Source organism: Rhamphochromis longiceps, linkage group LG14, assembly GCF_057381845.1.
Source record: "Rhamphochromis longiceps isolate RC_006_pf linkage group LG14, R_longiceps_female_GT1.1, whole genome shotgun sequence".
Lineage (NCBI taxonomy): Eukaryota > Metazoa > Chordata > Actinopteri > Cichliformes > Cichlidae > Rhamphochromis > Rhamphochromis longiceps.
Window position 1 is genome coordinate 27,004,075 of NC_140570.1, and position 142,786 is coordinate 27,146,860.

General features: G+C 40.1%; 11 protein-coding genes, 1 long non-coding RNA gene and 1 pseudogene across 17 annotated transcripts; 11 read left to right on the forward strand and 2 right to left on the reverse strand.

Annotated features, from left to right (window-relative positions):
• The first annotated feature begins 251 nt into the window (after positions 1-251).
• On the forward strand, positions 252-11,721 carry LOC146654216 (extracellular calcium-sensing receptor-like). The gene is made up of 6 exons (XM_085379614.1): positions 252-442; positions 766-1,063; positions 1,309-2,103; positions 2,280-2,507; positions 2,705-2,828; positions 10,808-11,721. The coding sequence occupies exons 1-6, from the start codon at positions 411-413 to the stop codon at positions 11,719-11,721; spliced, it is 2,391 nt and encodes a 796-aa protein (XP_085235740.1). The 5' UTR covers positions 252-410.
• A 15,038-nt stretch (positions 11,722-26,759) lies between these two features.
• Positions 26,760-43,388, forward strand: LOC146654217 (extracellular calcium-sensing receptor-like). The gene is made up of 7 exons (XM_085380102.1): positions 26,760-26,899; positions 27,092-27,389; positions 27,550-28,344; positions 28,500-28,727; positions 28,893-29,016; positions 34,390-34,746; positions 42,832-43,388. Exons 1-7 carry the CDS (start codon positions 26,823-26,825, stop codon positions 43,386-43,388), a joined length of 2,436 nt encoding a protein of 811 aa, XP_085236228.1. The 5' UTR covers positions 26,760-26,822.
• A 4,446-nt stretch (positions 43,389-47,834) lies between these two features.
• On the forward strand, positions 47,835-50,762 carry LOC146654218 (uncharacterized). Of its 5 annotated transcripts, XM_085380442.1 has the most exons (7): positions 47,835-47,909; positions 48,131-48,182; positions 48,276-48,351; positions 48,468-48,600; positions 49,448-49,555; positions 50,114-50,174; positions 50,214-50,762. In XM_085380442.1, exons 2-7 carry the CDS (start codon positions 48,134-48,136, stop codon positions 50,549-50,551), a joined length of 765 nt encoding a protein of 254 aa, XP_085236568.1. In that variant the 5' UTR covers positions 47,835-47,909; positions 48,131-48,133; the 3' UTR covers positions 50,552-50,762. The 5 variants fall into 5 exon arrangements, with proteins under 5 accessions (XP_085236568.1, XP_085236566.1, XP_085236567.1 ...); XM_085380440.1 differs by having other exon boundaries at positions 50,114-50,762; XM_085380441.1 differs by having other exon boundaries at positions 47,851-47,909; positions 48,279-48,351; positions 50,114-50,762.
• On the reverse strand, positions 50,669-60,462 carry LOC146654219 (uncharacterized). The gene is made up of 13 exons (XM_085380439.1): positions 60,377-60,462; positions 59,984-60,021; positions 59,598-59,682; positions 59,408-59,498; positions 59,179-59,267; positions 58,971-59,098; positions 58,825-58,876; positions 52,752-52,849; positions 52,514-52,650; positions 52,365-52,430; positions 52,131-52,177; positions 51,817-51,965; positions 50,669-51,098 (listed from the first exon to the last, which is right to left on the reverse strand). Exons 2-13 carry the CDS (start codon positions 60,006-60,008, stop codon positions 50,776-50,778), a joined length of 1,290 nt encoding a protein of 429 aa, XP_085236565.1. The 5' UTR covers positions 60,009-60,021; positions 60,377-60,462; the 3' UTR covers positions 50,669-50,775.
• Positions 53,839-55,580, reverse strand: LOC146654220 (uncharacterized). The gene is made up of 3 exons (XR_014907332.1): positions 55,026-55,580; positions 54,436-54,545; positions 53,839-54,202 (listed from the first exon to the last, which is right to left on the reverse strand). It is a non-coding gene; the product is annotated as an uncharacterized LOC146654220 (long non-coding RNA).
• A 3,549-nt stretch (positions 60,463-64,011) lies between the features above and the next one.
• On the forward strand, positions 64,012-67,599 carry LOC146654221 (extracellular calcium-sensing receptor-like). Its single transcript, XM_085379728.1, has 6 exons — positions 64,012-64,187; positions 64,296-64,593; positions 64,738-65,532; positions 65,703-65,930; positions 66,100-66,223; positions 66,686-67,599. Exons 1-6 carry the CDS (start codon positions 64,054-64,056, stop codon positions 67,597-67,599), a joined length of 2,493 nt encoding a protein of 830 aa, XP_085235854.1. The 5' UTR covers positions 64,012-64,053.
• A 416-nt stretch (positions 67,600-68,015) lies between these two features.
• LOC146654222 (extracellular calcium-sensing receptor-like) lies at positions 68,016-71,332 on the forward strand. 2 transcript variants are annotated; one of them, XM_085379803.1, is made up of 6 exons: positions 68,016-68,152; positions 68,299-68,581; positions 68,769-69,581; positions 69,662-69,889; positions 70,010-70,133; positions 70,413-71,332. In XM_085379803.1, the coding sequence occupies exons 1-6, from the start codon at positions 68,127-68,129 to the stop codon at positions 71,330-71,332; spliced, it is 2,394 nt and encodes a 797-aa protein (XP_085235929.1). In that variant the 5' UTR covers positions 68,016-68,126. The 2 variants fall into 2 exon arrangements, with proteins under 2 accessions (XP_085235929.1, XP_085235928.1); XM_085379802.1 differs by having other exon boundaries at positions 68,127-68,152; positions 70,007-70,133.
• A 10,795-nt stretch (positions 71,333-82,127) lies between these two features.
• LOC146654223 (uncharacterized) lies at positions 82,128-82,742 on the forward strand. Its single transcript, XM_085429300.1, has one exon. It carries the CDS (start codon positions 82,128-82,130, stop codon positions 82,740-82,742), a length of 615 nt encoding a protein of 204 aa, XP_085285426.1.
• A 970-nt stretch (positions 82,743-83,712) lies between these two features.
• Positions 83,713-85,739, forward strand: LOC146654224 (extracellular calcium-sensing receptor-like; annotated as a pseudogene).
• A 3,541-nt stretch (positions 85,740-89,280) lies between these two features.
• On the forward strand, positions 89,281-92,381 carry LOC146654225 (extracellular calcium-sensing receptor-like). Its single transcript, XM_085429301.1, has 6 exons — positions 89,281-89,408; positions 89,534-89,816; positions 89,932-90,756; positions 90,888-91,109; positions 91,198-91,321; positions 91,477-92,381. The coding sequence occupies exons 1-6, from the start codon at positions 89,290-89,292 to the stop codon at positions 92,379-92,381; spliced, it is 2,478 nt and encodes an 825-aa protein (XP_085285427.1). The 5' UTR covers positions 89,281-89,289.
• Positions 92,382-98,365: 5,984 nt separating this feature from the next.
• Positions 98,366-101,571, forward strand: LOC146654226 (extracellular calcium-sensing receptor-like). The gene is made up of 6 exons (XM_085380260.1): positions 98,366-98,454; positions 98,591-98,876; positions 99,047-99,619; positions 99,959-100,081; positions 100,313-100,436; positions 100,673-101,571. The coding sequence occupies exons 1-6, from the start codon at positions 98,366-98,368 to the stop codon at positions 101,569-101,571; spliced, it is 2,094 nt and encodes a 697-aa protein (XP_085236386.1).
• Positions 101,572-107,393: 5,822 nt separating this feature from the next.
• On the forward strand, positions 107,394-110,529 carry LOC146654227 (extracellular calcium-sensing receptor-like). Its single transcript, XM_085429302.1, has 6 exons — positions 107,394-107,482; positions 107,623-107,908; positions 108,020-108,592; positions 108,948-109,070; positions 109,291-109,414; positions 109,631-110,529. Exons 1-6 carry the CDS (start codon positions 107,394-107,396, stop codon positions 110,527-110,529), a joined length of 2,094 nt encoding a protein of 697 aa, XP_085285428.1.
• A 17,149-nt stretch (positions 110,530-127,678) lies between these two features.
• LOC146654228 (extracellular calcium-sensing receptor-like) lies at positions 127,679-130,823 on the forward strand. Its single transcript, XM_085380153.1, has 6 exons — positions 127,679-127,776; positions 127,920-128,205; positions 128,316-129,140; positions 129,244-129,465; positions 129,587-129,710; positions 129,919-130,823. Exons 1-6 carry the CDS (start codon positions 127,688-127,690, stop codon positions 130,821-130,823), a joined length of 2,451 nt encoding a protein of 816 aa, XP_085236279.1. The 5' UTR covers positions 127,679-127,687.
• Positions 130,824-142,786: the final 11,963 nt, after the last annotated feature.

The window sequence follows — 142,786 nt, forward strand, 5'->3', positions numbered from 1 at the left end:
ACCTGTGTATATCCTTATTTTACATATATGAAACTACATTAAATGGCAAAGTTGGGCTTGTCCCTCATTTTGCTGAATTTGTACATCTACTGGGAATTAACTGTCTCTATTCGATTTTTATTTATGCTGCACCGAAAGGTATAAATACCAGTCTAAGTATTTCATCGTCATTACAGTACTTTAATGCTACTAAGGGTTTAGCTCAAGAAATGACATCAACACAAAGATGGCCAGAAAAGGGATGGGCACTTCTGCAACTGCTGTTAGTGGCATCTGCCTCTTCTGCTGAGGAGCCAGTGTGCAGGCGTAGAGGAGATCCTGAGAACCTGCTGCTATTTAAAGATGGAGAAATTATACTGGGTGGGGTGTTTTCTTTTCACACAGGCTGGAAAGACAGAACAGATACCTACATGATCAAACCTCTGCGACTACAATGTACCAGGTAAATGACAAGATACAAATCCATTTACATTTACGAAATCTGTTAGGAATCAAAAGTAGAATAAAATTTATTTTGATTTTTTCAGTCGTTTAAATTCCTTTCATTAGGGGTTTTTCTAATTTTTCTATGTAACTTTTCACTGTCCACTTTCTGCTGTAACAAAACAAATTTCCCATGTGTGGGACTAATAAATGTTATCTTATCATATCTTATCTTAAATGTTTTCATGAGAAATGCTTTTGTTTCTATTTAAACATTTATCCATAAATATTTGTGTCTGTTTTAAGGAACACAATTATTCATAATTGTTTGTCTCAATTAAGTTTAAATTTCAGAGATTTGCAGTTTGCCCAGGCTATGCTTTTTGCCATTGAGGAAATTAATAACAGCACAGACCTACTGCCAGGAATCTCTGTGGGCTATAAAATCTATGACATTTGTGGACCTGATACCAGAAGCATTGGAGCTACCCTGGCTTTAGCTAATGGTAATGAAATTGTGTCTGTACCGTCAAAGACAACGTGCACCAGACCTGCACATGTGCAGGCCATTATAGGAGCGACCTCTTCTTCTAAAAGCATAGCAGTAGCTACTGTCATCGGACCTTTTTTTATACCAGTGGTGGGTATTTTACATATCTAATTTTTTTTTAAATCTTTGAATACTTTTAAAAATATTTTGTTTTCTTAGATCAAAGCTTTGCCTGGTACATTTTATGTACCTGTACTGAGTAGAATTGCTATTTTTGTATCTATGCATATGCATCACAGCTGTTAAAAAAAAAATTCAAATATTTTATTTTTAACAGCTTCATTTTTTTCATCTTGTGTCTTTTTCATTTATAAGTTTTTCATTTTTTATTCTAGATCAGCTACTTTGCTACATGTGCTTGTCTCAGTGACAAAACCAAGTACCCATCCTTCCTCAGAACAATACCCAGTGACTACTACCAGAGCAGAGCCCTGGCCCATTTGGTCAAGTATTTTGGATGGACTTGGGTTGGAGCTATCAGATCCAATGATGATTATGGAAATAATGGCATGGCCACATTCACTGAAACTGCACAGCAGCTGGGCATCTGTCTGGAGTATTCTGTACCTTTCTTTAGAACAGATCCATCTGCCAAGATACAAAGGATAATTGACATTATAAAGGCTTCAACCTCCAAGGTGATTGTTACATTCCTTACCCGTGCAGATTTGAATGTGCTGCTACCTGAGTTTTCATACCATAACTTGTCTGGGTATCAGTGGATAGGCAGTGAGACTTGGATATTTGATTCACGAACTGCAGAAATGGACACACATCACATACTGGATGGTGCCATAGGTCTTTCCATTCCTAAAGTACATGTCACTGGCCTGAGAGAGTTCATACTGAATGAGAAGCCACTCAATTCATCAAACAATGAACTGTTTATTGAGTTCTGGGAGACATTATTTAACTGTAGGTTTAGGCAGTCAGCGTCATCAGCAGACATTCAGAAAGAGTGTACTGGGCATGAAGATGTAACTGGAGTTCAAAATAGCTTCATTGACATGTCTCTCATGCCTCTCTTTAACAATGTCTACAAAGGAGTGTATGCAGTGGCCCATGCACTTCACAATATCCTCAGCTGTAATAAAACATGTAACAAAAATGTGCAGCTAGACCCACTCACGGTGAGCTTTTTACTAATTTACATTACAATGTTCACATTAAGATACATTATTAAAAAGATATTTTAGTTAAAAATATTTTCAAGAACTTCATTTTGCAGTTCTTCTGTATATTTTTCAGTCAGTAGGTGTGCAAAATCTTTGTCACGCAATAAATTGAGTCATAACATATTTCTTAGGTTCTGCAACACATACGAAAGATCCATTTCACAACTAAGGAAGGAGATGAGGTTCACTTTGATGAGAATGGAGATCCAGCAGCAAAGTATGACATTATAAACTGGCAGTCAAGAGAAAACAGTGTTGTGGAGTTTGTAACAGTTGGTCTGTATAATCCATCATTAGTTCAAAAAAAACAGCTAAATCTGCAAAACAAGTCTTTAATTTGGGCAAGAAACTCAAAGCAGGTAAGCTATCGTACAATTTCATTGTTTTTATGTTTTTGTTCTATTTTTTAATTTTATACATATGTACATACTTTGTTTATTTTGGTTTTGATGCTTCAACATTAAGAGTTTTATTTATTTGTTTTTTAACAAAGAACATCACAGAGACATTTTTTTTCTCAATGTCTATAGACAGTTAAACGTTCTTGATCATGCAGGTGCCTGTGTCAGTTTGCAGTGAGAAATGTCCCCCAGGAACACGTAAGGTTCTCCAGAAAGGAAGGCCTGTTTGCTGCTATGACTGTATAAGATGTGCAGAAGGAGAAATCAGCAACGTTACCGGTGTGGTGATATTTCATTTAATTTTGGTGTGTTGCAAAGCAAAGTTATATATGTAGGAAGGCCATATGAGAACTATTTAATGATTTTGATTAATGCTTTTATGCAGAGATAATCTCCATCTAGAATGCCTGATTAAAATATTTGAAAATATTTAACTCACTGCCTCAGGTTAGTCTGTATGCCCTCACATTCTATTACAGCTTGTTTATAAAGTGATAACCTTTCAACATCAAAGTAATATCATGGTAGCAACAGTGGTTATAGTTAAGAAATATTAAACTAACATTAATGTTATTGGACTAGGGAAACAAGGCAGAAACAAATATGTAATAATGTGGTAATTTCTAAGTTATTACCACTCAATTACTTGTCAAAGAGTCTGTGTAATAAGCAGGAAGCAGCGCTGCAAAACTGCCCATTTTTGTTTAATAACAAATTAATAACCAAACTTAAAAAGTAGTGATGACCACCAGGAAACACCTTTGGCATTTTCTGCTTAACCCTTTACAGCCGATCGGAGCGGGCACACTCTGTTTTGCGTAACTATTTTTAAATCCCGGTAGCACTGCAACCACGTAAGCTAGCGCAAAAAATTTTTTTTGCATATGAAACCGGAGGAGTTGTACTTACATCTTATGCCATCAGCTTGTCCTAGGTCACGGTTTCCTTCCACATAAAGCTTTGCAAAAACTGCATAAAAAGCGCTTGCAGGAACAAAAACATAATATTCCAGAAACACGCTTTACCGATCCAATCAGCTGGTCATAACACTTCCTACGTTGGAATAGACGTCAGCGCGAACTTTTGCATTTCCGCCATTACCTGCCCGAAACCGGAAGTGACGTCATTTTCGCGGAAATGTAGTCTTTTTTACTATCAGGGCCTCAGGGCCTATACTCGTCTTTTTAAAAGTTATCTTTGACTTTATGACTTTCTGTGTCGTTTCTGGGATGCTTAGGACTCATATTGCACTGCTGGAAATAGTTTATTTTGATGCATATGCTGCTTTTTTGCAAATTTGCAGTATAATATTTATTTTCGTTTTTCCTGCAGTGTATAAAAATTGGTGTATTTCAAAAATACAACTATGAAGACACTCAAAATAAATTTCCTGTGGTGGGAAACTATTTTGTGCAACTTTTTTGTATTTACAGTTTTGAGGGATAAGCCTCTTAAATTTCTCTAACTACAAATATATGTTAAAAAAGCAAAAACGATTTTCAATTTTTTTGTAGTTTATTGCACTTTTTTGCAATTTATGTAATTACTATGCACTTAATGAATACATATTATTAAAATCTGGGCTATAATGGTTGTATTGATGTATAGCAACTTGAAATGCTCCCAAAAATGGCTCCACAGCATGTAAAAATATGATATAAGCTCTGGCGGACTTGGTTCTATGGTAGGTCTTAAAGGGTTAATAAGCAGGAATTGAATTCCATGATCATTATAACTGAATGAAACAAGAACCAGGAAGTCTGTAATGAAGTGAAAAAACTTAGGTAAAATACTAATAATTAAGCTTAAAAGAATAATACATATGAATATATTAGGTGTGCATAGAAGTGTAAAGGACCCTCTTTCACAGCATAGTTTAAATATGGATGACAATGCATAGTATCGTAAAAATATTTCAGGTAGGAAAGGAAGTGGAACTAATTTTTAAAATGTCCAGTACACAAAAATAAGATGCCATCTATGTTCTCCCGTTTGTCCAATATACTGTTATAATCCATTGTTTTGTGCAAGCATCGCTCCAAGAAGCAAGCCAAAAAGACACACTACTTCTTCTTTGTTTTTATCCAGGGCTAAAATACAAATGACAGCTTCCCAGTAGACAGCAGTCTGCCACCTACTGGCAGCCAGCTCTTTGTAGGTTGTTTCTATTTATGCTTATAACAGAAAAACTACCACAGGTGTTTCCAGGTAATCACAACGTTCTTACGTCTGCTTTAATAGTTGATTAATATGTTATTAAATAGAGAGGCAGATTTGCATTTTGCAGTTCTGTTTCCTGCTTATTACACAGAAACCACCAGTGGTAATTCAGTAGTTATTACTTGAAAACTGCATTTTTTACCCTACTATTACCACTCTTTTACCGAGCTGTATTTCTACAGTATTAAACTTAGTTTTTGGGTGCTTATTATGCATTAACATAAATGTCAGCATAATATTCCTTTCCTGTTACAAATGTTGCTACCATAATATTACTTGGTTATTAAGTGGTTATTACTTTGGTAATAGCATGGTAATAACTTAACTAATCCATCCATCCATCCATCGTCATCCGCTTTGTCCGGGGTCGGGTCGCGGGGGCAGCAGCCTAAGCAAAGAGGCCCAGACCTCCCTCTCCCCAGCCACCTCCTCCAGCTTGTCCGGGGGAATACCAAGGCGTTCCCAGGCCAGCCGAGAGATATAATCTCTCCAGCGTGTCCTGGGTCTGCCCCGGGGCCTCCTCCCGGTGGGACATGCCTGGAACACCTCACCCAGGAGGCGCCCAGGGGGCATCCTTGTCAGATGCCCGAACCACCTCAGCTGGCTCCTTTCGATGTGGAGCAGCAGCTGCTCTACTCTGAGCCCCTCCCGGATGGCCGAACTTCTCACCCTATCTCTAAGGGAGAGGCCAGCCACCCTTCGGAGGAAGCTCATTTCTGCCGCTTGTATCCGCGATCTCGTTCTTTCGGTCACTACCCACAGCTCGTGGCCATAGGTGAGGGTAGGGACGTAGATCGACCGGTAAATTGAGAGCTTCGCTTTTACACTCAGCTCCCTCTTCACCACGACGGACCGGTGCAACGTCCGCATTACTGCAGCTGCAGCCCCAATCCGTCTGTCGATCTCCGGCTTCCTTCTCCCATCACTCGCGAACAAGACCCCGAGATACTTGAACTCCTCCACTTGGGGCAGGAACTCATCCCCGACCCGGAGTGGGCACTCCACCCTTTTCCGGCTGAGAACCATGGCCTCGGATTTGGAGGTGCTGATCCTCATTCCCGCTGCTTCACACTCGGCTGCGAACCGTTCCAGTGCGAGCTGGAGGCCTTCACCTGATGAAGCCAACAGAACCACATCATCTGCAAAAATCAGAGATGAGATTCTGAGGCCACCAAAGCGAAAGCCCTCCGCCACTTGGCTGCGCCTAGAAATCCTGTCCATAAAAATTATGAACAGAACCGGAGACAAAGGGCAGCCCTGGCGAAGCCCATCACCCACCGGGAACGAGTCCGACTTATTGCCGGCAATGCGAACCAAGCTCTTGCAACGGTTGTATAGGGATCGAATGGCCCGTAGCAATGGGCCAGACACCCCATATTCCCGCAACACCTCCCACAGGACACCCCGAGGGACACGGTCGAATGCCTTCTCCAAGTCCACAAAACACATGTAGACTGGTTGGGCAAACTCCCATGCACCCTCAAGTATCCTGGAGAGGATAAAGAGCTGGTCCAGTGTTCCGCGACCAGGACGAAAACCGCATTGTTCCTCCTGTATCCGAGGTTCGACTAACGGACGAACTCTCCTTTCCAGCACCCTGGCATAGACTTTCCCAGGCAGGCTGAGGAGTGTGATCCCCCTGTAGTTGGAACACACCCTCCGGTCCCCTTTCTTAAAGATAGGGACCACCACCCCGGTCTGCCAGTCCACAGGTACTGCCCCTGATCTCCACGCAACATTGCAGAGGCGTGTCAACCAGGACAGCCCTACAACGTCCAGAGCCTTCAGGAACTCGGGGCGGACCTCATCAACACCAGGGGGTCTGCCACCAAGGAGTTGTTTAACTGCCTCAGTGACCTCGCCCCCGGAAATTGGCGGGTCATTCCCCTCATCCCCAGACTCTGCTTCCTCCCCGGAAGACGTGTCAGTGGGATTAAGGAGGTCCTCGAAGTATTCCTTCCACCGCCTGACAATTTTCTCAGTCGACGTCAGCAGCGCTCCGCCAGCACTATACACAGTGCAGGTAGAGCACCGCTTTCCCCTCCTGAGACGTCTGACGGTTTGCCAGAATCTCTTCGAGGCAGTCCGAAAGTCTTTTTCCATGGCCTCTCCGAACTCCTCCCACACCCGAGTTTTTGCTTCAGCCACTGCCCGAGCCGCATTCCGCTTGGCCTGTCGATACCTGTCGGCTGCCTCCGGAGTCCCACAGGCTAACCAAGCCCGATAGGACTCCTTCTTCAGCCTGGTGGCTCCCTTCACCTCTGGTGTCCACCATTTGGTTCGGGGATTACCACCACGGCAGGCACCCACCACCTTGCGGCCGCAGCTCAATGCAGCAGCTTCGGCAATGGAGACGCTGAACATGGTCCATTCGGACTCAATGTCCCCGGTCTCCCTCGGAATGCTGTTGAAGCTCTGCCGGAGGTGTGCGTTGAAGATCTCGCGGACTGGGGCCTCTGCTAGACGTTCCCAGCACACCCTCACTACGCGTTTAGGTGCACCAGGTCTGTCCAGCGTCCTCCCCCGCCACCTGATCCAACTCACCACCAGGTGGTGATCAGTTGACAGCTCAGCCCCTCTCTTTACCCGAGTGTCCAGAACATATGGTCGCAGGTCTGCTGATACAAAATCGATCATCGACCTACGGCCTAGAGCGTCCTGGTGCCACGTGCACTTATGGACACTCTTATGTTCGAACAGGGTGTTCGTTATGGCCAAACTGTGGTTAGCACAGAAGTCCAATAACAGAGCACCGCTCGGGTTCAGATCAGGGAGGCCGTTCCTCCCAATCACGCCCCTCCAGGTCTCGCGGTCGTTACCCACGTGAGCATTGAAGTCTCCCAGCAGGACAACAGAGTCTCCAGGTGGAGCACCCTCCAGCACCCCCCCCCCCCCCCCCCCCCAGGGACTCTAAGAAGGCTGGGTACTCTGAACTGCCACTCGGCGCATCAGCGCAGATGACAGTCAGGACCCGTTCCCCGACCCTAAGGCGCAACTTAACTAATAATAATAATAATAATAATGGATTGGATTTATATAGCGCTTTTCTAGGCACCCAAAGCGCTTTACAATGCCGCTATTCATTCACTCTCACATTCATACACTGGTGGAGGCAAGCTACAGTTGTAGTCACAGCTGCCCTGGGGCAGACTGACAGAAACGAGGCTGCCATATCGCGCCATCGGCCCCTCTGGCCAACACCAGAGGGGCCGATAACTGCATTACTACTTTGTTTCTGCCTTGTTACCTGACTATTACTATTTAAGTACTGAGCTGTAATAAAACGTGCTACCTTAGAAGAGTATACATATATATTTCAACAAACTCCCTCTTGCCCCTGTGGGTGGTCTGTCCTTCAAGTTCAGGTCCTTTACCAGAGGTTTGGGAACTTGTGGGTCCTGTGCAGTATATTTGCTGTTCCTAGGACTGCGCTCTTCTGGACAGAGATCTCAGATGTTGTTCCTGGTATCTGCTGGAGCCACTCACCTAGCTTGGGAGTCATTGCACCTAGCACTCCGATTACCACTGGGACCACTGTTACCTTCACCCTTCACGTCTTCTTGAGCTCTTTTCTGAGCCCTTGGTATTTCTCAAGCTTCTTGTGTTCCTTATTTCTGATGTTGCTGTCATTGGGAACCGCTACATCTATCACTACGGCTGTTGTCTTCTGTTTGTTTACCACCACTATGTCCGGTTGGTTAGCCATCTCCATTTTGTCCATCTGTATCTGAAAGCCTGTGACAAAGTGGTGAGAACACCATTTGTCCATATTTTTAGTTAACATTCTTGTTTTGATTTAGCCATATCTCATATGTAGTCTGCAATAAGCAAACATCTACTATCCTGGGTTTGTTTATGTTTTGCACTTTTACAGATTGTGCAACATCTTGGTTTAACTCAATTCTGACAAGTTTGTTAAGTTAACATGTTATTTATTTCAACTGTTAATTGGTTTTGTTTGAACCCACCTTACCTACCTGTGTTCCAGGAACAAAAGGAGGAAATGTAGCTTAGTTTCCTGGTTAATCTGAGGTCACAGGAAGAGACCAGGTGAAGAAGGAGGAGACTCTTTGTAATTTAATAAAGCTGATTTTTAGAGTGTTAGTAGAGAAATGGATTTGTTTTCATATGTATTGACTATGCCGCACAGCAAGAAGGTCAATTCTACCATCAAGCCGGGGTCATTTTGTGTGGAGTTTGCATGTTCTCCCCGTGTTTGCGTGGGTTCCCTCCGGGTACTCCGGCTTCCTCCCACCATCCAAAGACATGCAACTTGTGGGGATAGGTTAATAGGATAATCCAAATAGCCACTAGGTGTGAATGTGAGTGCGGATGGTTGTCTGTCCCTGTGTGTTGGCCCTGCGACAGACTGGCGACCTGTCCACGGTGTACCCGCCTCTCGCCCTATGACAGCTGGGATAGGCTCCAGCCCCCCCGCGACCCTGAAAAGGATAAGCGGAAGCAAAGGGATGGATGGATGTAGTGACTATACCTTAGAGTTTTATTGCTAGGATAAGTAGTAGTACAGGTTTGAGTATAGAAATGTTTGCCATACCTACCCTAATGGAATAGTCCAGGGGTGAATGGACTATTTAAGCAGATGAAAGCAGGTGTTAAGGAAGGAAGGACCAGGGCAGTGTAGCTGTGTGCAGTTTAACCTTAATTTCCGTTGATTTAAGTTTAGTTATGTTTATTTGAACTGAGTTAATTTTGGAGTTGAGTTTTTTATTTATTTTTGTAAATATTGGTTGGTCACAAAATGGTGAATAAATCACTTGCTACACTGGACAGCATCTGTCTCCTGCACTTCTTTGTCAAGTCCTACCAAAAAGCCACACAGAATCTTAACTCGATCATTCTCGAGGGGGTTTCTCCCAATTTGACCTTGGGACTTGCAGACCATACTCGGCACAGATGATTCTGTATATTATGCCAGCCACTTGGTTATTGCGTTCCATGTATGCCCTGCCAGCTAGCAACATGCATCCTGCAGTTATGTGCTGGATTGTCTCAGGGGCATCTTTACACAGCTTGCTCCTGGGGTCTTGTCTGGTGTGACAGACCCCAGCTTCTATGGATCCTGTGCTCAGAGCTTTTTCCTCTGCTGTCATGATTAGTGCCTCTGTACTGTCTTTCAGCTTTTTCGAGGCACTGGTAGGATTTCTGGATGTCAGCCACTTCCTCTGTCTGCCAGCATACATACTGTGCAGAGGCCTATTCTTCATGATGGTTCCTCCTCTTTCTTGGGGATATACATATATGTACATATATACATATATGTATGTACATATATATATACATATGTGTACATATATATATACATATGTGTACATATATATATACATATGTGTACATATATATATACATATGTGTACACATATATATACATATGTGTACACATATATACATATGTGTACACATATACATATATACATATATGTACACATATATATATATGTACACATATATATATATGTACACATATATATATATGTACACATATATATATATATACACATATATATATATATATATATATATATACACATATATATATATATATATATATATACACATATATATATATATATATATATATACACATATATATATATATATATATATATATATATATATATATATATATATATATATATATATGTACACATATATATATACACATGCATATACATATACATATAAATAGATAGATATAGATATAGATATCGTTAGGATAAAAGGGACATGTTTGATTTTCTAACAGGAGAATTATGTATCTTTCTGCCTGTGTATGCTCATGATTTTTTTTAAAATTATATGCATATTCCTTTAAAATTCTAGGGGAAAGTATACTACATTCACAATCTCTGATGAATGCTGTGTCAATCGTCATTTAATCACAAAACAGTGTAGCAGTCATTCAATAATAATGTTGTTTTTCAACTTCTAATTCTAAAGCACCAGTAGAATATATCATGGCAGAGGCATACACAACTGTACTGGGTAAAAGTAACGTCTGTTTTAATATTAATTTCCAGATTCAGTCACCTGTGTGAGATGTCTCCCTGAGTTTTGGTCAAATGAGAGAAGAGATGCTTGTATAAAGAAGGAAGCAGTGTTTCTATCATATGAAGAAATTATGGGAGCACTGCTGACTGCAGCATCTATATTTGGGGCCCACATGACGATTGGTGTGATACTTATTTTCTTCAAGTATAGGAAAACTCCTATTGTCAGGGCAAACAACTCTGAACTGAGCTTCCTGCTGCTCTTCTCCTTAATTCTGTGTTTTCTGTGTTCTCTGACCTTCATTGGTCAGCCCTCTGATTGGTCCTGTATGCTCCGACATGTAGCATTTGGCATCACCTTTGTCCTCTGTATCTCTTGTCTTCTGGGAAAAACTATGGTTGTTTTAATGGCCTTCAGAGCTACACGTCCAGGTAGTAATGTTAAAAAATGGTTTGGGCAGACACAGCAGAGACTCTGTGTTACAGCATTCACTCTTATACAAATTAACATATGTATCATCTGGCTAACAACTTCTCCTCCTTTTCCATTTAAGAATTTTAAGGAAATCAAAGACAAGATCACATTGGAGTGTGCCCTCGGCTCAGTTGTGGGCTTTTGGGCTGTGCTTGGTTATATAGGACTTCTGGCTATTTTATGTTTTATTTTTGCATTTTTAGCTCGAAAGCTACCCGATAATTTCAACGAAGCCAAATTTATCACTTTCAGCATGCTGATATTCTGTGCAGTATGGATTACATTTGTCCCAGCATATGTCAGCTCCCCTGGGAAGTTCAGTGTTGCTGTAGAAATTTTTGCTATACTTGCTTCCAGTTTTGGACTGCTAATTTGCATCTTCATACCCAAATGTTATATAATCTTAATGAAACCTGAGAAGAATACAAAGAAACACATGATGGGGAAGAAGGCACCAAATTCACTCTGAAAAATGAATGTGGTAAAATGGGATTTTAATTTGATCATTTGTACATAATTAGTTTGTCACCATCCTGTCAGAATAGAAAGAAGCTGTCAGCAGGATACACTCCAATTGATACTGTCTTTATAGAAACTACTTCTCCTTTTTTGATGCATTTTAATTACTTATTCAAACAAGAAAGATCTGCGAAAGCGCTCCTTCCTGCAGCGAGGGTGTTTCAGTCTCTGACTAAAAGAGCTGCTCAGCCCACTCATATACTCATGCAGTGGGTGATGTGGGTTGTTCCTGATGGATGTCAGCTAACTAACTAACATCCTCCTCTCGCCAACCACCTCCACAGACTCCAGGGGACATAACAGCACGGAGCTAGACCTCCACACCAGTTTGTCAATCCTGCTCCTTTCCCTGTCCGTGCATCCACTCCCCCAGCAGGCCACTGCATAGAAAAGGGCAGATGCTACCACAGTGTCATAGAATGTCCTTAACCCTTTACGACCTACCAAGTCCGCCAGAGCTTATATTATATTTTTACATGCTGTAGTGCCATTTTTGGGAGCATTTCAAGTTGCAATACAACCATTATAGCCCAAATTTTAATAATATGTCGGCATTAAGTGCATAGAAATTACAAAAATTGCAAGAAAGTGCAATAAACTACAAAAAAATTGAAAATCGTTTTTGTTTTTTTTAAACATATATATTTCTAGTTAGACAAATTTAAGAGGCTTATCCCTCAAAACTGTAAATACAAAAAAGTTGCACAAAATAATTTCCCACCACAGAAAATTTATTTTGAGTGTCTTCATAGTTTTATTTTTGAAAAACAGCAAAACAGGAAAAACGAAAATAAATATTATAGTGCAAATTTGCACTATATTTTTTTTGGTGCATAAAAAAAATATACAAAAAAGCATATGCTGCTTTTTTGTTCAAAAAAGCAGCATATGCATCAAAATAAACTATTTCCAGCAGTGCAATTTTAGTTCTAAGCATCTCAGAAACGACACAGAAAGTCATAAAGTCAAACATATCTTTTAAAAACACCAGTATAGGCTCATGAAGCCCTGATGGTAAAAAAAAAAAAACTACATTTCCGCGAAAATGACATCACTTCCGGTTTCGGGCAGGTCATGGCGGACACGCGATAGTTCACGCTGATGTCTATTGTAACGTAGGAAGTGTTATGAACAGCTGATCGGATCGGCAAAGCGTGTTTCTGGAATATTATGTTTTGGTTGCTGCAAGTGCTTTTTATGCAGTTTTTGCAAAGCCATATGTGGAAGGAAACCGTTACCTAGGACAAGCTGATGGCATAAGATGTAAGTACAACTCCTCCGGTTTCATATGCAAAAAAATTATTGCGCTAGCTTATGTGGTTGCAGTTCTACAAGTATTTAAATGTAGTTGCACAAAACGGAGCGTGCCCGCTCTCACCGGTTTTAAAGGGTTAACAGAGTCCTGCAGACTCCGAAGGACCTCAGTCTCCTCAGCAGGTGGAGTCGACTCTGGCCCTTCTTATACAGGATGTCTGTATTTGTAGTCCAGTCCAGTTTATTGTTGAGGTGAACACCCAGGTACTTATAAGAGTCCACTATCTCAATGTCTTTCCCTTGGATGTTCACCGGTGTAGTAGTGGGTGACTTCCTCCTGAAGTCTATGATCATCTCCTTTGTCTTGCCGGCGTTGTTTTGGAGTACATTGGTCTCACACCAGCCAACAAAGTCACTGATGACCCCCCTGTATTCCTGATCATTCCCGTCTGATACGCATCCAATGATGGCTGTATCATCTGAGAACGTCTGTAGATGGCAATCATCCGAATTATAACAGAAGTCTGAAGTGTAAAGGCTGAACAGGAAAGGTGAGAGAACCGTGCCCTGTGGTGCTCCTGTGCTGCAGATTGCCACCTCGGACGCACAGTCATGGAGCCTCACATACTGTGGTCTGTTGGTAAGGTAGTCGATGGTCCATGCAGTCAGCTGTTTGCCTACTCCGGCTCTCTCCAGCTTCCCTCTCAGTAGTGCAGGTTGAATGGTGTTGAAAGCACTGGAGAAGTCAAAAAACATGATCGTCACAGTGCTCCCCGCCTGCTCTAGATGAGAGAGGGATCGGTGTACCAGGTAGATGACAGCGTCATCCACCCCAATTCCAGAACGGTAGGCGAACTGCAGGGGATCCATCACTGAGCCCACCAGTGGCCGAAGGTGGTGCAGGATGAGCCATTCCATAGTCTTCATCAGATGAGAAGTCAAGGCAACAGGCCTGAAGTGGTTGGACTACTTGAGGTGTGCGATTTTTGGCACCGGAACCACACAGGAAGTCTTCCACAGTTCAGGAACTCTCTCCAGGCTCAGGCTCAGTTTGAGGATGTACAGGGCCACCTGACAGAGCTGGTCTGCACAGTCCCTGAGCAGTCTGGAGCAGATTCCATCCGGATCTGCAGCCTTCCTTGCCTTCGTCCTCTTGAGCTGATTTTTCACCTGATCAGCTGTGAAGTAGATGTGAGGCTGAGCTGGAGGGGGGGGGGGCTGGCTTTGTTGTGGGTAGATGTGTGGATAGGGGTGAAGCAGGGTTGTGGTGAGAGGAGAGCTCAGGTGACAATGGCATTGCACCCGGAGGGGGGGGGGGGGGCAACTGGAGGGGGGGGGGGGGGGGGGTTAATGGAACCTGGGGGGTGGGAGAGGTGATAAGTGGGCCATTGTCAAATCTGTTAAAAGACAGATTCAAGTTGTTAGCCCACCCCCGGCCAGCAGACACTGTGGCTCCTCCATTCAAGTAGATTGGCCCATTGTCAGTGACACAAAGTTATTAAGGCAAACTTACTCCATGGAGCCCTGCTCTTAAAAAAACTGCTATAGTGCCCGTAGTAGCGGCAATAAGTCTTATGTTAACAAAACAAGGATGCACTTCCCACTTTCACCTTCTGTCTTTTAAGCAAAATGAGTGCATTAAAAAATTAAGGAAAAAGAAGGGAGATTTGTCCTTGTGAAAGGAAGACTAGAAGATGAAATGGCCACAGTGATTCATGTACTGTATATGCATAGCCCAACAGTGGAAAACATTTCTTTAAACCTTTTTTGATACCATAAGTCTGGAAATGGAAGGGATATTAATATGTGGTGACAACTTTAATATAGTTTTAGACAGTAAACTGGACACAACAAATAAGAAGAAAAATACTAACCTCATTACAAAAACAATTAAGACAAAGAATTTGGGATAGTTCACATCTGGAGGGCAGTACACCCCTAAAAGAGGGACTATACACTACTCAGGGACCAATAACAGCTACACAAAAATTGACTATTTGTTTTTTTACACATAAGAAGGAACTATGGGTAAAGAAATGTGAAATTCAAGAAGCAGGTGTATAAGATCGCTGTGCAGTTTATCTGGAGGTCAAACTAAATGGGCAGAGGAAAAATACAAAGTAGTAACTCAAGAGTAAAAGAAAGATAAAAATTTTAACCAAGAAGAAAATAGCAATGGACAATTTGGACAAGTTTTCTCCCCAACAAACACAACAATGTCAACAAATCGTGCACCGTCAAAGGCACCTGCGGGTGCCATTGGTTTCTTTCTATAATACTGGACTTATTTTTCTACGAAGGTTGGAACTTTGAGAGTGTTTAAATGAGAGAAAAGTGTGAAATTGTTCATGCCTGTCTGAGAAAAGTGCGTAATGAGGGGTTTTAAAGCCTTAAAACATCTATAATAATAAAAAAAAAAATTAAGTTGGCTACTTCGCGGATTTCAACTATCACAGGTTATTTTTATCCCGCGATAAACGAGGGACCACTGTATAGATATGAACCAGATCATTAACGAATCCAAGTGATCAGTAATTGTTGATGAGTGGTCATGACAATTTGCATATTAATGATCAAAGAACTGAACTCACAGCCCAGTGTTCATTCCTTATTTCTTTGTCCATTCACTAAAATAGACAAAGATAAGGAGTGACGTGGAAGGGTGGAACCTTCTTTCATTAGATATTGGTTCAAGAATAGAGACTATAAAAATAAGTATTTTTTCCCAGCTTCTCTACTTATTTAAATCACTGCCTATCTCAATAGGCAGTGATTTAAAACAACAATCCCAGAAAACAATATAGATTATGGGATAAAATCATCTCTAGATATCTATAGAATGGTCATAGATCAAGAATGAAGAATATTTTCATGCAAAACAAATTAGACCTATAATTTGTTGGTGTGACAGAGACTTTGTATCCAAATGGAACACTCTAGAACAATATATACAGGGAAGGGAAATTCAAAATCTCATTAGAGACCGAGAGGGAGCAATGAGTGTAATCGACCAAATGGGTAGTGTCACCAAGTTCACACTAAAGATGTGGTTTAATATAGTACACAAATATAAACTGGAGGAAGACCTTGAGATAACTTAGTGGATAGCTTATGACAGGCGCTTTACCCCCGGTTCTCTAACCAGAGATTTGAACAAAGGAGTAAAAATGACATAAGAAGTAAAACATACGCAGTGTTGGGAAGGTTACTTTTAAAATACATTCCACTACAGATTACGGAATACATGCCTCACAATGTATTTTGTAATGTATTCCGTTATGTTACGTTACTCAATGAGAGAAACGTTCTGAAAACTTTGGATTACTTAATATATTATCATGCTTTTTACAACTACATGACTGTACCATTACTGTGTGATTTATTGCTATTACTGAAGGTTAGTCGCAATACCAATACCAACTAGATTTCTAAATCTTAATATAAAATGAGTAACAGTAGGGTGGACATTAGATAAGGCTGCACTTTTTGCAGCGATCTTGTATAGAAAACAATTTCACACGTATATAAAACAAGTCCGCGGCTCTGAACCGTAGTAAAGGGACCTCTGGCTAATAAGCTGGGTTCCGTGTCAGGCTCGTAGCTGAAAACTAGCTTTACTTTGTCTGGGTCAACTTTGCTAGTGAGAGACAGAGAGAGGAGTTGAAAGGCTGCTCCAACGGAAATTATTATTTTGGAGGAAAACCCGAACACAGTGTACAGTCGATTCTTAATAGCTTACTTTAGGGTGACCATATTTTGATTTCCAAAAAGTCAGGAAGTCCGAGGCAATACTGTTTGCTTAAAGAAAATTTTAACACATTTAAACGACGCCTTCTCTGTGCGGTTAATGAATGGTGAAGCAAAAAATGTCATATAGGCTTTTACAAGTCAACAAGGGCAAAAAATTTAAAAACCTCTGGAATAAAATAATGGTACAGAAATAAGGCCTCATCTGTATAAAAAAAAAAAAAATTACCAGTACCGGGACGGTACGAGGGAAATTTCTTTTACAGTTAGTCTGAAAAGCTGCAGTTGCGCTTTGGCATCTTTTAAACATCATCAGGTGTGCTACTGCGCGCTGTCTGTGTCGTCTGTGAGCGCAGAACAACAACTCACAAAGCAGCAGCTCGGGGATGACGTTACACATATAGCTTTGCAAAAACTGGATAAAAAACACTTGCAGCAACAAAAACATAATATTCCAGAAAAACGCTTTGCCGATCTGATCAGCTGTTCATAAAACTTCCTACGTTGCAATAGACGTCAGAATGAACTATCGCATGTCCGCCATTCCCTGCCTGAAACCAGAAGTGACAGCATTTTTGCGAAAAATGTAGTTTTTTACCTTCAGGGCCTCATAAACCTATACTGGTGTTTAAAGTCATGTTTGACTTTATGCTTTTCTGAATAGTTTCTGGGATGCTAAGAACTCAAATTGCACTGCCGGAAATAGTTTATTTTGATGCACATGCTGTTTTTTTTGCAAAATTTGCATGATAATATTGTGGCGTGTTGGGGGAGCAGCTTGTTCTCTCCCATCAAGGCTTGGGACATGTGCTGCTGTTTAGATGTTCTCATTTTATTGTTTATGGTTACGTTACTTTTAACTGTTATCTTTAATATTGTGTTTGTACTACGGTACAAAGTCACTGACAATTATTGTTTTATAGAAAGAATGCAGTACCATAAGTGAGTTCTGTTATGCTGTTATTGACCCTTGAAGCACATTGTAGCATAGGCAAGTGTTTAATAAAGAGCTCCCCCTACCAGCTTGGGGTTGAACAGACAAGCTCCAACCTTCTGTAGAGCTTCTTTGCTAAGATTCCTCTCCATGCCATGATATTTAATTTCATTATTCCTGCAGTACATAAAAATATAAAGATAAGCTCTGGCAGACTTAAGGCAGTCTTAAAGGGTTAAAAAGTTGGTCTTCAGAATACAGTCACTTTGTTGAAATAAATGGATTACATGGCAGTCTTTTCCTGTTTCATATGCTATGCTATGCCTCTATTTTTGTTAATTCCACGCTGGTGGAAACCCAAACAAAACACACATTAAGAGGCTCTAATGCCTGGGTCTCAATCTCACGGCCCATGTCACCACTACTTGCGGCCTGCATAATGACATGAAGAAATGTTTTTTAAAATTATTATTCAAAACATAATTTAATATGAAGGCAATAAGCAGAGTGTTGGGTCTGCGCTTCCACAGGCCCCGCTGGTTTAGAAACTTATTCCCGTTAACGACAAGGATGCAAGGCAATCAGCGATCGATCGATTTTACTTGCTAGCAAGGGAGGCTGGTCGGAACCAGGCTCTTGGAGCTGAACGCTCCTCACCTGTCTCCTAGCCAACTTCAAATAAACAGCCTTCCTTGCCGCCTTTTATTGAAAACAGTTAGAGTACACACAAGCACCACCCATTGTAAAAAAAACCCTATGGTTCTAAAAGATAAGGTACTGTGTGTGTGCATGTATGTGCGAGCATCTGTATGTGTGTGTGTAGGCGCATGTTTGTGTTTGGGGGCCCACAAAAGGGTCATAAAGGCAGGAAGCTTACTAAACAAGAAAACAGAACCCTCACATAGGATGTCCCTATAATAAAACACTATAGCCTCCCCCACCAACAGACTGGCTGGGGAGGGAGTCAGAAACAAAGGAATGTCTTTGATCCTACAGTTTGAACCAAGACTTACAAATTTAAGTAACATAATGACAACATTTAGCAATTTGACTCCAACACAGAGTGTTACAGGCATAAACCTAAGGAATGTAGCCTCATGCAAAATGGAGCGTGCCCACTCTGACCAGTTTTAAAGGGCTAAACGGTATTTGTAGCAGAATTCAGTTACTCATATTTTGTATTTTAAATATGTAACGCTGGTACATGTATTCCGTTACTCGCCATCACTGAACATAAGGTCAACCTGGATATAAACTGACTCATTAGAATTGAAAGATACAGAGTTGAAACATACAATTAAAAAAGTATAGAATCCTATCTACAACTGTCGGACAGAAAAGGCAATACAACCATATATATAACACTGAAATGGGAACGAGAGCTAGGAGTAATTATACCAGAAAATGAATAGTTATAGTCCAGGATGACTGACTGTTGCCGCACAGCAAGAAGGTCCTGAGTTCAATTCCACCATCAGGCCGGGGTCTTTCTGTGTGGAGTTTGCATGTTCTCCCCGTGTTTGCGTGGGTTCCCTCCGGGTACTCCGGCTTCCTCCCACCGTCCAAAGACATGCAGCTTGTGGGGATAGGTTAATTGGATAATCCAAATTGCCACTAGGTGTAAATGTGCGAATGAATGTGAGTGCGAATGGTTGTCTGTCCCTGTGTGTTGGCCCTGCGACAGACTGGCGACCTGTCCAGGGTGTACCCCGCCTCTCGCCCTATGACAGCTGGGATAGGCTCCAGCGCCCCCCGCGACCCTGAAAAGGATAAGCGGAAGCGAATGGATGAATGGACATTTCGTTTCAGAGGTGCCACCTTATCTAAAATAGATTTACATTGATTGTTAAAAGACAAAATAAGTGAATCCATATGATTTTGAGCCATGCGAGGGACAAACATGCCAGAAAACCTTCTAGCAGCATCCTCGTTTAAAATCCGCCTTTGGATCATCAATTTAGGAGGGGAAGGATCCACGTAAAATGACAAATTAAAGAATATACAACTATGGTCACTCACATGGACATCTTCCACACATACATCATGTATATTTATACTCAGGGAGAAAACAAGATCAAAAGTGTGGCCCTTTGTAAAAAAACATGCTGCTTAAAGTTAAAAGACTCAGTGATAGTGATGAGCACAGCAGCAGTGTTACAGGAAGCGTCATCAATATGAAGGTTTAAGTCTCCCAATATTACAACTTTCTCCAGTTTAATGATCGATGTCAGAAGGTCGTTAAATTCAGTTAGAAAGACCCCAGCAGGTCCAGGAGGTCGATAGATTAAAATACAGTAAAAGGTTTTCAAAGAACCGACCTTCATCATCTATGACTCAAATGAAGAAAAGAAGTCCGAGGTCATCAGTTTGCATATGAGTCTGTCCTGGTAAACAGCAGCAAGTCCTCCACCATGTCCTAAAAGAAAATGTACAAGCTGTGATAACTGTTTCTGATAAAATGAAGAGTAGACTGATATATTGAATATTCCTTTATTGGGTGAGAAAATCAGACCATGTCATAACTGCTTTAAGTCATACAGAATAAATATCAGAGCCTTAAACAGGCTGACTTCTGCTAAATGGGTCAAACTGGGCAGAAAGTATACAAACACATAACATCCTTATAGAATATGATGTAACACTATAGATCAACTTACCTCAGAATATATAAAGCATATAAACAATTACAGCAATATGATGCAACAAACACAGCAGTGCTACTAATCCAAAATACTCAAAGCTTCATAGAACTGAAACAAACATTTTTTTTTAGCTCCATTCTGCTGCTGATACATACTTTAGGTTTCTGAATATTAAACTTGTTGCTGCCTTTCATAGGCCTTTGAACTTGAAGGCCCTGAGTACTTTCTCCCACACTGAAAACACTGGAATGATACAATTATTTGAACATTACCTAATAAGACTGATTCAGGACAGACAATTAGTTATGTTAAACTTTCCTAGCAGTCCTTCAAAAACAAGGAACAGTCTGTCTATTCTCTCCATCTGTCAGCTGCTGCTGGCTCTTCCTCCTCCTCTTCCTCACACACTGCTGAGTTTGTCCTGGTAGATCATCAGGGGTGCAAAGCCTCCCAGATGATGTGCAGCAGTGGGTCCCTCAGTCTGTCCTCACTCTGGACACTTGCAGTTGTCACACATGGAAATCAAATCTGTGATAAGCTGCAGGGTTCAAACACAAGTGTAACTTATAAATACATGTTCATACTTTTATTAGACAATCAGAGAGAAAGAAAAAGAGAGAGAGTGCAGGACAGACAGACAGGTGACAGTCTCAGGTGTATACACTGCTACAAAACAGCACAAAAGAAGGAGGATTTAATGTTTGTGTTATTACGAAACAAGAAGAGTTCCCAGATGGTACAGTGGACACATGTGTGACTCCTGTGATTAAAGCATCTTTCTTTCAGCTTAACGAGTGAACCGTCAGCTCGTTCAAACACACGTTAAAGTCCGTTTGGTTCGACACCACAGAACAGAGGCAGCAATATAACATAGCAAACATTAACAGTGCAGTGAATCCTGCTTGTGCCGTGATTTTCAGGACTGCAAACCGAGCAGCATCACTGACTTTCAGCTTGTTGTGTTTGTGGATATATGACTGACTTTAATTATCCATAAAATCATCACAATCTCTGTAAGTTCAACTATTGAACGGCATATATTTTGAAGTAAAGGCTTTAAAACCAAGTTAGTACAAACATCGCTAATGTCACATAACTTTCCCGACATGTGGCCAACAGTAATGTTTTAATGTTTTTCATTATAAAAACATTTGCGCATAAATAAGTGACATAATATTCAGTACTTACTTCTGAAAGTTTACTCTTCGGAGGCTCCGCTTTTTTTTCGGCAAAATTATCCACACCACCGCTGCACTATGAAATCTGGGATATGTTGGGCCATGAAGGCTACACTGACCCATCCTTAAAATTCAGGGAAATTAAGGACGCATTTGAGGGCCGCATTTCGAGCAGCCTTTGAATTGGGACAGCCTTCGTCGTGTCGCTGTGACGTAATCAGCCTTAAAATGCGGCCTTTAAGGCTGCAGACCCTGAATTGGGATGCAGCCCAAATCCGGTCATTGGTACTTCCTGGCTTGTGTAGTTACTAGGTAACAAAAGCTACACACTGCCCCTAGCGTCCTGGAGCACTTCCGTTGTGTTTTGGAATTTGCATGTGTTTTGGAGTTTGCAAGTGTTTTGGAGTTTGCATGTGTTTTGGAGTTTGCAAGTGTTTTGGAGTTTGCAAGTGTTTTGGAGTTTGCAAGTGTTTTGGAGTTTGCAAGTGTTTTGGAGTTTGTACGTGCTTTGTCTCTAGGGGCCACCATATGTGCAAACCTATGGACCTGCCGGGCAGGGCAGCGACTCCAGAGTTGGGAAAAACCTTGATCGATGAGCAGACGTAGCTGTCACCAGCAAAACGGAAAATGGATGACGGACACAGAGTGAGCAAACTGCTTTCGAGCCATGGGGCTCGGGTCCCAGGCGGCGGCGTATCATCCCCAGCAAACAACAGGAGAGGAACTGGTCGCAGGCACCCCACAGCCAAGCAGCTAGCCTCCGGTACCTTCTCCGTTTCACCTGGATGCTGGCCTTCGTTCCCCTTTTTCGTCTCTTGAGGGTGGAAATGCCGCGGGTTGTGCACAGTAGCACGCACTCAGGTGAGGAACACACCAGAGGAGGAGGAAAAGTTTTTCTGTAGCTGTCCCAGCTGTCACAGTAGATCTCCATTGAATCTTTGATGTTTAACAGTGTATCCCGATCATAAATTAAAGCAGCAGAAGCAAAGTCAGAATACAAAAGAGCGAAAAGTATATTGCAAACGACAAGCGACGACAGTGAAAAACTACACTGTCGCCTCCAACGAGCTGTAGCAGCGGCGGCAAAGCCAAACACAGGCGCCATTGTTGCTTCAAAGCTGTAAAGACTATTAACTGTTACCTTCTTCTATGCTGTGTTACTGGTACAGCCACCGGTACATTGCTGCTGATGTTAAATGAGAAAGAATAGCATCAGTCTACCCAAATCAAATCAAATCACTTTTATTGTCACATCACATGTGCAGGCACACTGGTACAGCACATGCGGGTGAAATTCTTGTGTGCGAGCTTCACAAGCAACAGAGTTGTGCAAAATACAATAACATAAAACAAGCAAAATATAAAAATGGCTAAATCTGACAGTAATAAATATATGTACAATATAAGAGTGTATGCATTACTGGATGTGTATACTAAATATGTTTTTCTACGTGTGTGTGTGTTACATATTTTACAAATTAAATAGAGTAAACAATAAAATAAAATATATAAAATATACAGAAGTTGGTAGTTGGACATGTGCAAAACAAGTGGCATAATGTTGAAGTTCCAGTAGTGAAGGTGAGGTGTCTATGAAGTGTTCAGCAGTCTGATGGCCTGGTGGAAAAAGCTGTCTCTCAGTCTGCTGGTACGGGACCGGATGCTGCAGAACCTCCTTCCTGATGGAAGTAGTCTGAACAGTTTATGGCTGGGGTGACTGGAGTCCTTGATGATCCTTCCCGCTTTCCTCAGGCACCGCTTCCTGTAGATGTCTTGGAGGAAGGGAAGCTCACCTCCAATTATCCGTTCAGAGCACCGGTAGATTCACCAACTGTCATTCACATCAGTGATGCACAGATGTGAATCTCAACATGAATGGTGACTGTGATATATTGTGTAAAGCTCTAAGAGTAGCCCACAATACTGTACAAAAAAATATAAATAAAATTTTCAGTGCATCCACGTATTTAATAAGATATTGAATTACTAAGAAAGTACCGTAAATTCCAGACTATAAGCCGTTACTTTTTTCCCAGATTTTGAACACTGCGGCCTATACTAAGGTGCAGCTAATGCATTTTTTTTTCAATGCTACCAAAAACATTTTGCCTTGTAACAGTAGACCAATAAAGTTGATAAGTAGTTCACAGAGGTCCAATGAAATTGTGTGATACATTAGCATACTTTCACAATTAAATTATTGTAAATCATCCTCATCAACATGGAAAACACTCGAAGAAAAGCATATGATGCAGCCCAAATTTTAACATTATGTATGCATTAAAGTTAAAGGCAATCAATCTGGCGGTTGAAGAAGGAAAACAACCCGCTGCATGTAATCTTGGCATAAATGAATTGATGATGAGACAGTGGAGATGCCAGTGTGAAAAACTGAGTCAATGCAAAAAGATGACAAAAGCTTTCAGAGGTAATCATAACAGATGGCCCGAACTTGAAAACTTTCTTGAAAACTGGATTAACACTCAGAGAGAAGGGGGCTGCGGTGTTTCCACCGTGCAGATCAGACTGAAGGCTAAAGCAATCGCCACCGAAATGAAAATTGAAGATTTTAGAAGTGGACCATTGCAGTGATTTAGATTTGTGAGATGAAAAGACCTGCTCATCAGGGCACAATTTTGTGTCAGCAGCTCCCTCCCAACTACGAGGAAAAACTCGCTAACTTCTGCACAGTCACTCAAACAAAGATAGTGGAAAACTCCATCGAGCCAGATGATATTATAAATGTGGATGAAATACATTTGATGTTTGACCTGCCTCTCACTCAGATTGTTAATAAAAAAGGTGACTTGTCCATCACACAGAAAACAAGTGACCATGAGAGAACGCATTTTACTTGTGTTCTGAGCTACACAGCATCCAGGCTAAAGCTTCCACCGACGGTGATTTTTTAGCGGCTGGGGGATTTTTTCACAGAAAAAAAGCATTGCTGTTATGGACAGCATGACGGCCCATATAACAGATTCAGCAAAAACTGCTAACAAGAGTACAAACTCAATTCCAGCTGTGATTCCTTGGGGCAGCACTAAGTATTTGAAGTCACTGGACATTAGGGCTGCCACAAACGATTATTTTGATAGTCGACTAGTCACCGATTATTTATGCGATTAGTCGACTAATCAGATCATCATCCACTGGACGTAAAACTACAGCTTATTGCACCAGCAGCATCTACTCTTATATAACTATCATTAGCTTACAGCTTTAAGCTTTTAAGGTGCTAACTAAAAATAAAGACAAGATGATAGTTTATTCAATTTTAATGAAATTAGCAGATTGTCTCGGTGGAGTTTAATAAACTCCTTGCTATCTAAAATATAACAGGACACCGGAGTAAATTCTCCAGCATCTCACACTTCTGATGATCAGCTGTCTGCTTGACGTTTATTCAGCTGTGTAAAAACTATAACTTTAATCTCAGACAAACCGATTTACTCAGGAACAACTAAAATACTGAAAAAAAAAGCCAAACAACAACATTTTTAATTTATCTAAGTGACTCATATATATTTAACCTGAGTAGCGAAAGACGGCGGTGGGTTTGAAAACAATTTGCCGGGAGTCCGGTGTTCTCACAGCGCTAGTGACCTAGCCCCCGGCTAGCTATCGAGCTAGTGGGTAACAGATGTCTCCGAAAACGTCGGAGCGCTTTTGAAAATATGTGGTGTCCTGATAAACTGAGCCGATATTTGAGGTTTACACAGCTACATTCTCGCCTGAAAATATGTTAAACGTTTATTTTGTGACCCAGAAAGAATAATAAGAGTAATATTAAAACTAACTAGCTACCGCCATTGTTGGAAACTAAGCTGGGCCGCGCTATGAATTCTGGGACAAAGCTGCTTCTTCTTCTTCTTCTTCTTCGGGGTTTAACGGCAGCTGGCATCCTTGTACATGCAGTGCTGCCATCTTCTGTTTCAGTCCGTTATTACACTCTTAAATCCTGCTACTTATTCCTGGGTCTTTTGGGATCTTACAAAGCTTCAAACGACGCGTCGACTATTAAATCAGTCGTCGACGATTTTGATAGTCGACGTAATCGTGACTAGTCGACAAATCGTGGCAGCCCTACTGGACATCAGCGTGAACCAGGCATTTAAAGTGGCACTGCGCCTTGAGTGGGAGGCTTGGATGACAAGCGGCGAGAAATCATTTACCAAAACAGGCCGCATGCAAAGAGCATCTTTAACTAAAGTCTGCCAATGGATCCTAAATGTGTGGAGCTGTGTCAAAACATCCACCATCACCAACAGATTTCAAAAGGCTGGACTGCTGCGTGATGAAGAGCACCACCTGTGCTCAAGTGAGAGCGACAACAAAGAGACTGAAGTGTATGGCGAGAGCCTAAGGCTGTTCAATTTGGACACTGAAGAAGACGACTTTGATGGTTTTAGTGCTCAGGAGGAAGACGAAGAAGGCGATTAATTACTTTTCCTGGTAGGCTGTCGTATGTATACGGTATATATTTTTACCGGTCGTTAGAAAATATTGGAATGTTGTTCATTCACTGTTCAGTAAAAAAAACATAAGCAACATAACTTGTGTGTTACCGATAAGTACAAAATAGATTTCCTTTCTAAAATTAGAGCATGTGGCTTTTAATCAGGTGCACTCTGTAGTCTAGAATTTATGGTAAATATATGACCTTTATTGCCATAGAAGAAGAAATCACTGCAAATTTCCCATGGGAAAAATAATTTGCAAAGCATATGTATTTGTAGGGAGTTCTATTTTACACTGTGACTTCATATTTAAATGGGCATGGCTAAAGTGTATGTATGTATTTATTGTATTGTATATGTATGTATTTACTTGTATTCTATTGTACATATTGTATATCTTATTACTGTTCCTCTGTCTCTCTTGCTGCATTGAGCATGTGTATGACAAAATAATTTCCCTCGGGATAAATAAAGTTCTTATCTTATCTTATTTATCTATTTATTTTACACACTTTAACCTACATTAAATTGAAAATTAGGGCATGTCCCTCCTTTTGCCCAACCTTGTAGGTCTACTGAGAATGAACTGCCACTCTTCTATCATTTCTTATGTTTCACCAAAAGGTATAAATACCACTGTAAATTTCATTTTCAGTGCCACTAATTGATTTAGCTGAAAAATGACATCAACACAGGTATGGCCAGAGCAGGGATGGGCACTGCTGCAACTGCTGTTAGTGGCATCTGTCTCTCATGCTGAGGAGCCAGTGTGCAGGCAGAGAGGAGATCCTGGGAACCCACTGCTATGTAAGGATGGGGATATTATATTGGGGGGTATGTTTTCGTTTCACACCAGCTGGAAAGACAGAAAGGATACCTACACGCACAAACCACTGCCACTTCAATGCACCAGGTAAGTCTCATCAACGAAATGCATTTAGATTAAAGGAATCTCCTAGAAGTCATTTGATACAAATAAAACTTGATAAATATTTTGTATTATGTATGTTTGGTTTCAGTTATATAAATCATTGACATTAAATGGTTTTGTTTGAAATACTTTTTCTCTCTATTTTATGAATTATTAATAATTGTCTCAATTAAGTTTAAATTTCAGAGATTTGCAGTTTGCCCAAGCTATGCTTTTTGCCATTGAGGAGATTAATAACAGTACAGACCTACTGCCGGGAGTCACTCTGGGCTATAAAATCTTTAATTCTTGTGGCAATGTTGCCCGAAGTGTAGGCCTTACACTGGCTTTGGCTAATGGTAATGAAATTGTGTCTGTACCCTCCAAGGCATCATGTACCAGACCTGCACACGTACAGGCCATAATGGGAGAGACCTCTTCCTCTCCAACCATAGCAATAGCCACTGTTATTGGACCATTTTATGTACCAGTAGTGAGTAGAACTGATATTTTATAAAATGAAATAATGTAACTAAATCATTTTCCCAACTCCTCTGAGCAAATTTAATTAAGTGTTTGTCTTATTTTTAACATCTTAATCTTCTCTCATTCTGTGTCTTTTTCAAATATAAGTTCTTTATGTTTAATTCTAGATCAGCCACTTTGCCACATGTGCTTGTCTCAGTGACAAAACCAAGTACCCATCCTTCCTCAGAACAATACCCAGTGACTACTACCAGAGCAGAGCCCTGGCCCATTTGGTCAAGCATTTTGGATGGACTTGGGTTGGAGCTATCAGAACTAATAATGATTATGGAAATAATGGCATGGCCACATTTACAGAAACTGCACAGCGCCTGGGCATCTGTCTGGAGTATTCTGTATCTTTTTTTAGAACAGATCCATCTGACAAAATAAGAGAAATAATTCGCACTATAAAGGCTTCAACCTCCAAGGTGATCATTGCCTTTCTGTCACACAAGGAGATGGATGTTCTGATACATGAGTTTTCATACCATAACTTGTCTGGGTATCAGTGGGTAGGCAGTGAGTCTTGGATATTTGATTCGCAAACAGCAAAAATGGATATACATCACATACTGAATGGTGCCATAGGCCTTTCCATTCCCAAAGCACATGTCACTGGCCTGAGAGAGTTCATACTGGATGTGAAGTCACTCAATTCATCTAACAATGAACTATTTACTGAGTTCTGGGAGACATTATTTAACTGTAAGTTTAGGCAGTCAACGTCATCAGCAAACATTCAGAGAGAGTGTACTGGACATGAAGATCTGAACGGAGTTCAAAACAGCTTCACTGATATGTCTCTCATGCCTATCTTTAACAATGTCTATAAAGGAGTGTATGCTGTGGCCCATGCCCTTCACAACATTGTCAGCTGTAATAAAGCATGTAGCAACAAAGTCCAGCTAGATCCATTCACGGTGAGCTTAAAACCAACTAATACTATTGTTAACACATTAAGTTCAATTAGAAAGAAAAATGATTTTAAGAAAAGAGCTAATGTCTTATATTCGCAAGTCAATGGGTGTGCAAGATCTCAGTCATGCAATATACTGAGTTATGACATATTTCTTAGATTTTACAACACATACGAAAGAGTCACTTCACAACTAAGGAAGGGGATGAGGTTTACTTTGATGAGAATGGAGATCCAGCAGCAAAGTATGAAATTATAAACTGGCAGCCAAAAGAAAACGGCGTTGTGGAGTTTGTGACAGTTGGTCTTTATGATATATCATTAGCTCCAGAAAAAAAGCTAAATTTCCAAAACAAGTCTTTAATTTGGGCAAGAAACTCAAAGCTGGTAAGCTATAAAATATTCAAAAATTATATTATAACTGTACATATTTTATACATATTTTTATATAGTTTCACGCTATGTTTTTTGCTTATTGCTACATGTTGGAAAGATGACACCATGCAGTGTTTTTCATATTTTATATAAAGTTTTATGTAATTATTCATGCAGGTCCCTGTGTCAGTTTGCAGCGAGAAATGTCCGCCAGGAACACGCAAGGTTCTCCAGAAAGGAAGGCCTGTTTGCTGCTATGACTGTATACAATGTGCAGAGGGAGAAATCAGCAATGTTACAGGTTAGATCTCTTTTTTTTTTAAGTTTCGCACATAGCAAAAATTTCACATGCCATCCAAAAATATGGACTAATTCCTCTGAAGAATTATTTAATAATTTTGATGAATTGTTTCCTACAAAATTTATAAATCCAAAACATTGTCTAAAGCAGGGGTGGCCAACCAGTCAGAGACCAAGAGCCACTCTTTTTTTTATTGTGTTACCGCAAAGAGCCACATCATACACATGGGCACACATGAACATCACCCATCCCTTCCTCCCTCTCTCTCTCACACACACTCACACACACACCTCTGCTCAGCCAGATTTATTGTAAATGTCACACACCAACATGATAATGACAGGAATGGACTCCTACAGTACTAAAACCACAGGCCAGTCATTTTCAACAATGAATATTGTGTGCACTGTCTCTCACACACAAACTCTAAGTCCACAAACAAAAATATAATAATCTACAATAGCATTTTTCTTTTACAATGCATGTTGTTTTGTGGGACTTCTGGCATTCCTTGCCTTGAACAATCCTCTTCAAATCTGGCTTGTATTCCGTTGTTACCACTCGAAGCAATGAGTGTCAGTCAGAACAGATCGATGCTTTGATTTCACATGTTTTAGGGTAGAAAACACAGACTTGCAGACGTATGTTGAACCAAACATTGACAGTATCTTAAGCGCAGCCCGTTTGACATTGCGGTATTTTTCCATTGGCACACCTTTCCAGAACTCAAGGGTCCCTTCCCTTAAAGCAGGTTTCAATTGGTCCTCCTTATAAAGATCGATCATCTCCAACTCAGCCGCAGCTTCATCTGTGACCAGCGGGACTTTCAAACAGTCTGTCTCTGCATTAAATGGGTCGACAATGAATGCAATCTGTGGCCTTTTCAATTGTAGATCATGGAACAGGGTCACAAAGCTTTTGTGCAAGTTTTCAACCAGCACTGCATATCTGTCTCTTTCCTTACTCAGGGTGGTGCTGGCGACTTAACCGCTGGCTTTTAGCAGAGTGGGAAAATGCGATAAATCTACCTTTTGAATATGTGCCTTTAACAGCTTCAGTTTGTTGACAAACGCAAACACACTTTCCACTAGGTCAGGCAGCATTTTCTAACTTACCCTGCAGGGTCAGGTTCAGTCTATCCAAGTGACACAGCTTGTCGACCAAAAATGCCAGATCCATAATACACTTGATGTCTGAGAGCTCGGGATAGTCCTTGTCCTTCTCTTCCATAAACAGTTTCAGGGATTCCAAAAGCTCAAAGAAGTGAGAGAGTACCTGGCCTTTTGACAGCTACCTCACAGTGCAGTGGAGTGGCAGGTCACCTGGAAGCCCTTGGTCCAGCTCAGCGATGACATTGTTGAATTTCGCTATGGTTAAGCGCATGTGTGCGGATGTAGTTGGCGATTTCCATCAAAGGCTTCATGACGTTATCTAAATTCAATGATTTAGACACGAGTTGCTTCCAAAACTCAGGAAATGTTTGGTCAGCTTGCACAACCCCATGAGCACGTTCACAGATCCCATCATGGCTGGTGCTCCATCTGTGGTTATTGCAGTTAGTTTCGTTATAGGCAGATTCGATTTTTCAAATGCAGCCATCATGGTTTCTTTCACATCTATGGGTTCTCTCTTTTAATGGCACAATATCAAGGAGTTCTTCTTTGATCACACAATCGTTTGACACAGACCGTGCAAATATTGCCAACTGAGTCTTGTCTTGTATATCACAACTCTCATCCAATGCGACACTAAAATACTCACATGCTTGAAGGTCAGAGTGCAACTGTAATTCAATAGCTGTGTTAATGTCTGATATTCTGTGTTAACAGTGTGGCGGGACAGTTGGACGTCCGACGATACCATGCGTTTTACTTTTGTCGTTTTCAGGAGAAAAGATTCCAACAACGTCACTGAGTCTGTGAAGGTTCTCAGTCATCCAGGTCGTTGTAGTCTAAGGAGCTTGGAAAGAAAAGCATCTGGACTTCTTTAAGTTGCTTGAAGACGTTTCACCTCTCATCCGAGAAGCTTCTTGAACCTTCTTGAAGAACTGCAGAAGCTTCTCGGATGAGAGGTGAAAGGTCTTCAAGCAACTTAAAGAAGTCCAGACACTTTTCTTTCCAAGCTCCTTAGACAACGTCACTGAGGCATTTTTTTTAACAAACTCCCCTTCATTGTATGGCTTTTTAGCCCGTGCAATGTTCCAATCCAGCATATTTTTGTTTAGCTGTGCATTTTTCCCCTGCCATTTTGAGAGTGAACTTGCCCCTACTGGAAAACTTTGCGGTATTTTCATCTCACACACATGCGCATTCGATGAAAATACCATATTGAACTCAAGCAAAGCGAATGCGCACATTTTAAAAAACCAATAACAACAAACTAGAAAGCGAAAATTTCAGAAGAAATTTAAAGTGTGCCTATGCCGCCGATAATCAGTGTAGTTTGCCATTCATACGGCTACAGAGAGCAAAACTCAGCAGAGCAGCCATTCTCCACCATGAACTATGGTAAAAAAAAAAACACCACTCGCGCCTCACAGATGACAGCTTACAGTTTTGTGTAAAGATGAGGTGACTTCGTACAGCCCCGATTTGCAGACGCTGTGCACAGAGGTTAATGAGCAGAAGTCCCATTGTACCACGGCAGACCCGACAATGTTTGCATGAACACGCTTTGAAGCATTACGTTATGGACCACTTTTCACACATGGTTGGTGTACCCAAACAGCCGGCTGTAGCTTTTCAACTCACAGCCCGACACACACCAAAAAAAAAAAAACAGTCGAGAGAGCACAGACTTTACACGCCTGAGAGGCGTGATTGCAGATGCCGCTGAGGTGGGTCCACCTCCCCTGCAGCGGCACTGTAGACCACGGCCTGCCACACACATCAAACACGTAAAATAAATATTTATGCACTTTTGCATTCACTTTTTGTTTTTTGTTATTTTTACACAGTGTTCTGAATGATTAACAATGGTCTACAGCCAATCTTGTGTATTATTATACAAACGTTGGTTGTAAGATTCAGATAACTATTTAATAAAAGCTAAATATTTTATATGAGAGCAAGAAAGAAAAGTATATCTTTGTGTCCCCCTTTCCCTGTTAATGCCCTACCTGGCCCCCTGCCAAAAGCTTTGCTAGATCCGCCCCTGCACAGTTACCAGCTGTCAGCTACACAAAAAAAGGAGCTTGGTGTTATTTGTCTCTCAGAAACAGTTCATAACTTCCCTTCAACTCATTCATGTCACCTAAAAGGTACCTGTAAACCTGTTTCTCCATCACCAGTTCAGCTCTGATGATTCAGTAAGGACATCTCCTGGTTTCGACCAGCCCTTTTTTACAGCTGTGGCTCCAGCAAACATCAGCTGATACTAGAAACTAAAATCAAATGAATTCTAACAACAGCTGATCAAGCTTAAACGTGCAGCTGCTGTTGTTTAGCGCAATAAACAAACGAGAGAAAAGCCGATCATTGATCAGTTTCATGATTGAAGTTTCAACAGGCGAGAGAATGACAGGAAAGGTTGTCATAAAGTTCAACATCAGTAACTTAGCACGCACACAGCTGTATAGAAACTCCGTCGTGCTAGCTAGCACGCAGTACGAGTTATTGTAACTGTCAGCACAACAAAAATAAACTACACCTAAACTCGGTTTATATCTGACCCAGATAGAGTGCAGTTCATAACTTCTTACCTGAAATTCAGTTCACCTCACGCTCCTGCCTTTGGTTTCCCTTATTCATGATTGAGCTCCGCGTTAGCCACCACCGGTCGATCGGCGGTCGCCTCGCATGTCTCTTTTCCCGCATGTCCTTTCTGTCAGGGCTAGCTGCCCTTTGTTGGAGCTCTGCGTTAGCCACCACCAAAAACTCAGTTATTTTTCCCACATCGACCAGCATCTGGACAACCACCTTTCACTGTTTATACCGTTACTAAAATGAATAAATGAATTATCGGCCCATATAAACGAAAAATACTGTAAGTCCAGCTGAGAAACAGTCTCTTGGCGAGTGATCGGGTGGTGAAACGAGTGTCAGCCGCCTCACTGTAAGCCAAGCCCGGGTGCTTTTTAGCGAAGAGACGCTAGCCATGCTAGCTAGCTAGCCGTGCTAGCAGCAATATCGTAAGAGCACTGTTCCTAATATGTTTTGACAAACGAGCAGATATTTGACGTTTACACACCTACATTCTCGCCTGAAAATATCTTAAAAGTTTATTTTGTGACCTAGAAACAGTAATAAAAGCAATATATTAAACGAAGTGGTGGCCGCCATTGTTTGAGTCGGTAGAGGTGTGCTATGAATTGTGGGATATGGAGTGTTCCACCAAGCATTCACCCTTGCGGTTACCGTAACTATTCAATGGTTCGCGCAACCTTAAAAATTCAAATGGTTCCTGAAAGCAGCGACGCTGTGCGCGCCATTGATATTGTCGTCATTACGGTAATCCAAATACGGGTAGACAGGCCATACCACTCCCGACATACCACTAGAGAGAGCCAACACACCACAAATTAAGTTTGAAATCTGTTTCTAGGGGGCCAAAAGTTGAATCTTTCTCATGGGCCTACAAATGGGCCAAAATTTGCACTAAAATCTAAATATTTAAAAAACTATAAAAGTCATAAGCACCAAAAGTCATAGCATACTAGTCCAGACCCAGCCGCACAAAATGATATAACATATGTAACCCTTGTGTCAAAACTGTAGGAAAATAATAATAAGAATAATAAATCCGACGAATAGTAATAAGTGTGCCTCTTGGCATAGGCACACTTAAAAAACTTCAAAACACAAACACAAACTTTGATATGTATGTAAGAGCTGCATTAAACCAGGCAAAGAGCCGCACCCTGGCCACCCCGGCCTAAAATATACAGAAAAGCAGAATGCATTTATTTGCACATCTCATAAAGCAATATTTTGATTATTATTTCCAGTTTTTTTTTGTTTTTGTTTTTGCTGTTGTCGTTGTTTGTTTGCTCATTTTTCTGTGTAAATGTCTGAAAGAAGAATATTGTCCTATTCTTGTCTGATACAGGATTCTAGCTGCTCATCAGAGTGGGTCTTGTCAAGTTTTTATTTTAATTATGTGCCAAATTCTTTAAAAATATTGAAAGTTATGGCCTGCAGAAAGGCCAGTTCGGGACTGGTTTCTTGATGCCAAAATTTTGCTGTTGTGATCAGTGCAGTATGCCTTTTACCATCAGCTTGAATGTCAAACCTTTTTCACAGTAAATACTGCTTGTAAGAGAGAAAGCACGTGCATGTCTTCAGAAATCTTTGTATACACATTTCTTCCTTGGAGCAGTTACAGAAATAACTTTACTCAACAACTGTAAAATCTGCTTCAATATAAAATTTTCAGATTCTGCCACCTGTGTGAGATGTCTCCCTGAGTTTTGGTCAAATGAAAGACGAGATGCCTGTATAAAGAAGGAAGCAGTGTTTTTGTCATATGAAGAAATTATGGGAGCACTGCTCACTGCAGCATCTTTATTTGGGACATGCATGACTGCTAGTGTGATACTCATTTTCTTCAAATATAGGAAAACTTCCATTGTCAGAGCAAACAATTCTGAGCTGAGTTTCCTGCTGCTCTTCTCGTTAATTCTGTGCTTCCTGTGTTCTCTGACCTTCATTGGTAAGCCATCTGACTGGTCTTGTATGCTGCGACACACAGCATTTGGCATCACCTTTGTCCTCTGTATCTCTTGTCTTCTGGGAAAAACAATAGTGGAAACATGTGGGACCACATGGAGGCTTAACAATCCAATATGGAGGCTTAACAATCCAATATTGCGAGAGAGCACGGAGGTAAGTGACGGAAGTGAGAGGTAAGTGACGGAAGTGATGTTGTAGGTGACGTCAGACGCCGGAGATTTTGGCGGAGAAAAAGCAAATGGTAGCATAGAGTTTAATAAAGGTTTTCCAAGCTTCAGTATTACCAAATATACTAATCAATTGTCATATAACTAACAACATCTATTTTATCATCTCTAACACCCTGGAGGACAACGGGGAGAGTTTAGACGCTCTCCAAGATTACATCGACCGCTGTTTTCAAGATTTAGTAATGCATAAGGCCCAGAGTGCATCTTCCCCGGCCAAAATCGAGACGCCGTCATCGAAGAGAAGTCGCCAGGCAGACTCCCCCGGTACAACATCGCCTGCCGGCAAAGACATCGCAGAAATCCTGGAGTCCATCGACAAGCGATTGTCCAGTTTCGATGCGAGGCTGTCCCTGGTGGAGATCTTACACCGGGAATTTAAATCTCTGAGAGAATCCCTGGAATTCAGCCAGCGGCAGGTGGAAACGCTTGCCGCTGAAAATGCCACGCTACGGGAATCGGTTAAATCTCTCACCGATAACGTGACCCAGCTAAACATTGAAAATAAAAAAATAAAAGAGTCCGTTATCGATCTACAAGCCCGTAGCATGAGAGATAATCTTGTGTTTTCTGGTATTCCAGAAACTGCCGGAGAGGACGCAGAGGCAACGGTGAAAAACTTCATTAAAATCCACCTGAAGCTGCCGGAGGACACCGTAAAGAACATCGACTTCGATAGAGTACATCGCTTGGGGGGCGCGCGGTCGCGGACCGGGAGACCACGGCCTATTGTGGCCAAATTCAGCCAATTCAAACAAAAGGAACAGGTGAAGAGTCGCGGCAGAGAGCTGAAAGGAACGGACTTCAGCGTGAACGACCAGTTCCCCAAAGAGATCCTGGAACGACGCAAGGTCCTGTTCCCAGTTCGACGTAGCTTTATCCAGAAAGGCTCCCGTGCTGTCATCGCCGTGGACCGGCTCTACGTGGACGGACAGCTGTACCGCGACCCCGGCACCACACCGTGGTTATACTGACTGCACTCCAGATAAGAACCCGCTACACTCTTTTCTTATTCATTCACACTTTCTCCTTTAAAATGTGTTTAACCTAGTAATATCAGTAGGATGTCATAGCAGATATAACACCGTCACCCTCCGTCATTGCTTTAATTGGAATGTTTCCGTTTCGTCTCTTTTTTTTTGTTGTCGCTCACAGTTCATGTGGTTTCTTTCTTTCTCTTGTCTTTCACTGCTGTGATCACCTACTTCCCCACTCACCTACAAACAACACCCTCTATTTCTACATATTTTCACAACACGATCACGCAAACACATCAGGTCAACGGCAGCACATTCACAACAGCCTCACAGCACGCACAGACTTGCAGGACACATAAGCAAGCCACGCTTGTTCATATTAGTGAATATTCACACACATAGTCAGACTTATGGAGTCTCTCATCACACTTCTTTTTCTCTTTCTATTTACAAACAAGGGATGTTTCCATATTCTCTCCACCTGTCTAAACGAAACACCCAGCATACATCATTAAACATACACGCACAATTAAGGGCATGCTGAGGTTTGTCACATGGAATGTAAATGGAGCTGGCACCAGAGGAAAGAGGTTAAAAATATTTAACCAGCTTAAAAAACTACAGGCAGATGTTGTTTTATTACAAGAAACTCACAAACCTGTCACAGGTTTAAATGAACTTAAAACACCTGAGTTTCCTAACGTGTTTGCAGCCGGTTATAATTCTAGACAACGGGGAGTAGCAATTTTAATACATAAAAATGTTAATTTTACAGTACTCGATACAGTTATAGATCCAGAGGGTAGATTTCTAATTATTAAACTATCAATATTGAACAAAAAACTATGTATTGTTAGTATATATGGTCCAAATGTTGATGAACCCTCATTCTTCCACGGTTTTTTTAGTGCACTCTCTGAACACCTTGATTGCACACTCATTCTTGGCGGTGACCTCAACCTTGGACTAAATGAAGAAATGGATAGGCTCAACACAACAGGAACTCAGCGTAATTGGCAGTCCACAAATATAATCAAACAGTATATGAACGACTTTGGTCTTTGCGATGCATGGCGCTCTCTTCACCCCACCAGTAAGGAATATACTTTTTTCTCGCATGTTCATCACTCTTACTCTCGTCTGGATTATTTTTTGGTCAGCAGCTCACTGCTGTGTGACATTTCAGACACTGAGATTCACCCTATAGCTGTCAGCGATCATGCTCCTGTATCTTTAACACTAATGCACAAGAATAATACTACGCCAAGTAAAAACTGGAGATTTAATATATCACTACTTAAAGATGAAGACTTTATTAAATACTTTAAAAAGGAATGGACTTCATATTTAGACTTTAATGACACTCCCGGAATATCTGCTTCTGTTCTATGGGAAGCAGGGAAAGCTGTGATGAGAGGTAAAATAATTTCTTTCTCATCACACAAAAAAAAAGAAGAAAACAAAAATATTCAGGAATTAGAAAAAAACATCAAATCACTAGAAGAAGCCTACGCGTCCCACCAAGATCAGGAAACATTGAACAAAATATGCAAAACAAAACTAGAATTAAATGAAACTATTAATAAAAAAACACAATTCCTTATACAAAGACTTCGCTTGCAGAATTTTGAACACAGTAACAAATCAGGTCGATTTCTAGCTAACCAGCTAAAAATAAATAAAGAAAAAACAACTATATGTGCTGCTAAAGATTTATCGGGGAACACAATATATGATCCTGGAAGAATAAACAACATTTTTAGGGATTTCTATGAAACTTTATACTCACCACAAATAAACCCATCTAAAAATGAAATTGATCTGTTTCTTGACAACGTAACTCTTCCAAAATTACTAGACAGTCAAGCAATGGAATTGGATTCGCCACTGACGCCAAGTGAACTCCAGGAAGCCCTGATAAGTATGCCCAATAATAAGGCTCCAGGTCCAGACGGCTTCCCTGCAGAATTCTACAAAGAATTCTGGACAATTTTGGCACCAGTATTCCACAGCATGTTGCAGGAAATCGAGGAAAAGGGCAGACTACCACCAAATATGAATTCTGCCAACATTAGTCTCCTGCTAAAACCAGGCAAAGACCCTTTATTTCCCTCAAGCTATCGTCCAATTTCTCTTTTAAATGTAGACCTTAAAATAATCTGCAAAGCTCTCTCAAAGAGATTAGAGAAAATGACCCCCCTCTTAATTCATCCTGACCAAACTGGTTTCATAAAAGGTCGGCACTCCTCAACAAACACTCGTAGATTACTTAATTTAATAGACTACTCATACGATAAAAACATCGAAGCCATAATATTATCTCTAGATGCAGAAAAAGCATTTGACAGAGTTAATTGGAAATTTTTATTCGCAACTTTACACAAATTTGGTTTTGGAAACTCTTTCATAAACTGGATAAGAATATTATACAATTCCCCAACGGCTCGTATCAGAACAAATGACCAGACATTCTCCAGCTTCTGTCTCCTGAGGGGCACCAGACAGGGATGCCCACTCTCCCCTTCACTTTTTGCAATTTTTATCGAACCTCTAGCAGCAGCATTTAGACAGGCTACAACAATTAAGGGCATAAAATGTAAGAACATAGAACATAAAATCAGTCTCTATGCGGATGATGTGTTGCTTTTTCTGCAAAACACACAAACCAACCTCTCTGAGGTAATTACTTTAATAAACTGGTTTTCAAGAGTTTCAGATTATTCAATTAACTGGCCAAAATCTACAGTTCTCCCCATTAACTGCTCCTTCCATAATTCTTCCTCTGCCCCACTGCAATCCGGAAACATTAAATATTTAGGTATTAATATCTCTCCTAAGCTTTCAGACTTAACTAAACTAAACCACATCCCACTTCTAAAGAAAGTAGAAGGCGATCTGACTAGATGGAAATCTTTACCCATATCACTCATGGGAAGGGTCGCCACTATAAAAATGATGATCTTGCCAAAAATAAATTACTTATTTTTGATGATCCCTAACAAACCTTCACAAGATTGGTTCAGATCTCTGGATTCATATATTTCCAAATTCCTTTGGAAAGATAAACCCCCGCGTATTAGCTTAAAAACGCTACAAAGAACCAAGGATAGAGGAGGATTAGATCTGCCTAATTTTCACCAATACTTCTTAGCCAACAGGCTTCAGTTCATCTCAGAATGGTTAAAACATACCTTCTTAGTTGAGCCCTGGCTAGATGTTGAACAGGCACTATGCAAGGATCTAGAGATTTCAGACCTACCATTTATTAGCTCAAACATCAAAAGACATGAATGCTTTAAAAGTATCAACATCAGCTTTTCTCTAACAGCATGGTGGGAGTTTCTAAAAATAACGGAGTCTTCATTAATCCCATGCAAACGTACACCTATCTGGAATAACCCTGACATATTACAAAACAATAATATGATTAATTTCCCAGAATGGAGTTGTAAAGGAATTAAATACTTAGAACATATATTAGAGGGAACAGAATTTATTCCATTTGACAGACTAGTTGAACAATATGGGATCAACAAGACAAGGTTTTTAGAATATCAACAAATTAAATCCATAGTAAAAAAGAAATTTAACCTCAGTCAAGTTGAATTACAAACACCACTAAGTGCGGCACATTTTCTTACTCTTAAATCCCCCAAATTATTATCTAAAATATACAGAACACTTTCTAAATTAGATGAATCAATATCCCTTCCTACTGCAAAGTGGGAAGCAGATTTATCAGTCAACCTAGACCAAAACTTCTGGTCTCAGATTTGCTTAAGAACTTTTAAATTAATTAAAAATCCCAGTCTGCAATTAATACAATACAAAATACTTCATAGAGTGCACTATACAGGTCATCGGATGTTCAAGATGGGCTTTACATCTTCCAACAACTGCTCACACTGTCAAGGCAATACACCAGACAATTACATCCACGCTCTTTGGTTCTGTCCACCAGTGCAAAAGTTTTGGCGCGAGATATGTGAAGACTTATCAAAATGTCTGAAATGTAACATTCCAACCTCCCCCTTAGTGTGTTTGTTGGGCAGCTTAGATAATGTCACTTCAGAAAAGAATATAGCCCATATGATCTTCACTGCCCTATGCATAGCCAAGAAAACAGTCCTCATGAACTGGAAAAATAAAAATAATCTTAATTCTAACCAATATAGAAATTATCTATTAGATTACATTAGTCTTGACACAGCCTCTGCCACCACATCAGATCAATTGCTCTGGGCCCCTTTTATCAGCTCCATCACCTAGTGGGGGTGGGGGGTCATAGTTTGGTCCCGCCTTCACTGTTGTGATTGGTGAGGGGGTAGGGACAGGCTTAGGGCGTCGGGGGGTTCCCCGGAGGCATCTTCCTTGGGGGGCTCAACCCGGGGTAGCGGTCACGTCCGGTTGAGGGCTCTGTTGGCTCTCAGGTGACTGTTTCCTCGCGGCTGCGTGCAGCGGGGCTAGGGGAGGGTCTGTGCTGACGGACGTGGGTTACTGACCTGGCAACCTGGCTGCCCCTGGGTGGGTCCGGGATGGGCGTGGGGTTCTGGGGGTGCTCCGTCTCTGGGCGGGGGCCCGGGCCGGGCCTCGGGGGCTCGGGTCCTGGTTGGTGTGTTGCCGGGGTTGTGGGCGGGTGGGTGCATGGGGGCCCGGCCCTGGAGCAGGGTGCCGCCGGTGCATCGAGCCGCCTGGGGGGCTCTTCAACTGGTGGGGGGGATGGTCACATCTGGCAGGAGCTTTCTTCTCTCAGGAACTCTCTGCAGGAGGGGGAGATACAGGAGAGGTGGAGGAAGATCTCAGCCTGGGCGTTTACCGTCTTATGTAGTCTGGAAGATGTGTGGTTGGTGGGGTGGGTGCAGTTTTCTCTGTGGTGGGGTTGGGTGGACTGTCCAGGGCTCTGTGGAGCCGGGGGGCGCTACTGCACTGGGCCCCGGTCTGATGGGCCTGGGCCCCCCTTCCCTGGCGGGTCGCGGAGGGTGGGAGTGCCTACTGGGGTCAGCGGGGGAGCTGGCCCCAGGGAGGGGTCACTTGCCCCTCCCTTCCTTCCCTCCCCATCTCCAGCTGCCTCCCTCTTCCCGCTCCTCCACAACCACCCACACATGCAGGGCCTTGGAGTGGGGGTATGTCACCAGGGTGCAGAGGAGGCTACCCCCCCCCCCCTGTCCCCTTCTGGCTGCCTCTGCCTCAATTTTATCCCACATCTTAGACATTCACATTATTCACACTCTCATTACACATACATATAGGATCTTGGGGGTGGGCACAATCACGGAGTCCAATCACCATCAGGGTGTATACCTCACCCCTGACGTCGTTGCCCACCTCTCAATTTTAAATACACTTAGTCATTGAGGGTTAGCAGGAGGGACTATGCGCTTACCTGCTGCTCCTTGGCAGGTAGCTCCATGCCCTCCTGGGTTTTAATTGCACCTTAGAACACATATGCATCAACACTACAATGAGCGGGTGGAGGGAGGTTTGGAGTCTTCTCCCACCCCCATTCTCTGCGGCCTGCTGGAGCGGGAGGGCTAGTAGGAGGAGTTGGCCGTCCGACTGCGGTCTGGGGTGTGGGGCCTCCCTGCTGCTGCGGAGTCGGGGTGGTCTGCCTCTCCCCACCGCAGGGAAAAGGGTAACACCACCTGGGTCTGGGTGCAATTCCCCCCTCCAGGGGCAAGGGTACCTAGACCCGGATTGTAGAGTACGCTTGGGGAGTGTGATTGTGTGTACAGCGTCTCTTTATGTCTGTCTCCACGTTGGTTGAGTGTGGAGTGAGTGCATATGAGAGCATGAGGGTGGGAATGGATGTTTGTGTCTGTGTGTGTCTGTATGTCTGTGTCTATATGTCAGGTTGGGTATCAGACGCCACCTCTCTGGGGACACCTCAGGCCCTCCAAGGTTTGGAGGCCTATCTCCACCCACCACCACTTCCCCTGCCGGTGGCGGACTCCCTCAGGTGTCGGTGTGTTGGTGGTTCTTTGTGTCTGGGGGTGGGCGTCCGGGTACACACCGGCTCACTCCTTGGCGGCCGCTTGTCGGGGCCTGGGGCCTGGGGCTCGCTCGGGCCCCCTTTGGAGGTGGGGTGCCCCCGGCCTCTCGGCCTAGGGCTCGGTCACTCAGGCGCAGCTGGGGGCCGGCGGAGCTCACGGGCGCGTCACTGCAACCCCCCCTGGCTTCTGCTCCGCGGCTGCTGAGTGAGCCCTCATCTGGGACTCTCCTCAGCTCTTACTGGAACAGTGGCGCGGCTGCCCCTCTGTTGGTCTTCCATGGTCTTTTGTGTTCTGGGGGCCTCTGGATGTCTGGAGTTTTGATCTCCTCCATACCCGCTTCACACCCTGGAGGACGGGGCTGAGGCCCCCCCACACTCCCTAGCAGATCATTACATGGAGAAACCTTTGGAATGCAAGCATGCTGATCCACACAGGTATGCACACATGGGTATTCACAGACGCGGACTAAAGCTTTCTTGGCTGCTGCCTCAAAGCACACTGTGCGTTGTCTATCTTGCGTGCTGCACAATATTGTTTATTACTTAGTAAATACTGATATCTATGACTAGCTAGTTTATTGTGATGGTGCTTTGTTTTCTCTATTATTATGTTGCTCTTTGTTGTTTGCTGTCTCCTCTGTTTGTTTGTTTGTTTGTTTGTTTTTTTTTCTCCATACAGGTGACCCAGGAGTGTTTTTTTTTTTTTTTTTTTTTTTTTTTTTGTCTCTCTTCCCCCCCCTTCTCACCGTCTCTTCTCCCCTTTGGTTTTCTTTCTTTCTCTCCCCCTCTCTCTCTCATTCATTCCCCCTGTCCTATTTATTAAAAAAAAAAAAAAAAAAAAAAAAAAAAAAAAAAAAATGACAAAGGATGAACTGAAGCTCTGCCATCACGTAATGTCGCATACTGCTGTTTCTGATGTCATTTAGAAAAAAAAAAAAAAAAAAAAAAAAAAAGAAAAACAATGGTTGTGTTAATGGCCTTCAGGGCTACAGGTCCAGGTATTAATGTTAAAAAGTGGTTTGGACATGTACAGCAAAGACTCTGTGTTCTGGGTTTCACTCTGATACAAGTTATCATATGCATCATTTGGTTAACAACTTCACCTCCTTTCCCATCTCAGAATTTTAAGGAATTCAAAGATAAAATCATCTTAGAGTGTGCCCTTGGCTCAGCTGTAGGGTATTGGGCTGTGATAGGATACATTGGAATACTGGCCATTTTGTGTTTCATTTTTGCATTTCTAGCTCGGAAACTGCCTGATAATTTTAATGAAGCCAAATTGATCACTTTCAGCATGCTAATATTCTGTGCAGTATGGATTACATTTATCCCAGCATATGTCAGCTCCCCTGGGAAATTCAGTGTTGCTGTAGAAATATTTGCAATACTTGCATCTAGTTTTGGACTGCTAATTTGCATCTTTATACCCAAATGTTATATCATCTTACTGAAACCAGAAAAGAATACCAAGAAGAACATGATGGGGAAGAAGTCACCACATTTATTTTGAGAAATATAAAAAATGTTTTTTTGGCATGCTATATAAAAAGTATATTTGCATTACACTTGCATGGCAGGACTTTGCATAATAATGAATAATAATAAATAGCTTAAATAACTGTAATTAAATAAAGTCACTGTCAGAAGAAAATTGTACGTTTTTTTTATTGATCACTAAGCAATCCACATGTCTACGTGACTTTTCACATGAACTCTTGTGTGATAAACTTATTTAGCAACTAACAGCTTCCTCTTTTCTAAGAACATACAGACTTAGAAAAGGGGAACCTCAGCTCTGAGTTCTTGGAATAACTTTGTTATCTTTGTACACACATGTGACCAGCTTGTATAAATAAAGAACGCAGACAGTGACAGAGTGCGAGTGCCCTCCTGCAAGGACGAGCGCTCTGTGACTGCCCTTGCGAGTAAAGACGACTGGAGTGTTTGTGTTTTCTAACTCAGGTGTCTTAGCTGAAGAACTGTGGGGCGATTCTTAAAAATCCCCTGTCAGTCACTCAACTAATCATTTCTTCACATCTGACAGTAAATGCTTTTAATAAAGACTATAGAACTTGACTGCATGCTGAGGTGGCAATTCAACCATTTGATTCATTTTACAGCAGCTCATGAGTGAATGAACATGGTTCAATAAAAGTACATTTTTACAAACACTTACATTTACTTAAATTTAATTGGGTAGAGTTATGGGTGGCCACTTTCGCAGGGAGTAAAGTCCTATACTCTTGCTAACGACCTACTAATTCTATTCAGGTCAATCAATCAATCAATCAATCAAAATTTATTTCTATAGTAGCACATATTAAAAACCAAAGTGCTTCACAGTCAGACAGAGCAATAGAATGAGACAATTAAAACAAAACAGTTAAGAAAGAACAGGGCAAAAAACAATATAGGTGACAACACAACAAGCCAGATAATAGTCTGCTAGTTTGAATCAAAAGCCAAAGTAAAGAGATAAGTTTTCAGATGCAATTAAAAAAAACTGGATAGACTTGGAGGTACGAATATGAGCAGGGAGGTTATTCCAGAGTCTAGGTGCTACGGTAGCAAAGGCCCGGTCACCTCTGGACTTCAGACAAGACCTCAGTTGCGTTAGGAGCATCTGATTGGAAGATCTTAGTGTTCTATTGGGATTGTACAAATACAGGAGTTTGGATAGTTAGCTGGGCGCTAAATTGTTTAGAATTTTAAAAGTAAACAAAATAATTTTAAAATCTATATGATATTTAACAGGGAGCCAATGTAAGTTGGCTAAAACTGGAGAGATGTGATCATAGGTTCTAGTATCTGTTAAGAGACATGCAGCTACATTTTGAACTAATTGGTAAAGAGAAGAGTGTTGGAGGCCCAAGCAGAGGGAGTTACAGTAGTCCAGTCTGGACGTGATAAATGCGTGGATAAGCTTTTCAAGGTCCTTTAAAGGAAGGAATGGTTTTGCTTGAGATATCTGGCGCAACTGGTAAAAGCTGCTTTTTACCACTGTGGAGACCTGGTTCTCTAGATTAAAAGAGCTAATCAGGAACACTCTGAGGTTTCTTACAGTGAGCAAGAGATGGCTAGCAAGAGGACCTAAGAGGACGTACCTCATGAAGACAGCTGAACAGAGGTTGCAAAGAAGCAGAGACATCAGAATTAATTAAAGGCGAATAAATTTGGATATCAATGGCATAACAGTGGAAGGAGATGTTATATATATATATATATTTTTTTTTTTTTATTAATCCCAACGGCAGCATGTACAAGGAGAAAATAACTGGACCGAGCACAGACCCCTGAGGCACACCACTGTAAATTGGGGCAGAGGCCAAGGTGTGTTCCCCTATAGCAACGGAGAACGGTCTGTCTGAGAGATAAGATTTAAACCACACTCAAAAAAATCAACTAGGGCATGTGTTTGATTAGCAAAGCAGTAATATGTTTACATTACATGAAGAAATCATTTTTATGGGTATTAAATGATTCATTCTTTTTTGTTGAATATGAGTCAAAGAAAATTCTGATGAGTTAAATTCATTCATGGCAATCCAATGAGAATGAGGTCCATCAAACCAACGACTCAGATAGCGTCATGCATTGCGCATGCTCTACGCCCACCGGATGCGGAAGAGTCCGTTGAGAGTTGACGAGCGCATGTGGAGTTACTCCTTTGGTATACTTGACAGTAAGGTAAGTTATTCACATATCTCTTTATATATTTATTTAGGTTAGGAGTGTGAGAGATAAATACTATTGGTTAAATGTTTTACCTCTAAGTGGTAACTTAGAGGAGCTTTATATATCAGGGAGTGTGTGGAGCCAAACACTTTTCACATGTAAGTCGTGAATTTGAATTTTCTTTCCAACTTAACTGGAGTGGCTAATTGTTGCAACAGAGCAAAAACTGATGAGGCTATTTTGGTAAGTTCGGTTTTTGTGTCTGTTGACTTTGAATGAGGTGTGTTTCATGGTTATCTGCATGGTTAGCACTGTTTTTTCTCTGGAGTTAGCTAACTTTGAAGAGTGTCATGTCGGCGGGAAAGCCGCGTAGAGTAATGTCGTCGCATATAACTCCTTGAATGAAGGGTTACTTTCTCCTTAACCGGAGTTGGTGATTGTTGGTAGCAGTGGTAAGACTGACTAAAGTAGTTTTGGTGATTTTTATGATGCTGTACTTAAAATTGCTGTTTTTGTCAGTGGAGTTTAGTAAGGGAACAACCGCATTAACTGGATAGATGAAGGGTTGAATTCAACTATACCAGTGTTTTGCGGAATTAATAACAAGGAGAAAGAGAAAATCTGTCACAATAATTGCATGTGTATTTTCTGTTTTTTGTAATATCTTCAATTAGTTTTTGAATTCAGAATGATTTAGGTGGATCATTGTTCGGGTCATAGTTTCTCTGCTCTCTGCATTAAGGCTGACTAACAGTCTTCACATTTCACAGTATGTAGATATTAACACAAATTCATCAAGAGTAATAATTTTATTTTAATTAAATAATTTCTCTCCCCAGAAATACGTTGAAAAATAAAGCCACATTCCCGTGTTCTGAGATTCTTATACCTCCTCAACAATATCAGGTTAGTTTCATATGTTTGACATATTATTAATATTATAATTATTATTATTATTAGTAGTAGTAGTAGTAGTATTGTTGTTGTTATTATTAATCTGTTTTTCAGATTGACAAGGAATTCCTGCCCATATCGACAGTACCGCTGCTATCTACATTCTTTTTTGAGCTAGACTTGTACACTCCATGCATGATGGAGATCTTTAGAAGCAAAGGTGGAGGGCTGGAAGAAAAATTATGGGGACCATCTCCAAGGTGTGTGCTAAAATGGTTAAACCTGTGTTTAAGAACTTTTTATGCCCATAACATGACAATTTTATGAGCAAAAGTATCTATACATATGGTAGGCAAAAGTCCTAAGTTGTTTTCATAACCTAGTCAGTTTTGAAGATTAACAATGGCTAACACTGAGCAGTGCTGATTTTCTAACACTGGAAAATAACTCAAAATGTTAGAAATATTCCAGTGTTAGAAAATCAACACTACTCAGTGTTAGCCATTGTTAATCTTCAAAACTGACTAGGTTACTTTTAAACATATAACACTGTCAAAAGTGTTAATTTAACACTCAACAGTGTTGTATTTAACACTCAGAGGTGTGGACCCATATAGACACTCTCTAGTGTTAATTTAACACTGGAGATTTTGCTGTGTATGTCAGATTCATTGATGGATGAGGGAGGAATTACTTTTCTGCAAACAAGTTCCTACCAGAGCCACTGCAGAAGAACTGTTTAAAATCATAGACTCTTACTTAAAAGAGGTCGAGCTGAAATGGGAGGACTGTGTGGGGATTTGCACTGCAAGCGCTGCAAGCACTCATCAAGCGCGTCTCCCCCAATGTGCAGTGGACGCACTGTATGATACACCGCGAAGCACTGGCGTCTAAACAGCTCAGACCTGAGCTGAGTAACGTAATGACTGATGTACGGTGTACATTTTAGGACATCGTCAGGTATCAGACAAAAAATTGTCAGGTGTCAGTTGTCAAAAAAAAAATTGTCAGTTGTCCAAAAAAAAATTGTCAGGTATCAGACAAAAAATTGTCAGGTGTCAGTTGTCAAAAAAAAAAAAAAAGTCAGGTATCAGAAAAAAAATTGTCAGGTGTCAGAAAAAAAATTGTCAGGTGTCAGAAAAAAAAATGTCAGGTATCAGAAAAAAAATTGTCAGGTGTCAGACAAAAAAGTTGTCAGGTGTCAGAAAAAAAATTGTCAGGTGTCAGACAAAAAAGTTGTCAGGTGTCAGAAAAAAAATTGTCAGGTGTCAGTTGTCAAAAAAAAAATTGTCAGGTATCAGAACACAAGGTACCAGAGAGAAAATCTTCCTGCAGGTGGCGCTGTTGTCATGTCCCACCCGAATTGATTTCCAAATACGTCATCAACGTGTGACCGTGGGAGAGCGTAAGGTCATTGACCTCACCGGAGTTTTACCGTGGTTCAGGCTCCTAACGACACAAGGTAAGTTTAACTTTTTCTCCCTTTTGTTCATATTTTTGCCACAGTTGTGTTATATTAAGTTGCAGTTATGTTGTGAAAGTTACATATCAGAGACGGAAAGCCAGTTTTGTACGAAACCAAATCAGTACTATTTTTGTCTGGCTAATTCATTCTAGCTAGCGACAGTGGTGAAACGTGATTCAAATTTAAACTGTTCAGTAATTGTTTTGTATACATTTCAGCAAATGGACAAGCTGAAAGCTTACGAGCAGCTTAAAAAAGACCTTGAAAATGGTAATCCAACACTTTATTAAATTTTTTGGTAATGTTTGCAAGTTAATTTTTTTAACTGCAAAGAAAATAGAGGTTCTTTTCATGGTACTCCAGCAGCTGTTAAAAGGATCATGTGTGGCCAACAAGGGATGGAGGACAGCGACATTCATCATGAGATAAATGTTTCACTGTAAGAACTTTGACACACTTTTTTTTTTTCATTGTCAAAATCGATTCTTCCTCAAGCTGTAACATAATATGCCTCTATTTTGTTTTTTTTATTCGGACATGTTTCTGTTTTATTAGGAGACTGTCTAACCCCAACATCGTCAGACTCATGGCAGTTGCCCGCACTGAGTCCTGCTTTTTGTTGGCAGCTGAATACATTCATGGCGCAACCCTGCAGCAAGTGCTTCACACAGACAGCTGCTTGGTGAAGGTACTGTTAAAGACTAGTAGTTAAACATATGCCATTTTATGACCAGTAGTCAATGTAGTAAATTAGCTTAACAGCTGCAGGCCATATATTATCCTTTAGTTCTAATGGTGTGCTATGTATGTAGTTTAGTCTCTATTATACTCTTGAATAAAAGAAACATAATCATTTGTAGTTCATTAGACAAAATGTGCATTACTCTGTATCCTTGATCAGCTGTGAATGTCTGACACTGTTTTCTTGAGAATGTTTTATTGCTGAATCATGTGAAGAAGGCCATAAGAGGGAGACTAGGTGTCTGGGCAGAAGAGATAAAACCATATTCTTTACCCCCTTCCAATTTCACACAGAAAGACAGGGAGGCAAGGTCAGGAGCCAGGCTCACTAAGAATTAGAAAAACATGTGAAGATGCAGCTTTTATGACAAAGAGGGGGGCTGGGATTAGCTATAAAAGTCTGTGAAAGTTGCCACCATTTTGAGACATGCTGTCGAACCTCTGCAGGCATCTCTCCCGTCCGGACGTTGTAATGCTCTTATTGTGAATTGTACCGAAATAAATGATTGTTGATTGAGCATATATACACCGAGTATTGTCCTTCCTTCAGCCCAAAGATTCAAAGAACTGCGTGTTTTCAACAGTACCAATACTCATAATTTTATGTTTAATACATTTAGGTAGATGTGAATAATCTTAATACCCTCATATTAAAAAAGAACTTTTTATTGCTGGCATTTGTTTAAATATGTACTTGAAACCATCTTTGTGTACAACATATAAAAAGACTGACATGTTAGATTGTCACACCTGGCTACGCATTGTTTTATTAATATTATATATTGTCTTGATAGCTTGAAGGGGATGATGCCGGTTTCATATCACTGGACTTATCCATGGCAGTAGAGTACATCCATGCACAGAGAATCATTCACCAGGATATAAAGCCAGCAAATGTCATGGTAAGCCATATTGTATTTTTCTTTTTCTCCACTTTGTTTTTGAAGATCAAAATAAAAATAGTATATTATTTATTTAACTTTATTCTCTTCAGTCTATTAAACACTACATTTGAACAATGAGAAACTTTTCTGGCATATTCATATAAAGGATTTTTAAGTAAGAAGCCTTACATTGTTTCTTTAATAGTCCAATTTTTCTTTAATATGTTGGTTCTTGCACACCTACAAAATTCCCAAACATGTTGTAAGTTTAGGCTTTACAAACTGAAAGTTTCTATTATTTTATTAGTCTGTACCACTTGCTTAAGTGGAATGGGGATTAAAAAATGCACAGGACTATAAAACCGGGTTGGATCATTAACCAATCTGTTAATTTTAATGTTGGGTATAATAAACAATCTCAGAATAAATCTGCAGTGATTGGGTGATCTGGGTGCTAAAAGCTTTGAGGGTTTTTTTTTTTCCCCAATTATGAGCTGTGGTCTTTGGAATGACATTTTTGATAACATTTGTGAAATTTTAGACAACCTGGTAAGTTCTCATATGTATACCTTATAGGTTCACCACCCTTCTAAGAAGGCAGTCCTGACAGACTGGGGCATGGCAAACATAAGAGACACTGTGATGCTTCGTCAAGGGAGTAAGTTCACTGCCCAGGCTACTGGTCCAGCTGGTGGCACATATCTTTACATGGCCCCTGAATGCATACTGATGTTTGAAGAGGCCTCGTTCCAGACAGACATGTGGTCCCTCGGAGCCACATATCTGGAGATCCTGACGGGTTCCGCTCCGTGGATGGTTAAAAAACAAAGAGAACTGGCTGCACTAATGGCCACCAAAACCCCACCACATGCCCTATCACATCTCAGTGACAAAAACAGTTTTCTTGGTGGTTTGGTGAGCTATGACCCAGACTCAAGGCCTTCCGCATCTGATGTTGTTAAGTTTCTCAAGTCAGGCCTTGATCTTACGAGCCGATATGGCTACAAGTGGTAATGTTGCTACAGTCTGCAGTTCAAAAGTCTTTCAATGTGAATTATGTTCTACATTATTGTTAACAAAAGTTGTGGTAAATGAAACACTGAATCATTATGAAAGATGGCACCTTGTCAATTGTATTTCAACATTTTATTGTACATTTTGTTGGTCAGACAGTTTTCAAATTACCTGTTGATTTTAAACAAGGATAAATAAATGTTAACAAACACTGTTGTATGATTTTATTGGTCATTGGAAATGTTTACTGGTGCACCTTCCATCCTCTCTCTCTTCAGAAAGATGTATATGTCATTTGCCTCGGCAAACGTAGAAAGTGTAGGAACTGCATTTCTGTTCATGGCAGTTGTGAGCTCTTGGACTAGCATGAGGTATGCAGCAAGGCAACCATCAGGTGTGCAGGGAAACTGGCTGTTTTCTAAAATGTTCTGGCACATGTCTCTGAATTCCTGGTTTGCTACCAGTGAAGGCTCTTCCCTCTCACAGATTAATTGCTTGGCATAGTCTAAAAGGTCTGGGTCAACAATGTGCAGCACATTGCCATATCCTGCGAATGAAAGACAATATTGAAAAGATGTTCACTTTGAATGTTAAAAATAAATGAATAATGACAAAGCTGTTCTAGAACCTGTATAAGAAGCAGTCAGTGTTTACAGATGTTATTACAGAAACTTAAAGATGGAAATATCACTCAAACATTTAGATAAATTTTTAGTTAAAGGTGTCAATATGAAGCCATTTTAGTATTGACAGTAGAAATTCAGAAATCTCTTATTGTACTACAAGTAGGCTTCTTCGGAAGACACAAAAGAGAAAGCACATTATAACAGTTTTACGCTCATTACACTGGCTTCCAGTATATTTTAGAAAATTCATTTTAAAATTTTAGTAATGACTTTCAATGCTCCGAATCGTGAAGCTCCTGCCTTAATTTCTGATCTTATAGAACCCCACGCTCCCTCTCCCAGCCTGTGATCATCTAATCAATGGCTGTTAGTAGTCCCACCAGAAGACCAGAGGCAATAGATCTTCCAAAGCGGTGGCTCCCAGGTCATGGAATGCTCTGCCTCCATCATTACGTTTCCTTGATTGCATTTATTCTGTATGTTCGATTGTGCTGTTTTATGTTTATCTGTTTTATATTATTGTGAAGCCACTTTGTGGTTTTTATCCTGTGAAGAGTGCTATATCAAAGTAAAAGTAAACTAATGAAAGTTAAAAAACAAACAAAAAAATAAAACCCCACAGGCTTTCAAATGACATACCAGGAGGTGGTGAGGTAAACAGAAGGTCGAGTTTCCCAAATGGACCAGGTGCATTGCGTTGCTTGCGGATGTCATGGGTGTTCCAAACTGTTTGCTCCGTTTTTAAGTCTCTTTGAAGCAGTGGCAAGTGTGAGTACTGCAAGCAGTTGCTATGAAAAAGGAGAATTAAAAAATTAATATGTTCATCTGCTTCTTTGAGGTAGAATAAGTAAAAGCTAAATTTTAATCAGTACTCAAAAACCAAAGGCATTCCTAGACCACATACTTTCATACTGCTGCTTGATTATTTTTCATGTCTAAAAATATTGACTTACATGTGCACAGGATTGTCCAGTTCAAGGATCCCAGACTCCATCATGGCCTACGCATGTTGTTTTGAAAAAGACATAAGTTGTGAAGGTGAGAATTTCATTAGTGAAAAGGTACAGATGTACATAAACACAGATTCTGGCCTTGTGTTTTCAGATAAACTAATCCATCGTATGTTTAACGAAATTTGGATGGCTAGTCTTTGTTAATAGGTTTTACAGGTGAAAGATTTGCTTTACCTCAAATGTTGTCAGCCATTTCTTAATCCATGTCTGCTTTAAAATACTGTTGAAACATTCAGCTCTCTAAACAACAGAAACATGACATTATCAGTTTTGTTGTCAGGTTGTTACTTTAGAAATAGACATTTACCAGCTTAAAGACATACCTGGTTGTGCACTGATGTCCCCATTCTGAAGCACCTCCATGCCTGATTCCCAAGATCTCGCATGTGAAATGCCATCTGCATTTGACCCACAACAAGGTTCTCCTTTCCTCTGTCCCCCCGAATCATTTGAGGACAGCCTAAAGACACAAACTGAAGATAATTAGTAAATGATGAAAAAATAAATTTATTAACAAAATGTAATCTTTTTTAACCCCCCATTTTTTAGTATATTGCATACCACCCTGTTCTTGAACAGCCTCAAAGAAGTATCTGGCCACAAAGTTTTGCTTGCGGTTGGATGTGCCCACCTTTAGCCATAGAACCTTCCTGGAAAATCTGAAAAGAAAGAAACAGAAAAGTGGCCACTTGTACATATGATTTAATCATGTTTTGGCACTATGTTTGGTTTTTGTTACATTCCCCAAGAGTATGGTGGTTTTCCATTGTATTATGTCTACACTGCAAAAACAGCTATACTTGAAACAAGCCAAATATTCTTAAATCTGACAAATTTTTCTTGTTTTGAGCAAAAAAATCTGCCAATGGGGTAAGCAAAAGTTGCTTGACTAGAATTCTTAAAACTAGCAAATTAATCTAACTGCCATATGCCTTTTAACTAGACAAAATTGTCTAAAATGTATGCTTATTTGAAGAAAATGTGACTTATTATAAGTAAAAGACACTTTGATATTTAGAAAATCTGCACCTAAAATGAGTATTATGCTTTCTTGAACAAGCTGTTTTCAAGAATTATTTGCTTACGTTAAGATTCTATACCTTAATTTAGATTTTTCACATTAAAAAAAACACCTTACTATAGGACAAATTTTCTTAAAACTGAATTGTTTCTTTCTTGATTGAGCTAACTATAAGAATTATGTTTCGACTCTGAGAACAATAATCAGCAAAAATTTCTGAGAATAAGACACCATCTCTTCAAAAAGCTACTAAAAATAAGGGAATTCATCTTAAATTAAGACAGCAAAAGCACTCTTAGATTTTGCGCTTTTATTGACACAGCAATGGGTCAGTAACTCACTGAGGTCTGTTCCAGGAGAATCATGCCTAAAATTATACATTTCAGCAGGGTACTGTGTAACATGGCCAATATAAGAAGTGCATATTCCAGATACTCTTAAAATGAATAATAACAGTATAACACACTCATGGCTGGTATCAAAAATAAATTTTGCTGAAGCTTAAAACAATCACTATTTCAAATCCTATATTACATAACATTTTAGAAGAACAAGTTTAACGACCACACAAACAAACATGTGTTTTACATTTGAACAACTTTTCTATAGAAAAAAAAAACAACCTCACTGACTAACACTGAGTCTGATAAACAAGGCAGATGGAGTCTGTCATCTGGGAGACTCACTCAATGAATGACTTCCACTCACCAAGCGCCTTCTTGTAAGAGGGGGTTGAATCTCGGTCATGGATGGAGTCTTTGAGTATTTCAGTTTGCAAGACAGACAGCAGCGTGGAAATGCACTATGGATATGTGAGGTGGAGGGCATAGTAATATGCCATCAGATAGAGCAGTCCCTCATTAAGATCCTTCCGGTCAAAAGTGCTCACCGGTGTGGTTCCAACAGCTATCATGCAGTTGCCTTCAGAGACAAGCAGAACTGGACAAGCCAGGGGTCGCTGACGCAGGTAGCCTTCAGGGTCTTCTGAAGTCTACATGACAGAAAAAAAGAGTATTAGAACAAGACTGTAAGAAACACAATTTTTGAGTTGCATTACAGTTTAAAATAGATCAACTTTTTTTGTAGGTTTTAATTAACATCAACATGTTATGGGGATCTGAACTTTAAGAATATTTGACTGACTCCACAGTAAAATATATAAAATGAAAACATGAGTAACTGCAAAATTCAACAATATATACACATAGAATATTGCAGCCTTACCTTTAGGACATGGAAAAAAGCCTCACTACAGATGCCCAGCTTCTTAGGTGGTACTGTGCTGGAAGGGAAAAGCATGGGAAGGGCTCTGAACACAGCTGCTGCATGTTCCACTGGTTTGAAAAAAGAAAAATAAGACAGGGCAACACCATTAAACATTGCAAATAATGTAATCTGCAAAGCATAAATGTAGACAAATCAAGATACTGTAGCATTACCTCCATCCAAAGTTTTTGGATGGAGGTAAGTGCTGGGTTCCTCTCTGAAGAAGTCACCATCTCCAGTAGTTGTTAGCGTTTTTTCAGCAGCAGTCTTGTTCTAAAATACAGTGTACATAGGGCTAATTTCACATAAAATTGCACAAGAACTTTAGGTCTCTAAATATGAAAGATAGTACAACAAAATATCAGTAAAGTGTTGAACAATAAAAAATATGTATATTTAATAAATGTGTAGGCCACTTGATTTAAATCAAAACTAAAGAAGATTCTACTGTCTATCTGTTAAGTGAGTATTGGTGGAATTATTTGAAACTGCATAAAACAAGCTGGTGTGTTCTCAGTTTTGTCACACAGCGATAGGACAGAACTTACTTCTTCACATTTGTGCACTGCAAGCCATAGAGCCCGACGCCTGAGGCAATGTTCAGGACCAGGAAACAGATCTTTGATGTCATCTCGTGAAAGTGATGAGAGCAGGTCTTCTCCAACATTTGCTTCTGCAATAGGAGTTTCCAATTATCACTACATTGCATTATCCTCATGTGCAAGCCAGCTGACAGCTTTGCTTGGGTAACAGACAGGATACATAGGAAACATAATTTAATATTTACCATTTAAAACCATGACTCTATTCCATTATTCTCCCTCCTCACTGCTCCACAGGTTCTAAATTACCTTCCTCCTATTGACTGGTAAAAGTAATATATTTGTGATACATCAATTAAATGCATGTATACATATAAATATTTTTTTTTTTTTTGCTTCCTAGGCTAAAGTATATAATGAAATAACTTCACTAATAGAAATTTGAAACTCCCACAATTTCTGTAAAACTGGCATTAACTTATGGCACTTTGCACACTTGTTGAATAAATTCACAGACACTGAAACTAATAACTGGACATGAATTCTTTCATAACTTTCTGCACTAGCATATTTAAAAATGCTAATGCAACTAAGCTAACCGCACAGCTAAGCTAAGCTAACAACCGGGTATAGCCTGCCATGCTAGCGACTTAACATGCAACATACCAGAACACAAAACATAGAAAAAACAAAACAGTCACATACCTTTCAGGTTGGCAATTGTTATTTCGTCCAGTTTTTCCATAGCGTGCCTTAATTTCTTCACACTGTACCAACTGTATCGCATCTACACCCAGACCCCAAAATCCTGCAATCCAACCGCTTAGGCACGGAGCTAGAGGCGGGAAGGTGGGCTGTACCAACTCAGGAGTATGGGGTTGTGTACGGAAATAGTTTAGTTCGCTCTTTTATACCTATAAAATGATATATATTTAAATATTTGACTATTTAGTTAGATTATGTTCTGTAAATACTGACGTGTGGGTGCTGTTACTTACTACAGCTGTTATAAGGCACTGAATTAGGATAGCCATTCCTACCCCATAATGGAATAATCCTGGTTATCTTGACTTTATGGGAAAAGTAGTTCACAGACCAGTAAAACAAAATGATTTGGCGCTGTGTTATCTACATCGTTTTTGTGGGTCTGACCCTCAAATCCCTACTGAGTCATATTAATTCTGCACATAGCCATAGTCCAGATTTCCGTGAAGATTGTGGCATAGATGGATGTGTCAAAGAATATCGTGTTTACAGCTAATTTTGGTATCACATTCTTCGAACACACTCCGACCACCTTGCCAATGGACGATGCAGCGGATCGATTAGGACACAAAAATCTGTAAGGTGAGACTGACTATATACTTTAATATCTTTGAAAATAATCATATAAAATATTCATGTTAGATGTCTACTTGTTTTTACAGCTTAACAGTAGATATGTTAATGCTTATTCCTTATAATCCACAACAATGCTATCTATTTATAAAGAATATTCTGATAGTGTTTAATTTCTTCTACTAGAGAAAACAACATTTTGTATTTTTTTAAACTTTTGTTTTAAATAAACCAATTGTCATGGTCCGCAGTCTCCTTGGTTGTTTGTGTTTATTAATATTCATTGTGTCAGTTAGTTTCCTAGTTATTTGTTAATTATTTCCAGTGTTTAGGTGTTCTCTGTACCTCCCTTGTCTTCAGTGTATTGTCCCTGGTTCGATATTCGTGTTTATTCCTGTTTTACTTTGATAGTCCCTGCCCTGCATCGGTGTATTCTGTTTTGCTTCCTCCTGGTCTCTTCTCATCTGATTAGTGTCAGCTGTGTTTCGTGCCTGTCTGCCAATTCCTCGTTTCCTTTTGTGTGTGTATATTTAGTGTGTTCTTTGTCGGATCGTCTGTATTCTCTCCTGTGTTATCATCTGTGTTCCCTCCCTGATGTTTTCATGTCTTATGTTCCTTGTTCAAGGTTGTAAGGTTTTTGCAACATTTTCCATGTTTCCTGTGTTCTTTAGTTTAGCTTTCCCATTTTAGGTTTTTGAGGATTTTTCAAGGCTTTTAAACTACAGTTAAGCTGCCAAATAGCAATGAGCATTAAATGAATATCCATTTATTAAACTCAGCTTGAAAACATGCATATTTTAGAGTAAATTATAAAATGCAGTATATTTCTGACATTAAATTTTTTTAGAAATTATCAGTGTACCTTGTATTTAATTTCCTTATCCGCAACTAGTCAATTAATCAACCAATCTCAATTGCAGTTCTAGGAGGGAACCCTCATCAGCAGTGAACAGAAATCTGAGTAACATGTGGGCATACAGGACTGATTCAGTGGTGGAAAGCCAGCCAACAATGATATGATATGAGATTCCATTCCATATTACAGTTTCACACACAAAGATATGACATGTGCGGTCATGAAATATTACCTGGGTGATGTAATTGGACTACACGTGAGCTCAACATATGTTTTATAAAAGGTACACTGCTTTACATGCATGAACTGTATTTTCAGGTTATTGTTTTGGACAGTTTTGTGACAATTTTTAAAATGAAGTTGTTGTTTTCCTATAAATTCTGACAGTTGAATGCGATTTTAGCATTGCCATAGTATAGATATACTGATGCTGATCTATTATTCTGTTTGACATGGCCTAAAGTGAATGAGTTGTTCTGTTTCTGTTTTTCAAATGGGCCTGTATTTCATGTTTACCATGTGCTTTTAGTTTATATACTGCATATTGTGTCAAACTTGACAGCAATTATATTAAACTTTAGTGTCAATAAATACATTTCTTAAACTGAGCAGCTGTTTAAATGCCCTTACTCTTGAAATGAGAAAAATAATCTTATTTTTATTCTGGAAATTCAACCAAACCATTGTCATGCCTTGTAACTGGTAAATAAAGCTCAAGATGAGCTGAAATATCCTTTTAAGGAAAAGTTAGACATATTTTCCTAGAATAAGCTTTATTTTCTTGTCCAAAACTTGCTTGTTAAGAATATATTTTCTTTTTAGGCAAAAAATAAGAAAAAATGTCCATAAACAAGGTTTTTTTTACTTTCTTGAAAATCGTTTTTTGCAGTGTAGGCGTTGTATCTGGTTCCTCCGGCCATTTTGACTGCCATAGTTGTGTAGGCTTACATGCCTTTGGAATTGAATGTGACTCTTGACTGTGTTCAGACTGACGCGAGGGGAGAGCTGCCTTTTGTTTTGTAATCCCTTGTATTCTCCTGTTTATGTGTTGGTTAGGTAGGTTATCGTAAATTGTACATTTTATTTTCTTTGGAGTTAAATTCTGTTTACTTTATATCAGGGATGTTTTGTTTGTTGTGTTGGTCTTGGCCCTCCCTGAAATTAACTGCCAGTCTGAAATGGAACTTTAAGACTAGCAGGAAATAAGCCTTTTAAAAACCGCCATCTTGAATCCTCCTTCACTATTCATACTTTATCTTGGTCCCTTAGACCAGGCTTGGCCAAATCCAGACCTCGAGGGCCAGTGTCCTGCATGTTTTAGATATCACCCTGGGTAAACACACTTGAATAAAATGATTAGTTCATTACCAGGCCTCTGGAGAACTACAAAACATGTTGTGAGGGTAATTTAGCCATTTGAATCAGCTGTGGATCAAGGACACATCTAAAACCTGCAGGACACCGGCCCTCGAGGCCTGGACTTGCCCATCCCTGCCCTAGACTACTCAGGAGAGATAACACCTCAGTTTACCGCACATCCTTATCTTGAAGCAACTTTGTACTATCACTGAATATAATAAATTAAGTAGCGAATGCCATATTCAAACCTACCCATCAATCCCCAAATGTATCCACATTCCAAAGAACTTCAGTTTATCATTGCCTATATGAAACAACAAATAATAATTACAATTTGTTTCAACAGAAGTACCATCAAAACATGTTTGGAAGGTTAATTGAAAAGATAAAATAAATACCATCAATGTGCCATGTGTCATTTGGACCACGGCTGATGTAATTCCGACGGGGAATTTTCTTCTTTCCAGGAGATCTCCTCTGAAGACCACTTGCATCCATATACCTCATTATATTAGCAACATCGTCTCTACAGTAACAATAGATTTTACTCTGAGCTCAACAGTAAAACAAGAGAATACTTGATTATATACACACTATTTAACCAACCTGTAACAAGGCCGCACTCCTCTGACATCCCTTACCCGCTTTACCATTGCCCTGATTCCTTGTTCAGGAGACCACTGTTTCATCTCACTCTAAAAAACAAACAAACAGACAATTGAATGTTTTTTTTTTTTAAATCACTACAGAAAATAACATTTATTGTTTCTACAATAGCTCATGACACAGACTTCAGGAAAATATACATTTTTTGCACTGATGTTTTAACGCTTACCTCCACAGCTTTGTGGATTTCAGTAAAAGGTCGTTGGGGGCATCTTCGCTTCAACCCTAGAAGTTTTAAAACTCGTCTCAGATGCCTCTCACTGTTAAAAGACAACACAGACTTACATTATATTAAATGCAAACTGCATGTTTTGTCATTTTAGAGAGTTGTCACGGAAACTGTTGAAATGCAGACTTACCTTATTTTATGCCCATATGAATTCAGTGCACAGCTGATTTCCTTTTGTTTTAAGCCTTTGTTGAACAATGTTATTATCATCATATCTTGAAAGGTTAAGTGTAACAACAACAGTCTAATTGATCACCCACGTCTTACACTGAACATAAGTAATTAACCAGTAAAGTACTAAATCTTTTTATGTGGCAATTACACTAAAAGCATCGTCTATTCAGTGCCCACAAATAAAACATGTGTAGCAAAAAATACACTTCTTTGATATGAAAGAGGTGAACAGTAGTTAATAAATAAGTTGTACTTTAGTCATTTATTTTTAATGCTCTTTTTTTAATTTAAAAAAAAAAAGTATTTTTGGTACAGTCATGGGAACCAGCCAGAGTCGGATACTCCTTTCATCATCGTCAGATGACATATTGCAGCAAAGTCTAAAAACAACAACAGAAAAAAACATATCGGGATCAAAACATATCCCGACAGTAGCAATATAGAAAAGAGAAATAAAGAAAAAGAGCGACAGAAAGGATGCAGGCTGCTCGTGAGCTTTCAGCTTGTCCATTTGCTGAAATGTATACAAAACAATTACTGAACAGTTTAAATTTGAATCACGTTTCACCACTGTCGCTAGCTAGAATGAATTAGCCAGACAAAAATAGTACTGATTTGGTTTCGTACAAAACTGGCTTTCCGTCTCTGATATGTAACTTTCACAACATAACTGCAACTTAATATAACACAACTGTGGCAAAAATATGAACAAAAGGGAGAAAAAGTTAAACTTACCTTGTGTCGTTAGGAGCCTGAACCACGGTAAAACTCCGGTGAGGTCAATGACCTTACGCTCTCCCACGGTCACACGTTGATGACGTATTTGGAAATCAATTCGGGTGGGACATGACAACAGCGCCACCTGCAGGAAGATTTTCTCTCTGGTACCTTGTGTTCTGACACCTGACAACTTTTTTTCTGACACCTGACAACTTTTTTTCTGACACCTGACAATTTTTTGTCTGATACCTGACTTTTTTTTTTTTGACAACTGACACCTGACAATTTTTTTTCTGATACCTGACAATTTTTTTTCTGATACCTGACAATTTTTTTTTTTGACAACTGACACCTGTCAATTTTTTTTCTGATACCTGACAATTTTTTTTTTGACAACTGACACCTGACAATTTTTTGTCTGATACCTCACCACAGTCAACTACATCAAAACACGACCTGTGAAAGCCCGGATTTTTTCGGCACTGTGTGAAGAAATGGGCTCCGACCACACAGCCGTTTTGTATCACAGCAAGTCCCGATGGCTGTCACGTGGGAAGATGCTATCCAGGGTCTTTGAACTGCGAGATGAGATCCGCATCTTTTTGAAGGAAGAGGGCAGTGATCTTACCAACAAATTTAACTGTAACAACTTTCTCATGAAACTGGCATACCTCAGTGACATGTTCCTGAAACTCAATGAACTAAATTTGCAGATGCAGGGCACAAACACTCACCTCCCACATCTGACAGATAAAGTCACATCATTTGTCAGAAAACTTGAAATGTGGAAGCAGCGAGTGAAAGATGGAAACGTGGACTCGTTTGAGAATTTGAAATCATTCATTGAAGACAACAAGCTGCAGAATACAGTGATCCCATGCATAAAAGAACACATGTCTGCCCTTCAGAAACATTTCCAGAGATATTTCCTGGTGCAAGATTCCAAAGAATGACTGGATCCGTGACCCCTTCAGTGCAACACCCCCTGCTGACACACATCTGAGGAGGAACAGTTCATTGATCTTACCTCTGATTCAATTAAGAGGCTGCAGTTTAATTCAAAGACCCTGGCTGCATTTTGGATTGGAGTGGACAAAGAGAGCCCTGGCAATACTTCTTCCTTTTGCCACATCCTACTTATGCGAGGTAGGCTTTTCTGCTGTGGCTTCAATCAAGACGAAGTACAGATCAAAGCTGGACATTGAAAATGAACTCAGAGTGGCTGTCTCAAAACTGCAACCCAGGTTTGAGAAGATCTGCAGCAACAGGCAGGCTCACACCAGTCACTGAAAAGATGTGAGGATCAAATGTGGGGTTTTTTGCAACAAACCTTTAATTTTTTTTAATTTTTCCTCTCAGGAAGTTGTTCATGTTTGTAAACCCATTTTGCACAGAGAGGCATTTAAAAAAATATGAGGCAATTTTGAATATTCTTGCACAGGAAAAGATACGAATACTGGATTTCAGGAAAGCAAACTGATTTTGTTAGGAATTGATGGTTTATTTCCTGAGTCAGTCGATTTAGACCTCCATTAGCATTCCTTTGAATTTATTACAAAGAAGTACAAAACTGTCCTTTCTTTCATTTCATTTTGTATTTTCAAACTCCTGAAGGCATTCTTAGATATGTAATTTAACCTCTTAAGTCCCGAACTCTTCCATGGCATGCATTTCTAATTTCTCTTTGATATTTGGGCTGATTGGGACCCGATGAATGTAAAACCAAGATTCACCAGAGGGACCATCTCTAGTGGAAAGTTACTGAGACACTGTTGTTTAGACTAGAATGAGAGAGCTTCTGTAATAAACCTGTTAGGGGCACACCACCATTTTGAGATCCACGGCAACGTGTCATGCACAACAGACACTAATGTTTTTGTCACTTTTTATGGAATCAAATTCAAAATAAGGTCGGTACTTCCACGCTTTAAACGCTGTACGCTCATACTCTCTCCCGCACTTGATATATTATCCATTGTTGATCTGCACACAGCTTTTGTCACAAACATCGCACTCGCTTATGTCACTGTCATGAGACATTCTCGCAAAAAAATCACGGTTTTAGTAACGTAGTAACGCAGTAACGTAGTAACGCAGTAACGCAGCGTGCTTACGGGAAAGTAACGGTAATCTAATTACCGTTTTTGCAACAGCAATCCCTTACTATACTCGTTACTTGAAAAAAAGTAATCGGATTACAGTAACGCGTCACAAGTAATGCGTTACTGCCCATCTCTGCTCAGGCCACTCCTACACCAACCCTATTCAGACTAAGTGTCTTGTTTGCATTACCTCTGAGCAATTTGCAACCATTTTGTTCTCCAATGTGTGCCTTTTTCTTGTATATATTTCTCTTATTTTGTATATATCCCTCTTGGTTGTATTTATTGATTGTATATATTTCTCCTGTCTAATATTTATATTTTAATCTGGCACAGTTGGTGTGGAGCACCTACAATTTAATTGTAGGTGTTGAAATAAGCAACTAAGTACATACAAAATATAATCATGAATGAAACCCAAAAAACTATGAGGAAAAGACCAAAGAACATAAACATAAAGAAACCAACAGAGAAATATCCCCAAAAAGGTTAAAAAAAAATACAAAACTCCAAGACAGTATGAGTGCAATGAAATTCCAATAACTCCACGTTTACTTTCATTTCGACGTTTGCAAATATATTTTATCATTTTCATTGGAAATTTGAAATGTAAAATAACCCAGTGCAATTTAATATTTGTGTTTTAACCTCCTATGACCTGGCGTCCACATATGCGGACATCACATTTTGGGTTGTCTAGACCAAAATACTAAGTTTAGCTCCACAAGGGCCTGATATCCACTTACGAGGACATTATACTGCCTCTGTTTTATCAAAATTTAAAACAAATGTCTTCATATGTGGCTCTCATTTTTCTTAGAAACAAAAATCGGGTAAAAAAAAAAAAATCTGGTGAATCTTGGTTTTACATTCATCAGGTCCCAATCAGCCCAAATATCAAAGAGAAATTAGAAATGCATGCCATGGAAGAGTTCGGGACTTAGGAGGTTAAATTACATATGTAAGAATGCCTTCAGGAGTTTGAAAATACAAAATGAAATGAAAGAAAGGACAGTTTTGTACTTCTTTGTAATAAATTCAAAGGAATGCTAATGGAGGTCTAAATCGACTGACTCAGGAAATAAACCATCAATTCCTAACAAAATCAGTTTGCTTTCCTGAAATCCAGTATTCGTATCTTTTCATACATTAACCTTCATTTGGCTTTCACCGTTTTCTACTGTTACAAATCTATGTTTAAATACATGTTTAAAAACAAATGTCCAAGACAACATGATGTTTCAGTGAGATAAACTATGTATATATTTTAGAGGTTTGCAAAGCAGGCTACAAATGAAAACCCTTTTTTGTTTGCTTTTTTTCATTTGGGTATGTCTCTCTTCTTGCTCCACCTATAGGTTGACAGAAATGAGTCATCACTACTCCATTATTTCTCATGTTACTCCAAAAATGCATAAATACCAGTTTAAGATTCAAATGTATCTAAAGGCACATGTGATGCAATCCAGTGTTTTATTTCTCACTGACAGCATGACATCAACGCATAGCTGGCCACAGCAGGGTTGGGCAATTTTACAAGTGTTATTGGTGGTGTCTTTCTCTCAGGCTGATGAACAAGTATGCAGGCAAATGGGGGATCCTGAAAACCCCCAACTATCTCAGGATGGTAATATTATATTAGGGGGGATCTTCTCATTTCACAGCAGTTGGAAAGACAGAATGGACACCTACTTGCATAAACCACTGCCACTGCAATGTACCAGGTATGTGAAATACTGAGTATTGAGATAATACATACTTGCTTTTGTAATACCACTGTTTCTGGTTTAAAGATAATTTGGTTTTAATTCCATATTTCAAATTGAATCAAGTTTGAGTTTCAGAGGCTTCCAGTTTGCTCAGGCTATGCTTTTTGCCATTGAGGAGATTAATAATAGTACAGACCTACTGCCAGGAGTCTCTCTAGGCTACAAAATCTATGATGCTTGTGGCTCCATGGCAAGAAGTGTAAAAGTTGCACTGACGCTGACCAATGGTAATGAAATTGTTGCTGGGCAATCTGAAAGACCATGTACCAGACCTTCACAAGTGCAGGCCATAATTGGAGAGACATCTTCCTCCCCTTGCATGGCAATAGCTACTGTCCTTGGGCCATTTTATATATCAATGGTAGGTAGAATAGCTAATAAAAATATTTGCAACCATGCACATTCAACTGTCAATGTTTGACTTTTTTTTTCTACTTAATTTCTTCACCGTTTGTGGCAAAAAATGCAAGTGTGAATGTTATATTTTGGACTTTTTCTCTATTAGATCAGCCACTTTGCCACATGTGCTTGTCTCAGTGACAAAACCAAGTACCCATCCTTCCTCAGAACAATACCCAGTGACTACTACCAGAGCAGAGCCCTGGCCCATTTGGTCAAGCATTTTGGATGGACTTGGGTTGGAGCTATTCGAACCAATGATGATTATGGAAATAATGGCATGGCTACATTCACAGAAACTGCACAGCAGCTGGGCATCTGTCTGGAGTATTCTGTATCTTTTTTCAGGACAGATCCAGCAGACAAAATACAAAAGATAATTGACATTATAAAGGCTTCAACCTCCAAGGTGATTGTTGCCTTTCTGTCACACATGGATATGGATGTGCTAATGTATGGGATGTCCCAGCACAATTTGACTGAATACCAGTGGGTAGGTAGTGAGGGATGGATAGTTGATTCTGAAATAGCAGCACTGGATATACATCACATACTGAATGGTGCCATAGGCCTTTCCATTCCAAAAGCACATGTCAGTGGCCTGAGAGAGTTCATGCTTAATCTGAAGCCACTCAATTCATCTAATAATGAATTGTTTATTGAGTTCTGGGAGGCATTATTTAACTGTAGGTTTAGGCAGTCAATATCATCATCAGACATTCAGAGAGAGTGTACTGGACATGAAGATGTGACTGGAGTTCAAAACAGCTACACTGACATGTCTCTCATGCCTATCTTTAACAATGTCTACAAAGGAGTGTATGCAGTGGCACATGCACTTCACAACATCCTCAGCTGTAATAAAACATGTAACAAAACTGTGCAGCTAGACCCATTCACGGTGAGCTTTTTAATAATTTCAATTATAACTTATCACATTACACAATAACAATCACTGATAAAAAAAAATGTTTTCACAGTTTGAAAAAATAATTAATTATCCATGTCCTATAGCCAGTTAGTTTGCAAAGTTTTTCTCAGGTAATTAAATAAATTAATGTTGTTTTATAGATTTTACAGCACATAAAAAACATTTACTTCAAAACAAAGGAAGGAGAGGAGGTTTACTTTAATGAGAATGGAGACCCAGCCGCAAAATATGAAATTATAAACTGGCAGCCAAGAGAAAATGGTATTGTGGAGTTTGTCACAGTTGGTCTTTATGATATATCATTAGCTGCAGAAAAACAGCTATATCTGCAAAACAAGTCTTTAATTTGGGCAAGAAACTCAAAGCAGGTAAGGTATCAGTCTAATTAATTACAATAATTACAAATTCAATTTTAACAAAATAGTTTGGCACAGGAGATATAAACATCTATTGGCTCTAGTATTAAATACATTTCATTAACATGGCTGTAAGGGCAATATTATACATGTTTTTCTCATAATGCCTTTGTTCGTGCAGGTTCCTGTGTCAGTTTGTAGTGAGAAATGTCCTCCAGGAACACGCAAGGTTCTCCAGAAAGGAAGGCCTGTTTGCTGCTATGACTGTATAAGATGTGCAGAAGGTGATATCAGCAACATTACAGGTTATGTTACAAGTGTTATATTCAGTGTACACTTTTGTATTTCTTTTGCTCACTGTGCCTCAAAACAAAGATTTTATCATTGCTTGGTTATGTTAAGTTCTTGCTTTACTGTTTGGGTTTTACTTTCAGGACTATCTGTCATGTAAGACTGGAACTGTTTTGAATTTATTTAATAATTAAGCAAAGTTATTGTATGGTGCCTATGTCTAGAGAAGTAGAGGTGTACACTGGAGAGATGAGGAATGAAAGCCAGTGGAAGCGAGTAAATGAAAGAGGGATGGGTGTAAAAATGAAAATTCAAGGAGTAGAGATAGTGAAGGCAGATGAATTGAAATACCTGGGATCAACTTTCCAAAGCAAAAGACGGTGCAGAAGAGAGGTGAAGAAGAGTGAAGAGCCTGTATGCAGTGGTTGGAGATGAGTGTCGGGGTGATTTGTAATATGTTGATATTTTTTTGGCAGATTCTGTCACCTGTGTGAGATGTCTCCCTGAATATTGGTCAAATGAGAGAAGAGATGCGTGTATAAAGAAGGAAGCAGTGTTTCTATCATATGAAGAAATTATGGGAGCACTGCTCACTGCAGCATCTGTATTTGGAACATGCACAACTGCTGGTGTGGTGTTAATTTTCTTCAAACACAGAAAAACTCCTATTGTGAGAGCAAACAACTCTGAATTGAGCTTCCTGCTGCTCTTCTCCTTAACTCTGTGCTTCCTGTGTTCTCTGACCTTCATCGGTCAGCCCTCTGAATGGTCCTGCATGCTACGGCACACAGCGTTTGGCATCACCTTTGTCCTCTGTATCTCTTGTGTTTTGGGAAAAACAATAGTGGTTTTAATGGCCTTCAGAGCTAAACTTCCTGGTAGTAATATGATGAAATGGTTTGGGCAGACACAACAAAGGCTCTGTGTTCTTGTATTCACTCTTGTACAAGTTATCATATGCATTGTCTGGTTAACAATTTGTCCTCCGTTTCCATTTAAGAATTTTAAAACATTTAAGGACAAAATTATTTTAGAATGTGCTCTTGGCTCAGCTGTAGGGTATTGGGCTGTTCTTGGCTACATTGGACTTTTGTCTGTCTTATGTTTCATTTTTGCTTTTCTGGCTCGGAAACTACCCGATAATTTCAATGAAGCCAAGTTCATTACTTTCAGCATGCTGATTTTCTGTGCAGTATGGATTACATTTATCCCGGCATATGTCAGCTCTCCAGGAAAGTTCAGTGTTGCTGTAGAAGTATTTGCTATACTTGCTTCCAGTTTTGGTCTACTGATTTGCATTTTCATGCCCAAATGTTATATCATCTTACTGAAACCAGAAAAGAATACTAAGAAGAACATGATGGGGAAGAAGGCAACCCATTTATTTTGAAAAATGAAAACAATGTTTTCTTTGTATTTGTAACATTTCTATATAATTGTTAACCAAACTGAATAGATGGTTCTCTGAAGTTACTGAAATACCTGTCCAGTCATAGCATGAATGCAGTATATCGTTGAAAACAACTGTGATTAGATCATATAAATATATTAGCCTTATATTGTATGCCATATGAATTATACAATATACTATAATGCTAATAAAACTGTGATCAAAACATCTTTTGCCTAAGGTGTGCATATGTCTCTAGAGGCTACATTGAGCCATGACAACTTAAAAAGTGTATAAAGCTCCAGTATGAACTGTAAAGCTGATTGGGGTAATGTTCAGGCAACAGCAGAGATATGGTATTATTGAGACTGCTACTCTTCATTCTATTACTGGAGAAAGGAAATTCTGCATGTCAGCTGCAAGGCTTGGCACAACCACCTGAACTAACCCAGGATGGGGATCTTATTATTGGAGGCATTTTTTCATTTCGCACAGGCCAGGATTCTGTAACTAACACATTCCAGACAATGCCAGAATTTCGAAAATGCAAAAAGTATGTATTATTTATCCTATATCCTACTTTATACGAGAAATGTGTTAAATTTACATTTCATTTGAAATAGTTTATGCTTGTGTGTATTTTGTTCTGTATTGGAACCTTTAACATAAAGTTTTTGTTACTTTTATTAATAATTACAGCTTTAATTTTAGAGAATTTCAATTTGCTCAAACAATGATCTTTGCCATAAATGAAATCAACAAAAATCCCCACATGCTGTCTAATATTAAACTTGGCTATAAGATTTATGATAACTGTGGAACCATGGACATACTGAGAGCAGCACTGACACTGCTGAGTGGGTTAAATAGACAACTCCGTGAGGACACCTGCACTGAGACGGTGCAAGCAATCTTGGGACATTCTGGATCAAGCCCAACTATTGCATTTGCACAGGTTGTTGGAAGGTTTCAGATACCTGTGGTAAGTCAAAGAAAACAAGTATTTGAAGTATAATTTCGCTTTTCATATTGCACTTTTGCACCTCTACAGTTCTCTTGCAAAATTGGAAGAGTAAAATTATAGCTACAGGTAATGCATAAGCCTAAAATGGCAATATTTAATGTTTGCTCTGCCAATGCTATTCAGATATTTGTATATTTCAATGCAGATCAGCCATTTTGCCACCTGTGCCTGTCTGAGCAACAGGAAAGAGTACCCTACCTTTTTCAGAACTATTCCCAGTGACTACTACCAGAGCAGAGCTCTTGCCAAGCTTGTCAAGCACTTTGGATGGTCCTGGGTTGGGGCGTTAGCTGTGGATAATGAATATGGCTTCAATGGCATAGCAGCATTTATCCAAGCTGCAAAAGAATATGGAGTGTGTATTGAGTATTCTGAAGCATTTTCATCATCAGATCCACCAAACAGACTACAGAGAATAATAGAAATCATTAAGCAGTCCACTTCCAAAGTTATTATGGCTTTTATGTCTCACAGAGAAATTAAATTGCTGGCTACTGAGCTGTACACGCATAGCATTACAGGACTCCAGTGGATTGGCAGTGATGCATGGATCACAGATCACTCTCTGACTGACAGTGAGGGACACAAAATCCTGGTGGGCTCATTAGGCTTCACCAGCCCTAAAGCTAAGATCTCAGGGCTAGAGGAGTATCTAAAGCAGCTCTACCCCTCACAGTTCCCCGATAGTCAGTTTGTTAGGGAATTCTGGGAAGAAGTGTTTAACTGCTCTCTCAATAGAACTGTGAACACTCAAAAACAGCCATGTAGTGGCCATGAGAGCTTGCAAAACATTGAATCACAGTTCACTGATGTGTCTGAGCTCAGATTTACTGATAATGTCTACAAGTCAGTTTACGCAGTGGCTCATGCTCTCGACATGCTGATCAAATGTGATAATGATCAACTGTCCTTTTCTAATGAGAGCTGCATTGACCCCAAACACATTAAACCATGGCAAGTGAGTGACTGTCAGTTCATTCTGACAATATGATAAGAGTTGAAATGCTTAATTTAATTTCTATGGAATTTCATTTTTAGGTCTTACAGTATCTTAACACTGTAAATTTTACAACAAAAAAAGGGGAAAGGGTGTATTTTAATAAAAATGGTGACACCCCAGCAAGATATGAACTTGTTAATTTACAGTTTACAATTCGAGGAACAATGGAGGGAAGAACCATTGGCATTTTTGATGCGTCTCTTCCAGAGAGAAATCAATTTGTCATGAACAACATCCCAGTTGTCTGGGGCAATGGGTTGACTGAGGTAACATAGAAACTGAAGTTTGAAATCTTCATATAAATATTAACTTTTATGTTTTTTAAATTCTTATTTAACTATAGAGATAGTACAAAATGAATATGATTGTTTTTATGCCTGTAGGAGGTGCCTGTGTCAGTGTGCAGTGAGATGTGTCTCCCTGGAACACATAAGGTCCTTCAGAAAGGAAAGCCAGTCTGCTGTTATGACTGCATACCCTGCCCAGAAGGAGAGATCAGTAATGTGACAGGTGAATAAATAGCAAAAGAAACAAAGAAAATTAAGCAGCTGGATACTGTATTGGTAAGACTACACACCTTTGGAGTGGGAATTGCAAGTTCAATTCCCACCCACTATCCAGTAAGGGTCCTGGCTAGACCATCCATGCTGGAATGGCGCGGCTATGTCTGTAGTCTGACCGTAGCTCGGACACAAGCATTTCACTACATGTTGTACTCTGTATGATTGTGTATGTGACAAATAAAGGTTGTTTGTTTGATAATTCCCTACTTTATTTTTAATTTTGCAGATTCAATACACTGTGCGAAATGCCCACCAGAGTACTGGTCAAACAAACAACGAGACGCCTGCATCCCCAAAGAAGTAGAATTCCTGGCATATGATGAAATTCTAGGGTTGGTGTTAGTGTTATTTTCATTGCTGGGAGTTTTTCTAACTATGGTTACGACATTAGTCTTCTACTGTCACAGAGAAACCCCAGTAGTAAGGGCAAACAACTCTGAGCTGAGCTTCTTGCTGCTCTTCTCCTTAACTCTGTGTTTCCTGTGCTCTCTGACCTTCATCGGACGGCCAACCAAATTGTCCTGCATGCTGCGACACACAGCATTTGGCATCACCTTTGTCCTCTGCATCTCTTGTGTTCTTGGTAAAACAATAGTAGTTTTAATGGCCTTCAGAGCTACACTTCCAGGGACAAATGTGATGAAATGGTTTGGCCCTCTACAGCAGAGACTCACTGTTCTGGTCTTTACTTTTATACAGGTTTTGATATGCATACTTTGGTTAACAATAAACCCACCTTTTCCTTTTAGGAATTTACTACTGTATAAGGACAGAATCATTTTAGAGTGTGATACAGGCACAGCTGTAGGGTTCTGCGCTGTTCTAGGATATATAGGATTTCTGGCTATATCATGTTTTGCAATTGCATTTTTGGCTCGAAAGCTGCCTGATAATTTTAATGAAGCAAAATTTATAACCTTTAGCATGCTGATATTCTGTGCAGTTTGGATCACATTTATCCCCGCCTATATCAGCTCACCGGGAAAGTTTATTGTGGCTGTAGAAATATTTGCTATTTTGGCTTCCAGCTTTGGACTACTTTTCTGCATTTTTATACCAAAATGTTATATAATCCTGTTTAGGCCAGAACAAAATACTAAGAAACACATAATGGGAAAGACATCAAATTATGATATACAATATTAAGAGTTTAAATTCCAGGGCTGGGTTGACACTACACAATCTTCCTATAATGATTGTTAATGTGAATAAATGTCATATGTTGTGACCAGTCTGGCAAGTGAAAGACAGTAGAGTTACATTTGTGATGATTAGTCCAACCATGATGTTGCGAAATACACATTTTGTATTAAACTTACACTTAATTCTATTTGTTTGTTTTTAATTTATTTCGATCATCTAAACAATATACAAAGTTCATTTAGCAAAGTAAAGAAGAGAAAAAAATGCTATACAAAATAAAGGTAATAGATTTCAATATTGCTTCACCGTTCTGATTCAGTTACATATCAAAAAGGAGCGAGAAAAAGTGCAAACTTATTTAATCCCATCTCCACATTTTATGTGACATAACAAAATATATTGAATAAAGTACCCCTAATTCCCTCAAATATAAATCATGTGCTTCACCTTCACACAACATTGAGTGGTGTACCTCTATCTGAACTTTTGCTGGCATCTGCCTTCTCTTTCCCCATTCCTTGTTTAGGCCCATGTTATACTGCTCATTTAGATTGAACAGTACCTAATTGAAACATTAAGTTTTTTGATGGGCTGGATATCGATTGTTATATGCCTTACTTCACAAATATGTGCATTCATTCATACTTGTTAAACCTCGAAAATAATTTAACTTAAAAATCTAACATAATGCTAATCTAATACTCTCTCTACTAGTAAAACTGATAATGGCTACCCATACTTAGTTCATAAAAAATGTTAATAGGAATTGTTTAAGATTTATGTTGCTATCAACTTTCGAGAACGTTTTTATTAGGAATTGTTTTCGTTAATGGGGTTCAGTAATGACCAAACTTCTATGCTGAAGTTCAAATGAACAATGATGCAATATAAAATAAAAGATTGCACATACAAAAAAAACAACAACAAACAAGAAAAACTGAGGAAGGCAAATAAGTGCACATCTGTTTCAGGCATGACTTTATTACCCAATAGATTTATTCCAATGGGACAGCTGCACCAGAGTCCAATAAAGGAGCCGCATGGGATTAAAAACAGAAACAGATTGCTTCATCCTTTAACACAACAACAAGAGCAACAGGTGGCATATTCCATCAAGCAGAAAATAATAAGGTCTAATTTAGTTAACATCTGTGTCACAACATGTAACTGTTACATGTTTATTAAATTAAGTCTTTGTTTTGATCTCTTGCTCTCTTGCCTCCTTTCTTTCCTCTGTTTGTTTATTTAAGGTATTATCTCAGTGCTACTGAACTGTGCTGTTCCTTGATCCATAAGTAATTTAATTAAATTTTATTTCAAACTCTTTTTCAAGTTTGAAAGTTTTTATTGCATTGTACAATATTAACATAGGTATAATGAAAAAGCTTTTGATTAATAAGAGAGTTCTGTCTTTGTGCTGGGAATAAGTTTGTGTCTTTAAGAGCTTAAATCAAAAGATTTTATAATATTATACCATACATTTTGAATTCACTGACAAATGTACTATAGTCAGTTTGTAGTACAGTACACACACACATACATACAATAGTAACAGCTGCATTTGACATCTTGCAGTGCCTTTACACCAAAAGAATACAAACTAAACAATCTATTTACTAAAAGAGTAAAATAAATGACAGCTTATGCTAATTCCAAAGTTACGAAACGTTATCCAACTGGTAAATATAATAATTGCTGCAAAATATGGGGCAGTGGAATTGTATTTGGCAATTTTCATGGGTATTTTTTTAAGGATAATCTAATATCAACAGGGCCTGTGTGAACAGAGGTTTCTTAGTTACTAAGTTAAAATAAATAAATAAAAATAACTTTTAAACTACAATGATAACCTGTTGCAATCCCATTCAATCAAATTATAAAAATACAGTTTCTTGAGTTGATTACATGGGATTGCACAGTAACAAATTTCAGTCCCTCTAAATTCTTTTACCACTTTTCGGTCACAACCCTAGAATGGGCAGTAGTTTCTATATTCCTTTGAAACAAACTCAGTCCCATGATAATTTTACCAAAGGGCCCTCGGAATCTCTTTATTTCTTTATATTTTTGCAGACATTTTTGATCTCCAAAGATGGAGATTTAGCAAGGCATGAACGCATACATTTAACTCACATACGTTCAAGGATCGTGCAGATCATGCATTTTTAAGCAGCAGGTGTCTCTTTAAATTAAAATGTCACTTTAAATTTTGGGGTCTTCAGTACGGTGTACATTTTAGGACATCGTCAGGTCTCAAGAAAAAAGTTGTCAGGTATCAGACAAAAAATTGTCAGGTCTCAGTTCTCAAAAAAAAAAAATTGTCAGGTATCAGACAAAAAATTGTCAGGTCTCAGTTCTCAAAAAAAAGTTGTCAGGTATCAGACAAAAAATTGTCAGGTCTCAGTTCTCAAAAAAAAAAAGTTGTCAGGTATCAGACAAAAAATTTTCAGGTCTCAGTTCTCAAGAAAAAAAATTGTCAGGTCTCAGTTCTCAAAAAAAAAAATTGTCAGGTATCAGAAAAAAAATTGTCAAGTATCAGAAAAAAAATTGTCAGGTTTCAGTTCTCAAAAAAAAATTGTCAGGTATCAGAAAAAAAATTGTCAGGTCTCAGTTCTCAAAAAAAAAGTGGTCAGTTCTCAAAAAAAATTTGTCAGGTCTCAGTTCTCAAAAAAAAAATTGTCAGGTCTCAGTTCTCAAAAAAAAAATTGTCAGGTATCAGACAAAAAATTGTCAGGTCTCAGTTCTCAAGAAAAAAGTTGTCAGGTATCACAACTAGAGATGGACCGATCCGATATTACGTATCGGTATCGGTCCGATACTGACCTAAATTACTGGATCGGATATCGGAGAAAAATAAAAAATGTAATCCGATCCATTAAATATCACGAAAGCACCTCACAAAACTTGCAACACGCCGTAACTCACCTCAGAACGTTAGCACGTCGGAGCAGTATGCATCACGTGATAGAGCGGCTGTGGCATGTGGGACCTGTCGGTGGTCTGGATAGCATTTGGAGCTTCGCTAGCAACCCGGCATTTCATCTCCGACAAAGTTATCCCGAGAGAAGTAAAGCAAGTGTGTAAGTCCATCTCTGAATGTTTGTAAAGCATTCCTGCGTTAAGCTTAACAAACGATATATGGAGCGACTGCCTCTTCTTGCTGCTACTTCAATCATGAAACTGCTTAACGATCAGCTGATCGGCTTTTCTGTCGCTAGTCCGTGTCTCTAGTTTGCTTTTGGCCCACTTTGCACCAGAAAGAGGAAACCAGCGGCTGAACAACAGCAGCACGTTTAAGCTTGATCAGCTGTTGTTAGAATGTATTTAATATTACTTTCTACTCGAGGATCTTTTTCTACGTAGCTGACGCTGGTAACTGTGCAGGGGCGGATCTAGCAAAGTTTAGCCAGGGGGGCTGATAGGGCATTAACAGGGAAAAGGGGGCACAAAGACATACTTTTCTTTCTTATTCTCATTTAAAATGTCTAGCTTTTAATAAATAATTATCTGACACCCAAAGTTTTAATTTGATGTAAAATGAATAGAAGTCAATTACTGTATATAGTAACTATTAAGTCTAATATATATACCCTAGTAAGCTATAGTACTTTTTCCTTTGGGAAGGTACCATCTGTGCAGTCTGCAATTTTGTTGAAGAAAGATGTTGAATCTATTTAATATTTCTTGAAAAATAATTGATTTCTGTGCATTTTTTTTCACACTGCATCAAATTAAGGTTGATTACGTCGATTAAGCATCATGAGGTGGAGCGTGAGGGGTGGTTCCCTATTTTTTATTTATTTATTTTTGTTGTTGCTGGGAGTTGGAACCCTATTAGTTAGGTTGCTTAATATTTATGCTAAGTACTCTTTAAAATACCAGAATAGGGAGGATGGTGTAGGTTTAAGTTTATTAGATTGATCAGTATTGCTGAACTATGAAATATTTTTTTTTGCATACAGGTATAACAGAATAGCTTTAGTGTAGTTGTTGTTTTAAACTTGAGTATGAACTTATACAAAATGCAGCAAGATATTTAAAAAACAGTTTTGTTGATTAAAAAACACTATAACGGATTCATATCGGTATCGGCAGATATCCAAATTTATGATATCGGTATCGGTATCGGACATAAAAAAGTGGTATCGTGCCATCTCTAATCACAACACAAGGTACCATACAGAGAGAAAATCTTCCTGCAGGTGGCGGTGTTGTCATGTCCCACCCAATGAATGTATAAAAGATGGACAACACGACAGCTCCCCAAAAATGAAGCCAAAACGTCTCTATCGCCCCCTGGTGTCTGGCTGCAGTATATACGTCATAAACCCCGCCTCCCCCACGTTAGCGGATGGGACTGGGGTCAGACTAAAATAAATTTATTCTCCTCAGATAATTTTTTTCCAAAGGTTCTTTCTTTTGTTATCAATAGTTCTCATCACGCTTATTGATGTTCAAGGGGTCTCCTCTCCCATAAGTTTGATTCTAATTCCTACCGCGGTGATGTTAAATTGGGGTGAAACGTCATCATAACAGCTTTGACTGGCAGCTGCAGTCACGGAGAAACTTGCGTATCTCTGTTCGGGAATAGCAGATAGAACGTAGGCTCTGAGAGGAGGGCCAGCGTTTACGCTACGAAAACACGACCGAGTGTTTTAACCTGACAGCCTGAGGTGTTCTTCAGTAAACTGGACTACCCGACAGAAGGACCCAAGGCCCTGCTGCACTTTTTCGGTAAGTTAAACGTGTTTGTCAGCTAATCCGTAACTACCGTCCTTAGCTCGGTCCTGAGACCTAGCTAGCTAAGATGAGGACTCGGCTGTCAGGGTTCGTTTAGCTAATCTGTGCAGGTGAATGAATTTACACCGACTAAAGAAATCAAGAGAAACGCTCCGGGCTACTCAGTCACTAATTACTGTTACTGTACTTTTATTACAAGTATTATACTGTAAAAGCAACAGGCTGCATCCTGCTTCAGCTCCTGTGCAGAGCTGATTATTAAATATGTGCAAACAACAGCATGTTTTCAGTCTCTTGCCACATCTGTAAAGACAATAACGTAAAAAAAAAAAGCTTGTACCTTGTAGCTCTTCATTAATCAGGAATTATGGATTAAAGTACTGTAGTGTACTGTAATACTGAAAAAAATGTAAGAGAACAACTTCAGATCCTGAGTGTGTGAGGACAGAAGAATCAGCTTTATTTCAATTTTGAGGGATAAAATTTATATTTGAGTTTGATGGTTCTGTTCTCTTTGTGATTACAGGAGCTGCCCTCAGATTCAGACCTCAGCACCACCCAGTGACAGCAGACAGATCATCCAACATGTTCACATGTTAACTGCAAAATGAACTGATGAAAACAATACAAAGGTTAAAGTACCACATGTGCTGTAGTGAAAGCTGCAGCTGTTTTATTGATAAAGTTAAAGACAAAAAAACAAAAGGATTAATCACCCATGTAACTGTGTCACTATATATCAGCATTAACAGGACCTCAGTTTTTATCTCAGACCTGCACAGCTTCCGTTTTAAACACTTGATGTACTCAGCTGTATAAAGAGCACGTTTGAGTTTCTCTAACACAATTAAATAAAACCTGATGAAGGTCAAAGGTCACAGTTTTCACAGTTTTTTGCAGATAGTGTGTTATTTACCATAAAGTGATTCAGAGTTATTCATACCAGAGTAACCAGAGAGGATCGTATCTTTTTAAATATATAACTTTCTACAGGACTGAATATAATACCTTTGTGTAAAAGTCCGGAGCCTCTGGGGAGTATCCGAGTATTTATAACATTACACAAACCAAAGGTCTCCATCACAGTGTTCATGAAATGCTGGGTTTATCCATCTCCTGGGGCAGGCCTACGGAGGAGTGCTGAAGATTTCCCTGTGAGGGAGCTGCTGGTGAAGATCATGAGTCCTGTTTGATCAATGCGATGAGCTTCAGTGTTCCTGGTGTTTCTTAAATGATGCCTCTTTCAGTGGGTCAACAGAACTTCTGGCACAGGACAGCTGTGATGAAAGAAAGGGAAGAAGTTTCTCCAAACCTCTGGACCCAGGAAACCCAGCTTGGTCCTGATGGTCTCCCTCACTAGTTTCTCTCCAGGGTGAATGTAGCTGTTATACATAATATGGATTATTATTAAATGAAAGGAACAAATTAGACTACACTACTGAAACCTTCTGCTGCTGTTTTTAAAGTTTCCATGTTACCAGGCTGTAGAGATTTAAACAGTTTTAGATCCATTACACTCACAGTCTTAAATGTTAAAATCTCAAAGGACAGCATTATATTTTTGATATTAACAGTAACTCTGGGCTTCTGAGTGTGTAGCCGATCTCATCGCTGTCTAAAAATGGATTAAAAAAAACATAAGAAGTGCTGAATCCTTCAACAACACAGACTATTAGAGTAGCAGCTGTCTGTGTGAAGCACTTGCTGCAGGGTTGCGCCATGAATGTATTCAGCTGCCAACAAAAAGCAGGACTCAGTGCGGGCAACTGCCATGAGTCTGACGATGTTGGGGTGAGACAGTCTCCTAATAAAACAGAAACATCTCCGAATAAAAAACAAAAAAAATCACGTTTCACCACTATCGCTAGCTAGAATGAATTAGCCAGACAAAATTAGTACTGATTTGGTTTCGTACAAAACTAGCTTTCCTTCTCTGATATGTAACTTTCACAACATAACCGCAACTTAATATAACACAACTGTAGCAAAAATATGAACAAAATTTAAACTTACCTTATGTCGTTAGGAGCCTGAACTGCGGTAAAACTCCGGTGAGGTCAATGACCTTACGCTCTCCCACTGTCACACGTTGATGACGTATTTGGAAATCAATTCGGGTGGGACATGACAACACCGCCACCTGCAGGAAGATTTTCTCTCTGGTACCTTGTGTTCTGATACCTGACAATTTTTTTTTTTGAGAACTGAGACCTGACAGTTTTTTTTTTTGAGAACTGAGACCTGACAATTTTTTTTCTGATACCTGACAATTTTTTTTTTGAGAACTGAGACCTGACAATTTTTTTTCTGATACCTGACAAGTTTTTTTTTTTGAGAACTGAGACCTGACAATTTTTTGTCTGATACCTGACAACTTTTTTTTTTTGAGAAATGAGACCTGACAATTTTTTTTCTGATACCTGACAATTTTTTTTTTTGAGAACTGAGACCTGACAATTTTTTGTCTGATACCTGACAATTTTTTTTGAGAACTGAGACCTGACAATTTTTTGTCTGATACCTGACAACTTTTTTTTTGTTTGAGAAATGAGACCTGACAATTTTTTGTCTGATACCTGACAATTTTTTTTGAGAACTGAGATCTGACAACTTTTTGTCTGATACCTGACAACTTTTTTCTTGAGACCTGACGATGTCCTAAAATGTACACCGTACTTCAGTCAAAATTTCATATATGCGCAGAACTTCCACATCCACCATAGTAACATGAAGCAAATATTTAAGCACAGTTTAAAGTACATATAACTCTTCCATATTGTCATGCACACTGTTCCTGTGTTACTTCTTGAGCAATCGTGGCTCAAGAGTTGGGAGTTCGCCTTGTAATCGGAAGGTTGCCGGTTCGAGCCCCGGCTTGGACAGTCTCGGTCGTTGTGTCCTTGGGCAAGACACTTCACCCGTTGCCTACTGGTGGTGGTCAGAGGGCCCGGTGGCGCCAGTGTCCGGCAACCTTGCCTCTGTCAGTGCGCCAGGGTGGCTGTGTAGCTTGCCATCACCAGTGTGTGAATGGGTGAATGACTGAACGTGTAAAGCGCTTTGGGGTCCTTAGGGACTAGTAAAGCGCTATACAAATACAGGCCATTTACCATTTTACCATTTACTTTACAGCCATGGTTGCCCTCCATTCCAGGGACTGTTGAAGGTAATACATGATTGCTTTTATGACAACATTCTTTGTGCACAACAAACATTAAGAACATTCCAAATTAAATTTTGGCCTTTGCTATATCTATAATATGCTTTGTCTTTTTCCTTATTAGCATATTAATTTATCAGTAAATTTTGTCTCTTTCTAAAAATAGGTTGGCTTGGTGGGGATTTTCAACTGTCAGACTGATTACTAGCTAATTGTGAGAAAATACTAATAAATATAGAGACTTGCATTCTTGAAGGCAGAAACTACTTTTTTTTGTGCAGAGCTCCCGTCGATCTATTTAACATCATTAATAGGCCTGATCAAGTAGTGACCAAGACCTCTGCTGAGCTTCCTGCATGGTGCCATACACAAAAATTCGAATCACATTTATATTCTTTATTGAAAACAATAATTGATTTAATGGCCTTCAAGACAAAACTCTTAAGGAGTAATTGATACTCTTGCTAAAAATCAAACCTATTTTTTGTCATTATTAATTTATAGACAATATTTTATATAAGCTAATAATCATTAATGACTAATCTGTAAGCATATTTAATAATGATTTTAGCAACTGTGTTTCCTAGAACACATTCCTAATAAAAGAACTTCAACATATTCTACTCTATTAACAAACAAATTATATATATTAATAAAATTGTTATTATTATTTTGGTTATCATCATCATCATTATTATTATTATCGTCATTATTATTATTATTATTATTATTATTGTTGTTGTTGTTGTTGTTGTTGTTGTCCAGTGGTGAAGGTCCTGGGTTTCAGTATACTGACTGGCTGATGTCTTTCTGTGTGGAGTTTGCATAGTTTTCCTGGGCTTGTGAGGTTTCTTTCTGGGTGTTCCAACTTCCTCAAATTGTCTAAAGACTCCTGTATTTGACATAGATGTGAGTGTGAATAGCTGTCTGTCTCTTTGTGTTAGCCCTGCCATAGACTGGCAAACAACTGAGGGTGTCCTCTGCCTTTCACCCTATTACAGCTGTGATAGATCCAAAATTCCTGTCACTCCAAACTGAGTGAGCAATGAAGAAAGTGGATGGATATAAGAGCTGATTTACAGGAACAGCTGTAAAAACTTACAGGCCCTTATTGTGTTGGTCTCAGTAAACAGTCGAAGACATTTTTTAGTAACCATTTTTAGGAAACCGGACACATGTGTTATAGCTGATATTCCTAATTAAAAAAAAAAAAGATTACAACAGCAACAACAGTTATTCCATGTACCAATGAGAGTGGCCCATTGTTTTGGCTACACTTTTTTTTTGCTACAGAGAAGAAGCTATAAAACACGTCCCTCTAAGAAGCATGCATGCCAAAGGCAAGGCTCTGAGATGACAACAGTCACATTTGTTTTCCTAACACTGTTCATTTGGGTGTTGTCATGTGAGACATGGCGCAACCTGGACCTGCATGAGCATTATGAAGAAACAAAGGCCTTTGCAGCATTGTGTAAAAATGTTGCCATTCATGACAATGACAGCACAAAACTAATACAGACATGTTACAGGTGAGTAAATTACAACCTGACTGGTGATCTGTGTGTACATGGTTAGCCGGTGTGGTTTTCCCAGAAATTTGGGAGTCTAAATACCATAAATGATAATATGTTTTGATTTCAAATATGTTACAATTTCAAGTCATTAGTATATTACTGTAATTATAGGCAAAGTAACAGGCTCAGTGCTGTGTTATGATACTTTTTTTAGTTTTGCATTTCATATTTAAAAATGGTTTACCATAATTTTATCCTTCCATCTTATTTAAATGAAATTAAGTCATTTTTATGTGCCTACAAATAATGAATAAATGGAAATTCAAGCAATTTGACTGTAAATAAGTGTAATGAATTCATGAAGACTTCTAAAATGCTATTTAAAAATGTTTATAATTCTTTTCTCATTTTTTTAGGACTTCTGAAATTACTGTTGGCTCTAATAATATTTTCACACAAGAGAGGATCAAAACAGACTATACAGTTTTTGTGGATCTGCCTTTGAACTGCATGGTCTCCAATGGGTGTGTACACCTGCTTCAAGAATATAAGTACACTGTGAATGAAGATAAGGGAAGCAAGCATGTACATAAATGTAGAATTCTACAGTTCTTGGTATATTTGCTGTCCAAGACCAACTGTGTTCCCCACATGACACAGGTAACTGCCGGATTTATGATAGAAAAATAAAATGAATCCTACTGTATAAAAAATGAGATGTGAATTTAGAGCACTGAAACATTTTTGCTCATGCCAATTCAATACAAATTGTAATCCTATGTATTATCTGTAATTAGCCTTCATCCAGATATATTCTAATCATTAAAGGATACATTTAAATTACAGAAATACCAGCCCATCTGTTCTTCTGAGATCTCTGGCACATTGAACCCACATTATTACTCTTGTCCTGGTGTACCACCAGAAAAAAAATGGATTGTATATGCATCTGTAATGTGTACTTTAAGGGCAAACTCATTCTCGTTCCTGTATATAAAGACCCCAAATTCCACAATGTGTTAATATTTTAATGTTGCTGACAACAAAATGAGCCAAGAATCCTTTGAAAAACTGAAGAGCTTATGTCAAGATTAGCTGCAATAAGATATGTGTGCAATTAATATGTCAAATTGTGTGTTTTGAGATTTTCGTTTTGTCCATCTCCATTTGTTTTGTCTATGATGACGATCCAATAACAGATTATTTTTTTTATTTCATCAGCAGATGTCATCCAAGGTCTATTCAACACACTACCCAAAAGAAGTGTTTCTAACACCAGCAGGTAATAAACAAATAAATACACAAGTTCTTTAATACCGTGCCTGAACAGTTGTATAAAAAAGCGTAACTTTCTTTTCATACAGATGGCGTCAGAGTTACTGTTTACATGGGCAAAATTGTGCAGCCAACAGATTCCAGTAAATGGGTGGGCAAAATTTTTCAGGCAGCTCTGTTGCTGTTTGCAATGCACATGACAAGAATAGAAATGTCATCAAACAGAGACAGCCTGCATCATAACTGCAACTTTTCTGCATCAGTCAACATCTACCAGCCATCTCAGTGGTGTATAATACTTGCATGCTTGACCTGTGTAGTGGGGAGAACTTTTCATGTATTAATTATCTTCAAGGCAGCTCATCCTGTCATGAAATTGTTTTTTTCAACACGCTATCGATTAAATGCCCAACTTGTTGCTGTGTTGCTCATCTGGCTGACCTTTAGTATTTTTCTCCTCAATAATAACATGAAACACATGTCAAAAGACCTACTTATTGAGGGAACTGATGGATCAGCACTGAGATCCTGGGGTGTGTTAAGGCAGATAGAACTATTAGCTACTTTGTGCTGTGTGTTAGTTTCCCTTTCAAGTTTGCGACAATCCATCCTAACAAAAGTCAGTTTCTTGAGTGTCCTTTTTCATGTGCAACTGGTCACCTGCCACCAGAATTCTAGGATTCCAACAAAGTATCTCTTAATTGTCAAGATCAATAGGTTAATATGAAGGTCATTTTCAAGCATCCATCTCTCTCCACTACAGCTGTCATATGAAATGTGAAAACAAAATGAACATTTGTATTAATGCAGATCAAAGATGTATAATAAAAGCATCCATCTGTGTCCTCTTGTACGCCATTTTCCTGTTCTTTTTTTTTTTGCCTGTTTGCTCCTTGTGGAAAGAAACATTACTCAGAAGAGTGCGTAGAGCACGTCCCATTAATATTGGTCCAAGAAGTATTGCTTTTATGTTTTTTTAAACACAATTCCATTTTTTTTCACATGAATACAAATATTGTTGTTTGTATATAAACAAAGCACCATCATCAGATAAGAAAAAAGCACAATTTGATGCCAGAAACAATAATAAACAGATAGAATATCTGGCCAGTTAAAAATGAAATACTGATTAGATTACATAATCAAATGTACTTCAGAATATCACACATAATATAGAGTTAATATTAAACCAATATACCATGAAGTATTGTTTAGATTCTCAAAGAACATTTTAATTGCTTGTCTTTTACAAGTCAAATAGCAGAAGTAGAGATAGAAGTAGTTTCAGTGATGCAAAATAACAAAATAATCTTTTGAGAATGGGGAAAGTGCTCACAATCGATGGAGACATTTCTCTGATGATTGAAGAAAAACTATAAAGGTCAGCTCCGAGCACACAACTACTTCAGTGAAGGGGAGGGCAGCTCATGATGAGTATGATCACTTTGATTTTATTCACTCTGCTGGCAAGGATAAAGTCTGACAACCATACATGCAGACTGATTGGACAGACAGGATTCATGGAGTTTTCTAAAGAAGGTGATTTAATTATAGGAGGACTTTTCTCTATGTCTAGTACAAGGACACTTATAGATAATAACTACCAAGCACTTCCATACACATACTGCACAAAGTAAGTGAATATGATTAAAATAAATAAATAACAGCTGTATGTTATGCTAGTAGAATACTTCATAATGCAACCAGACCTGGCTTCTGCTGACAGAAAGCACATTTTACATGGGGCAATGGGCTTTGCGCTCCCTCAGGCATCCATACCAGGTCTTGGAGAATTCTTACTTGGTTTAAAGCCTTCTGATGAGCCACAGAGTGCATTAATTAAAGCTTTCTGGGAGGAATTCTTTGACTGCAGCTACTCTCCATCAAACACTTCTACTATGTGTACTGGTGCAGAGGACCTGCGAACAGTCTCAAATGATTACACAGATGTGGCATATTTCAGGGAAGAGAATAATGTATATAAAGCGGTGTATTCAGTAGCATATGCCCTACACACTCTACTGCAATGTCAGAATGGTTCAAATCCTACAACAGGGAAGCTTTGTGTGAACAAAAATGAGGTTCAACCTAAGTTGGTAAGTCCTAATATATCGAAATTATTTGATCTTTGTCTCTAATCATTAAATTTATTGTTGTTTTCTGTTTGTTTTCTGTTAAATTCTGACTATTTAATGATTTTATATATGACAAAATGTGCTAATTGTCTTTCTGTAGGTGCTCGAACACATTAAGTATGTGAACTTCACAACTAAGAATGGGGTCAGGGTTTTATTTGATGAATATGGGCAGTCAGTTGCCCTCTATGACTTAGTAAACTGGCAGATGAAAGAGGACGGCTCTGCTGAAATTAGTATTATTGGTCAATATGATGCCTCTTTTCCAAAGGAGGAAAGATTCAGACTAAAAGAAGATGTCATCATAGTTTGGGGAGGAAACAGTAGTGAGGTAATTTCCCTCAACACTATGGACATTTCATAGATTTAAAAATAATCTTTTCTTCACAGCAGTTTTAGAAACATTTTAATGTTATTAAGAAAACATATTTTGTGTTTCAGTATTGAGTTTTAACATGTTGAATTTTGCCGAATCAGGTTCCCAGGTCTGTCTGCAGAGAACCATGTCTGCCAGGGACTCGAAAGGCTATAAACAAGAATAAGCCTGTTTGCTGCTTTGACTGCTTTAAATGCCCCGAGGGAACAATTAGTAATCAGACAAGTGAGTAAGGATACCTATTTAAAATCAGTTCTAGTGTCCTGAATGAATATATATCAAAAACATTTAAATATTTGAACCACCGAATGTTTCAATTGATTATATATCTTGGATATACTATACTTATATTTTCTGTCATTTACATCTGTCACAGATTCTCCTGACTGTTTGCTCTGTCCACCTGAATTTTGGCCAAATGAAAACAGAGACAAGTGTCTTCCAAAACCTACTGAATACCTTTCCTACAAAGAGATCATGGGGGCACTTTTAACTGCATTTAGTTGTATTGGTGTGTTTTTAGCACTAATGATATCAGTAATATTTTTGACTCATAAAGAGACTCCTGTTGTAAGAGCAAACAACTCTGAGCTGAGCTTCCTGCTGTTATTCTCACTGAAACTGTGTTTCCTGTGTTCTCTGACGTTCATCGGGCGTCCCTCCGAGTGGTCCTGCATGCTACGACACACAGCATTTGGCATTACCTTCGTTCTCTGTATCTCTTGGGTTCTGGGGAAAACAATAGTGGTTTTAATGGCCTTCAGAGCTACACTTCCAAGCAGTAATGTCATGAAGTGGTTTGGGCCTGTACAACAGAGGCTTGAACATTGACTACTATAAAGAAAAGATCATCTTAGAGTGTGCTCTGGGTTCAGCTGTTGGATTCTGGGCTGTCCTGGGTTATATTGGACTTCTTGCTATCTTGTGTTTTATACTTGCTTTTCTTGCTAGAAAACTGCCAGATAGCTTTAATGAGGCCAAACTGATCACTTTCAGTATGCTGATATTCTGTGCAGTATGGATCACATTTATCCCTGCATATGTCAGCTCTCCAGGGAAATTCACTGTAGCTGTGGAAATATTTGCCATTCTGGCATCAAGTTTTGGTTTGTTGGTGTGCATTTTTGTTCCAAAATGTTATATAATCATATTTAGGACAGAACAAAATTCTAAAAAGCATTTGATGGGAAAAATACCACTAAGAACGATGTAATTTGTAATTTATTTGGTCCTGGTGTATGAATCATAGAAATAATTTCACTGTATCTGTGTAGTCTGTTTTAATTTTTTTAGCTGTGAGATGCTGAATAAACTGAAAACATAGATTAAAGGTTTTTTTCCTCTTTTCTGTTTATCCGGGAGGCTGTTGAGTAAAGGAATATAAAATTCGAACTTAACTACTACATATATTTGACACAAGCTTCATTTGTAATATGTTTCAAACCTTCTTTGATACATTTTCACACAGAGTGTGTGAATGTGTGTGTGAATGGGTGAATGACTGAATATAGTGTAAAGCGCTTTGGGGTCCTTAGGGAATAACTAAACCACTATACAAATACAGGCCATTTACCATTTACCAGAGAAGCTTTTTCCAATGTTCTTTCTTTTTTTTTATTATGTTCTTTTTCAGTGAGAATGTAATAATTTAGATGGTTTAGCGGTTTGTTTTCTTTAGCTATTTGTTACCCTTTGTTTATTGGCACATTCTTCTGTATTTTAACTTTACAGCCTGCAAAGAAAATATCTAAATCATCTTTAAAAACAAATAAACTGCCTAAAAATTCTACTTGTTTTGTCAAATCTTACTTAAAAATGCCATTATTGCAGGGCAGAATTACCCCCTTGTGCAGTTCTGGGGCGTACTAGTGTTACTTGAAAAGTAATTAATTATATTATATATATTACTTTACGAAGTTATGAAGTATCATAATATATATATTATACATATTCCACTCTCGCCCCTGTGGGCAGTCTCTCCTTTAAGCTCAGGTCCTCTGCCAGAGGCCTGGGAGCTTGAGGGTCCTGCACAGTATCTTAGCTGTTCCTAGGACTGAACTCTTCTGGACAGAGATCTCGGATGTTGTTCGGTATCGCTATGTCTAGCACCACGGCCGTCTTCTTCTGCTTGTCTACCACTACAACATCCGGTTGGTTAGTCACCACCATCTTATCTGTCTGTATCTGGAAGTCCCACACGAACTTAGTTCGGTCATTCTCAACCACCCTTGGGATTGTCTCCCATTCTGACCTCGGGACTCTAGGCCATACTCAGCACAGACGTCTTATACTATGTTACTAAAATTAGCTACATCTAAATCAGGTTGGGATTTTAACTGCTCCCTTCACATTTTCAGGCAAATAGAGCTAGCACTGCTTAGTGAGATTTTGAATTGCATTTCATATTGAAGGCGTGACATGCTTTTTGTATGTATTTAGTAGAATTGTTGTTGAGATTTGGCTATATAAATAATTTGGCTATATTTTCAAAGCAATAAAAATAGTTAAATTCCTAAAAACTTTACTTTGTTTTAGTAAAGACCAATGTTCCGTCTAATTTTTCATGTGTCGGAGCGAACACACAAACTCCCTAAGCGGTCCCTTGGACCACTGTGAGCAACATTAGACGAGAGCACTGTGGTCACGCCAGCATCGACTCCATCCATGGTTTATTAAGATAATCAAATTACAGCATTTACATTTATGTTAGACTACTTTTAATTAACTGCTTTATCCCACTTACAATGAAAATTAAAAAAGAAAATCTTGTTCATGACCTGTGTAGTATGTTAACACTATTGGAAGTAAAAACAACTTGAACTCCAATTTTGAAAACACAAATTTCTTTCTTTCTTTCTTTCTTTCTTTCTTTCTTTCTTTCTTTCTTTCTTTCTTTCTTTCTTAATAAAGCTCTGACTTGTATTATGAGTATGAGTCTGTGGTCTGGGAGAGAGTCCTGTAACTCTCTGTCTGCAAAATACAGTATATAATGACCAGTGCTGGGCAATTAATTATATGGTTACTTCTTTAAAAGAGTAACTGAGTTATGCAAACAACAAAGTTTTTTGCAGCTGTTTACCTAAAAATGCAGCCAAGGCGTTTTTTTAAATAAACATTTCAAACTATTTACAGAACAATCAGCTGTTCTGCATTAAATTTGATGCCACATAAATTATTTGTGCCACTCCAAAAAATAATTTCTGTCCACTATGAGATAAAGGAGAACAACAGCCTGATACCTGCAGGCCTGACAACAGGAGATGTATCACTCCTGTAAAACCTGTAACATTCAGCAATGGCCTCATTGTTCTGACACACACAGCAAAACTATTGACTACACTACACACTAACTACACAAGATTTACGCTAAACGTCGAAAATCTCTCACATCTCAAAACACCGCCGTCACTCCTAAAACTTCCCCCCTTCCTAAACAACTAAATGCCATGTTGCCATATCATTTTTTGATTGGTCGACATGGTACTTTTTTCGACGAATAGGAATGGGTGGGGTTTTTAGTTTTGTCTTTGCTCACAGGCAGAGAGTGCTTTTGAGCGTTTTCCTTATAAAATGCCGTTTTTACCATTTCTTCCCGCAGTAAATATAAACAATGATAGTATTCAGGAAGAAAACCAAACATTGCATATATTTTTATCACAACTCTGGTTTTACGTGGCCTATCAACACAATTTAAAAACTGGTACAAAGTCCACACTTTTTCCGTCAATTGTTCCGTCTGTCCTGCTCACATCTCCAATGGTTGTACACGTTGTCATTAACGTGGCTTCACTCCACATCAGCCACGACAGTTTGCTAGCTAAAACACTGGTGTCGGCACGTAAGGGCGCTGTCATAGCCTGTCAACGATGTTGATTAGCTGCGTATATACGAATGTGAATCGCATTATTGGCTGGACTATGGGATTGGGGGGCATCGTTCTAATCCCATACGGGAGCAGCCAGTCACTCACTGACTAACACTGCAAAACAGAATTGTTAAAGTATTAATTTTAATTTCAATTCAGGTTAGATTTTTTTCTGTGCGCAACACAGATTTTCTGTGAGCAGAGACCATGCCAGCAGTGCGCAATTGCGCACTGCTGGCACAGCTTAGAGGGAACATTGGTGAAGACATAGTCTATCCTTTGTTAAGCACAACCTGCAAAATTGAAACAATTATTAATAACTTTAACCTCAGATAATCCCAGTTTCATGTAAAATGATGATCTGAGATGTTCAGGTAATATAATGTATACTTTATTAATCCCCGTGGGGAAATTGCTTCAGTTTAAGACATTGCAGATATCCCTACAATAGACCCTACAATTATTATTGTAGGGTCTACCTTATAATACAAAGTGCCATGAGGTGACTGTTGTTGTGATTTAGCACTGTATAAATGAAACTGAATAAAATTGAATAGATACTTAGTTACTATTCAGTACATTATTTGCATTTGACACTCTTTGAATTATCAGTGTGTTGAATAAACTGCTTTATCTGTAGGGAATTGATTACATGTGGACATGTCTGTTACGTTACATGCAGCACTGGATATGTGAACCTTCTTTTGAGCAGTCACCTTTTCTTGTTGTGCTCAGATTGCTGCCTTGGGATATTTGCCTTTGTCCAGCTCATTATAAAAGCTCTAGCCTCATTTGATTTTAGAAGTGCAGTGTAAACATGCAGAGAACTGTTTTTGTTTTTCTTTCCATACAGTACTTGAGCATAGTTTCTGGCTGTGAGCTGCTTGGCAAATTTAACATGCCAAGTTTGTTTGAGCAGGGTGACATAATGATCGGTGGGATTTTTCCAGTTTTTAACAAAGAGGTCAGCAGCACTTATACTTTTGAGAGTGAGCCTCCTGGAGTGAATTGTGCAGTGTAAGTCTTGATACATTAGACTTCTCCATACATGCTTCTTTACGCTTGCATCTTTAATGTTATGTTACATAGAATTGTTCAGCAGCAATTCTATAATTGTGATTTTTTGTAATGACACATTTTAGGTTTGACCTACGAGCTTTTCGATGGACACAGGCGATGATGTTTGCTGTTGCAGAAATAAACAATGATCCTGCTTTCCTTCCAAATATATCTCTTGGTTATAGGATCCTTAACTCATGCTCATCTCCTACTAACACTTTACGTGCTGCACTAACACTAGCTAGCAGACCACAGGGGATAAAAGCTACTGCTTGTTCTCCAACAATATCTTCAGTCATAGCAGAGGCAGGATCATCTCAGTCCTTAGCTGTCGCTGGAACTCTTGGACCATTTCAAGTGCCAATAGTAAGAGATAAAGTTGTTTATTAAGCGATGTTAAGGCTTTGTTATGCTTTATTAGGCAATTTCTTAGAATATTTTCATCACATTTTGTTGGTGTTGCTTTTTTCTTCCACTACAGATAAGTTACTTCTCAACGTGTGCTTGTCTGAGTGACAGAACTAAATATCCTACATTTTTTAGAACAATCCCCAGCGACTACTTCCAGGCAAAGGCATTGGCTGCACTGGTCAAACATTTTGGATGGCAGTGGATTGGAGCCATACAGTCAGATAATGATTATGGACGTAATGCAATTCTTGCTTTTAAGCAGGAGGTTGAAAAGCTTGGGGTTTGCATTGCTTTTGTTGGGTCAGTTCTACGTACATATACAAGGGATAAAATTCTAGACGCTGTAGAAATGATTAAACAGTCAACTGTCAAAGTAATTCTAGCTTTTGCTCCTGAGGGTGACTTTTCTCCTTTGATGAAGGAAGTAGTAAAACAAAACATTACAGGGATCCAGTGGCTTGGTAGTGAGGCTTGGATAACAGCACCTCAGCCCTCCACACCTGAAATATACACAGCTTTTGGTGGCGCCCTGGGATTTGTAATGCAGAAGATGGCTATTCCTAAACTTAAACACTTTCTTACAAGTAATAGTCCTTATAAAGATCCACATGCACCTTTTGTGAAGGAGTTCTGGCAGATAATGGTGGGCTGCACACCTGTTTTGCCAGGGGTACATGCAGATACTGAGGACACAACCAAAAGATGTACAGGCAATGAAACATTAATGAATTCTGAGCATGTTTTCTTCAATGTCACAGAGCTCAGAGTGACCTATAATGTCTATAAAGCAGTTTATGCTATTGCACATGCTCTGCATCAGCTGGTATTTTGCCAACCAGTTGGAGCAAAAACAGTAAATCCATGTTTGAATCTTTCAGAAATTCAGCCCAAGGAGGTGAGAAATAATCAACTGAAAATTTTCTGAATTATTAGATAAATTATAATAATAATTAATAATAATAATAATAATAATTAGTCATTTATAAACTTATAAAAATCTAATGAATAATCACTCTGTTTTTTCAGGTCAGTAATAGCTTGCAAAAAGTGAATTTCATAAATCAGTTTGGAGATAAGGTGTTTTTTGATGAGAATGGCGATCCTCCTGCTTCTTATGAAATTATTAACTGGCAGTTGACAAATGGAAAAGTGCAACATGTGACACTTGGTAATTTTACATCTGCTGCAAATGGTGATTACAAGCTCAGCATTGAAGAGGAGAAAGTAGTGTGGAGGACAGGAAAAATGGTAATTATACTGTAATTTTCCATTGCAGTATTGAATTTGACAACTGTATGTTCTCCTGAATGTTAATGTGACATGTCTTTTGCCACAGGTCCCCACATCGGTGTGTTCTAATGGTTGTCCAGCAGGAACCAGGAAAGCTCAAATTAAGGGAAAACCTATATGTTGTTTTGACTGTGTTCCCTGTGCTGAGGGAACTATAGCCAACTCAACAGGTATACTATACCGCCCCCCAGTCCCACTCATCCTGCCAAAAAGAAGGAAACAAAAGACATAGTGTGATGTACTCAGTGTTTGTTTATGTTTCAGGTTTAAAAAAATATATGCACATCTAGATACACAACACAGCCTTTCTATTTATTCTCAACAGGTGCAGCAGACTGCACACCTTGTCCAAAGGAATACTGGTCCAATGAGAGAAAAGATGATTGCATTCCTAGAACAATTGAGTTCCTGAAATATCATGAGCCTATGGGAATAGCTCTAACACTTGTATCCCTGTTAGGGGCCTCTCTCTCCTTGGCGACAATGGTGGTTTTTATCAACTACAGAGAAACTCCTGTGATAAAAGCCAGCAACTTTGAGCTGAGCTCTTTCTTATTGTTTTCTCTTTTTCTGTGTTTTCTCTGTCCTCTCACTTTTCTTGGTCAACCAACAGTCTGGACATGCATGCTGCGTCACACCGCTTTTGGTGTGACATTTGCTCTTTGCATTTCCTGTGTCTTGGGAAAAACCATTGTTGTTGTCACAGCCTTCAAAGCCACATTTCCTGGCAACAAAGTTGCTGGAAAGTTTGGTCACGCACAACAAAGAATTATTGTTTGCTCCTGCACTTTGATTCAAATAGTAATATGTGTGTTGTGGCTGACTTTAAGCCCACCTTACCCACATAAGTTGTTTACATACAGCAATAGAATGATTGCTCTGGAATGTAACACAGGCTCTGAGTTTGCTTTTTATGCAGTGTTGGGATACATAGGGATCCTTGCAATCATTTGTTTGATCCTGGCATTTATGGCAAGAAAACTTCCTGATAATTTCAATGAAGCCAAATTGATCACATTCAGCCTGCTGATATTCTGTGCTGTGTGGATTACCTTCATCCCAGCATACATCAGCTCTCCTGGAAAGTTCACTGTAGCTGTAGAAATATTTGCAATTTTGTCTTCAGCTTTTGGCTTATTAATTTGTACTTTTGCACCCAAGTGTTACATAATAATTCTTAAGCCAGAAAAAAATACCAAGAAACATGTTATAGGAAAAAGTATTAAGTAAAAAAATATATAATTCCTTAATTTTAAAACACCAGTTTTATGTTTCTAAATGCAAGTTGTATGGGCGCTGGAGCTTATCCCAGCCATCATAGGGCAAGCCAGGGGGATAATTTCCAGGTGGGTTAGGGGGTTACGACCCCCCCCCAATAATCGGACCCAACCAATGTAACCCCCCCCCCCCCAATAAAGTTATGTATCGTTTTGCATAAATAGGCTGTTGATTTTCTTTACTCATTTCAGGTATCACCAGCAAAATAGTTGCATGTTGAATCATCTGGGAATTTACCCAGATTTATTTATTTATTTATTCAGACAGAGATCTTGACCTCCCCAATGTTCAGCACAAAATTATGCCAATGGGGCAAGAGGAGGGGTACACCCTGGACAGACTGCCAGTCTTTTGGAAGGCTAACACATAGGCACGTGGCTGCATGTGGTCTTTGGACTGTGGGCAGAAGCCAAAGTACGTGGACAGAACCCATGTAAACACGGGGAGAACATGCGAACTCCACACAGAAAGGTCCCAGCCAGACATTGGTGTCAAACAGTGCTAACCACCATGCCATCATGCTGCCTTTGAAATATATGTATATTTCAATAATAGATATTGAGCCACTTAATATTGTAAATACTTTATGTACAAAATTACAGTACACTGCAAAACATTAAATATGCTGCAGAAAGAAATGGATGTGAGTAATTATTTGCATACCTGTATACAGTGTCAATCTATTTACATTTTATTTTCACACAACATTTAGGGAGCTTCAGTTGGATGTTTACACAGTTTAAATAATGATGGCTGGCAGAAGGAACTTTAATGACTTTTCTGTTTTACTCTTCCAGTGGCTGTTCTCATTTTTACTTAGAAAATGCCCATTTAAAAATTTTCCAGCTGCCTATAGAGCTACTATTAATGGAGGACCTACAGCTAAATTCAGAATGACAGAAAGAATAGGAAAAAGCTTTATTCAATTAGATTCATAGAATTTGTTTGAGGTTCAGTGCAATTACAGACAGATCTAACTATTTTAACAGGCAGAGATCATTTGGAAGAACTGAACATGTATTATTGTAGGGTCTACCTTGAGGTGTTGTTATGATTTGGTACTGTAAAACGTATTTTTCGGACCATAAGGTGCACTGTCGATGAACGGGTCTGTTTTCATACATAACGTGCACGGATTATAAGGCGCATTAAGCAAAACAAAACAGTCAGCTCAATCAAATTTTACGTGACTCATTCTTATTGCTTCCTCCACTTCTGTACCATTGATTTGAATTCTCTCGCAGCTGCTGTATTCCCATGTTTTTGCAGTATATTAATGACTAACCTCATATTGTGGATGGATTATCACAGTTGTTCTCGTGACTGAAGTTTGGTCCGTTTACAGCATCCTGCCATGCGATTGCATTTGTCCCTCACCATCTGGAACACTCACATTAACTTTTATCGAGTGGAAAAAAAGCTAGCATTCATCCTCCAGCTTCACTGTGTTTATGTTATGCTAACATAGCTGTGTCGCAAGCGATCACATAGCACATCATTATATACCAGCTAGTCCAACTTCAGTAACCCTACAAACGTCACTGCTGTTTAGTTTTCTGTCTTCATTTATGTTGGAAGTGATAGCAGAGCTGTACCTTCTAATCTCTCAGTCAGAACATAGTATATCATGTTTAGGTTGAAGCTAGCGAGCTAACTTCTAACTGAAATTTAATAAATTCTGTTTTCATTGATGCCTGGATGTTAAACTCAATTGTTACACCTGGCAAAGCAGCAACGTTCATCATTTTATCAAAGATGAAAGAATTTAGAGTTTTTAACTCTCAGTGATACTGCAGTGTACGTTTGACTTTGGGCCTGAAGTGGATGGAGTTTTGGACCCAGATTACTCCGCGAGGCTCTTGACTACGGTAGACGTAATGCTCCGACAATCCATCAAGCGGTGTGGTTCGTAGCTTACCAAAGTCGTACTAAAACATTTTTTGACATATTTTTGAGCGCCATGTACCACAAAAAATCAGTTCGAGATCAGTAAGCACAACCAGAATTCATACATAAGGCGCACCGGATTATAAGGCGCACTGTCAATTTTTGAAAAAAATTAAAGGATTTTAAGTGCGCCTTATAGTGCGGAAAATACAGTAAATAAAATTGAACTGAATTGAAGTTTATTGAAATTAATTGAATTGGGTGATTAGACTCAGATGACCCATCGTGGTAGAAGTAAATTAAAGTAAGTAAAGTAAAATGTTATTTTTAAAGCACCTTTCTAGATAAAACGATCACAAAGTGCTCCACAACGGGATGACAGAGTATAAAACAGAAATAGACAAAAGTTAACAAAATGCAATTCTAAAAAGATGCGTTTTTAGTTGTTTTTAAATGAGTCCACAGATCTTAAACTCAGACGAAGAGAGTTCCACAGTCTGGGGGCTACAGTGGCAATAGCTCTATCTCCCTTGGTTCTCAGCCTTGTATGCTGAATAACAAGTAGGCACTGATCACATGATCTCAGGGACCTCCTAGGGACATAGGGCTGTAAAAGTTTAGTAATGTAGGCTGGTGATTGTCCATGAAGAGCTTTAAAGCTCAGAACCAGAATCTTAAAATGCACTCTGAATTCAACGGGGAGCCAATGGAGCTGTAGTAGCAACAGTGTCACATGAGAGTACTTAGATGTTTTGGTCAGAAGCCTTTCTGCAGCATTTTGGACACTTTGCAGACGCTCCAGGGAGCCCTTGCTTAGACAAGTGAACAATGAGTTACAGTAGTCCAAACTAGTACAAACTGAAATGAATGAATATGCAATAACAATGTCCATACAATAGGACTTAATTTAGAAATGTTTCTTAAATGATAGAAGCAAGACCAAACCAGAGATTTGAGTGAACATCCAAAGTAAGAGCAGAGTCACAAATTACCCCTAGGTTCCCGATAGATGATTTCACAAATGTTGAAAGAGGACCAAGAGCATTCATTATCATAGGTACATGTCTGTCAGGACCACATACAAGGACTTCAGTCTTTTCTTCATTAAGTTGGAGGAAGTTGTCAGCCATCCAACCTTTGATGGATTCTAAGCACTCATTTAGAATCTGCAGCTTTGACACATCTTGGGGTTTAACAGAACAGAATCCTAGCAGCAATAGGATATAGGGCATGATCTTCTGGAGTTTGAACACTGGTGATGGTAAAGATGTAGACTTGATGGAGCTCTGAATGACTCAGTTGAGGTGGAGATGGGAAGGGGGTGGGTTGCACGAATGAGAGTCTGAAAAGGAGAATGACAGAGCACTGACATGGCCATGCGATCATATTAGATTCTTCTTCATTAGCCATCTTCTTGATGGGACCTGCAAAAAGACTAAAGGCCCCAACTTACAACGTATATAATACAAAACTCTCTATAAACACTATACAGGACAAAGCATGTTCCAAATGGGGGTTACACTCAAACATATGCATCCACTGTAGTGATGGGATTTCCGGCTCTTTTTAGAGAACCGGCTCTTTCAGCTCGGCTCACTAAAAAGAGCCGGCTCTTTCGGCTCCCAACCGGCTCTTCAGGTTGTTTTGTTGCTTTAATTAATTTATTATTAACAACAATCATCATCATCATCATCAACTTTATTTATAAAGCACTTTAAAACAACCACAGCTGACACAAAATGCTGTACATTGGAACTGTAAAATAAAATTACATGAGATATAAATAAAAAACAAATAAAAGAAGAGTGAAATCATTAATTAAATAACTACTTCAATTAAAAGAGAAAACTAACTCTCACTGAGGTTAAAAGCCAAGGAATAAAAGTGGGTTTTAAGACGTGATTTAAAAGTGGACAGTGAAGGGGCCTCTCTAACATGCATGGGCAAATTATTCCATAATTTTGGAGCCACAATAGAGAAGGCCCTGTCCCCTCTGAGCTTCCTCCTGGATCTCGGTACCTCCAGGAGCAGCTGGTCAGCTGACCTGAGAGACCGACAGGGTATGTGGGGATGAAGAAGCTCAGAGAGGTAAGGCGGGGCAAGACTGTGAAGGCATTTAAAAACAAACATAAGAATTTTAAAATTGACTCTAAAAGACACAGGCAGCCAGTGCAGAGAGGCTAGCACGTGGGTTATATGCTCTCTTTTTCGAGTTCCTGTTAGGAGTCGTGCAGCTGCATTTTGAACCAGCTGCAGACGTGAGAGCAATGACTGACTGACCCCCACATAAAGTGAGTTACAGTAGTCCAGGCGGGAAGAAATAAAAGCATGGATCAGTGTTTCAAGGTGCTGCCTCAAAAGAAAAGATTTTACTCTTGCCAGTCGCCTTAAATGATAAAAACTGGACTTCACCACTGCTCTGGACTTCACCAATTTAAAATCACTGTCCAACTTAAAACCAAGGTCAGTAACAACAGATTTAAAATAGAATTCCAGGGATCCTAAAACAACAGAGGAGGACTCACAGGGACCACTGGGTCCAGACACCAACACGTCTGTTTTCTTTTCATTAAAATTTAAAAAGTTTAAAGCCAACCAAGCTTTAATGTCATCTAGACATGTCAAGAGAGGTTTTATGGAGATGCCATCCTTGTGTTTTAGTGGCAAATAAATTTGGCAGTCATTGGCATAACAATGAAATGAGATCCCATGCCTTCTAAGGATAGAACCCAGAGGCAGTAGATACAGTGAAAAGAGCAGTGGCCCTAAAATTGAGCCCTGTGGGACGCCGCATGACAGAGGAGCAGAAGACGATTCGTAACCGAGAAGGCTGACAGAGAAAGTTCTATCTGACAAATAAGACCTAAACCAATTAAGTGCAGTGCCACCAATACCCACTACATCATGTAATCGAGAAATTAGAATATTGTGGTCTACGGTGTCAAAGGCAGCAGTTAGGTCAAGCAAGACAAGAACAACATGGTTACCAGAATCACATGCCAGAAGGATGTCATTAAAAACCCTTTTAATTGAGTCTCAAAGCAAAGCCAATGAGAATCAATAAGAGAATTGGTAAGGAATCCAGCCGACAAATTATATCAATAATGTAATCAATTCCCATCCCTATTAATGTATCGTGATGAGAAATGTCTCTAAAAGTGGTCAAAATTTTCTAAAGAAGGGTAGATCTAACGAACAAGTAAGGCCGCACAACACAGCCATGTGTCGTACTGTAAAAATTAAAATTAGAAATGAGTTTTTTCAAAGTTTTTTCAGCACCCAACACAAACAACAAGAGTGTAGAAATGAAAAGTGTTGTATCACACAGTCAAGAATATAAACAAATGCAGACATTCTTGCAATGGAATGACATGCGTGGCTACAGTCATCAACATGATCATCTTGTTAAAAAAATTCAGGATACTATATAATAATTTTAGCAGGCCTGTTTTTAAAGTAATGAATATGCATAATTAGTTTAATCATGCATGCAGTGTTATGCAGCAATTAATATCTTAATTACTGAAAAGCCAGTGCTGTGCTTTGCAGGCATTTCACATCAATAGCTTCCACAATAAACTGTTGTGGAAGAAATGACTGTCACTTTCTTGAGGAGACACAACATATATTATTCTCACCAACCTCAAATGTATACTGTAGTCCTAAACACAAAACTCTTGACATCAAACTCTTGGTCATCTACAGGTTATATGTGGAAGTCTGTATAGAAGAAATGTGAATTTTTACTGACAACAGACAAAATAGATTACTGACATTTGAAAATATATAATGAGTAGAGCAATTATTTTCCTTGTTGTTTCAAGCTTACCAATCTGAAATCACTGTGCCCTTTGGGAAATGAGAGAATGTCTGACTATATCTAATACTGTTGTTATAAGAACTGTGCTCTCATGCATATATGATAATAGAGCACAAACATGAAAACAGGTATCATCTTATTCCTCTGTATCCTCACCATGAACACAGTATCTGGCTGTGAACCGTTTGGCAGGTTTGATGTGCCAAGTTTTTTTAAGGAAGGTGACATAATGATCGGAGGAATCTTCCCAATTTTGATCAAAGAAATACTCAGCACTTCTACATTTGATAAGGAGCTGCCTAAAGTGCAGTGTGAAGGGTATGATTTAACACAAACTTTTTTGTTCATTTGTCATGCATGTATGTTTATTTGTGTTTTAATTCTTGAGATTGTAGTGTACATACATGTAAAGCAAAAGCTTGGTTACTTGTATCAATCACTGAAATGTCTTTAGGTTTGACCTGAGAGTTTTTCGATGGACACAGGCAATGATATTTGCCATTGAAGAAATCAACAACGATCCTGCTCTGCTTCCAAACATATCTCTTGGCTATAGGATCCTTAACTCTTGTGCATCTCCAACAAATGCTTTACGTGCTGCACTAACACTGGCTAGTGGAGTAGAGGAGGTAGATGTATCTTCTCATTGCCCTCCAGCTATATCTGCTCTCATAGCAGAATCTGGGTCATCTCAGTCAATAGCTGTGGCTGGAATTCTTGGACCATTTCATATGCCAATAGTAAGAGATAACTAGACAATAAGATACAATTATATGTTTTATGATGCTGCGTGCAAATAGTAAAAGAGATAAAACTGTATGTTTTATGCCATGTGATATATGTGATATTTTGGCATTGTATGATGTATTGTTGCATGCACACTGTTTCAGTGTTCTTTTCTCTTTTATAGATCAGCTACTTCTCAACGTGTGCTTGTCTGAGTGACAGAACTAAATATCCTACATTTTTTAGAACAATCCCCAGCGACTATTTCCAGGCAAAAGCTTTGGCTGCACTGGTCAAACATTTTGGATGGCAGTGGATTGGAGCCATACAGTCAGACAATGATTATGGACGTAATGGAATTCTTGCTTTTAAAGAGGAGGTTGAAAAATTTGGGATTTGCATTGCTTTTGTGGGTACAATTCTACGTACATACACTAAAGACAGATTTTTGAAAGTTGTGGAAATAATAAAACAGTCAACTGTCAAAGTAATTTTGGCTTTTGTACCTGAAGGTGACTTTTATCCTTTGATGAAAGAAATTGTGAACCAGAACATTACAGGAATTCAGTGGATCGCAAGTGAGGCCTGGATAACAGCATCTCGACCATCCACACCTGAAATATACACAGCTTTTGGTGGCGCCCTCGGATTTGTTGTGCAGAAGATGGCTATTCCAAATTTCAAACACTTTCTTACAAGTATTAGTCCTTATACAGATCCACATGCACCTTTCGTGAAGGATTTCTGGGAGATTATCGTGGGTTGCATGCCCGTTTTACCAGGAGCACGCACAAGTACTGATGACACAACCAAAAGATGTACAGGCAATGAAACATTAATGAATTCCGAGCATGTTTTCTTCAATGTCACAGAGCTCAGAGTGACCTATAATGTCTATAAAGCAGTTTATGCTATTGCACATGCTCTGCATCAGCTGGTATTTTGCCAACCAGTTGGAGCACAAACAATAAAGCGATGTTTGAATCTTTCAGAAATTCAGCCCAAGGATGTGAGAAATGGTGCAATTGAAAGTTACAATTCTTCTGACTGAAGAAGAAGCTCATAAAAAGCTGATAAATAATCCTTTCCTTTCTAGGTCAGTAAAAGCTTACAAAGGGTGAATTTCACAAATCAGTTTGGGGATGAGGTGTTTTTTGATGAGAATGGCGATCCTCCTGCTTCTTATGATATCATTAACTGGCAGTTGATAAATGGAAAAGTGCAACATGTGACACTTGGTCATTTTGCATCTGCTGCAAACGGCAATTACAAACTCAATGTCCAGGAGGAGAAGATCGTGTGGAGGACAGGAAAAACAGTAATTCTGATGTCTCTTTTTTTCCCATGCAGTACACTTTTAGTATCTCAACTTTATTTGAATTGTGGCAGTAAGATCATTTCAACACTTATTTATCATTGCTACAATACTTAAACATTTCTTTTGCCACAGGTCCCCACATCACTGTGTTCTAATATTTGCCCATCTGGTACCAGAAAAGCTCAGATTAATGGAAAACCAATTTGTTGTTTTCACTGTGTATCCTGTGCTGATGGAACTATAGCCAACTCAACAGGTAGACAAGTAGACCAATATATGAAGTGTATATGTCTTATCAAATCGAGCATACTCAGTATAATATCACATATTTAGTGTATACAAATAAGTAATATTTAAAATATTAATGTGGTAGGGCATCATCTTGATTTCTAATTAATTTCACTGCTTTTTCTGTCAAGGAAGTTAAATCTTTGACTAACACGGTCTCTCAATTCATTATTCACCCTTTCTGTTTATCATCAACAGGTGCAGCAGACTGCACACCTTGTCCAAAGGAATACTGGTCCAATGAGAGAAAAGATGATTGCATTCCTAGAACTATTGAGTTCCTGAAATATCATGAGCCCATGGGAATAGCTCTAACACTTGTATCCCTGTTAGGGGCCTCTCTCTCCTTGGCGACAATGGTGGTTTTTATTAACTACAGAGAAACTCCTGTGATAAAAGCCAGCAACTTTGAGCTGAGCTCTTTCTTATTGTTTTCTCTTTTTCTGTGTTTTCTCTGTCCTCTCACTTTCATTGGTATGCCAACAGTCTGGACATGCATGCTGCGCCACACCACTTTTGGTGTGACATTTGCCCTTTGCATTTCCTGTGTCTTGGGAAAAACCATTGTTGTTGTCACAGCCTTCAAAGCCACATTTCCTGGCAATAAAATTACTGGACAGTTTGGTCACGCACAACAAAGAATCATTGTTTGCTCCTGCACTTTGATTCAACTAATAACATGTGTGTTGTGGCTGACTTTAAGCCCACCTTACCCACATACGTTGTTCACATACAGCAATAGGATGATTGTTCTGGAATGTAACACAGGCTCTGAGTTTGCTTTTTATGCAGTGTTGGGATACATAGGGATCCTTGCAATCATTTGTTTGATCCTGGCATTTATGGCAAGAAAACTTCCTGATAATTTCAATGAAGCCAAATTGATCACATTCAGCCTGCTGATATTCTGTGCTGTGTGGATTACCTTCATCCCAGCATACACCAGTTCACCTGGAAAGTTCACTGTAGCTATGGAAATATTTGCAATTTTGTCTTCAGCATTTGGCTTATTAATTTGTATTTTTGCACCCAAGTGTTACATAATATTTCTTAAGCCAGAAAAAAATACCAAGAAATGGGTTATGGGAAAAATTATAAAGTAAAGAAACATGATATTGTTCTATGTTAAACCTTTATAAACCAAGTATCCTACAGGCCGCCTGGAGTTGTCTTCTAATTTTGGGTGTAAAATTACAAAATAATTCAGAGCACGGTGGCATTGTGTTTATCATTGTTGCCTCACAGCAAGATGATCCTTCAATTCTACCATCAGGACAGGGTGTTTCTGTGTGGAGTTGCATGTTCTCCCCGTGGGTTCTCCCCAGGTGCACCGGCTTCCTCCCACAGTCCAAAGACATGCACTTTGTGGGGATAGGTTAATTGGAAAATCTAAATAGCCACTAGGTGTGAATGCAGGAGTAAATGTAAGGTACACCCTGTCCAGGGTGTACCTTGCCTCTCGCCCTATGACAGCTGGGATAGGCTCCAGCACCCCCCGCGACCCTGAAAAGGATAAGTGGAAGCGAGTGGATGGATGACTTGATAGCATAAGTGGTTAACAAGTCATTTTAATGTAAAGCACACATGGTAAAATCTAGGCAGAGCTAATTTTGTTGTCTGTGTTTGGACAACAATACCTTGTGTATGCTTTGTACTAACACGAAACACCACATATGTTTTTTATTAAAAAGCTTGTTTTCTTTTTTTAATGAAATCATTTCAATTTTGTCTCTAGCACAAACAGTAGCAAAGTTACTTCATTTAAAAGCACCTCTAAAAAAAATGGAACCACAGCTGGGTCAGTGGTGAAAAAAGGGTCAGTGATGTTGCCATTTATGTTTTGATTTACATAAGCTATATTTCACTAGTACAGCTATAAGTATTTCAATGTCCTGTAACTTAGTAACACTATCAATGTAGCAATATATGTAACATATATGTTGTATATACGGCCTTTCGTTAAATATATACATTGGGGATATTTTAGACACATCTAGATCATGGCCAGTTTTAAAGAGAAGAAAGATTGATTGAGAGCTCAGACATTGCAATGCATTCTTCATAGTCCCCACCATAACGCACAAATTTCCCCGCCATCGGATCAATAAAGTCTCATCTTATCTTATCGTGCTGTTTTTCATGTAATATAGACATACACCCCCCTCCACAAACACATGTATGGATGTATATAAATAGATAGATAAATAGATAGCTTGTGATGGAGAGAAATAGGCTTTTGTGTACAACATTAAAAATGTAATGCAATGTAACTTTGAAAAATCAGATGGAAAAAGAATAAATCATAATTTAAAGCAAGATTACTCCACTTATACTATCAATAATTGTATATCCCCTGTCTGTGACCTTGAAAAGTGAAAAACTGTGGTAATTTAAACACCATGGAGCTAAAGCGTTTTTTTTGTTGTTGTTGTTGTTGTTTTTAGAGGTTGTTTTTCCCTGAAATGAAATGAAATTACATTTACTTTTGTATAAGTAAATATTCATTAAAGCCCTGCTGCAAATATTGTGCGACTTCTAGTTGGCGGTTGAATAAAATTTCCCTAATTACACACCTTCCTCTTTTTTTTTCCTAAATAAATAAACCCAAGTGGATGCTCTTTGAGCTTCTGAACAGCAAAATAGGTTTAGGCAGAAACTGAAATATAAGTAAAAGAAAACCTCAAAAACTCTCTCTATGTTATTTATTTGCTCAAAAATTTACTGTGACCATCAACTGGTCCATGTAAAATTGTAAATGTGGGCCATTTTTGGAAAGGATGAAGTGACTTTAGTAATGTGTCATCTGGATATCATGATAAAGTAGCCCACATGGTGAACTATGAATAATTTGTAGGATTGTTGTAAATTGATCCATAAAAATTGTGCAATTGAATTCTTAGTTATTATACAGTCCTGATCAAAAGGGGTGCCGATTGGAGCCCCATAAACATCAGCTGGTATCTGAGACTGAAGGGCTTCAAAAACAAAAAATGTCTTCAAAGGCCTAGTGTCCTTAAACGCCACAGAACTGACCATTTGAGCTTTGCAGGAGAGCATCAAACATGGGACCTTAAAGGGTGGAAGAAAGTTTTATTCTCTGATGAGAAAAAATGTAACCTTCATGGTCGTGATGGTTCCCAATATTACTGGCATGCCAAGCAGATCCCACCTGACATGTTTTTGACACGGCACAGTGGTCGCGGTACAATAATGGTCTGGGGTGATTTTTCCTTCAGTGGAACAATGGAGCTTCAGGAGGTGCAGGGGCATCAAAAAGCCACTGTCTATGTCCAGATGGTGCAGAGAGCATCCCTCATGACTGAGGGCCCTTGTCTGTGTAGGAACGACAGGGTTTTTCAACAGGACAACGCTACAGTACACAATGCCCGCAGGACAAGGGACTTCATCCAGGAGAATACCATCACTCTTTAGGACCATCCTGCGTGTTCCCCTAATCTAAATCCATTTGAGACCCTTTGGGGATGGATGGCAAGGGAAGTTCTCTAAAATGGACAACCGTTCCAGACAATAGATGCCCGCCGTGCGGCCGTCTTTACCACTTGGAGAAATGTTCCCACTCACCTCATGAAAATGCTTGCATCAAGCATGCTGCAACACATTTTATTAAGTGAAAACAATAACAGTGGAGTTACTCATTACTGAGTTCTTGTTTGGAACTTTCTGTTTTGGGGGGGTGGGTGTGGTTTTTTTTGGAGGTATGGTCCTAAGCTTTTAATAAGCTGTAAAACAACATGTTTCAGTTTAAGTGTTGTTTTCAAGAAATTGCATGAGTTTTTGCCATTTTTCAAGTGGTTTTAAACGTTTGATGGGATTTAACTCTTTCAGCTCCACAGCTGTAACATAATCTGCCCCATTTAAAGATCCCATCCACAACCCATTCGACTCTTTAGTATAGGGCTGGGTATCGTCACTGATTTCGAGAATCGATTCAATTCCGATTCACAAGGTCCCGAATCGATTCGATCCACGATTCAATTTAATTCGATTCTATTCAATTTGAATCTGGGAAATTTTGACAGAAATATTATAATTCAGATCAGTACATTTACATATTTTTGTATCTATAAAAAGGAAGCTGACACACGCAAGACTTTATCAAAGGTGTGAGCATCACAGCAGATGCCTTTGTGTCAACATGAAGGTGATTTTCCTGGCCTGGGATTTTATAAAAATATTCTGCAGTACATCAAAAACGAAAGAAAACCATTAATCAACACATGATTGTAATCTGAAGTTACAGCGGTTTTATTAGAGACAGGGCTAAGCATTTTGCATTTTGCATAATTTTAAAAAGTTTAAATTTGTTCAGTATTGAACGGCAGAAATTAGGTTTTCTTTTCGGAAGTATATAAAACGCACACAATGCACCCGACCCCTATGGCGCCTCCTGCGGGTGGTGGGCCTGCGGGAGGATGGGCCCATGTCTCCTCTTCGGGCTGTGCCCGGCCGGACCCCATGGACTAAGGCCCGGCCACCAGACGCTCGCCCTCGGGCACCCTCCCCGGGCCTGGCTCCAGGGCGGGGCCCCGGTAACCCTATCCCGGGCAGGGTAAACTGTTCCCTCGGTGTCCTTTCCATAAGGATCTCGTTTGCTTTGCTTAGGCTGCTGCCCCTGCGACCCGGCCCCGGACAAAGCGGATGAAGATGGATGGATGGAAGTATATAAAACGAAAAAAAAAAAAAAAACGTCGGCCGACAGCGCTGTAAACAACGGTAGTCTTGTGCGTAACAAGTAAGCGAATAATGAAGAAAACAGATTTTTAGACGGGAAACTGTTCTTGAAGTACAGAGAGAGAGAGAGAGAGAGAGAGAGAGAGAGAGAGAGAGAGAGAGCTGTGCATCGTGGTCGAAGCAAAACAGTAAAATTAAGAGTGAATACATGACAATGTTTATGTGAAGCATAGTTTGGATCTTCTTTTGCTGCTGGTTCGGCCAATATTGTTTGGAGAGAATTCAAACTAACAGCTTTAGAATCAGCGCATAAAGGGCGTGAACACAAAGCGCGGACCCGCCGACAGATCAGAATCAGCAAACTGTCGGCTTTCAGCCCCGACCGTGAGAAAGGCAACATCTAACTGATTCTGATCCGCGGGTCACGCTGTGTGTTTAAGTCTTTGTGCAGAATCCGTGTTCCTGCTCTCATTTACTGTCTTAGCTGTTTGGTGGTGGTTGAAATTTTGTGAGATTTCACCTGAGATTCTGGCATTTCGGGCAAAATAAATTTATATTAAAAAATTGATTCAGGATTTTAATGAATCGATTTTATGTTATCCAAGCCAGAATCGATTTTAATCAATAAATCGATTATAAAAACCCACCCCTACTTTAGTATTTGTTCATCTTTTATGTAATTACACAGTTCCCTATACACACACACACACACACACACACACACACACACACACACACACATATATATATATATATATATGTATATATATATATATATATATGTATATATATGTGTATGTGTTACTCACATCTAGATCGTTCTGGCTGATTTTACAGCAGCCTTTATATTAAAAATATGTGTAAATCATGTGATCATGTTACTAAGCAACACATCAAACCTCAAAATTCATTATATGATGAATAAGTCCATCTAAAGAAAAAAAAAGAACTTTTTTGCTTCTCTGTTTTGCCTGTCCAGTTGCTATTGCTATTATTATTAAATATATCTATTGAAATCGTTTATCGCTGCCTTTAAGATCTGTTATGAGACAAGGAATTGGCACTGCAACCCGTTCTCACTCCCAAAGCGTAACATTTTACGCTAGGTGACAAATCGTCACCATATTACGTTTTCGGCTACCCACCACGTTCCTAAATGACGACCTCGGAAAAAAGAGGAAATATGAGAACCGTCTGGACTGAATCTACACATGTTCGCTCTTTTTATTCAAATCGCTTAGAAACACGCTATTTAACTTCATTAAAGTCCTGGTTAAGGTCAGGAATAAGGTTATGGTCAGGGCTAGGGATAAGGTTAGGTTTAGGGCTGGAATACAGGGCTGGAACATCTATTACCGCGGAAGCGTCATTGCACTGGATCCCAGCCATAACCCGCCGCGTACCATAAGAACGCCGAAGGTCTCCTTTCGCGTTCCTCAGGAACGCCGCGGGACGTGACAAAACGTCGACATGTTACGCCTCGGGAGTGAGAACGCTCTGGGCACAAAGGTATAGATTACACAAAATTGTAATTTAATAATAATGCTGCCAATGAATCACAACAGATTTTTTTTCATGCAGTATAGACACACACACGCACACACACACACACACACACATACATGTATGTAGATAGATAGATAGATAGATAGATAGATAGATAGATAGATAGATAGATAGATAGATAGATAGATAGTTTTGTGTACAAAAACAAAAATGTAATGCAATTTAACTTTTAAAAAGCAAAATCAAAACGAATAATTCATCATTTAAAGCTAAATTAATCTACTTATAGGGGCAATAATTGTATTTACCCTGTCTGTGAAAAACTGAAAAACTGAAAGACTATGGATAACTTGTACATTACCTAGCTAAAGAGTTTTCTAAAGTCCCTTTCAAATTTCTTTATGATTAATGTGCATTGCAAAAGTAGTTTTAGACACTTTTCGATACAAGATAGTTTACTGACATTTAACAATACGTGTAGAGCATTAATTTCCTGATTCCAAGTTTGCCAATCTAAGATCACTGAGGCCTTAGGGAAATTATAGCACATTGACTACATGTAATACTGTTGTTATAAAAACTGTGCTCTCATGCCTATATGGCAATGCAGTGCAACATGCAAAGAGGTATCCTCCTATTTCTGTGTGTTCTCAGCACAGACACAGTATCTGGCTGTGAACTTTTTGGCAGGTTTGATATGCCAAGTTTGTTTAAGGAAGGTGACATAATGATCGGAGGAATCTTCCCAATTTTGATCAAACAGATACTCAGCACCTCTACATTTGATAAGGAGCCGCCTAAAGTGCAGTGTGAAGGGTATGATTTAACACAAACTTTTTCATATGTCATGCATGTATGTTTATTTGTGTTTTCATTCTTGACATTGTACTTTACATACATGGGAAGCAATGGCTGGGTTACTTTATGACTTGTATCAATCACTAAAATGTCCTTAGATTTGACCTGCGAATTTATCGATGGACACAGGCAATGATATTTGCCATTGAAGAAATCAACAACGATCCTGCTCTGCTTCCAAACATATCTCTTGGCTATAGGATCCTTAACTCTTGTGCATCTTCTACAAATACTTTACGTGCTGCTCTAACGCTGGCTAGTGGAGCAGAGGAGGCAAGTGCGACTTCTCATTGCCCTCCAGCTATATCTGCCCTCATAGCAGATTCTGGGTCATCTCAGTCAATAGCTGTGGCTGGAATTCTTGGACCATTTCATATGCCAATAGTAAGAGATAAAGTTGTATGTTTTATGATGCTAAGTGATATTTGATGTTTTGGCATTGTATGATGTATTGTTGCATGCACACTGTTTCAGTGTTTTTTTTCTCTTTTATAGATCAGCTACTCCTCAACGTGTGCTTGTCTGAGTGACAGAACTAAATATCCTACATTTTTTAGAACAATCCCCAGCGACTACTACCTTGCAAAAGCTTTGGCTGCACTGGTCAAACATTTTGGATGGCAGTGGATTGGAGCCATACAGTCAGACAATGATTATGGACGTAATGGAATTCTTGCCTTTAAGGAGGAGGTTGAAAAGTTTGGGGTTTGTGTTGCTTTTGTTGCATCAGTTCTACGCACGTACACAAGAGATACATTTCTAGAAGTGGTGGAAATAATAAAACAGTCATCTGTCAAAGTAATTTTAGCTTATTCTTCTGAAGGTGACTTTTATCCTTTGATGCAAGAGATTGTGAACCAGAACATTACAGGAATTCAGTGGATTTCTTGTGTGGCTTGGATAACAGCACCTCGACCATCCACACCTGAAATACATAGATCCTTTGGTGGAACTCTGGGATTTGTAATGCAGAAGATGGCTATTCCTAAACTTAAACACTTTCTTACAAGTATTAGTCCTTATACAGATCCCAATGCACCTTTCGTGAAGGATTTCTGGGAGATTATCGTGGGCTGCACACCTGTTTTGCCAGGGGTACATGCAGCTACTGAGGACACAACCAAAAGATGTACAGGCAATGAAACATTAATGAATTCCGAGCATGATTTCTTCAATGTCACAGAGCTCAGAGTGACTTATAATGTCTATAAAGCAGTTTATGCTACTGCACATGCTCTGCATCAGCTGATATTCTGCCAACCAGTTGGAGCACAAACAGTAAAGCGATGTTTAAACCTGTCAGAAATTCAGCCCAAGGAGGTGAGAAATTGTTTAACTGAAAGTTTAAATTGTTCAAATAGTCTGAACAAAACCAATAATTGAACGTTTATACATACCTAATACATAATCCTTTCCTTTCTAGGTCAGTAAAAAGTTACAAAAGGTGAATTTCACAAATCAGTTTGGTGATGAGGTGTTTTTTGATGAGGATGGCAATCCTCCTGCTTCTTATGATGCCATTAACTGGCAGTTGATAAATGGAAAAGTGCAACATGTGACACTTGGTCATTTGACATTTGCTGCAAATGGTGATTACAAGCTCAGCATCGAGGAGGAAAAGATAGTGTGGAGGACAGGGAAAACAGTAATCATGATGTCTCTCTATTTTTACATGCAGTACACTTTTAGTATCTTATCCTTTAGTATTCTCTTGTTAACACATAATCATTTGCCTCTAAAATACTTAAATATTTCTTTTGTCACAGATGGCCACATCGGTGTGTTCGAATGTTTGCCCAGTTGGAACCAGAAAAGCTCAAATTCAGGGAAAACCTATATGTTGTTTTGACTGTGTACCCTGTGCTGATGGAACTGTAGCCAACTCAACAGGTAGACAGAAACATATCAAGAGTGTATATCCTGTAAACGTTGAACGTGTACATTATAACATGACATGTTTAGTGTCTAAATATAGCTAATATTTAAAATATTAATGTCTTACTTGCATCATATGCTTTTTTTAAGTAGATTTTGTAATTTATTATTATCCCAAATGTACATCTAGATACACCACTGACCCTTTCTGTTTATCCTCAACAGGTGCAGCAGACTGCACACCTTGTCCAAAGGAATACTGGTCCAATGAGAGAAAAGATGATTGCATTCCTAGAACTATTGAGTTTCTGAAATATCATGAGCCCATGGGTATAGCTCTAACACTTGTATCCCTGTTAGGGGCCTCTCTCTCCCTTGCCACAATGGTGGTTTTTATCAACTACAGAGAAACTCCTGTGATAAAAGCCAGCAACTTTGAGCTGAGCTCTTTCTTATTGTTTTCTCTTTTTCTGTGTTTTCTCTGTCCTCTCACTTTTCTTGGTCAACCAACAGTCTGGACATGCATGCTGCGCCACACCGCTTTTGGTGTGACATTTGCCCTTTGCATTTCCTGTGTCTTGGGAAAAACCATTGTTGTTGTCACAGCCTTCAAAGCCACATTTCCTGGCAACAAAATTGCTGGAAAGTTTGGTCATGCACAACAAAGAATCATCATTTGCTCCTGCACTTTGATTCAAGTGGTAATATGTGTGTTATGGCTGACTTTAAGCCCACCTTACCCACATACGTTGTTCACATACAGCAATAGGATGATTGTTCTGGAATGTAAAACAGGATCTGAGTTTGCTTTTTATGCAGTGATGGGAAATATTGGGATCCTTGCAATCATTTGTTTGATCCTTGCATTTATGGCAAGAAAACTTCCTGATAATTTCAATGAAGCCAAATTGATCACATTCAGCCTGCTGATATTCTGTGCTGTGTGGATTACATTCATCCCAGCATACATCAGCTCTCCTGGAAAGTTCACTGTAGCTGTAGAAATATTTGCAATTTTGTCTTCAGCTTTTGGCTTATTAATTTGTATTTTTGCACCCAAGTGTTACATAATATTACTTAAGCCAGAAAAAAATACCAAGAAACATGTCATGGGCAAAACTACAAGCTAAAAGTAAAAAAAAAAAAACAGTAACAATTTATATTATGTTGCCATTTTTGTGTTTACATTATTGTTATTATTATTACATTTATATTACATTAGTAGACATTACGAGTCACTTACAATTCTGTGACACATTAAATAACAGAGTCTGGGTATATGCATATTTAAATTTAATTTTTGTCTGATAAAGGATTTATAATTAACATTACAGTACACTGCAAGATATGTTTTATGCTGCTGAAAGAAATGGATGTGAGTGAGTAGTTATAGACCTGTACACAAATGCAACAAAATTTAAGATAAAAAAACAGACTCTGGCCTGCTTATCAGTCTCTAACACCATTACAGGCAAGATGCAGTAAATCCTTTGAAATAACCATGTGTTCCACGCTGTACAATGAGTGCTATTCATAAATGGGAGAGAGATCTTAATAATGAATATACTTAGGAGTATTGGAAAGGAGCCATTACCATAGCTAGATCTACTTTTACTTGCAACCGCTTGCTTAAACCCAATACAAAATTTTACACCGCCTATATATAGCTCCTAATGTTTTGCATGAGATTACACCGCATGTATCCCCTTTTTGTATCAAATGTCAAATACAGACTGGTACCTTTTCCCATTACTTCTGGGAATTTAAACTAATCAAAAGATTTTGAAGTTCCATATCTCAAGAACTCAGCAATATTTTTACGAATCGGACCTAAAGGGACCCTGGATTTTTTATGCTTGGTTTACCTTCAAAAGAATCAGCATTAACTTATTTGCAGCATAAACTAGATGATAAACTATTGTTGCTGGACTGGAAATGTATTCTTATTAACTGGGTTGAGGATAACCCTCCCACTGTTACTTTGTGGTACAGGGAATTGTTAAGAGTTATTCCTCATGAAAGAGTTGCTGCCATCTTAGGAGGAAATGAGGATTTGTTACTCAATGTTTAGTCTCCTTTGCTTACCTACTTCCCAGATGATTTGTCTCAACTGTTGAGAGGGGCCGGTTGTCTTTTGGGTGTCTCTAGGTAATTAGGAAGTGAGCACAAAGGATGGGAGTTCACTTTGTATCTTCTTTTTTAACCAGCAAAATAAGAACAATATTTTGTGTGTACATAAACACCTTCCTCTGCCTTTCCCAATAAATGAAAAAAAACTGGAGTAAACTTTCCCTTCTACCACGTTCTCTTAGCTCCATTTGAAAGGCAAAACAGGCCTTGAGACAACTGCTGTTTGGCATTATATTTGCATTTATATGTAATGTAGTGGGCCATTTCTGGAAATGATATAGTGCTTTGTACCATCTAGATTTAATACTAAAGTGACCTATATGGTAAATTGTAAATAATTTCAGGAATGTTGAAAAGAACAAATAAATTTAATAATTTCTTTAAATAAATGCCATAATAATTTTAAATAAAATCATCTGAAATGTTCATGTTGTGGAGGTAAGGATGTATGTAAGGATGACACGAGGGATCCCAATACTTTACTGCAACTTTAATCTTGGCTTAACTGGCAAACCATACTGACATTTAGACAAGTTATTGATCAGGCCATGTGCTGCCAAGCGCCAAGAAACCTGACGCAGGTGTGCTGTTCCTCCAAGCTGTTGGCCACCAGGATATTATCTAGATATACAAAAACGAAGGAGAGCCCGCGCAATACCCAGTTAGTCAAACGCTGGAAGGTTTGGGCTGCACCCCTCAGGCTGAAGGGCATGTGCAAAAACCTGAAAAGGCTGAACTGAGTTATTATGGTGGTTTTGGGGACATCCTCAGCACGCACAGGAACCTGGTGATACCCCTGCACTAAATCAATTTTAGAAAAAATTGATGAAAAAAGTCCCCGCGAGACGAGCCAAAAAAACTCTCAATGTGCGGAATGGGATAACAATTGCTTTCCGTGACATTATTTAGATGGCAAAAATTCCTACAAGGCCTGCACTGACCGTCAGATTTGGGTGCCACGTCTAATGGGGAAAATTGTGCAATTGAATTCTTAGATATCATACAGTCCTGATCAAAAGTTTAAGACCACTTGAAAAATGGCAAAAATTGCTGCCGAGGTGGGATGCAGTAAGACAGTAATTTGGAATTTCTTAAATGATCCTTAGGTTTATGGAACAAAAATATCAAGTGGAAGACCCAAAAATATTTCACTAGCACTGAGCCGGAGGCTCCAATTGGCTGTCAACCAAGACACTGGATGATCCTCAACCAAATTTAAGGCTGTTACTGGTGCCGATTGGAGCCCCATAAACATCAGCTGGTATCTGAGACTGAAGGGCTTCAAAAACAAGAAATGTCTTCAAAGGCCTAGTCTCCTTAAACACCACAGAACTGACCATTTGAGCTTTACAAGACAGCATCAAACATAGGACCTTAAAGGGTGGAAGAAAGTTTTATTCTCTGATGAGAAAAAATGTAACCTTCATGGTCGTGATGGTTCCCAATATTACTGGCATGCCAAGCAGATCCCACCTGACATGTTTTTGACACGGCACAGTGGTCGCGGTACAATAATGGTCTGGGGTGATTTTTCCTTCAGTGGAACAATGGAGCTTCAGGAGGTGCAGGGGCATCAAAAAGCCACTGTCTATGTCCAGATGGTGCAGAGAGCATCCCTCATGACTGAGGGCCCTTGTCTGTGTAGGAACGACAGGGTTTTTCAACAGGACAACGCTACAGTACACAATGCCCGCAGGACAAGGGACTTCATCCAGGAGAATACCATCACTCTTTAGGACCATCCTGCGTGTTCCCTAATCTAAATCCATTTGAGACCCTTTGGGGATGGATGGCAAGGGAAGTTCTCTAAAATGGACAACCGTTCCAGACAGTAGATGCCCGCCGTGCGGCCGTCTTCACCACTTGGAGAAATGTTCCCACTCACCTCATGAAAATGCTTGCATCAAGCATGCTGCAACACATTTTATTAAGTGAAAACAATAACAGTGGAGTTACTCATTACTGAGTTCTTGTTTGGAACTTTCTGTTTTGGGGGGGTGGGTGTGGTTTTTTTTGGAGGTATGGTCCTAAGCTTTTAATAAGCTGTAAAACAACATGTTTCAGTTTAAGTGTTGTTTTCAAGAAATTGCACGAGTTTTTGCCATTTTTCAAGTGGTTTTAAACATTTGATGGGATTTAACTCTTTCAGCTCCTCAGCTGTAACATAATCTGCCCCATTTAAAGATCCCATCCACAACCCATTCGACTCTTTTGTATTTGTTCATCTTTTATGTAATTTCACAGTTCCCTATACATATATATACATACATATATATATATATATATATATATATATATATATATATATACACAAAAAAAAAAAAAACACCCAGCACGCCCCTGCGGGCGGTTTATCCTTCAAGCTCGGGTCCTCTACCAGAGGCCTGGGAGCTTGAGGGTCCTGCGCAGTATCTTAGCTGTTCCCAGGACTGCGCTCTTCTGGACAGAGATCTCCGATGTTGTTCCCGGGATCTGCTGGAGCCACTCGCCCAGCTTGGGGGTCACCGCACCTAGTGCTCCGATTACCACGGGGACCACCGTTACCTTCACCCTCCACATCCTCTCGAGCTCTTCTCTGAGCCCTTGGTATTTCTCCAGCTTCTCGTGTTCCTTCTTCCTGATATTGCTGTCATTCGGAACCGCTACATCGATCACTACGGCCGTCTTCTTCTGTTTGTCTACCACCACTATGTCCGGTTGGTTAGCCACCACCATTTTGTCCGTCTGTATCTGGAAGTCCCACAGGATCTTAGCTCGGTCATTCTCCACCACCCTTGGGGGCATCTCCCATTTTGACCTCGGGACTTCCAGGTTATACTCGGCACAGATGTTCCTGTACACTATGCCGGCCACTTGGTTATGGCGTTCCATGTATGCCTTGCCTGCTAGCATCTTGCACCCTGCTGTTATGTGCTGGATTGTCTCTGGGGCATCTTTACACAGCCTGCACCTGGGGTCTTGTCTGGTGTGATAGACCCCAGCCTCTATGGATCTTGTGCTCAGAGCTTGTTCTTGTGCTGCCATGATTAGTGCCTCTGTGCTGTCTTTCAGTCCAGCTTTGTCCAGCCACACACACACACACACATATATATATATATATATATATATATATATATATATATATATATATATATATATATATATATTTATTAGGGGTGCAACGATATTCGTATCGATATTGAACCGTTCGATACAGTGCTTTCGGTTCGGTGCGCATATGTATGAACAATACAAAATTTTTAATTTATTTTATCAACTTTCCTTCTGACGATGCTGTCTGTGTTAAGCGCTCAGTGAATCTGCTTTCGACTACTCCACCTAGGCTGCACTGTCGAGCGCAGATCCACTGAGCGCTCAACACAGACAGCATGGTCAGAAGGAAGAGCGCAGGGCAAGCTAGCGAGACAGAAGTTAAGCTCTCCTTGCAACATGGCAAATTGAACCTCCCCCACCCTCATTCAGATCTGGCGTTTGGAATTATTTTGGTTTTCATGTGACGTATGACCCTGAAGGTAAGCGCGTCATGGACTAAAGTAAAACAGTATGTCGGATGTGCCATGCAATGCTCAATTACATGGGTGGGAACTAGTGTGTTAGCGCAGTTAGCTCGTTAACGTGTTGGCCGTCTAGCCCCATGCACGGGGAGATCTGCGGTAGCTCGTTAACGGAGATTTGCCGTGTTGTGGCGTTAAGGTCATTTCAACGAGATTAACCTGAAAGCACTAGTGGGAACACAACGAATATGACTGCACATTTACGCCGACATCATCCTAGTGCAAAGACAAAAACAACAAGCATGCTACTAACTTTAGCCGAGTCATTTAGACAGCTGTTAGCACATGATTCTCCTTATGCTGCTGAGAATATAGCCCAGAAGAAGCGGATAGTATAGCTTTTATTTTGGAAATGTTAGGGAAAATATTCTAAAACACTTCTTCAGTAAAGACTCAGAGAAGAGAAACACACAGAGTTCTTGCTAGCAAGGGCAGTCTCAGAGACTCGCGCTGAGCTTTGCCCTGGTCTTTATTTATACTTCAGTTGTGTGTGTGTGTGTGTGTGTGTGTGTGTGTGTGTGTGTGTGTGTGTGTGTGTGTGTGTGTGTGGGTGTGTGTGTGTGTGTCCTGCTGATCAAAGGGTCATAAAAGCACAAAAGATACATCCTTGGTCAGGAAAGGGTAGTCTCCCCCTCACCCTAAATAACATGGTGAGGAAGTCCAGCAGTTCATCTATATGTAAAGAAGCACTTAAACTAAAACAGACATAGCTACGTTAATCCTGCCGTAAAACAATAAGAGAAGGTATGACCTCTCTCGTGCTCCCAGGATGTGGGTGTGCATTCTAGTGTGGAATACACACCAAGCCTTTGCAGCCTGTTAGAGATCACACACAATTAATTATATGCCTCTAAGTATACATGGTTGAATATTTCCTAATACAAATAACTACATGCAGTATTTTACCATATGCAAACTTATATCACTAAAAGATTATACTGACTACTAAATACAATTTTCCATTAACATTCCCTCCTGTTGTCAGTAAAACTTTAAGTGAGATACCAGTTTGTAACATCTTGTTGTACATTTTCTGTCACATCGTCATTAATCACACAAAGTCTTCATGTTCCAACAGGCCAAAGTTATCATCATCATTTGTCACAGCTATTTATGCAGCAACAGTAGAAAATATTACGCGGTTAATCATGAGTTTTATACATGGCAATATACACGTTACAAAGACACAAAATAAAAGTAAAAATATCCCAACTCCGATGAGTAGTCTTTTTAGCACCTGTAACCAGGAGCCAGTGTAAAGCCAAGAAAACCAGTCACTTGTATCACTTACATAGTCCTGATTTTTGGGCCTGCTGGATCTGTCTCACAGCATTCAGGGCATCAGTCATGTTTGATGAATGTACATCGTCTGGTATGTAAGTGCAGCATGTGTTGTTGAAGAGGACACAAAGTCCCCTTTCTCTGCTAGTATCATAGAGTAATTCTTCCCTGAGAGTTGGTCCAGGAACACATATAGTGTGGGGTATGTTACCGTGCTGGGTAGATGGGAACAGACATAACAGTCTGTATTTGCCGATTCTGTTTTTGTTCTGTCGTGGATATAACGGTACCAGGCATTATTCATCCACGGAGGGATGTGGTCTTGCGTCATATCCCTTAGGTGAGAGTTGTCGTGTGTCCATCTTCTCTGCCTTCCTCCTGGTTCAGCTGTTTCCGGCACCAGCTGGGGTCCTGTAAAAGTGAGCGTCGTAGTCAAGGTAACCAAGAGGGTCCACCTTCCCATGGTTGCACACAGGTCCGTCACGCCTCGCACTTGGTTGCCCTAGAGTTGATCAGAGGCTGGAGGTTGAAGTGCGAGCTTACCCTACGGGGGCTCAATCAGCACTCCCCCTTCACCACTGAAACAATCAAGTGTGAGATTTCTCTATTGTGCTGTCTTGAGGGTGCTGGGGTTTCCTGGGACCTCGACCTTTTTGCAGTGGCTCTGATAAATCCAGGAGGGTCTCTCCGGTATTTTGCAGGCAGTTGAAATGGTCAGAAGCACTTGAATTGGCCTCTATCAACCCCCATCACCTCACTTCAGGCCTTCATCCTGCGGTAGGAATACTTATGACTCTTCTACTGTCCATCCTCTGCAGAAAAACCTCTTTGTAGAAAGGGTGCTGGGTCCAGTTATCTTACTGGCGTTATGATCCCAGCAGTCTTCAATGTGCCAGCGTATGCACAGTATAGTGACACAGCATTAGGTGATGTTCATAGGAAACTGCTGTCATCACCACCATAGCTTCTGGTTCCTGTGCTTTCACAGAATCATGATATCATCCTTAGATTCCTTCTGCGCTGTCGATGGAGCTTGGCACGCTCCCCTCATCCTTCAGGTGCCCATCTTCTGTCCACAATCTCCTCTGTTGGCCTCTGGAAAGCCCTTTTGGCACAGCTCTCATTCCAACGCAGTTTCATGGTCCTTGCTGTGGCTCCAAAATCTGATCTCATGATGGGCCCCAACCAGCTCGACCTTTGACCTCAACCACTGCCTGGGCTGTCAGTTATGCCTGGAATGCTTCTCGCTTCTCACTGGGCCTCTGAAGATTTCTCAGGAGATTACTGCTGCACCTGTATTTCCTTGCTAGGAGGAAAAACTTCTATTTGGAGAGCATGTCAACAATCATCAAACCACATTCCTTAGTTCAGTGAACTTCACTTAGAGGCCATCAAAGCCTCATCTGAACATGGATGCATCACTTGCATAGGTTTAATACCCGTTGAATGAACTGTTAATCACACAAATCGCTGCAAAAATTATATAAAACAAAATTTAATGTTAATTCATTGTTTCATATTAATCCTGGATCCCTTCTCTTGACACATGGACACTCCCATGAGTCAACTCATCAAAATCAGATTCCTGTCTTAAAGAAAAAGATTAGCTAGATCATATCCCAGGTAACATCAGGGCATCTCCTCCTCTGGAGCAGCACCACCCTGGACCTATAATCCTGCAATAAAAATGTTAGTGTGTTTTGCATAACACCTGGCTCTGCCAGGAGCCTGCATACACACCATCATGGCCTGGAAAGCAAAATCTGGAAGTGAAATCAAACTTCACACTTACAAACAATTATATCATAAGAGTAATAAGCATTCAGCACTAGCAGGACAAGTGTCATGTGCAGGTTTTCTCAAATCAGTAAATTACAACTATTACCCCAATTTGCCCCAGACATGGATCATCCCATGTACTCTGTTAACATTAATGTAATCAGTGACTTCCCTTAAGCAAAGTCACTCCACTCATATATTACTAGGAGCTCAAAGGTGGCCAGCAAATGAGCTCCATTTTAAACTATTCCATAAACACCGTATCTCTTATTTGTTTTTCTCATGTCACTTGTCCGCTTCTGCCGAATCCTCTACATCCAGTCATAGAAAAACAAACATTAGCAACACACATTGACCATGGTCAGACGCAGGTCAACAGGTTCCAGAGGTGCCATAAAAAGACCATAAAGTCAACCATCCATAACTGTGGAAAGAAGTGACACTAGTTTTCAACACAGGAAATTTCTCACATGTTATTCACATCATCAAAGTAACCTTCACATTTTCCCAAAAACACAGTGTAACAGCATCACCACTCATAACCTATAAACACAGTTTCTTCACACATAAACCCAGAAATCCTGTAGTAGAAAAAACATCAACCAGCTGTCCTGGTATAAATCATGTGATCAATTCACATGAAGAACTGTAATGCTGTAGAAAAGAAAATGCAAATGTTAGCGCTACTCAGATGTATACACTTTCTCACAGTTTCCTCTGTGAGCAACACAGGATAGTGAATAATACCCCTGGTAGATGCACAGACACAGAAAGTGGCACTTAACAGGTTAAATCGTCATGCAACCTCGAATGTTGCTGTCATCTTTCTGCTCCTGTAACAGGAAACACATAAATTCATCCACCCTTTGTCCTGTCTAGGTGGAGTGTAACCTTGAGTCGTGGTCAAGTCCTGTCAGCTTTTACCAGTCAGTCAGTTTGTTTTTTATTTCCATTCATTCATTCATTCTTTCTTTGCTGATAGTGGAACCTGTCGTCGCATTTAGTTTCCACTTCCAGCAAAATGACGTCATTTCAAAAGAAAAAGAAGAACTTTTAGATCGGATTTCCTCACTGAATCCTTTTTGTCCCAAATAAGTGGCTTTCTCCTGAGCCCATTTTAATTTTGGAGAAGCTCACCTTTCAACAGTTTTCTCGACGACGAGTCGTATAGCGCTTTTAATTCCCGACGTACAGATCTGCTTAGAAATTGACAAACAGAAATCAGTGCCTGTTGAAAAAAAATAAAAAATGAAAAATAACAGAGATTATCAAACCAAACTTTCAATGCACTGTGAAAGTATCAAAATAAAAAGGCCTTGTTAAGTCACGACACAAACTCCTCATCAACTTCACAACAGGAGAAGAATCATCAGCTAGATTCACTCCAAACCAACCATCAGCTGCACAACACACAACATAAGCCTAATGTCTTCTTTAACTTATGAGTTTAATCACCAGGTCTGTGCTCTTCATTCATTTAGGCCACAGATCTATTTTATTCAATTTTCCTTTTTTCCCTTCATCATAAAACATGTGACATGCTGTCATGCACTTCACAAAAGAAGTTTGTTCTGACGTATTCAGAGTTGTGTATCTAAATACAGGATTCACTCACACATCAAAACAGGAAACTCAGTGTTTTAGAGTCTCCGCTCAACACACAACAACTCCAACACATCCCATTCACTCGTGCTAGAATTCAATCACCTTTCATTAATCTAAAACTGATCAACTAATTTGCATATCAGCTATTAACCCACTAAGTTGACAGGACAACAGAAATGCATGTTCAAAATAGTATCACAAAAGACAATTTCCCTCATACAGTAAATTACTTGTGCTGCATCAATCAAGCAGGAAACTTCTCCCAATTTACTATATCAACAACTAAATTTATTGTGTGATCACTGGTTGGTCAAACCAGAATCTTTTTTCCCACAAAAGTTAAACTGTTGTCCTGCAACCTAGAGGGTCAATTTTTTTGCATTGGATAAATTCAGTATTTGATAACAAGTGTCTGCTAAATTGACACTATTTTAACACTGATGAAAGATAACAAGCTAATTTTCATTACATGTGTTTGTGTTATTAGGCAGGTTTAATGTATGTCTGTGGAGCTGCATATCCAGCAGAGCATGTTCTTAGAGCTGCCTTTCTTACACACTTCTCTACTATTATTTGATCATTTCTTAACTATGGTGCTATGAGTCCACTGGTCTTTGCATCACACTAAGTGACTTGGACAAGATGATAAACAGACTCACACGCTTAAGATGTTGTCTAATCTTCATGAGTTATTTCGTGTTTGGAAGTGTTAGTATGGTTAATGCATATTCTGCTTGTGTGGTGTCACCTTTCCATTTTTGTAACAGTACTCTTGCATACCTCAGTGCTTGTCTTCCTCCCCCTTTTGTGGTGGTCTGGACACTGTGTCAATCCTCCACTTCCAGGCAGTCGCTTGTCTCCCCGGATTCCTTAACCTAATTTGATTGCCCACACTAAAACAGCAGCCTCAGCCCTCTTCTGCTCCTTTCCTTCTCTCCCACTTTTCAGTCCAATGGCAGTCAGTTTTTTTTCAGCTTTGTCCCGTGTCTCTCTTTGTCCCACTGTCTCTTTCATTGCCATCTCACTCCAAACATAGCAAATGTCAAACTCAGACAGTCTTCTCAAAAGTCCTTCACACACAGTGAGGTTGCAGCTTGCTGGAAACGCATCTCCATCCATCCAATCTAGATGGTGGTTCTTCTCTTTCTGATGCCGTTTGCCCACAATGCTGCTGGACCTCTCTGCTCAGAACTCTGGTATTGTCTCTTGGACTCCTGTCCACTGTTGATGTTCATGCTCGTGCTTCTGAAACTGCACTCGGTGTCTTCAGGGAGAGATCAGTTTCCTTGGAGCTTGCTTGTTCAGGATGAGGACGGGAAGGTGCAAAACAATTCAGCCAAAAAATTCTGGCTGGGCGTTTCTAATTTTTTCTAATGATTTCTACCTATAATTTTCTTCCGACTGCTGCCCGTGGAGAATTGATCCAGGTCCGTTCCCCACCTGTAAACGACAGACTGAGAGACTTTCATTATTATCATCACTGCTTAATCAACACACATCTCTCTCTGTGTGTGTTTTTGTGAACAGTCCTTTCTTAAAAGCAGAAAATGAGATTGTAGCTGTTCTTGGTTGATCAACACAAAACCTTTTTCCTATAATTATTTTTCATCTACAGTGTAAATTTTGTCTCTTTTTCACTCTTTTTTTTTTCTTTACAATAGCTGGTGACCTGCAGAATCACCGCTCTCACAATCAAAGGCAATTACTTTTACACAGCGCACACAAACACTGTGACGTCAGACACATTCACACTCACTTTGTCATCTGCGTAAATAAATCACATGGCTGATGATATGTGCCATGGTGATCCATAAATATGATCACCAGTTTAACTATTTTTCAACCCAACAAAACAAATAAACAAAAACATGATGCTGATGCTATGAACACTCTACACACAAGTCAAGATGCAGGAAAACTGCTCATGGAAACGCTGCACACTCCAGTTATCACAGTTATCATAGTTCTGTTTGTGTGAATTATCTGCTTTCATTATTAATACCAGTTTATAGGTTGTTATCCTTTTTATTATTAGTTTGAATGCATTAAAATTAAGTTGTAATTTAGCTTTTTGTTTATTTTACTTTATTCCTCTTGCATTTATATCTATTCAGTCGGTTCTGTTTCCAACCCTTTTTTAAACTACTTCAAACTACTGTGATCTCTAATTTTCACTGGGTGAGGGATTATTATGTTCTTCCTAGTCTGAACTGCTCTCTTCACCTGAGCTGCTATCCTATTTTGAGTTACTGTCTACTTTGTTTCTTCTACCTCTTGCTCTTCCACAATGCATTCCTCTCTCTTTCTTTTGGATTAATCGTGCTCCGGCTTGCTGTTTTTCTAGACATTTCTCATCAGGTGTTAATTTTACTTGTTTATCACCCATTTTCAAAGATTTTGCTGGGCCGTCGCTGGCACGCTTGACTTCAGACTGGTTTACTGATACGGCCTTCGACTTCACCCTAACGGTGAAGCGGTATCAGTTTTATGAGATGAAACTCAACCATTCTCCTGTCACCAGCACGTGAGCCTCAGCAAAGAAAACAAAAATGGAAGTAGTTCAGCAGCTTATTGTGCTGTAAAATCAACTTACTTCCAGACACATACACACACATAGACATTTGCGAACTAATTTGTCACGAGATAATTTCGGCTACCTCTAAAACTGGTCAAAACACAGTTCCTTTTGGCGAACTTAAACCTAATTTGTCACGAGATAATTTCGGCTACCTCTAAAACTGGTCAAAACACGGTTCCTTTTGGCGAACTTAAACCTAATTTGTCACGAGATAATTTCGGCTACCTCTAAAACTGGTCAAAACACGGTTCCTTTTGGCGAACTTAAACCTTTTTTTTTTTATCACATTTCTTTAAACTTTTGCGGCCGTCTTATATACCAAAATAGTGTTTCTCACTCTCCGACGTCTCACTGGTGGTTCAGATCATTGGACTGAATCCCACCGCCGTGGACCAGATTAAAAACACCGGCCCAGACCCGAATTTAACGTCCTGGGGCTCTCTCCTCGTCCAAGAGGGCTGTGCACAGGCTTCGGTGCTGGCTCCCCACGGCGTCAGGAATCAGTGCTGGATCCTGGAACAGAGTCACAGATAACAGTTCTGATATTTTCTGATCCGGCTACGAAGGACCAAATAATGTTAGGGAAAATATTCTAAAACACTTCTTCAGTAAAGACTCAGAGAAGAGAAACACACAGAGTTCTTGCTAGCAAGGGCAGTCTCAGAGACTCGCGCTGAGCTTTGCCCTGGTCTTTATTTATACTTCAGTGTGTGTGTGTGTGTGTGTGTGTGTGTGTGTGTGTGTGTGTGTGTGTGTGTGTGTGTGTGTGTGTGTGTGTGTGTGTGTGTGTGTCCTGTTGATCAAAGGGTCATAAAAGCACAAAAGATACATCCTTGGTCAGGAAAGGGTAGTCTCCCCCTCACCCTAAATAACATGGTGAGGAAGTCCAGCAGTTCATCTATATGTAAAGAAGCACTTAAACTAAAACAGACATAGCTACGTTAATCCTGCCGTAAAACAATAAGAGAAGGTATGACCTCTCTCGTGCTCCCAAGATGTGGGTGTGCATTCTAGTGTGGAATACACACCAAGCCTTTGCAGCCTGTTAGAGATCACACACAATTAATTATATGCCTCTAAGTATACATGGTTGAATATTTCCTAATACAAATAACTACATGCAGTATTCTACCATATGCAAACTTATATCACTAAAAGATTATACTGACTACTAAATACAATTTTCCATTAACAGAAAGAGACATTTCTCTGTAATAAACTCTTTTCCAAAGATGAGTGATTCCTCAATCAGATACAGGGCTCGCAATATCGGTAGCCCAACGTCCTGGGGCTAGCGATTTTTTCAGTCGGGCTACCAAAATCTATCTCTGCCCTGCCCGTCGGGCTATTGTAGGAAGGAAAAATATATGTCAATGCTTTTGCATTCTTTCAGAAATGTAGCTGGGTAATTATGTCATTGGCATCGGCGAGCCACTGTCAATATGTGACATATTGAAATCGCGTTTGAATTTGCGCTTGTTTTTTGCTTTCACTTTGCAATCGCGCGAACTATGTATAGAGAGCGACAGCACTGATTGGTGAGTGATGATAATTTGCGCACCACTTCCTCTGACATCGTCTTATCAATCGTTAGCTTACTATGCAAACATGACAAGTGAAATCTCCCGCAGCAAGCTTAAACATGTGAGAGGTTGATCGCGCAGAGAATCGCTGAGCTTATGTGAGTGCGTGTGTAAAAGCAGCAGGATATATATTTCAGTTCTGCTAAGCCAAATAAGACAGGTCATGGTGAAGAAGTGACAGCCAAAGATAAGCTTACCACAAAACGGAAAAGTTATGACAAATCAGACTATAAGGCAAAAAGAAAGTGCAGCTTTATGGTTTCATGGACAAAATAATTTCTGTGGCTGCAATATGATGAGCTATATAACCAGGGGTGCACATAAGTGGTCCGCAGGTGCGCATTCGCTGTCAAAATAAAAAAACACGCACAAGGGTTAGGGTTAGGGTTAAATTTAAAAACTGTACTTTTGAGTTAAAATATATATTTAAAATTTTAATAAATGACAAATTAAAAAGGCACCCCTAATATATATATATATATTAGGGGTGCAACGATACACAAAATTCACGGTTCGGTTCAGTTCGATACTTTGGCGTCACGGTTCGATATTTTTTCGATACAAAAAAAATGTTCATGCCTTTTTAATTTGTCATTTATTAAAATTATAAATATATATTTTAACTCAAAAGTACAGTTTTTAAATTTAACCCTAACCCTTGTGCGTGTTTTTTATTTTGACAGCGAATGCGCACCTGCGGACCACTTATGTGCAGCCCTGGTTATTCAGCTCGTCATACTGCAGCCACAGAAATTCTTTTGTCCATGAAACCATAAAGCTGCACTTTCTTTTTGCCTTATAGTCTGATTTGTCATAACTTCTCCGTTTTGTGGTAAGCTTTTCTTTGGCTGTCACTTCTTCACCCTGACCTGTCTTATTTGGCTCAGCAGAACTAAAATATATGTCCTGCTGCTTTTACACACGCACTCACATAAGCTCAGCGATTCTCTGCGCGATCAACCTCTCACATGTTTAAGCTTGCTGCGGGAGATTTCACTTGTCATGTTTGCATAGTAAGCTAACGATTGATAAGACGATGTCAGAGGAATTGGTGCACAAATTATCATCACTCACCAATCAGTGCTGTCGCTCTCTATACACAGTTCGCACGATTGCAAAGTGAAAGCAAAAAAACAAGTGCAAATTCAAACGCTATTTCAATATGTCACATATTGACAGTGGCTCACCGATGCCAATGACATAATTACCCAGCTACATTTCTGAAAGAATGCAAAAGCATTGACATATATTTTTCCTTCCTACAATAGCCCGACGGGCAGGGCAGAGATAGATTTTGGTAGCCCGACTGAAAAAATCGCTAGCCCCAGGACGTTGGGCTACCGATATTGCGAGCCCTGTATCTGATTGAGGAATCACTCATCTTTGGAAAAGAGAGTTTATTACAGAGAAATGTCTCTTTCCAAAATAAAAGCTATACTATCCGCTTCTTCTGGGCTATATTCTCAGCAGCATAAGGAGAATCATGTGCTAACAGCTGTCTAAATGACTCGGCTAAAGTTAGTAGCATGCTTGTTGTTTTTGTCTTTGCACTAGGATGATGTTGGCATAAATGTGCAGTCATATTCGTTGTGTTCCCACTAGTGCTTTCAGGTTAATCTCGTTGAAATGACCTTAACGCCACAACACGGCAAATCTCCGTTAACGAGCTACCGCAGATCTCCCCGTGCATGGGGCTAGACGGCCAACACGTTAACGAGCTAACTGCGCTAACACACTAGTTCCCACCCATGTAATTGAGCATTGCATGGCACATCCAACATACTGTTTTACTTTAGTCCATGACTCGCTTACCTTCAGGGTCATACGTCACATGAAAACCAAAATAATTCCAAACGCCAGATCTGAATGAGGGTGGGGGAGGTCCATGTTGCAAGGAGAGCTTAACTTCTGTCTCGCTAGCTTGCCCTGCGCTCTTCCTTCTGACTATGCTGTCTGTGTTGAGCGCTCAGTGGATCTGCGCTCGACAGTGCAGCCTAGGCGGAGTAGTCGAACGCAGATTCACTGAGCGCTCAACACACACAGCATCGTCAGAAGGAAAGTTGATAAAATAAATTACAAATGTTGTATTGTTCGATACATATGCGTACCGTACCGAAAGCGCTGTATCGAACGGTTCAATATCGATACGAATATCGTTGCACCCCTAATATATATATATATATATATATATATATATATATATATATATATATATATATATATATATATAAAACACCCAGCACGCCCCTGCGGGCGGTTTATCCCTCAAGCTCGGGTCCTCTACCAGAGGCCTGGGAGCTTGAGGGTCCTGCGCAGTATCTTATCTGTTCCCAGGACTGCGCTCTTCTGGACAGAGATCTCCGATGTTGTTCCCGGGATCTGCTGGAGCCACTCGCCTAGCTTGGGAGTCACCGCACCTAGTGCTCCGATTACCACGGGGACCACCGTTACCTTCACCCTCCACATCCTCTCGAGCTCTTCTCTGAGCCCTTGGTATTTCTCCAGCTTCTCGTGTTCCTTCTTCCTGATATTGCTGTCATTCGGAACCGCTACATCGATCACTACGGCCGTCTTCTTCTGTTTGTCTACCACCACTATGTCCGGTTGGTTAGCCACCACCATTTTGTCCGTCTGTATCTGGAAGTCCCACAGGATCTTATATATATATATATATATATATATATATATATATATATATATATATATATATATGTTACTCACATCTAGATCACTCTGGCTGATTTTACAGAAGCCTTCATATTAAAAATGTGTAAATCATGTGATCATGTTACTAAGCAGCTCATCAAACCTCAAAATTAATTATATGGTAAATGGTAAATGGCCTGCATTTGTATAACGCTTTTCTAGTCCATAGGACCCCAAAGCGCTTTACACTACATTCAGTCATTAACCCATTCACACACACATTCACACACTGGCGATAGCGAGCTACATTGTAGCCACAGCTGCCCTGGGGCGCAATGACAGAGGCAGTGCGCCCCAGGGCACTGCCCTTATGATGAATAAGCCCATCTAAAGAAAAAAAAAGAACTTTTTTGCTTCTCTGTTTTGCCTGTCCAGTTGCTATTGCTATTATTATTAAATATATCTATTGAAATCGTTTATCGCTGCCTTTAAGATCTGTTATGAGACAAGGAATTGGCACAAAGGTATAGATTACACAAAATTGTAATTTAATAATAATGCTGCCAATGAATCACGACAGATTTTTTTTCATGCAATATAGACACACACACACACACACACGCACACAAACTTTTAAAAAGCAAAATCAAAACGAATAATTCATCATTTAAAGCTAAATTAATCTACTTATAGGGGCAATAATTGTATTTACCCTGTCTGTGAAAAACTGAAAAACTGAAAGACTATGGATAACTTATACATTACCTAGCTAAAGAGTTTTCTAAAGTCCCTTTCAAATTTCTTTATGATTAATGTGCATTGCAAAAGTAGTTTTAGACACTTTTCGATACAAGATAGTTTACTGACATTTAACAATACGTGTAGAGCATTAATTTCCTGATTCCAAGTTTGCCAATCTAAGATCACTGAGGCCTTAGGGAAATTATAGCACATTGACTACATGTGATACTGTTGTTATAAGAACTGTGCTGTCATGCCTATATGGCAATGCAGTGCAAACATGCAAAGAGGTATCCTCCTATTTCTGTGTGTTCTCAGCACAGACACAGTATCTGGCTGTGAACTTTTTGGCAGGTTTGATATGCCAAGTTTGTTTAAGGAAGGTGACATAATGATCGGAGGAATCTTCCCAGTTTTAAACAAAGAGATACTCAGCACTTATACATTTGACAAGGAGCCACCTAAAGTGCAGTGTGAAGGGTATGAGTTACCACAAGTGGCTTTTTCATTTGTCATGCATGTATGTTTATTTGTGTTTTCATTCTTGACATTGTACTTTACATACATGGGAAGCAATGGCTGGGTTACTTTATGACTTGTATCAATCACTAAAATGTCCTTAGATTTGACCTGCGAATTTATCGATGGACACAGGCAATGATATTTGCCATTGAAGAAATCAACAACGATCCTGCTCTGCTTCCAAACATATCTCTTGGCTATAGGATCCTTAACTCTTGTGCATCTCCTACAAATACTTTACGTGCTGCTCTAACGCTGGCTAGTGGAGCAGAGGAGGCAAGTGCGACTTCTCATTGCCCTCCAGCTATATCTGCCCTCATAGCAGAGTCTGGGTCATCTCAGTCAATAGCTGCTGCTGGAATTCTTGGACCATTTCATATGCCAATAGTAAGAGATAAAGTTGTATGTTTTATGATGCTAAGTGATATTTGATGTTTTGGCATTGTATGATGTATCGTTGCATGCACACTGTTTCAGTGTTCTTTTCTCTTTTATAGATCAGCTACTTCTCAACGTGTGCTTGTCTGAGTGACAGAACTAAATATCCTACATTTTTTAGAACAATCCCCAGCGACTATTTCCAGGCAAAAGCTTTGGCTGCACTGGTCAAACATTTTGGATGGCAGTGGATTGGAGCCATACAGGCAGACAATGATTATGGACGTAATGGAATTCTTGCCTTTAAGGAGGAGGTTGAAAAGTTTGGGGTTTGTGTTGCTTTTGTTGCATCAGTTCTACGCACGTACACAAGAGATAAATTTCTAGAAGTTGTGGAAATAATAAAACAGTCATCTGTCAAAGTAATTTTGGCTTTTTCTTCTGAGGGTGACTTTTATCCTTTGATGCAAGAGATTGTGAACCAGAACATTACAGGAATTCAGTGGATTTCTTGTGTGGCTTGGATAACAGCACCTCGACCATCCACACCTGAAATACATAGATCCTTTGGCGGAACAGTGGGATTTGTAATGCAGAAGATGGCTATTCCTAAACTTAAACACTTTCTTACAAGTATTAGTCCTTATACAGATCCAAATGCACATTTTGTGAAGGATTTCTGGGAGATTATGGTGGGCTGCACACCTGTTTTGCAAGGGGTACATGCAGCTACTGAGGACACAACCAAAAGATGTACAGGCAATGAAACATTAATGAATTCCGAGCATGATTTCTTCAATGTCACAGAGCTCAGAGTGACCTATAATGTCTATAAAGCAGTTTATGCTATTGCACATGCTCTGCATCAGCTGGTATTCTGCCAACCAGTTGGAGCACAAACAGTAAAGCGATGTTTAAACCTGTCAGAAATAAAGCCCAAGGAGGTGAGAAATTGTTTAACTGAAAGTTACAATAGTTCAAATTGTTTAAACAAAACCAATAATTGAACGTTTATACATACCTAATACATAATCCTTTCCTTTCTAGGTCAGTAAAAAGTTACAAAAGGTGAATTTCACAAATCAGTTTGGTGATGAGGTGTTTTTTGATGAGAATGGCGATCCTCCTGCTTCTTATGATGTCATTAACTGGCAGTTGATAAATGGAAAAGTGCAACATGTGACACTTGGTCATTTGACATTTGCTGCAAATGGTGATTACAAGCTCAGCATCGAGGAGGAAAAGATAGTGTGGAGGACAGGGAAAACAGTAATCATGATGTCTCTCTACTTTTACATGCAGTACACTTTTAGTATCTCATCCTTTATTATTCTCTTGTTAACACATAATCATTTACCTCTACAATACTTAAATATTTCTTTTGTCACAGATGCCCACATCGGTGTGTTCGAATGTTTGCCCAGTTGGAACCAGAAAAGCTCAAATTCAGGGAAAACCTATATGTTGTTTTGACTGTGTACCCTGTGCTGATGGAACTATAGCCAACTCAACAGGTAGACAGAAACATATCAAGAGTGTATATCCTGTAAACGTTGAACGTGTACATTATAACATGACATGTTTAGTGTCTACATATAGCTAATATTTAAAATATTAATGTCTTATTGCGTCATATGCTTTTTTAAAGTAGATTTTTAATTTATTATTATCCCAAATGTACATCTAGATACACCACTGACCCTTTCTATTTATCCTCAACAGGTGCAGCAGACTGCACACCTTGTCCAAAGGAATACTGGTCCAATGAGAGAAAAGATGATTGCATTCCTAGAACTATTGAGTTCCTGAAATATCATGAGCCCATGGGAATAGCTCTAACACTTGTATCCCTGTTAGGGGCCTCTCTCTCCCTTGCCACAATGGTGGTTTTTATCAACTACAGAGAAACTCCTGTGATAAAAGCCAGCAACTTTGAGCTGAGCTCTTTCTTATTGTTTTCTCTTTTTCTGTGTTTTCTCTGTCCTCTCACTTTTCTTGGTCAACCAACAGTCTGGACATGCATGCTGCGCCACACCGCTTTTGGTGTGACATTTGCCCTTTGCATTTCCTGTGCCTTGGGAAAAACCATTGTTGTTGTCACAGCCTTCAAAGCCACATTTCCTGGCAACAACATTGCTGGAAAGTTTGGTCATGCACAACAAAGAATCATCATTTGCTCCTGCACTTTGATTCAAGTGGTAATATGTGCATTATGGCTGACTTTAAACCCACCTTACCCACATATGTTGTTCACATACAGCAATAGGATGATTGTTCTGGAATGTAAAACAGGATCTCAGGCTGCTTTTTATGCAGTGTTGGGATACATAGGGATCCTTGCAGTCATTTGTTTGATCCTTGCATTCATGGCAAGAAAACTTCCTGATAATTTCAATGAAGCCAAATTGATCACATTCAGCCTGCTGATATTCTGTGCTGTGTGGATTACATTCATCCCAGCATACATCAGCTCTCCTGGAAAGTTCACTGTAGCTGTAGAAATATTTGCAATTTTGTCTTCAGCTCTTGGCTTATTAATTTGTATTTTTGCACCCAAGTGTTACATAATATTACTTAAGCCAGAAAAGAATACCAAGAAACATGTCATGGGCAAAACTACAAGCTAAAAGTAAAAAAAAAAATCAGTAACAATTTATATTATGTTGCCATTTTTGTGTTTACATTATTGTTATTATTATTACATTTATATTACATTAGTAGACATTACGAGTCACTTACAATTCTGTGACATATTAAATAACAGAGTCTGGGTATATGCATATTTAAATGTAATTTTTGTCTGATAAAGGATTTATAATTAACATTACAGTACACTGCAAGATATGTTTTATGCTGCTGAAAGAAATGGATGTGAGTGAGTAGTTATAGACCTGCACACAAATGCAACAAAATTTAAGATAAAAAAACAGACTCTGGCCTGCTTATCAGTCTCTAACACCATTACAGGCAAGATGCAGTAAATCCTTTGAAATAACCATGTGTTCCACGCTGTACAATGAGTGCTATTCATAAATGGGAGAGAGATCTTAATAATGAATATACTTAGGAGTATTGGAAAGGAGCCATTATCATAGCTAGATCTACTTTTACTTGCAACCGCTTGCTTAAACCCAATACAAAATTTTACACCGCCTATATATAGCTCCTAATGTTTTGCATGAGATTACACCGCATGTATCCCCTTTTTGTATCAAATGTCAAATACAGACTGATACCTTTTCCCATTACTTCTGGGAATTTAAACTAATCAAAAGATTTTGAAGTTCCATATCTCAAGACCTCAGCAATATTTTTACGAATCGGACCTAAAGGGACCCTGGATTTTTTATGCTTGGTTTACCTTCAAAAGAATCAGCATTAACTTATTTGCAGCATAAACTAGATGATAAACTATTGTTGCTGGACTGGAAATGTATTCTTATTAACTGGGTTGAGGATAACCCTCCCACTGTTACTTTGTGGTACAGGGAATTGTTAAGAGTTATTCCTCATGAAAGAGTTGCTGCCATCTTAGGAGGAAATGAGGATTTGTTACTCAATGTTACTCCTTTGCTTACCTACTTCCCAGATGATTTGTCTCAACTGTTGAGAGGGGCCGGTTGTCTTTTGGGTGTCTCTAGGTAATTAGGAAGTGAGCACAAAGGATGGGAGTTCACTTTGTATCTTCTTTTTTAACCAGCAAAATAAGAACCATATTTTGTGTGTACATAAACACCTTCCTCTGCCTTTCCCAATAAATGAAAAAAAAACTGGAGTAAACTTTCCCTTCTACCACGTTCTCTTAGCTCCATTTGAAAGGCAAAACAGGCCTTGAGACAACTGCTGTTTGGCATTATATTTGCATTTATATGTAATGTAGTGGGCCATTTCTGGAAATGATATAGTGCTTTGTACCATCTAGATTTAATACTAAAGTGACCTATATGGTAAATTGTAAATAATTTCAGGAATGTTGAAAAGAACAAATACATTTTGTGTTAATAATTTCTTTAAATAGATGCCATAATAATTTTAAATAAAATCATCTGAAATGTTCATGTTGTGGAGGTAAGGATGTATGTAAGGATGACACGAGGGATCCCAATACTTTACTGCAACTTTAATCTCGGTAGAACTGGCAAACCAAACTGACATTTAGACAAGTTATTGATCAGGCCATGTGCTGCCAAGCGCCAAGAAACCTGACGCAGGTGTGCTGTTCCTCCAAGCTGTTGGCCACCAGGATATTATCTAGATATACAAAAACGAAGGAGAGCCCGCGTAATACCTAGTTAGTCAAACGCTGGAAGGTTTGGGCTGCACCCCTCAGGCCGAAGGGCATGTGCAAAAACCTGAAAAGGCTGAACTGAGTTATTATGGTGGTTTTGGGGACATCCTCAGCACGCACAGGAACCTGGTGATACCCCTGCACTAAATCAATTTTAGAAAAAATTGATGAAAAAAGTCCCCGCGAGACGAGCCAAAAAAATTCTCAATGTGCGGAATGGGATAACAATTGCTTTCCGTGACATTATTTAGATGGCAAAAATTCCTACAAGGCCTGCACTGACCGTCAGATTTGGGTGCCACGTCTAATGGGGAAGTCCAGGGACTATTCGAACACTGCACAATTCTCAGTCGCGCCATAGTTGCATACTCCTCCTGAGCGACAGACAGTTTAGCAGGGTCAAGGCAGGGTGTGCGCACACAAACACTGAGGGCCGACCGGAGTGATAAGGTCCACCTCGTGCTTCATCACAGTGTTTGAGAAAGTAGGGAAAGGTAGTGAGGGAAACTCAGAAAGCAAACATTAAAATATGTTTCGCGAAGTTACAAAATTAGCATGCACCAAGGCCTCGGCACCCCGAGTAAAACAGGGTTGTGAAGAAAATGACAGCATTGAGAGAGCTGGCAGCTGTTGAAAGAAGAGGAATCATCCATCATATGTTCCTAGCAAGGACAGCATGCTCTCCATGAGCTCAAGAGCAGTACATTCACCCAGGCCCGAGAGAGGGAGGAGTTTCTAGGACCATTTCACGTTGGAAAGGGAGAAGCGCCGCACAAGCAGCGCCTTGAGATCAGTGTATGAGATCACATGATGGTATTTTGTGTCATCAGATGAAATGCCACGAAGAGCAAACTGAACTTTGATGCACACGAACCATGAAGGGGCATCATGAAGGCAAAGATCCAAGTAGTTTAAAAGCTACAGCAAACTCAGCTATAGGTGGAGGTGGAAGTCCGCCAGCCACTGATGTTTCCAGGCAGGAGCTGGCTTTTTCTTTTTACCTTAGCATGTTCGCCTCAGGGGTCACCAATGTGGAGGTATGTAAGGACGACACGAGAGATCCGAACATTTTAATCCAACTTTAATCTCGGAAAATATTGTGAAGGCTATAACTCTAGTACGAAGTCACCTTTTTAAATTGATACCGTAGCTGCATTTACTAAAAATATTGGAATAGTTTGAATCCTGGTGACATTTACCTTAAGGTCATTGAGGTCAGTTTGCCTGACTTACCGTATTTTTGGGACCATAAGGTGCACAGGTACTTCCGGCGCCCCCCGTGTGTGGCAGCCTGTTACAGCACCTCTGCTCATTCTGAGTTTCTTTCTTTCTCATCTTTTTTTCTCGTAATTTTTATAACTATTTTAGCCCTGCGACAGACTGGCGACCTGTCCAGGGTGTACCCTGCCTCTCGCCCTATGACAGCTGGGATAGGCTCCAGCGCCCCCCCGCGACCCTGAAAAGGAGAAGCAGAAGCGAATGGATGGATGGATTTTTATAACTAAAGTATTAGCAATTAGACTCTGCAATCATGTTCTACCGTTTTGTGCTAGTCTTGGTCATTTTTCTTGGTTTTTTTCTACTTTTTTCACCCGTGTTTGGGGACCCACTGCAGGAATCCTTTGTTTACAGTAGGGATCAGCTGTTAGCGCTGCGTCCCACAGCAGTACTGCCGGCAGACAGACTTGACATTCCCAGTGAGCCGAGGAAGAAAAGACGGGGGTGTCGTGCTGTGAGGGAGCGCCGTCACCCGAGAAGGAGATGTTATAGACCATCTCTCCCTTCTGTAATCATCGGAAACGTAAGATCTTTGCCCATTAAGATGGATGACCTCACGTCGCTAACCTGGTCACAGAGGGAGTATCAGCAATGTAGCATCATAATGCTAACAGAGTCCAGGCTAACACCGCTAACTGCGGACACGAGCGTGACGCTATCGGGATGGCAGTGTTTGTGAATGACAGATGGTGTAACCCTGGGCACATCACTGTGAAAGAAGAACTCTGCAACATTGAGCTGTTAGCCGTTAGCATGTGTGTGTACTACCTCCCCAGGGAATTCTCACATGTTATCGCAATAAGGGTGTATGTCCCCCCTTCAGCCAACATAGATACAGCATGTGACCCTCTCCACTCTGTGGTCAGCAGACTGCAAATGCAATCTCCAAGAGCCCTTCTTTTAATATCAGAGGACTTTAATCATGTCTCACTGGACTCCACGCTGCCCACCCAGTATGTGACATGCCCAACCAGAGACAAGAAAACACTGGACATACTGTATGCCAGTGCTGAAGAGGCATACATTTCATCACCTCTACCTCCCCTGGGCAGATCTGATCACACCCTGGTGCACCTTGTCCATGTGTATGAGCCCTTAGTGCGCAGGGAGCCACCAGCCATGCGCACAGTGCAGAGATGGTCGGAGGAGAGCGAGGAGGCTCTTAAAGATTGTTTTGAGTCTACTGTGTGGGAGGTGAACTGTGACGACCACGGAGAGGACATCGACAGCCTTGTGACATGCATTACGGACTATATTAACTTCTGTGTGGATAATACCATACCTACCAGGACTGTGCGGTGTTTCTCTAATAACAAATCATGGATTACCACAGAAATTAAAACCGTCCTCAAGCAGAAGAAGAGGGCCTTCAAATCCAGAGACAAAGAGCAGTTGAAAAGGGTGCAGAGAGAGCTGAGAGTACTTACAGTGGGGCAAAAAAGTATTTAGCCAGCCACCGATTGTGCAAGTTCCCCCACCTAAAATGATGACAGAGGTCAGTAATTTGCACCAGAGGTACACTTCAACTGTGAGAGACAGAATGTGAAAAAAAAATCCATGAATCCGCATGGTAGGATTTGTAAAGAATTTATTCGTAAAGTAGGGTGGAAAATAAGTATTTGGTCAATAACAAAAATACAACTCAATACTTTGTAACATAACCTTTGTTGGCAATAACAGAGGTCAAACGTTTACTATAGGTCTTTACCAGGTTTGCACACACAGTAGCTGGTATTTTGGCCCATTCCTCCATGCAGATCTTCTCGAGAGCAGTGATGTTTTGGGGCTGTCACCGAGCAACACGGACTTTCAACTCCCGCCACAGATTTTCTATGGGGTTGAGGTCTGGAGACTGGCTAGGCCACTTCAGGACTTTCAAATGCTTCTTACGGAGCCACTCCTTTGTTGCCCGGGCGGTGTGTTTTGGATCATTGTCATGTTGGAAGACCCAGCCTCGTTTCATCTTCAAAGTTCTCACTGATGGAAGGAGGTTTTGGCTCAAAATCTCACGATACATGGCCCCATTCATTCTGTCCTGTCCCCTTGGCAGAAAAACAGCCCCATAGCATGATGTTTCCACCCCCATGCTTCACAGTAGGTATGGTGTTCTTGGGATGCAACTCAGTATTCTTCTTCCTCCAAACACGACGAGTTGAGTTTATACCAAAAAGTTCTACTTTGGTTTCATCTGACCACATGACATTCTCCCAATCCTCTGCTGTATCATCCATGTGCTCTCTGGCAAACTTCAGACGGGCCTGGACATGCACTGGCTTCAGCAGCAGAACACGTCTGGCACTGCGGGATTTGATTCCCTGCCGTTGTAGTGTGTTACTGATGGTGACCTTTGTTACTTTGGTCCCAGCTCTCTGCAGGTCATTCACCAGGTCCCCCCGTGTGGTTCTGGGATCTTTGCTCACCGTTCTCATGATCATTTTGACCCCACGGGATGAGATCTTGCGTGGAGCCCCAGATCGAGGGAGATTATCAGTGGTCTTGTATGTCTTCCATTTTCTGATGATTGCTCCCACAGTTGATTTTTTCACACCAAGCTGCTTGCCTATTGTAGATTCACTCTTCCCAGTCTGGTGCAGGTCTACAATACTTTTCCTGGTGTCCTTCGAAAGCTCTTTGGTCTTGGCCATGGCGGAGTTTGGAGTCTGACTGTTTGAGGCTGTGGACAGGTGTCTTTTATACAGATGATGAGTTCAAACAGGTGCCATTCATACAGGTAACGAGTGGGGGACAGAAAAGCTTCTTACAGAAGACGTTACAGGTCTGTGAGAGCCAGAGACTTTCCTTGTTTGAGGTGACCAAATACTTATTTTCCACCCTAATTTACGAATAAATTCTTTACAAATCCTACCATGTGAATTCATGGATTTTTTTTCACATTATGTCTCTCACAGTTGAAGTGTACCTCTGGTGCAAATTACTGACCTCTGTCATCATTTTAAGTGGGGGAACTTGCACAATCGGTGGCTGACTAAATACTTTTTTGCCCCACTGTATAAAGAATGGGAAGGACAGCTACAGGCAGAAGATGGAGAACCAGCTTCAGCAAAACAACATTGGCGAAATCTGGAGAGGCCTCAGAACCATCTCGGGCCACAAACTTCAGAACTCTCTGCCTGGGAGGGATGTGAGGTGGGCAAATGAACTGAATCATTTCTTCAACAGATTTGATTCATCCATGAGGCAGTCTTCAACATCGGCTGCAGACTCACCCACACCCACTGCTGCTGTTTCACCTCTGACACCTCAGACACTTCACACCTCCTCTACTCACCCTGCTCACTCCTCCCCACCCCCAACAACAGCATCCAATACACACTCAACACAAGGCTACAGCCTGTCCTCTCAACCACACAGGTTAGGAGGGAACTGAGGAGGATTAAAGGCAAGAAGGCAGCGGGTCCAGATGGCATCAGCTCAAGGGTTGTCAGCTCCTGCGCAGACCAAGTGTGTGGAGTGATGGAGCACATCTTCAATCTGAGCCTGAGGCTGGGGAGAGTCCCACAGCTCTGGAAAACCTCCTGTGTTGTACCAGGGCCAAAGACTTCACGCCCCAAGGACCTCAACAGCTATAGGCCGGTGGCTCTGACATCCCACCTGATGAAGACCCTGGAGCGGCTGGTCCTGGCTCAGCTTTGGCGCCTGGTGAGCTCATCACTGGACCCACTTCAGTTTGCCTACCAGCCTGGCATCGGAGCGGATGACGCCGTCATTCACCTCCTACATCGTTCCCTCGCTCACCTGGAGACCGCTGGGAGCACTGTGAGAATCATGTTCTTTGATTTCTCCAGTGCCTTCAACACCATTCTGCCCACGGTCCTGAAGGACAAGCTGGAAAACACAGGAGTGGACCACTACCTCACTACCTGGATTTTGGACTACCTCACCAACCGACCACAGTATGTGAGAACTCAGGGCTGTGTGTCGGACAGGGTCGTCTGCAGTACGGGGCTCCCACAGGGAACGGTTCTAGCTCCGTTTCTCTTCACCATCTACACTGCAGACTTCTCCCACAACTCCACCCAGTGCTTCCTGCAGAAGTTCTCTGATGAATCTGCAATAGTCGGCCTCATCACTGATGGGGACGACAAGGAGTACAGAGAACTGACCCCAAGGCTTTGTGGACGGGTGCCAGCAGAACTACCTCAAGATCAACACTAATAAAACCAAGGAGCTGGTACCTGCTGTGGAGACTCAGGTCTTTTGAAGTTTAGGGCCCAATTCTGAAGACCGTCTATGACTCTGTGGTGGTCTCAGCCATCTTTTATGGTGTGGTCTGCTGGGGTGGCAACATCTCTGCCGGGGACAGGTAGAGACTGAACAGCTCTGTTCTGGGATGCCCTTTGGACTCAGTGGAGGTGGTGAGTGACAGGAGAATGGTGGCTAAGCTGTCATCCCTGTTGGACAACATCTCCCACCCCATGCAGGAGACTCTGACACCACTGAGCAGCTCCTTCAGTGGCAGGCTGTGGCACCCACGATGTGGGATGGAGAGATTTCGCAGGTCTTTCCTCCCCACTGTTGACAGACTTCACAACAAAGACTTCAACTGATCAAACACACACATCCACACATGTGCAATAAGACGAAGTGCAACAATTGTCACGGCCAGGCGGATCAGCTGCACGCTGATCAGCCCTCTGTTTCTCTCCCTCTCTTCCTCTTCTCTCTTGCCGGGGCGGAACTCACTGTGGGTTCACGCCCTCGGCCCACGCCCTCGGGAGATGAGACACCTGGGTCTCATTAAGGGGAGCAGCATTTAAGCCAGGAGGTGACTGCTGTTCGTCGCTGGATCGTTGTCTACCACGCGTTAGTGAAGTCAAGCTACAGCAAGTTTAGTTAAGAGTGTTTTCCTCTGTGCGTCGTTCTTAACCCTGTCTCCCTGTCTACAGAGCTTCCTGGATTTTTCCCCGTGTGATTCCCGTGTGGCAGTGTCGGAGTGTGAGCCTGTGATCGTGTGAGTGGATATTCTGAAGAACGCGTGCTTTCCCTTGGACTTCCCTGGAGACCCCTTCTCCCCCCACTCAGCTGTATATAACACCCCCCGCACATTCTTGTATATACACCTGGTGACTTGTAAATAAACCCTTCTTGTGAGCATCAGAACCGGAGTCCTGCGCTTGAGTCCTCCTCCAAACCGTAACAATAACGATCCAGCCATCATGGACTCAGCGGACTCAAATCCCACCCAGCAACCCGTCCTCACCCCGGAGGCAATTCTGGAACGCCACGAACACATGCTTCAGCACATAAATCAACAACTGGCCGCACTCACTCAAGCCCTCGCTCAACGTCTACCGTCAGTAAGCCCAACCTCACCCCCTCCGTCTGTTCCTCCTCAGCTATCGGCTCCAAATCCATCTGCAGCCGCTCCGCCTGTCTCCCCCACGCCGGCTTCCACTGAACCTCCAGAGCGATCGTTACCAGCGCCGGAGCCTTTCTCGGGTGAGTTCGATAAATGTGGTGGATTTTTGACTCAGATCACCCTACAATTCCATCAGTTACGAAGAACATATGAGACAGATGGGGCCAAAATCGCCTTTATGGTTCAATTGTTACGTGGGCCGGCATTAAACTGGGTGCAAGCTGTTTTAAGAACAGCCCCAGACATTTCTTACGAGGACTTCCTCACCAAATTTAAAAGTGTTTTTGAAAGAGGCACCGGAGCGGAGGCGGCTGCCCACAGACTGTTAAATTTGAAGCAGGGGAGGCAGAGTATGGCGGATTTTTCGGTCGAAATCTGGACCTTGGCCGAAGAAACTGGCTGGGGGCAGTCGGCATTGATAAGTACTCTCTTGAATAATATTTGTGATGAGTTAAAGAGAGAGCTGATGATGAGAGATGTTCCTAAGACCCTGTCTGATGTGATTACACTATGTGTGAAGCTGGATGAGCACCTACGGGCGCGTCGGGGAACCGGAAACTACATTTCCCAGAGGCCCCCGGGGCGCATGGAGACGTCAGGTGGGGGCGCATCTAGCGGCAGTCACTCGTCGGACAGCATGGAAGAAAGTGAACAGCCCATGCAACTGGGCCGCTCCAGACTGTCGCCCGAGGAGCGGTATCGTCGCAGGAGAGCTGGTGAGTGCTTTTATTGTGGCCGCAAGGGCCATATTGCCATGGATTGCCAGGCGCGGCCAAAAGACAGCGCCCGCCAGTAGCGAGGAGTGTACGGGTGGGCAAGGTCACCTGTTCTCAGTCTCCTCCTCGTCTCATGATTGCGGCTAAGCTAACGGTTCGTCTCAAGACTCATTCTCTCGACGCTCTGATCGATTCCGGGGCAGAACAGAATTTTATTGATGCCTCGCTGGCGCTAAAATTAGGTCTTAGCACGGAGCCTCTGTTTCATTCACTCCAAGTCACAGCCCTTAGTGGCCAGTGTCTTCCAGACATTACTCATGTCACAGAACCGATTTCCCTGTCTCTTTCTGGCAATCATGTTGAAACCATACAGTTGTACGTCTTTAAAGCCCCACTCACACCACTAGTCTTGGGCTATCCCTGGCTATGTCAACATAACCCTGTGATTAATTGGAGGAAAGAAATTATTTCGGGGTGGGGGGAGGAGTGTCACATGTCCTGTTTAAAGGCCGCCACCCCCGCCATGAGCCTACCACCCAATAAAACTATTTCAGAACCGCCTGATCTGTCCTCCATACCGTCTGTTTATCACGACCTGGCGCAAGTGTTTTGTAAAGATAAGGCACGCTCCCTTCCCCCTCACCGGCCGTACGATTGTGGGATTGGCCTCCTCCCAGGCGCGCCGCTCCCGACCAGTAGGTTGTATAGCCTGTCTCGACCGGAGTGGGAAAGCATGGAAAACTACATCAATGAGTCACTTGCCGCTGGTCTCATTCGCCCCTCGTCCTCACCTGTTGCCACTGGTTTCTCTTTTGTCACCAAAAACGCGGAACTCAGCAGAGTTCCGCATTCAAGCTTCTCCAGGGTGCCACCATCTTCACAAAGTTGGACCTGCGCAACGCCTACCATCTGGTGAGGATTAGGGAGGGAGACGAGTGGAAGACGGCTTTCAATACTCACCTGGGCCATTTCGAATATCTTGTGATGCCGTCTCACCAATGCTCCAGCTGTGTTTCAGGCTCTCGTGAATGACGTGCTCCGAGATTTCATCGACCATTTCGTTTTCATTTACTTGGATGACATCCTCATCTTCTCCCGATCTGTCGCCGACCACAAACGCCATGTCAGGCAAGTCCTTCAGCGTCTCCTCGAAAATCGTCTCTTTGTTAAAGGGGAGAAGTGTGAGTTTCATGTCTCAACTGTTTCCTTCCTGGGCCACGTCATCGATCGGGGTAACCTCAAGACTGATCCTGCAAAGGTTCAAGCCGTTGTCGCCTGGCCGACCCCTTCCGACCGTAGACAGCTTCAAAGCTTTCTGGGGTTCGCAAACTTTTATCGGCGCTTCGTTCGCAACTACAGTAAACTGGCCCTGCCTCTGACCCGTCTTACTTCTCCCAAGGTTCCCTTCTGCTGGGATGAGCTGGCTCAATGAGCATTTGCCCATCTGAAGGACCGCTTTGCCTCGGCGCCCATTCTCGTCCAACCCGATCTCGACATTGTGGAGGTGGACGCCTCGGACGCTGGAGTGGGGGCGGTGCTTTCCCAGCAGCAAGGAGGTAAGCTGCATCCCTGTGCCTACTTTTCACGCCGTCTCACCTCTGCAGAGAGCAACTATGATGTGGGAGATCGAGAGCTACTAGCCATCAAGCTAGCCCTGGAGGAGTGGCGCCATTGGCTAGAGGGCACTGCCCAGCCATTTGTGGTCTGGACCAATCACATGAACCTGGAGTACATTCGATCGGCAAAACGCCTCAACGCCAGGCAAGCCAGGTGGGCCCTGTTTTTTACTAGATTCCAGTTTACGATCACTTACAGACCCGGTTCCCGTAATGTCAAGCCAGACGCCCTCTCACGCCAATTTGCCGCCTCCGAAGACGCAACTCGGGACTCTCCCATTCTACCGCCCACCTGCTGTTCGTCGCTGGATCGTTGTCTACCACGCGTTAGTGAAGTCAAGCTACAGCAAGTTTAGTTAAGAGTGTTTTCCTCTGTGCGTCGTTCTTAACCCTGTCTCCCTGTCTACAGAGCTTCCTGGATTTTTCCCCGTGTGATTCCCGTGTGGCAGTGTTGGAGTGTGAGCCTGTGATCGTGTGAGTGGATATTCTGAAGAACGCGTGCTTTCCCTTGGACTTCCCTGGAGACCCCTTCTCCCCCCACTCAGTTGTATATAACACCCCCCGCACATTCTTGTATATACACCTGGTGACTTGTAAATAAACCCTTCTTGTGAGCATCAGAACCGGAGTCCTGCGCTTGAGTCCTCTTCCAAACCGTAACAACAATCTTTTTATAAGTTGTATTTTTTACTCAGTTATATATAGCGTTTGTATTCTATTTTTATCCTATTGTATGTATTATTTTATTTTATTGCATATAGTATTTTATTTTATTCTATTCTATTCTGTACAGTTGTGTACAGTATCTTATTCTTATTCTGTATTCGAGTGTTCTCTAATTTTTGCTATATAACTTCGCACTGTCCAATTTCTGCTGTAACAAAACAAATTTCCCACATGTGGAACTAATAAAGGTTATCTTATCTAAGACGCACTGTCGATGAACGGGTCTGTTTTCATACATAAGGCGCACTGGATTATAAGGCGCATTAAGCGAAACAAAACAGTTAGATAAGTCAAACTTTAGCCAACCTCATATTGTGGATGGATTATCTCAGTTGTTCACCTGACTGAAGTTTGGTCTGTTTACAGCATCCTGCCATGCGATAGCATTAGTCCCTAACCATGGGGAACCCTCACATTAACTTTTATCGAGTGGAAAAAAGTTAGCATTCATCCTACAGCTTCACTGTGTTTATGTTTTGCTAATAAAGCTGTGTCACTAGCGATAATAAGATAAGATAAGAAAAGATAACCTTTATTAGTCCCACACGTGGGAAATTTGTTTTGTCACAGCAGGAAGTGGACAGTA

Coding starts and splice junctions, on each gene's coding strand:
- LOC146654216 (XM_085379614.1), top strand. CDS start 411: ATGATCAAACCTCTGCGACTACAATGTACCAG. Junction 2,104..2,279: donor TGCAGCTAGACCCACTCACG/GTGAGCTTTTTA, acceptor CATATTTCTTAG/GTTCTGCAACACATACGAAA. Junction 2,508..2,704: donor GGGCAAGAAACTCAAAGCAG/GTAAGCTATCGT, acceptor TTGATCATGCAG/GTGCCTGTGTCAGTTTGCAG.
- LOC146654217 (XM_085380102.1), top strand. CDS start 26,823: ATGTTTTCGTTTCACACCAGCTGGAAAGACAGAAAGGATACCTACACG. Junction 27,390..27,549: donor GACCATTTTATGTACCAGTA/GTGAGTAGAACT, acceptor GTTTAATTCTAG/ATCAGCCACTTTGCCACATG. Junction 28,728..28,892: donor GGGCAAGAAACTCAAAGCTG/GTAAGCTATAAA, acceptor TTATTCATGCAG/GTCCCTGTGTCAGTTTGCAG.
- LOC146654218 (XM_085380440.1), top strand. CDS start 48,134: ATGGACAAGCTGAAAGCTTACGAGCAGCTTAAAAAAGACCTTGAAAAT. Junction 48,183..48,275: donor TAAAAAAGACCTTGAAAATG/GTAATCCAACAC, acceptor ATGGTACTCCAG/CAGCTGTTAAAAGGATCATG. Junction 48,352..48,467: donor CATGAGATAAATGTTTCACT/GTAAGAACTTTG, acceptor CTGTTTTATTAG/GAGACTGTCTAACCCCAACA.
- LOC146654219 (XM_085380439.1), bottom strand. CDS start 60,008: ATGTCATCTGACGATGATGAAAGGA. Junction 59,683..59,983: donor ATCTGACGATGATGAAAGGA/GTATCCGACTCT, acceptor TAACCTTTCAAG/ATATGATGATAATAACATTG. Junction 59,268..59,407: donor AAATCCACAAAGCTGTGGAG/GTAAGCGTTAAA, acceptor TTTGTTTTTTAG/AGTGAGATGAAACAGTGGTC.
- LOC146654221 (XM_085379728.1), top strand. CDS start 64,054: ATGGGGGATCCTGAAAACCCCCAACTATCTCAGGATGGTAATATTATA. Junction 64,188..64,295: donor CTGCCACTGCAATGTACCAG/GTATGTGAAATA, acceptor AATTGAATCAAG/TTTGAGTTTCAGAGGCTTCC. Junction 65,533..65,702: donor TGCAGCTAGACCCATTCACG/GTGAGCTTTTTA, acceptor GTTGTTTTATAG/ATTTTACAGCACATAAAAAA.
- LOC146654222 (XM_085379802.1), top strand. CDS start 68,127: ATGCCAGAATTTCGAAAATGCAAAAA. Junction 68,582..68,768: donor GAAGGTTTCAGATACCTGTG/GTAAGTCAAAGA, acceptor ATTTCAATGCAG/ATCAGCCATTTTGCCACCTG. Junction 69,582..69,661: donor AACACATTAAACCATGGCAA/GTGAGTGACTGT, acceptor TTTCATTTTTAG/GTCTTACAGTATCTTAACAC.
- LOC146654223 (XM_085429300.1), top strand. CDS start 82,128: ATGGGCAAAATTGTGCAGCCAACAGATTCCAGTAAATGGGTGGGCAAA.
- LOC146654225 (XM_085429301.1), top strand. CDS start 89,290: ATGCCAAGTTTGTTTGAGCAGGGTGACATAATGATCGGTGGGATTTTT. Junction 89,817..89,931: donor GACCATTTCAAGTGCCAATA/GTAAGAGATAAA, acceptor CTTCCACTACAG/ATAAGTTACTTCTCAACGTG. Junction 91,110..91,197: donor TGTGGAGGACAGGAAAAATG/GTAATTATACTG, acceptor CTTTTGCCACAG/GTCCCCACATCGGTGTGTTC.
- LOC146654226 (XM_085380260.1), top strand. CDS start 98,366: ATGATCGGAGGAATCTTCCCAATTTTGATCAAAGAAATACTCAGCACT. Junction 98,877..99,046: donor GACCATTTCATATGCCAATA/GTAAGAGATAAC, acceptor TCTCTTTTATAG/ATCAGCTACTTCTCAACGTG. Junction 100,082..100,312: donor GGCAGTTGATAAATGGAAAA/GTGCAACATGTG, acceptor CTTTTGCCACAG/GTCCCCACATCACTGTGTTC.
- LOC146654227 (XM_085429302.1), top strand. CDS start 107,394: ATGATCGGAGGAATCTTCCCAATTTTGATCAAACAGATACTCAGCACC. Junction 108,593..108,947: donor AGGATTTCTGGGAGATTATC/GTGGGCTGCACA, acceptor TTTCCTTTCTAG/GTCAGTAAAAAGTTACAAAA. Junction 109,071..109,290: donor GGCAGTTGATAAATGGAAAA/GTGCAACATGTG, acceptor CTTTTGTCACAG/ATGGCCACATCGGTGTGTTC.
- LOC146654228 (XM_085380153.1), top strand. CDS start 127,688: ATGATCGGAGGAATCTTCCCAGTTTTAAACAAAGAGATACTCAGCACT. Junction 127,777..127,919: donor CCTAAAGTGCAGTGTGAAGG/GTATGAGTTACC, acceptor AAATGTCCTTAG/ATTTGACCTGCGAATTTATC. Junction 129,141..129,243: donor CAGAAATAAAGCCCAAGGAG/GTGAGAAATTGT, acceptor TTTCCTTTCTAG/GTCAGTAAAAAGTTACAAAA.